A 141833-nucleotide genomic window follows, 5' to 3' on the forward strand; every position below is an offset into this window, starting at 1 on the left:
TATCCTTGTTCAAATATAACCCACTTCCATATATGTTTTACCATAAAATCCTATACAATATCAACATGAGATTGGGTAGTTCAAAGTTAACTTTAATGTACGGTATTACTCCTTAAACCACTCACAAGATAACTTTGGGGTAATCATTAATAGTTTTTGATGTACTAGAGTAATGTTTTTCCTGTTTAAACAAAACATTAAGATGATTACAAGCTTTCAGATACATAAAATAGAAAATTATTGATTTACACAGCACGTACCATTGTGGAGCAGGGAAATGTGCCAACAGTCTCAAATACCCATTTTCAACTCTAAAAAAGTTCAGCTTCCAAAAAAAGTGTGGGAGAGAGAAAACGACTCGTTTCTTCTGATACCGGAAGCAAAATAACCCTAATACGAGCTGGCCTGTGGCCTGGTGAACATTTTTTAAATTGTAGTTTTACTGTTCTCCTCCAACAGGGAAAGGGAAGGGAGACGGCTTATCCAAGTCAACCACTTCCCGGCTTCATTCGGGGTGTTTATGTCCGCTATTCACGCGTGGGACTTCCATGAAAACACGGGCGGCGGTTGTCGGGGCTGTGAGGACTTGCTCTGTTCGCCTGTCAGTGCGCCATCCCTTCCGTCCGCTCTGTTCACCGAATACCCAGTGAGGCAAATCCGTGCACGATGCTAGCGTCTTGTCAGCTCCCAAGTAACAGAGCAGAGGTCTCTCTTTGCAAGGAACCGGCAGTAAGTAGACTCTACTTACGCGCTCACAAATCAGCTGTTGCTTCTGTGTGCCTCAATGGAACTCTGTGTTATCTTCATCCTCTGGTCCTCCTAATAAAAAACAATACAAAAATGGAATTCCCTTTGGTTCTTCTTCACCTTTTCTTCAATGCCCATATTTACTCGAGATAAAAAGGAGACAACAACTAGTACCAGATCTGGCACCATGGATGTTGCAAGTTTGGGAGAGAGGTGATACTTGATCATACCACTATGCCAGGCGACTTCACGAGAACGCGCATATGTATACGCTAATCCCTGTACATATGACGAGTGTATTAAATAGTTGGAGTTAACGGCTGTTAAAGTGTAATAAACCCAGAAAAAGTGAAGTGGTGGTCCAGAGCGCGCGGAGGCGCAGCAGTGGATCGCGGCCGGAGAAGCGGAGGGCTGGTGAATTATTAATAAACGGAGCGGTTCACAGTCTGTCGTGCTCAGTGAGTAACCAGGACGGCAGCTGGGGGTTTAGAGGAATTAAATACGGGCTCAGAGTAAACCGTTGACGGCAGGGGATTACCACTCACCGGCTACAGTGTAGAGGCAGAGCGGGAACGCAGGGAGGGAGGGAGAGCAGAGGGGGAGGTGGTATGATAAAATCCAAATCATTTAAACATTGGTCAATGATATAAGCTATAAGTTACAAACCTCTCTTAACGGTATTAGGCCTAGATAACATTTAATCATTATCCAAAACAAATATGTAATCAGTGCACACTGCGTGCAGGGATGTTTCTTAGGTTTTTATATGGATATTTAGGCTAGTCATGCCAGATATACAACGATGAGAATTTGACAGTAACGGCCTAGCAGTTAATTAGGTCACTGTAGGCTATAGGAAAATATTTTGTAGTCTAGATTAATACAAACGGACATTTTTTTCAACATAATAATATAGCTCATGTATGGCCGTCACGGTCCTGTTTGTGCGTTTTAGTAAGAACAGAGCAGGTTTGGAATAACTTTCTCAGACTTGCAGTGAAGGACGAGATTAAACGGGGATTTACCACCAGTTTTGTAGGCTGCAGAATTACTTCCACTAAATGTTCTACAGAATTCATCCACATTTAGCCAACTAAGCAAACTATTATTTCTTAATGTATCCTCAGCCTAGAGCAAGACCCGGACAGGTGCACGGATTTTGCACCCTGTTCAAATCACTGTGATGTTATTCATATCAAACAATACTGGGCAATGAAATTCATTTGACATTCAATAGGACTTGACTTTAATAGAATATTCCTTTATTCCAACACATTTCTGCGTTGCCCTTTAAGGTAAGAATATGCAAGTGTTGTGATGCCACAAAGTATGAGCGTGCCCAAGGGATTCCAATATGCTAACTGGTTGTTCATCTCCTCTTCCGCAATATAAGTTTATGACCTTATATTTAGAAAGACCCATGAGAAACACAAGCTGTTATTTAGTGTCAGAGCGTATTCTGGCTCCTGCAGGTTTATAACTTCAGGAGAATCTAAGAGCTGGAGAAATGCAGATGTTGTTGATGATGATGATGATGATAAAGATACAGCAATAACAGAAATAAGAAAGAAAACAATAATACCAATATTTTTTCAATTGCTGTAATATTATTTTTAGGCTATTATTAGACACTGATTAAAATAAATATATATATTCAATTATTGTTATTATCACCATTAATCACTTGTATTTTTACTAATCATCCTGGGAAGTACTCATTTATTGCCTCCCCAGTTGAAATTCCTGCATTGTAATTTCACAGACTCAATGATGCTCTGCCATATAATGTCAGAAGCCTGCAATTCTTTGAATACAGTAACTTTTAAAGAAAACAAATAAGATTTCATTCTAACGAGACTGGATATGGCAAGATCAGAATGACACTTGTTTAATTTCTACGAGAAAATACATTTACCATAATATAATTCTGCTTTAGACGGAAATGGATTACATTAATAAATGCAGCGTATTCAACCCAATGACACAGTCTGGCTATTTTAAAAGTGTATTCATGGATTTAAAAAGTGGTTGATTTGCATGACATTTTAGATACTTCAACAGATAGTTTCCAAGTCCAATAATAGGCTGCATCCAATTCAAACTATAATCTAAAATCCTCCAGAATTCAGGTGAGACCCGCAGGTTAGCTTTAGTAATATTAATTTCGGGATGTATGTTGCCCTAGTCATTTTAATGTCATTTAAGCATTGAGGAAAAAACACAAAAATACACATTTGTTTAATTCTTTGAATGTTTTATGTCATAGGTCTACATCTACATATTAGTGTGGTTTGCAACAGAATACGTGTTAAAACATGTCTGTCACATTTAACTAAGCTGTATTGATATTAGGCCTAAATATTTTTTCATTATTATCTGCTTCAAAATTATTATTTTTAGGAACTTTTTTTATAAAAAGAAAAACGTTTATTTAAATTGATGGGTGCTATAATTTGTTTCAAAACTTGTGCCAATTATCAGTTTAGGCAGTTAACTTTCAGACGAATAATTATTTTGTTCTGGGCCTAAAGAATAAGACATATTGTATAAGGCAGAAGATATGATACAAGTAGACCTATACAATCAAATGTGTAAAGAAAAACATGTAATATTGACTAGGCCTGTTTGTGACATAATGGCTATTCTCAGCCTTTTGTCATTGTGCAAACATCACACAAGACGTCAAGCCTATGACCATCATCCTAACCTTGGTATTCGCTTGGACAAGAAGGTTTAATATAGTTCAAAAAAAAATAAGGGAGTAGGCTACATATTAGTGCCTGACCATGCATTTCTCTGTCTGACGATGCTGTCGGCAAACACACAGCATCGATACCAGGCAGCCACTACTTCATCCGGAAGTGTAGGATATAACAGCAAATTACACTTCTCTATTATTTTACCAATTGTATATATTTTATTTTAGCACTTTATTCGTTTATGATATAGCCTATAGGATAAGCAACTTAGTAAAGCTAAGCATTGTATCAGCTGCATATCCAATCCTGATTTCCCACATCTTCCTCATCTATAGTTGTCTGTGTCACCCTACACATGTAGGCTCTCAATGCCTCTGCAATCTGAATTCGTGATAAGCCTGTTTATCTAAACGATTATACATAGGCAGCAATGTAATATCAGAAAATTATTTATTTCTGTTGAAGACAAACCATTGTTGTCTGATTTCTCATATAGCTTAATGTCAATCTTCACTTCCCTGCATGTGAAATTATTCAAAATATAGAAACAGCATTTTTGCACACTGATATAGAATAATACAAATACGCTTTATATATTATTAACAACAAATTGACTGTGTTCACTATATGACGTGCAGAGCAGATAGACTCATGCACCGGCCGGCACACTAATGAGTGCATAACAAAAACTCATCCAAAAGTTTTCGGTTAATAAAATAATTAAGTCAAAATAAATAAATAAGAAATACATAGGTAGCCTTCTATTTCTGGCGAAATAAATAGACCTACATCAACTCAAATGAACATGAACAAGTTTTTAACCAATCCGGCCAAACATTGAAGTAGGGTCTGGGCCTGATGCATCTGCTTCGTTTTATTACTCAACCTTTCATGTCGGAGTGATAAAGCCTGCTCTCCGCACTCTCACCTGCCCCGCGAACCCACATGTCTGTGTATAGAAATGAAGAGTTGTGATTTAAGAGTTTTTAAGCATGTTCTAAAGTAGTTTATCATTTCTAACAACAATTACAAAAGATTTAGGCCCAACACAAAGAAGGTCACAGCGTGCATGATGAGTCGTAGTACTGTAGGCCTATAGTGAGCATAGGCCAAAAACTAAAGAGCCACTGTTCTCGTTGCACAGCCACGGTCGAGAAATGAAAATGTGTTTCTGATGGAGCCCAAATGCGTCAAACTATTATTCACAATCCATTCCCGGCCTAAAATTAAAACGAAACAGTGTTTCTCTTGAGGTTGCATGAGCTACAACTATAGGCTATCTGATTCTCATTAAAATGAAAATGGATTTTCAGGCAGCGTTGTAAAGTGTAAGCCCTTATTTCCCAATTCCATTATTCAATTCCTTCTCGCTGCACTATCCAGGGACTTTACTTCGATTCCCTTCTATTTCTCTACAGTTTGCCCAGTATTCTCGGCTTGAGCTCTACAAAAACTGTGAAACAAAAGTTCCGCTAGGCAACGGCGTGTCTAGGAATGCTGACATTGGCATTGCGAACAGGCACTGGCTGAAAGGGCGGCAGACCGGACGCCTAATTCACCGCCTTTGTTTCTCCCCCAAAAGGTACTGTAGGCCCGTAACTTCCCATACAGAAGGACAAAAAATGGCTGTTTACGCACACTCGCTTCACCTATTCCCACACAGTTCTTTAAAACAGCAATGCAACAGTTATCTCTCATGCATACCCTATCCTCAGTCTGTCTGTCATAGCTCACGGCAAAGCAAGCGTAGGCAACCGGACCTATAACCTGTGCGCAATACTGTTTGAACAGCCTGCTGTTAGCAGACCGTATACCCTCATGTGGGTATAGTTCTTTCATGATCTAAATGTCAGAACATAAATTGGTTATAGCTTCAAAGACAGAGAATAAGTTGCATCTTGAACATCTAGGTAGGCCTTACCATCAATCTCCTGAACAAAATTGCTTTTTCAAAGGATATTTCATCTTAAAGGTGTACATTTCTGTGTCCCAGCAGATTGTACATTTCATCTAGAAAAGGACTTTTAAATAAAAAAGGTGCTTTGAAAGTATGTCAGTTTTAAAGTTTCACTGCTTAATTAACACTGCACCCCTAATGAGTTTCTGTTGGAGTGGGACTTTCAAGCCTCTGAAACCACAGAGGAGATAGAGGGAGTTAAAACATCTGTATACGAGAACACATATCCACACGAGAACACATATCCACACGAGCACACACACACACACACACACACACACACACACACACACACACACACACACACACACACACACACACACACACACACACACACACACACACACACACACACACACACACGATGCATTAGGCCTATTACCACAGCCCTGTATGTAACAAAGGCAGACAGCTAACCAGTCCAGGTATAGAGTCCACCTCCAGGTACCCAGCGGTGAGATAAATAGCATGTGACAGAGGGCTGTGATTGGCTGGCCCTGGGGCCAGGGTGGCTGCTGCAGGTTGCTGGAGTGGAGCTGTCCCTGGTCCCTGGCTATCCCACACTCCCCAGCCTTATCAGGCTCCTACACGGCACCGCTAGAGGAAGGCATGTCTCAGGAGGGCAGGGCTACTAGCATACTGCTTATCATCCACCAGCAAGGAGGGTTTAGAGGTCCTTATTAACTCTGCCTGTGTGTGTGTGTGTGTGTGTGTGTGTGTGTGTGTGTGTGTGTGTGTGTGTGTGTGTGTGTGTGTGTGTGTGTGTGTGTGTGTGTGTGTGTGTGTGCATGCGCATGCATGTTTTTATGAGAAAAGTAAATGTTTGTATGAGTGTATGGCTTTTGGATGTGTGTGTATTGTTTGCACATGTGTGCATGAGTGAAGTGCTTGGTGAGATGCTGTTAATCATGACAAGAATAAAGTAAATGATGATACACACTTCTCTCTGTGCCAGCTCCCACTCTTTCAGTTAAAGCTCCAGTTCTTCAAAGCCACTGAATGGGAACACAAAGGCTTTTTCTTAAACAAGGTCAAGTGTTCTGTGTTAAAACGTCTAGATCCGCTAGAATATCTCTCCACACAAAGCGGGAAACAATGCAGTGTTTTCTCAAGCTGATGAACTGCAATCAAAACCAAGCCACCAACATGTCGTTCCTGTGTGGAAAGACGTTAAATTATGTCATTTTTTTGTCATTTGAGTACATGTGTGGCTCCACATCTCAGAGCCCCATTGGAAATACACTTCTTCATCTCTGTGATTTACTCAGGTCTGGCTCCAGCCAGTACCATGGAGAGGAGTAGCTGCAAGGGGGTTTAAAGGAAGGGGGTTCTGGGAGAGTAGGGTTGTCCTCCCCCAGGAGAGACCAGCACTGGTATAATCTGTTTTCCTGGCTCTCCATGAAAGAGGGAGTGAGACCCACTAGAGACTGGCCCTCTCAGATCGGCTGCCCCCCACCCCTACTGTCTATCTTCATCTGCTATCTCTCCATACCTCTCTCCAGCTCTCCTTTTCGCGCTATATTCGCCAAAGCTTCTTTTCGTTCCCTTTCTCTAATTATCCACTTCATCTGCTATTCTGTCCATCCCTTGGTTTTAAATTGATTTATTGATTTAACTCTCCATTCCAGTCCACCCTCTGCTTGCACAAGCATCCATTTGCTTTTCCTAGCGGATGTCGTTGTGTCAATGTTTCCTTATTCTTATCTAAACGTATCTCTTGGTATCTACGTTTGTATTAAACATAATTTCAAATATGGATTCATATTATTAATAAAAGATGAAGAAATCTATGTCATTATGTACATCCATTCACTTGAGAACAGCAACTGCCAATATTCTAGTCTATTTAGATTAGGGTGGGATTTAGCTACTACAAGAAAACAATGATGTAGCTACAATTCTATCCTAGAACTGTACAGTAAGGATGCCTTGGAAGCACAATTCATATTTGACCGCAATTGAACAAAAAAGTCATTTCATATTATTCCTAAAATCTCTAACTTCTTTCTTTCTCCATATTGTGATTTAAAAATAAAGAAATAAATTAGCAGATGGATCAGCTTTAATATTGCAAATAGATTGTGGCTTCTACCAATGTAATTGTCTGCATTCTTCTCCATTTTGTGATACCCATTCCCCCCTTTCTTCTTGCCCCCATCCCTCGCTCCATCCCTCTGCTTCCTGTGTTCACTCTTTCACACCTCTGAGAGGAGAGCGTTGTTTTATGGAACCGGGCCATACAGTCTGGTCTGGTCCAGTACCCTCTCCCTCTCTATCTCAATCCCTCCTTCTTTCCTCCCTGCAGTTCCCCCCCCCCCCCCCCCATCGATGGGTAGAGCCTCCTTAGCAGTGGCAGGCTCTGTTTGGTAGAGTGGATCCAAGAGAATATGAATATTCATGACTCACCCCCCACCCCCCCACTGTCGGCGGCAACACTTGGTAGCAGCACATGGCGAGACAGCTGTTGCAGGCCAAGCCAGGCATCTGTGCAGTGGGAGAGGGAGACACAGAGAACGCCAGGCAGTGGCCGGGGCATCTGGGTAGAGAGAGCCAGACAGATAGACAGACAGAAGGAAAGGGGCAGAGGCAGGGTCATCTGGGTGAAAAGAAACTGGAAGAGACAGACAGAGGGATAAGGGCACCGGCGGGGGAGTTGTCTGGAGAGGAAGAGGACAGACAGCTTGAGGAACAGGGGAGAAAGTCAGACAGTCAAACAGACAGGTTGAGGAACAGGGGAGAAAGTGAGACAGTCAGACAGACAGGTTGAGGAACAGGGGAGAAAGTGAGACAGTCAGACAGACAGGTTGAGGAACAGGGGAGAAAGTCAGACAGTCAAACAGACAGGTTGAGGAACAGGGGAGAAAGAGAGACAGTCAGACAGACAGGTTGAGGAACAGGGGAGAAAGTGAGACAGTCAGACAGACAGGTTGAGGAACAGGGGAGAAAGTGAGACAGTCAGACAGACAGGTTGAGGAACAGCAGAGAAAGTGAGACAGTCAGACAGACAGGTTGAGGAACAGGGGATAAAGTGAGACAGTCAGACAGACACAGACATTGTAATGTGACATTGTAATGTGTTTAAGCACATCTGAGTGTGAGGTTTCAATGGAATGATACAGTAAGGAACAGTCTATTACAGACTTATATACAGACGTATGAGCAGTCATGAAACGCAACTAATGAAGAAACAGAATCAGGCCCTAGCAATGACAGTAAGAGTGCTAGAACAATACTAGATCTGCTGACACGTATGTTCCGGTTAGCAGGGCCTGGTGATTCTCCACAGGGTGAGAGAACGTTCCTTTGCCAGCCATAATAACCTAGCCTTGCCCACCCCTGTGCCCCAGCACCCTGCAGTCGCCTCATCCCCTGCCACCCCCCTACGAGGGGCCCCAGTTCTGGCTGGCCTTCCTATCCTTCTCTCCTCCTCCCTCTCCCCCTCTCAGCAAGGCAGCAGGCCCTGTGGTGCCCTACATAGCAGTGAGCGCAGCAGGCTGGCACTGCAAGGAAGCCTGGGGTTTTCTAACTGTGTCAGGCCTCAGGACACCTCTGCGCTGTGTACCAACACGCAAAGGACAATCAATGCAATGCAAACAAGAGTGGTACAGAATGATCAATGCTATCAATATGTACTATTTAATATAAAGGGGTCTGATGTAAGGGGTCAAATGATTGGTGGCTGGCATCTGGTTCTGAACCTGAGGACGCAAAAATTGTTCTAGTTGTTTTGTATGTGTATAAAGCAGGATATATGATCTATATGGGTGAAAAATGTAGGCTATGTGGACGCAAAAATATGACCTAAAATCATTATGTTATGCTTGTTGTTAATTATACCTCCAATCAATCCTTATTAGAAACAGTAATCTGTCCATTTTTATTTAAAGACTTGTGGGGAAAACACTGAATATTAAGTACAAGCTGAAGTACATTTTGAAACTACATCCATTGGTATTATCTTTAATCTCAAATATGAGATCATTTATTATTCAGTAGGTGATATGATATGATAAATGTATGCAAGCCAAAAGTAACAAGCATTTTCAAAACATTTGAAGTCCCAATATTCTGAGAGTAATAGGATAGCAACAGAGATAAGATTGTATTTAATAACAGTCAGTCTACATTCCACGGCAATTTAAATATTGAATCTGGCACTGAATTATGTTAAATAATTGTGTGAGTGGCGTTACGTATCTACCAACTTTCACTTACAAAAACTAGCAATGAAAGTAGAGTTCAGGGCAGCAGCCTCATTTTGTACACACACACACACACACACACACACACACACACACACACACACACACACACACACACACACACACACACACACACACACACACACACACACACACACACACACACACACACACACACACACACACACACACACACACACACACACACCACTGAGATTTTTACCATTTAAAGTAGCCCAAAGAAAAAGCATTATTGAAAACACAAAATGATCACAATTGTCATCAGGATTTTGATGACTACACCATCATTCCAATATCAATTGATGCAGGCGACTCCAACTTCTCTACAGGAATACTTTCACCCAAGTCAACCAGACCCTCGCACAACAATACATCCTCTCACCAGAAATCACTTCATCAAACATTCAATCAATTGATTCCTGACCATCAACTTGCCATTTTAAAAGTAGATACCCACAGTAACAAAACATTTTCTATGCCCTATACCTGAGCAACAACCTCCACCCAAATGTCATTTTAATTAAATACATTTTTTTAATTTAATGAAGAGATGGTCAATGGAGAGAGAAGAAAGCGAGAGTGATGGAGAAAGCAATAGAGATAGACAGGGAGTATCCCTACCATCCACCATGACCTGGCAGAGAAGTCGTAGCACAGCTGCCACCTGAGCCCTGGGTCACACTGTCTGTCCGACGCCATTCCTGCGCTCACTCCGCCAGCCAAAATCCTCTTCCCGTGATGCCTAATAAATATATAAATAAGTCAATAAGGGAAAACACGGATGGAGCACCAATCAGGAGCTGTGTGTTACCAGGATGCACCCAGTGTGAGTGTGTGTGTGTGTGTGTGTGTGTGTGTGTGTGTGAGGGAGAGGACACGGACACAAAAACACCAAGAAGCCCTCTCCAAGCAGCTGTGCACGGGCTTTGCCAGTCCAGTCCCAGTACCCTGCCATATGTAGACTTAGAGAAGCACCATTTCTGAACCAATTCTAAGCTGTGTGTGTATATGTATGTGAGTGTGTGTGTGTGTGTGTGGGGGGGGGGGGGGGGGTCAATTTACCAATGTGTACTTAAAGAATTTACAATTTGTATTGTATGTTGGGCTGCCTATTGTCCTGGAAGTCCATGGTGGATACATGCTAGAAGGTGCTGTGAGCCAAAGTCACATGTCAGAGCCCCGTCATTGAAGTGCCTCCATGTTACAGACCTTTATCTTCAGTCTCTGTGAATAAAATATAGGAATTTCACAAAAATGGTTGCTACTGATAGTGAATTGAATAAAATGACCATTGACTTCAATAGCTGTGTCTCGTGTGTCCGGTCACCTTTGCCTTGTGGTTCATTCACCTTGCGACATGACATCTTCTTGGTTCCCCTCCATAATGCATATTCCAACTGGATGGAAGTCTGTTGTTGATGAGCATAATGAAAACAAAAAGAAAGTCATTTTCCTCAGTGGTATAAACATTTAGTCACTGCCCATGAGGAAAACATTACCGTGAATTCCATTTAGTCAAGCCTATTATGGAAAACAAAAAAGAAATAAGATACAAATGTAACTTGCACTTTCATTGACTTTGTGATTATTTCAAAGAAACCAGTACTATTATCCATTACACTGTTTGCCACTCACTGTAAGTCATTATTTCCATCAACTTACACAGATACCTGTCTGTCTGTCTGCATCACTGTCTGTCTGTCCAGTATAGTCGTAGCTGGATCATGATACAGATATGTGTTTATCCAGGGTCTCATTTGTAGTCATTGACAGACTGTGAAGGAGAGAGCCACCACAACGCCATGTATTCCCAGGTGATTTTGCGTAAGTGCTGCTGTCATCTGTGAATGTTACATGCGTGTGAACGAGTACGCAAGTGAGCATAAGATAGAGGAAAGAGGCTGTGTACGGAGAGAGAAAGAGAGACAAAGCCTGGATGGGGACCCGAGGTGTGGGATGAGTGGTAATTATAGGGCCTGTTATGGCGTGCTAGCTGTTACAGAGAAGCTGGGCTTGGCACGTCGCCCCAATTGAATTAAAAAGCGCTAGACGGGACCCTTTTGTGTGACCCCACACGCCCCCTCCCTTCCCCCAGCGCTGTCTTCAATCTCGCCAGGCCTTAGCGGGGCCAACAAGCAGAGGGAGTGGGCGCAATGCCTAGATGACCCCGGGTAATATGGAAATAGCTGGAGAAACTCCTAACAATACCCCATCAACACACATACAGAACATACATCCCTCATCTCTTGACTTTATCAAAACCATTCCGGCTCCAAAAGTTGCTGCCAACATAAAATCACCACTGCCCTCTTTAGGAACCTCGACTTACCTCTACAGTTCCCGTGCTGCTATAATGTTATATAAGTGTTCCAGATACATTTACATGCAGCTCAAGAGCTTTCAGATACTGATGGTGTATACTGTAGGTGGATTTGATCACCAAAAATAGTTTTATTGGCCAAAACCATACCACTAAAGTAATCTGTAGAGTGGTACAGCCGTATCATCCGTACTGTACCTACTAGTGGATGAAGCCCTCTCTGGCCTTCCCTGCCTGGCCCTCTACAGTTTCTGATCAGTAATCACATGTTAGCTATTTTCCACTCAAGGCAAAATGTATGCCTCAGAGACAGGACACACTAAAATGTCAAATTTACTCTCTCCCCTGCTCTCCCTCACACTCCCGGCATAATGTGCCGACCCACTAGTTTCACTTATTACATTTCAAAAGGTTTCTGGGCAACTGGTTTAAGAAAAAAAAGTAACCATGGCATTTTTTTTGGCACACCACTCCACCCGTCTTCCCCAGGACGAGGGGGTTACCATGGCATCAGTGGGCACATTATAAAGCAGACCATTGTTGGGGTTTGTGTGTGTGTTTGTTTATGTGTGTGTGCCACATCAGGTTGCATGCCAGCATCCTCTGAACACCCAGACACATACGAAACCCAGATCTAGAATACGGGAAATGCCAGGTTGTGATACAACTACACCCACACCAAGCCTTTAGCCCTGTCCATTACTCCATCATCATATTCCTACAAGATTTCACATAGTCTGCAATACATTTTCTTGAGGTGAAGCAACTTCAAACAATGTAAACATTTTCTGTGCATTGTGTACTCATTGACCATGCATTGCCCAAGCAGTTTCATCATGTACATACTCAGAAACATTTCTGCTTAAAACATGGGGAAAATTAAGACATATAAACACAACCTAAAATAACCTGAAGGGGAAACTGAATGTTTTATTTTTCTTTCTTTCCTACTCAAATCCATTAACAAAGAAGTGGTGTAATACAGGTTTGTTTGTAATTGTTTCTGTTCCAAATAGCCCCAAACACTAAGTTACTATGTGTGAAAACCTGGAAACAATTTGTGGTTCCCCTTAAAAAATATATGTGAGTGGAGGGGAAGGAAAGCTATTTCAGTTGATAAAAGTTTGGCAAGGGTTGAAACACCCTGGCGACAATAACCTTTGACAGGTGTCTGTTCTTTGGTCCAAATAGATCGTGTGTGAGTTGAGGTGGGGCTGGATGTGGTTGTGGTGTAACAGAAAGACCGGTGGCATGCAGGAGGAACAACCAACCTTCAGGGACTAAATGAGTACTCTGGCGCTCTCTGCTGGTGGCTTTGGAACATTGCATTGTTCACATCTCATTGGCTGTGATTATAGGTGTGGTATTAAAGAAGATGCCTGCAGAACAATGCAATACATACTGAAATGTATGTATATGATTATTTTAATATCTGTCAAATTATTTATTTTAATATCTGTCAATAATTTTTGGGGTGTATAGTGTTCACCTTAAATATCTGTCAAGAAGTGTTTTGGTGTATATAGTGTTCACAGATTATCATTTACAAGAACATTGGATTCATTTGTTCCAGAAGATGAAAAACAAAAAGACCAGTTTGTCCTTCATTCTGCCATACAATGAGACACTATACCTAGCCCTTTACTTCAGAATAGTCAACCCTATGTACAAAAACCTAATACCCTAACATGTGTGGAACTATAGGTCAACTTAACATTTCCATAGCTTCTTAAAGGCCCAGTGCAGTCAAAAATGTGATTAACTTGTATTTTTTTAATGTATAAATGTTGCCACACTATGAGGTTGGAATAAAAATGGTGAAAATGATCATAATGCCCTTGGTGTACGTTTTGGCGTGCCTTGTTGTCATCAATAAGAACGAGAGCTCCAAACCTCTTGACAATAACAGCTAGTTTACCCCTCCCCACTCAGACCACTCCCAGACAGTCATAGTAAAATTATTGCTTGAGAAATTGTTCTTTGAAAAGAAGCTATTATTCACAGTAAGGTACTTAATTACTACCCAGAAATAATTCAATATTGAGATAAAAACAGCTGCATTGGATTTTATGGAGAAGCCTCATTGACCACTGATGTCCTGGGAAAGATGGAAGGCAAATGTAATGTCAAAACGAATATATGTAACCACCTGGAAGAGACTCTTAGTCTGCCTGGCCAAATAAATACCAGTTGCATTTAACACTGACACAGACACTGACACAGACGTTGACACAGCCGTTTGGTGCTTGGCGATGTGCAGCATGTGGCCTACAGATTAAAGCTTTAAATTAGTCTCTCTCCTGTTCATACCATGAATGCACCCTCTGTTTGACTACAAGCCCTGGGTGTGAGAGAGTGGAGGGAATAAGAGGCGGTTTTGGATCTCCTCCTGTACTGAGGAGGCATCCCATTATGATAGAGGACCAGGGGAGGGCTTGGTCACAAAGGGTTAAACCTGAGTTTTTTTCCCCCACAATAAGCAGGATTGGCTTCTTTACATGTGGAAAACAGCTCCAAACAGATTGCAGCACAAGACAGGTGCCAGCATTACCATCTGCTTTGAATTCTACCCCCCCTTCTTCTCTCTCTCCTCTACCCTCATATACCACCCAATCCCGCTTTGTCCATCTATTGCTCTCTCCTGTTCTCTTTCTACCCATCATCAAGCAAGGCTCATTCTCTCATCAAGCCTGGCTGACACTTTTTAAGTACCTGGCTGAAAAGTGAAGAGAAAGCAAATAAAAAGGAATTATTTTACACACACACTTTCCCTTCAACCGATGTACAAATCAGTAAACAGTGGAGGCCTATGTGTAGGCCTATCATACTAAAGTTATCACTGTAGGCTACTACAGGTTTCAGGGTGAGAAATAAGGCCTGGAACTATTAATTGTCACAATTTGAGATTAAATATCCCATCTCTGAGTTGTAATTAATTATACATAATAGGTTTAGAAGACTTCTACCAAACAAGACAATGACTGCAGCCTACATTTCATAGCTCCCTAAGTTTCTTAAAGTCGGTTCATGTTATCCTTAGTTGAACTCTTGGCTTAAGGTTCTCACTCACTGGTTTAGTGGAGGCCCGTCAATAAATCACCTGTGAAAGTACATGAGGCCTGCTGTCGCCAACGCCAAACACAGGAAACCTTTGGGTCTCCAAATTTATGTTCCATACTATTCTCTAAACTTGCTCCCACTGACTTGAAATGTGCTGTAAGCACTTAGGGCAACCATTTAAACACAGCCTACAGTTGGCTATTCCTAAATCCGTTGTTTTTGCCTCTCAAGTAGAGAATATAAAACATTCCAACATGGTGAGATTCCCTTGTTGAATATAATATACTGTATTTCTTATGAAAATAATTTTTGTGTGTGCTATAGTTGAGTTAAAAAAATAGCATAGTTAAAATGAAACCATATTGTATTTTGTGAGCTTACCCAGAGTTTGAGGGCCAAGCCTAATTTACCGTGTGGTGCCTGTAAATTGGAGTCTCATTACTCTAACCTGTGATTCGCGCCTTGCCGGCACGAAGCTCCCGCTAATGAGCCCATTAGGACAAAGGAGAGTCCTAAATAAGCAGAAGAAAATAAACAAGCCAGGTGACAAATTGCTACACGGTAGAGTTGAAACTTCTGTCGTCAGAAACCCACAGGCATTTTCAGCTTGTGCTTGGGTTTCTTCTATACTTTTGAGTTAAACAGAGAGTGCCAATATTTTTTGGTAGGCTTAGAGAGACTTTTTGTTGTTCTTGTGAGGGACACATATCTTGCAGGTGCTGTTTTCAAAAGCAGGCCAATTGCCAGGCACTTTTTGTCTGATCTTGAATGTTGAGCTGCTTGCAGTTGAGCTGCTTGCAGGGCCATTTGTTTGCGTACTGGGTAGCCTATTTTATTTACAGAATTCAGCCATCAACACTGTCACAAGAGGAACATTTCAAGATGTTCTCTTGTCTACTATAAACCTGTAACAGTCAGGATAATGAGTCTGTTCATGTTGTTTCTAAATGTACAGTCAGGGGCGTCATGTACCCCAAAATCTGAGGGGGCACGAAGCTGTAGCGGTGTGTGGGTAAAATCACTGGGGAAGCCAAGCCAGAAAAAAGTCATATTACAACCTATGTGTTGTGATAATTGTGCTGTTTTCAGTATAACCGGTTAGTTCATATGCCTTGCCACTGGTATATGAACTAACAGGTTATACTGCAAACAGCACAACTATCACAAAACATAGGAGAAGTCCACAAAGCATATTGAATGTAACAAACAGTTACATGACCTACAGCATGGACTACTAAACAACTGTTGATTTAGAACCACGTAGAGTTACCGCAAGTCACAAACAAAACAGGAGCTGCCTCCACTATTCCAGCACCATTTCAACTTCAACATCATCAAATCACCTCTGATTACCGGTAGTCTAATACAGTGACAGCTAAAATATACCAAAAACTATTTAGTCCAATCAAAGTAAGCTAAATATGATGTGGCTGTCCATGGTTTTGATTTCTGTGCGTGTGTGTGTGTTCGTGCAAGTAGAAAAAAACATGTTGACTCACCCTACTTGTAGAGAAACGCCAATGCCATCCTCCTCTCTTTCATACATACACGCTTTTATTTTTTATTGCCCTAGGCTACCTGGCTAAAATGCTTGCTCGCTAGCCTAACTTCCTTTCATGGGCAATGTTAGCTAGTTAACATTAGCCTACTACATCTAGCTATATATTGAACTTCCATCCTCTCAGGCCAGGGGCACAATGTATGAATTTATGGTTGGATCAGCATTGCCATTATAATCATTGGTCAGTACAGAGAATTAAGTAAAACCACAAGTCTAAATCCCTATCTTTATCCATGGCTGATTTAGGAAAGGGCCAATTTTAGCTAGCTAACTAACCACTGGAGGACAACAACACAATGAGATGCAACAATTCAAGTTGTTTCTGTCAATGACACATTGCTCTCGATGTGATTGGAGGGAAGCCAAATCCAAACTGGCTTCCCTTGACACTTTTTTTTGGTGCGCCAGGACCATACCCAGGTGAGCTCACTCAGTTTACCTTAACACTGATTGACTATAATTGTATAATTTATTTTATCAAGGGAGGCCAAATGCTCACTGGCTTCGATTGCATTCAATGCTACAGGCGGCAACAATGTCATCATCTTTTTGACCAGATAGTATGAGATAGATGACCTGTTTCGCTCGCTCGGATGCTTTCTCCGAGGAGATACATTCAGCCTATTGAGAATTGAAGGATAATTAGGAAACACAGAAAGACGAAATATAAAAATAGTTTCTATGTTGTTGTTTTTTTCTTGGTACATTTTTGGCACAATGAATACACGCCACTGACACAAAGTACATGAGGATGTGTCATGTTCTGACCTTAGTTCTTTTGTTATGTCTTTGTTTTAGTATGGTCAGGGCGTGAGTTGGGTGGGTTGTCTATGTTTGTTTTTCTATGAGTTGGTATTTCTGTGTTTGGCCTGGTATGGTTCTCAATCAGAGGCAGCTGTCAATCGTTGTCCCTGATTGAGAACCAAACTTAGGCAGCCTGTTTTCACCCTTGATTTGTGGGGGATTATTTTCTGTTGAGTGTTTGTATTCTGCACCAGACAGAACTGTTTCGGTTTCGTTCGTTCACTTTGTTGTTTTTGTTCAGTGTTCAATTTCTCTATTAAAAATATGGACAATTACCATGCTGCGCATTGGTCCTCCGATCCTTCCTACTACTCCTCGTCAGAGGGAGAAGACCGTTACAGGATGGCTGTGCGGTGGAAGTAAAATCATTTTTCAAACACATGAAACAGCTTTTTCCTGCAATCTAGAGCTATAATCATTTTGTTTAATTCTATGTAAAAAATATGTTTATTTTTCTGCACATCTAAGCATACCTCTTGCGTTGCCTGTATCTTCCTGACTGGTGGTTATTCAAAACAAATACTAAATATGCTTCTCTGCATCTCTGCTAAAATCTGGGTAAAATACTGAAAGGAATGTTAGTCATATTCAGTACATTTAGTAATTGCTTGGTTTTCTAAAGTCTCCCAACCTTGCCAGCAAGTATGCCAGCTAAGATAGTTAGACAAGCTACTCTAACTTGATTGATAGCCTGAAATGTCTTCTTGATAGCTAGTTATGAGGTTGGGAACCTATCTGGGCTAAAGCCAACTTCATAAAATTGCTAGGTGGCTAGTAGTATTACAGAGAAACAACAACAACAACAACAAAAATGGTGGGAGGGGGGGTGGGGGGGGGGGGGGGGGGCAAATCTGAAGGGGCATGTGCCCCTGTGCCCCCAATGGGCATGACACCTCTGAGTGCAGACTGACCATATCCCAACCTGCCCATGCATTCGTTGGCCTGCTTTTGATGGAGAGGTCATTTGGCAATAAATTTGTTTTTTTCTTCTGATAATCACAACAGCTGAAAAGCAATATACTTACACCTACTTACAACACAGTTATAGGCCTTTTAAATGACATGACATGCCAGTGGCCCTGAAGAATGTATAATCTTTCAATATGGAGATTGTGTGCGGTTCCCCAACAACAATGATGAATTATTGCCCACTACTTTCATTCTGTTCTTGGGAGAGTATGTGAGAAGAGCGTGACACCCATAATCTTGATGTGCATGTGAATTTGTTAGCAGATTTGTTAGTGTACTGAGCAGCAGTACCACTCTATGTGGCCAGGGCACAGTTTGCATCCTCAGCTGCTGCCTCTAATTCACAATTAACTGGACAGAGTCATCCTCACTCTCTCAGCAGATGGTTTGGGAGCTCCACATTTGTGAGCAAGTGCATGTCTATTGGTTTAGAGGCAGCTGTGGGAGGTAAGCATTGCCCAATGTTCTGAGTCTAGCAGCTTCATGTGCAAGCACAGATAATAATAAGAAAAGAACCTTGAAATCTCAAAGATCAGGAAATCTCAAAAAGATCTTCTCTGCCAAGCCTTCCGTAAAATCCTCATATCATTCTCTGTATCATCTTTAGAGGCGGGCGTTGGTTTCATTCCAGAGTAATCCTTGAGATTATATCCGTGCATGGTGGACAATGGACATATTGTTTTGATCATGTTGCTGTAATCCAGATCAGTGCTTCAGCACCATATGGAGTAGGCTAGAGGAGGCCTCAGTCAGCAGAACTACTGCATAGACATGGTCTGTGTTGAATAACATTGCAGCACTGTGTAGCACATGCGGTTCAATTAGTGAAAATATATCTGAATGTAAAATACACATGATTATAATATTTATTTAGGGAGATACTATCAACCAAGTCATATTTACCATTGAAGTAGATGGTAAAATAACTCAGGTAAAGCCTGATATTTCTGACAGTCATAAACACTGCAACATCATGCATTCACATTTCCCAAAAATACAACATGCACACAGACTCAGTGTTACCCCAAATTCTTACAAAAAGAGAGTGAAAACAAGGAGGGGATGAGGCCATCTGTTTTACGGTATAAACTTGCAGGAGTCAAACCTCATAAAGAAAGAGAAGACTAAGGCCAAATTGACAGTCAGTGGATGGGATGTCATGCGAGCCAGATGGATTTGCCTTGAGGAGAATTTACCCAGTGTGCACAAGTCCAATCCAGCTGAATCACTGCACTCAAATCTAATATTTAGTTCTGGTGCTGCACTGTGGTTCCGCTAATGGAAACACCAAACATGCTGCTGTAACATTGGTTGACAAGGGCACCTTGGGTTTGCAGATGTTCACGCTGATGACAGATGGTACCTGTGCGGCTAAGGGAGCGATGGGGAGATGTCTGAACCAGCCTTGTGCCACCTGCACTCCTCTTAAACTCCCTCTCTGCACCCCATTCCAATAACCCAAAACAGTGTGTGTGTGTAGTGTGTAGTGTGTAGTGTGTGTGTGTGTGTGTGTGTGTGTGTGTGTGTGTGTGTGTGTGTGTGTGTGTGTGTGTGTGTGACATTACTCAGTGCTGTGGGATCACAGGGTACCAGGGATTGGCACGCTGCTACAGACAGTGGGTGTGTCTGAATCTCTGGTTGGGTCAGGTAACACAGGCAGGACAAGCTGGTGGCTGGAAGTCCTTCAGCATTTCCACTTCACTGGAGATGGAACATACAACAGCATATGAGGTCAAATCCATCTGCCACATCAAGCTTCAGATCTCAGAGTTTGCTGGGCTCTAGATGTAGGCATATATATTTTCTTTTGTAGTGATAAAATGCTATAAGCTGCCAAAAATGTCTTACTGAAGTGGAAGTATAAATTGTGTTTTTCCCATACCGGTATAAAGGGATATGGAAAATCAAGAGTTCTTAGTTACCAAAAGTATATTGTAACTTGAGTTGATGCACAGACAGTAGTGATCACATTTGTTGTCAACAATTACTCTAAAACAGAATTAAATGCCATTTTGAAAACAAGCATGGCTTTTTCATCATGACCACACAGTGAAGTGATGGGTTGAAACATAAAGGGGTGCCATTCAAATGCACGGTGTGCCATGTGTAAAGAGACAAATGACCAGCTCCTGAACCACAGGAAACAGAGAAGGGGAAGAAGGGCTGTGAACGGAGGAGAGAGACAGTAATTACCCCCATTCATCTTCATGGGACCCCAGCACCCTGTTATGGAGACGCGTCCCCAGCGGAGTGCATCCCCACGTTTGATAAATCTCTCCTTAAATTAGTAGCCACCGGTGGATAGGGCCTACATCACTCCTTATGCTACCATTCATCATCTCATTAAGAGTTTGGGCCAGGGGTGGGTTGAGGACTCCCAACATTGTGGGAGACTTTGAGCTCTTCCAAAGACAAGCGGTATGGGGTAGGTTATGGTTGTTTATGGTAGGCCTACGTCCAGTCGCATTGGATAATGATTTTAAAAAATCACTAATTAGTTAAATGCGGTTGCCATCTTTTGGAGGAAAATATTTTGATCACAGGCCACTATCCCACGGCCCAGGTGGATTAATCTTTTTAAAAGCCACAAGCATCTCTCTCTTTTTCCACAGACACAGAGGAGCAGGGCACTGAGCCCACGAGTCCCGTAGTGCTCCAAACACATCACTAACCGGATCTCCATGTGGTACATCCATTACCGTAAAATACGCCGCCACTCCCCGCTGAACGCTCTACACTCACCCCCATCGCATTTTCGCCAGCCCCCCTCCCGCCATAAAAGCGCTTACGCCAACAGTTCTGAATTGGGCTGTGTCCAAGTTTAACATTAGTGGGTGGGAGCTGTAAGAGTGATCACAGTCACAAGTTATGCTCCAGTGATAGAATCTGCACATGGATTATTCCGTACTCTGCAGTCAGTAAACTCTCTACCATGAAGACGCTGGTTACACCATTGACTTACAATACAGTCTAAACCACAGTCAAATATCCCTCTCTTTCATTTGGATGTGATATCCCATTGTACATTGAACTTTACAGTGGTCACTCAAGTGATTTATCAAGGTCAATTGACAAATGGAAACTCAAAACTAAAGCAAGATCTGAATTTATATAACAAATGTGTCATAGTTCCTCCTCCTCCTTCTCATCCAATCAGTTGTTGCTTTTTTTCTTGTACAGTATTAACAGTAGGACATTACTGCTGGTAAATGGTATATTTTTAGATTCACTGCGCTTTTTATTTGGAATTCGTCTTCATAGCTCGTTTTAAAGACGAGATGCTGACAAATCTGATTCTTGGTGCCAAATTCTGGAGGAAGTACTTTTCATTGTTTATTTCCAAGGACTATATTTGGGCCCATATGATTGTTATTTCTTCTTGTCAACAAATATTAATGTTGACTGTGCAAATGTTATATCAATGCCAAACATGGTGTGTGTGTGTGTGTGTGTCAGTGGGGGGTCCTCATTGGAGGATACAATAAAATTGTATCCTTTTTTTGATAAAACATACTAAACATAATCACTTCACCAAATAAGTGATTAAAACACACTATTTTGCAATGAAGGTCTGCAGTAGCCTCATCAGCATTCTGTAGGGTAGCACCATGATGTAGCCGGAGGACAGCTAGCTTCCGTTCTCCTCTGGGTACATTGACATCAATATAAAACCTAGGAGGCTCATGGTTCTCACCTCCTACCATAGACTTACACAGTTATTATGACAACTTCCGGAGGACGTCCTCCAACCTATCAGAGCTCTTGCAGCATGAACTGACTGACATGTTGTCCACCCAATTAAAGTATTAGATAATTAATCTAGTACTGAAAGCATAAACTACAGGTAGCTAGCACCGCAGTGCATAAAATGTAGTGAGTAGTTGACTCAAAGAGAGAGAAAGACACTATTGGAGTAGTTTTGAACACATGTATTTATTCCAAAATGAAGGAGAAGCATGGGAGAAGTAGAGAGAGAGATTGAAATAGAAAGTGAAAAAAATGACACTTACTTAGATAGCAAATGCAACTAGCTAGTTTAGCCTACACAAACACCCTGCTTAAATAGAGGGATGCTATGTTAGCTAGCAGGCTATGACTATCCAACACAACACTTGAAGTCTTCCAAGTCAAGGTAAACTTTTGGTTTTACTCATTTAATGCCACCGGGGCCTGCCGGTGTAAGAGCTAAACTCCTTACTGACTGTACACTGTAAAGTTACTGCATGATTGCAGCTGGCTTACTAACGCGTTAGTTCTATTAGCTATGTTGACTATGACCTTACTTTAGCTAATACGGTGTCAACGATGTAGGTTGTGTGTAGCGGTTATGATATGGTTTGGAAGGTTTTTTTGCCTGGTCACATACAGCTGATGTGTTGTGTATGGAAGTCCACAAGCGAAGGGAAAAGGTGAGAGGACGAGAGCGCATAGATGCGAGAAGGAATACAACGTGACTGGTATGAAAGTGAACTGTGTAAACGCATGAATGGGGATGTATTCATTCCGCCAATTTTGTTTAAAAATGTTTCTTAAATGGAAGCAAACGGAACAAAACGGGGATAAACATACTTGAATTTGTCCAATAGAAACTCTCGTTTGCAAATAAAATCCATTTTTATTTGTCACATACATGTGTTTAGCAGATGTTATTGTGGGTGTAGCGAAATGCTTGTATTTCTAGCTCCGACAGTGAAGTAATATCTAACAAGTAATATCTAACATTTTCACAACAACAATACACACATTACACACAAATCTAAAGTAAAGGAATGGAATTAAGAATATATAAATATTTGGGTGAGCAGTGTCAGAGCGGCATAGACTATGATACAGTAGAATAGGATAGAACACAGCATATACATATGAGATGAGTAATACAAAATATGTGAACATTATTAAAGTCACTAGTGATTTCAAGTCTATGTATATAGGGCAACAGCCTCTAATGTGCTAGTGATGGCTATTTAACAGTCTGATGGCCTTGAGATAGAAGCAGTTTTTCAGTCTCTCGGTCCTAGCTTTGATGCACCTGTACTGACCTCGCCTTTTGGATGACAGCGAGGTGAACAGGCAGTGGCTCGGGTGGTTGTTGTCCTTGAATATCTTTTTGGCCTTCCTGTGACATTAGGTGCAGTAGGTGTCCTGGAGGGCAGGTAGTTTGCCCCCGATGATAGGTTGGGCATCACCCCCTAGAGAGCCCTGTGGATGCGGGTGGTGTACTTGCCGTACCAGGCGGTGATATAGCCCGACAGGATGCTATCAATTGTGCATCTGTAAAGGTTTGTGAAGGTTTTAGGAGCCAAGCCAAATTTCTTCAGCCTCCTGAGGTTGAAGAGGCGCTGTTGCACCTTCTTCACCACACTGTCTGTGTGAGTGGACCATTTCAGTTTGTCAGTGATGTATAAGCTGAGGAACTTGAAGATTACAACCTTCTCCACTGCGGTCCCATCAATGTAGATAAGTGGGTGCTCCTTCTGCTGTTTCCTGAAGTCCACAATCACCTCCTTTGTTTAGTTGACGTTGGGTGAGAGGTTATTTTCCTGGCACCACACTCCCAGGGACCTCACCTCCTCGCTGTAGGCTGTCTTATCATTGTTGGTAATCAGACCTGTTGTGCCATCTGCAAACTTGATGATTTAGTTGGAGGTGTGCGTGGCCACGCAGTCATGGGTGAACAGGGAGTACAGGAGGGGCTGAGCATGCATCCTTGTGGGGCCCCAGTGTTGAAGATCAGCGAAGTGGAGGTGTTGTTACCTACCGTCACCACCTGGGGGGGGGGGGGGGGGGGGGGGGGGCGTCAGGAAGTCCAGGACCCAGTTGCACAGGGTGGGGTTCAGACCCAGGGCCTCGAACTTAATGATGAGCTTGGAGGGTACTATGTTGTTGAATGCGGAGCTATAGTCAATGAACAGCATTTGTACATAGGTATTCCTCTTGTCCAGATGGGATAGGGCAGTGTGCAGTGAGATGGCGATTGCATTGTCTGTGGCTCTATTGGGGCGGTAAATAAATTGAAGTGGGTCTAGGATGTCAGGTAATGTAGTGGTGATATGATACTTGACTAGTCTCTCAAAGCACTTCATGATGACAGAAGTGAGTGCTACGGGGAATTGTCATTTAGTTCAGTTACCTTTGGGAGAGGGAGAGATTGAATATGTCTGTATTCAGCCATATTCCCAGTCACCTTGCCATGGTTAAATGCGATGGTTCACGCTTTCAGTTTTGCGCGAATGCTGCCATCTATCTACGGTTTCCGGTTAGGGTAGGTTTTAATAGTCACAGTGGGTACAACATCTCCTATACACTTCCTGTCAACTCAGTCACCGTATCAGTGTATTCGTCAATGTTATTCTCGGAGGCTACCCAGGAACATATCCGAGTCTGTGTGATCAAAACAATCTTGAAGCGTGGATTCTGATTGGTCAGACCAGCATTGAATAGTTCTTAGCACGGGTACTTCCTGTTTGAGTTTCTGCCTATAGGAAGGGAGGAGCAAAATGGAGTCGTGATCAGATTTACCGAAGGGAGGGCAGGGGAGGGCCTTGTAGGCATCCCGGGAAGTTGGAGGTGCAGTGGTCGAGTGTTTTAGCAGTGTGAGTACTACAGTCAATGTATTGATAGAAATTCGGGAGCGTTTTTCTGAAATTTGCTTTGTTAAAGTCCCCAGATACAATACATGCGGCCTCAGGATATGTTGTTTCCAGTTTGCATAAAGTCCAGTGAAGTTCTTTGAGGGCAGTCGTGGTATCGGCTTGAGGGGGAATATACACAGCTGTGACTATAAGTGAAGTGGCCAAACTTAATGTACATCTGTACACCACGTGAGAACTCACAAGACATAATTATGAGATTAAATTGTAGAAGGGGTCACAGGAATGAAGAAGGAATGAAGAAGGGTACAGTGACACTCATGTAATTTAAACATTCATTTTACATGTGTTTATGAAAAAGTGGAGACATTTTAATATTTAATCAAAAGAAGATATGGATGTCCTCTATAGCTGCACTCACTGGGGTTGGCAAACACTGAATCAATCCTCATGCATCCATCTCTACTCTCCATGGGAAGCCATGTTTGGTGCCAGGGCCTCCTGCTTTTCCCATCCTCTGCCAACACTCCCCAGTAGATACCATGTACATTATCCTCATCCACACCATCACTTATCTCAATGTCTTTACAGCCAGCAGGCAGGAGGTGCTTGTCCACTTATGTGGTTCAGTTATTTTCTCTCCTTTTCAACTCAACTCATCTTGTCCACACAGTAACTCTAGAAGGGAAGGTCCCTGCATAGAACATTAGTTTGGGTTCATGTTAGTCAGTTCATATTTTGTTATCTATTTACAGATCCTCAGGTCATTTTGATAGCTTTTTGTGATAACTAGATTGGTTTATTTTATGATGTCCTACTTAATTTTGTTCAAACTTTATCTATATATCCCATATATAAGTCAGAAATAGACCAAGGCAATGTGCTTGCCATGCCATCCCATATCTTCTAACTGCTAACAAGCCTATGTGCCAGTGACTGACGTTGATTTGATCCCTAAAGCCCTGAGCTTGGCACCGGATTGCTCCTAAGCCAAATCAAGCCTCTGTCATACCCACCCCACCTTCACCCCTCTCCTCCTCCTGCCATGGGAACCCTACATCTTTAATGACGATGGAGAGTTTTGCACAGCTCCCGCAACACAAAAGCGGTGACATCTGTCTCAGTAAGTGCTGCACTCAAGACCCCCCCCCCCATTTGTTCTATCTCCCCTTCTTGAAAATAAATCTAAAATAAAAGAGTAGTTGTGGGAGGGGGCTGCTAATAGAGGAAAGCGGGGAGACGTTTAAACAAAGAACCTTTCTTTCAAAGTGTGTTTTCTGCATAATTCCCCACACAGTATTCCTAATGTTCAAAAAGGTGTTAAAGAGTCTATACTTCTCCCCTGGCTCTGGTTTTTGCTCTGTTGCCCACCTGCCCACTGCTGGTTCCAGGCCCCACTTGGATCTTGAAAGGACATTTTCCCCAGATTAATTTATACATTTGAAACTCAAACCCATTGAAAAAATGGTTTTCAAATTAAAAGTGGTTTGCAAGAGTGTATGATGGACTCATGAGAGATGTTGATATGATCGTCATAATTTAGGTCTGTGGCAGAATTTAACTTCATTAGACAACAAATAAGTAAGTTATTGAGCATAGCTCTATTTCATATGCACATGAGCTCTTAAAATAGTGTTAGCTTTTCCAGCATGACTTCCACTGATAAGGCTGATTGGATACAGCCCACATTCTGTAGCATAGGGTACTACTTGTCAAAATGAAGGCAATTTTGACCTAAACTTCATTATATGCTATGGATAGTAATTTGGCAATACAATAATATTTGTTTTAATTATAACACTGACTAGGCCTATAGCCTAAGAGTTTCAAATCAGAATTGTCAAGACTGTCTTTTGTCACAGCACCTTCGATACCTCTATGATCCTCTTGCTTATGATGATGATGATGATGATGATAAGAATAACGGACAGGCGATGTTGTAGTCAGCTATGAGCAATCAAATCTGACGCAACGAGGGTCCTCCGAACTTTGCCACCAAAAATGGCGACCTCCATGCTGTGCAGGAAGACAGCAATATTTAGCTGGGCTATTCGAATGGTTTCACCCTTAAAATCGTATAATCCTGCCAGCTCACACTGCGGGCTTCTACATCAGATAGCAAATTATAACCCTAAACCACTGAAATTAAATTTGAAAGATTCATACATACCAGATAGGGAAAGCGAGAAAACTCCGGAATGGCAGAAGACAGCGAAGTATGACCGCAAGCTATTCGGGCGGTATGGCTCTTCGTCGGGAATCGACCCTGCAAAGCTGTGGCCCAGCCATGCCCAGCTCGAGGAGATGATAGCAGAGGAGAGGGAATGGAACCCTCCGCTCCAGGTGATGCTGAAGAACGTCGAGGCGAAAACGAAGGAAGCCAATGCGAAACGTCTCGCGAGGTAAACAGCCATGCTAATACTAGCTATCTTTTTAGGACCTGTCAAATTACATGTTTGTTTCTACGCAATGTGCCATACTAGATAATATTGAGAGAAATTGAGAATAGTAGTTACTGCTTGACATTTGCCTATATGACTCAAGGCAACTAGTTACATAGGCATGACATCTCTCAATGAGACGCCTCTTGTTTGTTTGTATGTATAACGTAAATAAATATGCTCAACAGTCTGATAGGCTTTGGTTCCAATTCATATTGTTATTTGATAGTGTTGTGGAAGTACAGCATTTCCTTGACAGGTGGATAAAGCTCTGTCTACCCATACCTTTTTATAGTAGCTTTTATGATGACATGATACTTGGCTAACACTCCCTCCTTCTTTTGCAGAGAGAAACTGGTTGCAGCCAATATGGCCAAGATGCCTAAGATGGTGGCTGACTGGAGGAAGGAAAAACGTGAGGCGAAACAGAAGTTGAAAGATGAGAAGGCGCGTCGTGAAAGGCTGCTAGCCGAGGCCAGAGAACGCTTTGGCTATGCTATGGACCCCCGAAGCCCCAAGTTCCTGGAGATGGTCAGTGAAATTGAAAAGGAGGAGAAGAAGAAAAGGAAGCTGATGAAACGTAGACTAAAAGAAGAACAGAGCCACGTCCCTCCTGCTGCTTCCTCGGCTGATTCCTCGTCTTAAGGCACTGACTTTGTAAATATGACTATTTAGTCAACTTTGTAAATGTATTGTTGTCAACTGTGCGTTTTTAGTTTGGCTGCTGTAATAAATGAAACGCACTAGAACTAGGTCTAATGTCTCATCATACTTTACTGACACTCAAGAGTATTTTTTTACTGAGCTATAGACTAGTAGCTAGTATAGGAAGAATGATTTTTCATGTGATATAAACATGTTTATTATTGGAAAACAATTACACAATATATTAAAAACAGGCAAAATCCACATCACACCACATTTAGTTGTTTGGCAGACTTTTCTTATCCAGAGACGCAGAAGGAAAAACAAAGAATCACAATCTTGACTAACAGTCTGTCCTCACACAGATTAAGGGAAGCTGTATGTCTCATTTGGCATTTGACCAGCCGTCCTCTGTGGATCACCTATAGATACAGGGGTGGCGGGCCACATTGTTCTGTGTGTACCAGTTGTAGAAGTATGCTGCATGGTTAGTCCACATCCACTAACCCTGGAGGTAGCATGCCAGGAGTAAGGAGGGGGGTTGTTGTGCCTTGTTAACTGCTGCAAAAAGCTATACTCTGTGGAGTTCTGAGCAGAGGTCAGGGTTCCTTGCAAGTTGTTGCAGTGAAACTGCTTGGTGCCACTCCAGAGAGTTCACAAAGAGGATACCGTTTCTGATGGCTGAACCAGCCATCCGGGCAGTTCACAGATGTGGTCTGGGATTGTGAGACGGAGGCAGCTTATGGTAGAGAAATTAACATTCAAATATCTGACAACAGCTCTGGTGGCTGTTCCTGCAGTCAGCATGCCAATTGTACTCTCCCTCAAAACTTGAGACATAGTGGCATTGCATTGTGTGGCAAAACTGCACATTTTAGAGTGGCCTTTTATTGCCCCCAGCACAAGGTGCACCTGTGTAATGATCATGCTGTTTAATCAGCTTCTTGATATGCCACACCTGTCAGATGGATGGATTAGCTTGGTAAAGGAGAAAGGCTCACTAACAGGTATATAAAAACAAAATGCACAAAAATAAGCTTTTTGTGCATATGGAAAAGGTGTATCTTTGATTTTGGCTCATGAAACATGGGACCAACACTTTACATGATGCATTTATATTTTTGTTCAGTGTATGAGATATGATTAACATAAAACAGTCAGATCCAAAGACACAGGGATTTTAATTGGTTAAAGTTAGGTTATAGTTAGAGGGATGAGGCTAGGCATGGGGTTAGCAAACCACCATCCAGAACCATATGAAATCAGCAGGCTGTATATAGTGTACACCAGAAATTGAGTCTTGATCTTGAGGGTTGGTCTGAGACCAAGTAAATGTAGGCTTGGTCTGGTCATGGTCTCAAAACCCTCAGTCTGACTCAATATGTTAAAAATACCTGAATATCATTGCAACCATAAGGTGTCAGTTTCCCGGACACAGATGAAGCCTAGTCCTGGGTTAAGCATGTTCAATAGAGAATCTCCTTTAGAAAATATATTTTTAGTCCAGGACTATGCTTAATCTGTGTCTGGGATACTGGCCCCAAGAGTTTAGGTGTACACCCTACAATTAGATCATGTATGTATTATAGGTTTTGTGTATTTGTATGCTGACTTCACAAAATTAATTTCAATGTAAAATATTTATCCCCTGGCCTTACATAGTGCACACTGTGTATGTAACCTTTAACTAGGAAAGTCAGTTAAGAACAAATTCTTACTTACAATGACAACCTACTGGAGAACAGTGCCTTGTTCAGGGGCTGAACAACAGATTTTTACCTTGTCAGCTTGGGGATTCAATCCAGCAACCTTTCAGTTACTGCCCCAACGCTCTAACCACTAGGCTACCTGCTGCCCCATGATTGACACTGGGTGAGATGTCATGATCCACTGATTAAGTTCATCAAGGAAGTAGCAGGTAAGTTATACACAGTATACAAAACATTAAGAACACCTTCCTAATATCTGAGTTACACCTCCTTTAGCCTTCAGAACAGCCTCAATTTGTCAGGGCATGGACTCTACAAGGTGTCTAACGCGTTCCACAGGGTTGATGGCCAATGTTAACTCCAATGCTTCCCACAGTTGTGTCAATTTGGCTGGATGTCTTTTGGGTGGTGGACCAATTCTTGATACACACAGGAAACTTAAATGTGAAAAATCCGGCAGCGTTGCAGTTTTTGACAAACTTGTGTGCCTGGCAGCCAGTACCATACCCTGTTCAAAGACACTTAAATATTTTGTCTTGCCCATTCACCCTCTGAATGGTACACATACACAAAACATGTCTCAATTGTCTCGAGGCTTAAAAACCCTTCAACCCGTCTCCTCCCCTTCATAAATAAGGGATCATAGCGCAGTCAGTCTGTCAGGCAAAGAGCAGGTGTTCATAATGTTTTGTACACTCCGTGTAGGTACCAGTCATACATCTTTATCTGTAAAGTCACCTCTTAATCAGTGTGTTATTTATAGGGCAATCTGGACAAGGATGGGTTACACTCTTTCAGATACGTTCCAGTAAAATATAAAACAATGAGGGCTTCTAGCAAATGGACATATTTAATCATGTTTTTCAAATTGTTTAACCACACCTTTCTTTGTACAAGGTCTTGATTGACATTCATTACTTAAAATAATGTTTACACTATCCGAGGTTAAACTTATTTCAACTGACTCTACTTTCCTCTGTACATTGCAGCAGGGACAACTACATAAAACAAATGTAGCATGACCTATTGATTATTAAAGGTCCTTCTACATAAATGTTAATACATTTGTTAAAATAACTCTGGGATCAAAGCAATGTCATTCGTCTGTCTTATTCAGTTATCACCAAAGGGATGCTTTTGTCAAAATGCTTACAGTAATACTCAATCACTTTTGGAGAAGTTAAAAGCAAAACTATACCTCACATATCCAAACATTACTTACATTGTTAAGTTCATTTCAACATGTTTTCCCCCACAAAAAAAGTGGATATACTGTATTCAAATTGTTTTGAGCAACTGCCTCCCAACTACTGTTATGGGTAACCAGTACAGTGATGCAAGTACCACACATTGAAACACTGAAGATAGAATCCGAACCTAACCACAGGTTTTCATCACCCAGTAGGTGGATAAAATGCCTCTGATCTAGAACCAGCAGGTAGAGGCAACTTCTACCAACTCCCATTCAAAACTCAAGTATTTTAATCATGGAGAGACCACCATCCATGATGGACGGAGACTTTCACCACAAAGCAAGTAACATTTGGGAGGCAGTGATCAAAGTGGCTGAGAATGAAAAAGAGAGCAAGTCTTCCTGGAGCATATACAGATGGCAGGGGAAGCAAGTCCAGTGCTTGCTCAGCACAATGACACCTGTTATACTACAGTGGTGTGATTTCATCTTGGTCACTAGTGTCAGCCTTGAGTTTGGAGAGAGCAGCATGGATCCTGAACTGGGTGCGTGACTCCATGGAGTACTCCTTGTAGTTAGTTCTGAGGAACAGAACAAAGTGGATAGGAATCATGAGTAAGACATAGTAACAACATTTCTCAAAAGCATTGGGACAGTGACATGTTTTGGCTCTCCAGCACTTTGTACTTTAACCTGTATCAAATCCTCAGTCATTGTATAAATGTAAAATCCAAAGTGCTGGAGTACAGAGCCAAAATAGAAAGTCACTGTCCTAATATTTTTGGAGCTAACTACCTTGCAGCAGTCACCAACCCTGGTCCTGTAGAACAAAATAGTGTGCAGGATTTTGTTCCAGTCTGGCCTCAATGCAACCAATTCAAATACAATTTTATTTGTCACATGCGCCGAATACAACAGGTGTAGGTAGACAACATTAAATGCTTACTTACAAGCACGTAACTCTTATTTCTGGTAACTTTGTTGTTGAATAAGAAAATATTAAATAAGAGCAACAAAATAACGAGGCTATATAAAGGGGATACTGGTACCAAGTCAATGTGCGGGGGTACAAGTTAGTTGAGGTAATATGTACATGTACAATTGAAGTTAGAAGTTCACATAACTGGTTTTAATGACTCCAACCTAAGTGTTTCAACCACTCCACAAAGTTCTTGTTAACAAACTATAGTTTTGGCAAGTCGGTTAGGACATCTACTTTGTGCATGACAAGTCATTTTTCCAACAATTGTTTACAGACAGATTATTTTACTGTATCACAATTCCAGTGGGTCAGAAGTTTATATACACTAAGTTGACTGTGCCTTTAAAAATTCAAGAAATTATGTTATGATTTAGAAGCTTCTGAAAGGGTAATTGACATAATTTGAGTCAAATGGAGGTGTACCTGTGGATGTATTTCAAGACCTACCTTCAAACTCAGTGCCTGTTTGCTTGACATCATGAAAACATCAAAAGAAATTAGCCAAGACTTCAGAAAAAAAATGGTAGACCTCCACAAGTCTGGTTCATCCTTGGGAGCAATTTCCAAATGCCTGAAGGTACCAAGTTCATCTGTACAAACAATAGTACGCAAGTATAAACACCATGGGAACCACGCAGCCATCATACCGCTCAGGAAGGAGACGCGTTCTGTCTCCTAGAGATGAACGTACTTTGGTGCGAAAAGTGCAAATCAATCCCAGAACAACAGCAAAGGACCTTGTGAAGATGCTGGAGGAAACAGGTACAAAAGTATCTATATCCACAGTAAAACAAATCCTATATCGACATACCTGAAAGGCCGCTCTGCAAGGAAGAAGCCACTGCTCCAAAACCGCCATTAAAAAGCCAAACTACAGTTTGCAGCTGCACATGGGGACAAAGATCATACATTTGGAGAAATGTCCTCTGGTCTGACAAAAGAAAAATAGAACTGTTTGGCCATAATGACCATCGTTATGTTAGGAGGAAAAAGGGGGAGGCTTGCAAGCCGAAGAACACCATCCCAAGTGGGAAGCACAGGGGTGGCAGCATCATGCTGTGGGGGTGCTTTGCTGCAGGAGGGACTGGTGCACTTCACAAAATAGATGGCACCATGAGGCAGGGAAAATGATGTAGATATATTAAAGCAACATCAAGACATCAGTCAGAAAGTTAAAGCTTGGTCGCAAATGAGTCTTCCAAATGGACAATGACCCCAAGCACACTTACAAAGTTCTGGAAAAATGGCTTAAGGACAACAAAGTCAAGGTATTGGAGTGACCATCACAATGCCCTGACCTCAATCCTATAGAAAATTTGTGGGCGGAACTGAAAAAGCGTGTGCAAGCAAGGAGGCCTTACAACCCTGACTCAGTTACACCAGCTCTGTCGGGAGGAATGGGCCAAATATCACACAATTTATTGTGGGAAGCTTGTGGAAGACTACCCAAAACATTTGACCCAAGTTTAAATTGATTAAGGCAATACTACCAAATACTAATTGACTGTATGTAAACTTCTAGTCTGGGTAGCCATTTTACTTGCTGTTCAGCAGTCTTATGGCTTGGGGGTAGAAGCTGTTCAGAAGACTTTTGGACCTAGACTTGGCGCTCCGGTACCACTTGCCGTACAGTAGCAGAGGGAACAGTTTATGACTAGGGTGGCTGGAGTATTTGGCCATTTTTAGGGCCTTCCTCTGACACTGCCTATTATAGAGGTCCTGGATGGCAGGAAGTTGGCCCCAGTGATGTATTGGGCCGTACGCATTACCCTCTAGTCTAGTGCCTTGCGGTCGGAAGCAGAGCAGTTGCCATACCACGCGGTGATGCAACCAGTCAGGATGCTCTCGATGGTGCAGCTGTAGAACTTTGACGATCTGAGGACACATGCCAAATCTTTTCAGTCTCCTGAGGGGGAATAGGCATTGTCGTTCCCTTGTCACAACCGGCTTGGTGTGTTTGGACCATGATAGTTTGTTGGGGATGTGGACACTAAGGCACTTGAAGCTCAACCTGCTCCACTACAGCCCCGTCAATGAGAATGGGGGTGTGCTCGGCCCTTTCCCTGTAGTCTACAATCATCTCCTTTGTCTTGATCACGTTGAGAGGTTTTCCTGGCACCACACTTCCAGGTCTCTGACCTCCTTCCTATAGGCTGTCTCATCATTGTGGGTGATCAGGCCTACCACCGTTGTGTGAAAACGTAATGGTGTTGGAGTCATGCTTGGCCACGCAGTCGTGGGTGAACAGGGAGTATAGGAGGGGACTGAGCACGCACCCCTGCGGGCCCCAGTGTTGAGGATCAGCATGGCAGATGTGTTGTTGGCTACCCTTACGACCTGTGGGAGGCCCGTCAGGAAGTCCATGATCCAGTTGCAGATGGAAGTGTTTATTCCCAGGGTCCTTAGCTTAGTGATGAGCTTTGAGGGCATTATGGTGTTGAACACTGAGCTGTAGTCAATGAACAGCATTCTCAAGTAGGTGTTCCTTTTGTCCAGGTGGGAAAGGGCAGTGGAGTGCAATAGAGATTGTGTCATCTGTGGATCTGTTGGGGCGGCATGCAAATTGGAGTCAGTCTAGGGTTTCTGGGATGATAGTGTTGAGGCGAGCCATGACCAACCTTTCAAAGCTGGCTGGATTTATTATAAGGGTCCGGGTTAGAGTCACGCTCCTTGAAAGCTCCGCTCAGTGCGGATGTTGCCTGTAATCCATGGCTTCTGGTTGCGGTATGTACGTACGGTCACTGTGGAGACGACTTCATCGATGCCCTTATTGATGAAGCCAATGACTGATGTGATGTACTCCATGCCATCGAAAGAATCCCAGAACATATTCAAGTCTGTGCTAGCGAAACAGTCCTGTAGCTTAGCATCTGACCACTTCTGTATTGAGCGAGTCACTGGTACTTCCTGCTTTAGTTTTTGCTTGTAATCAGGAGGATAGATTTATGGTCAGATTTGCCAAATTGAGGGCGAGGGAGAGCTTTGTACACATCTGTGTGTGGAGTAATGATGGCATGGTTATTTATTTTCTCGTGGCACATGTAAAATGCTGGTAGAAATATTAGGTAAAGCGGATTTAAGTTTCCCTACATTAAAGTCCCCGGTCACTAGGAGCGCCGCCTCTGGATGAGCATTTTCTTGTTTGCTTATGGCTTTATACAGCTTGTTGAGTGAGATCGTAGTACCAGCATCGGTTTGTGGTGGTAAATAGACAGCTACGAAAAATACAGATGAAAACTCTTGGTAAATAGTGTGGTCTACAGCTTATCATGATACTCTACCTCAGGCAAGCATTTTTATAGAGACTTCCTTTATTTGATTTCGTGTACCAGTGGTTATTGACAAATAGACACAGACACAATAGACACAAGATATTACAGTTTATGGCCCTTTGGTAGGATAGTCTTGAACGGAGCTCATCCAGTTTATTCCGCTATGATTGCACGTTGGCCAATAGGACAGATGGTAGAGGCATCCCCTGTATCTGCATCTTCTCTTCGCGCGAATGACAGGGATTTGGGCCTGGTTGGGTATCTGGAATACTCGTTAAAGAAAAAAATCTGTCTAGTTCGAGGTGAGTAATCGCTGTTCTGATATCCAGAAGCTCTTTTTGGGTCAAAATAAGTTAAATAATTGGTTAGGAGCCCATAAAACAGCATCCATCTCCTCCAGTGCCATTCTTTTCAACTAACCAATCAACAGAATCTTCATTAGTTAAATAAGTTTTTTTCATGTCAAGCTGGAATGTAAGCCTGCTACATCCTACAACAGCTTGCAGGCTGTACTGGAACAACCAGTAAGAGATGACTCACTTGGCTTTCACCAGTAGTTTGATGGCCTCCTCCTTGCGGCCCGTGTCTATGTAGACCACACTGAGCTCCAGCAGAGCGTTGGGCACCAGGTAATGGTCAAACTTGATCTTCTTCTCACTGGAGGTTAGAGAACAGACGGCATATTAACAACCTCTTAGTCATTTACAAAGAGCATGTTTAAATATCACTGACTGTTCTAAAAAAAACATCTCTAGACATTATTCAGAGTGCATTTCACTGCTATGAGGTCTATCATAAAACATTGTGGTTTAATCAAAACAAAGAACACATTGATTAAATACTGTGAAAATATTTCCTTTTGGCATGGATGAGCTTGTTAAAAATGACACTCTGGACCTAAGGAAGAATAACGGCTAATGGGGATCCGAATAAACCAATAAATTCATTTTTAGAACCACTCAGCAAACATAATACGTATGCATCGGCATGCATTTACCATTTTGTTATGTAACACACAGATTCCAGGTGTGTATAAATGAAAGATACCCGGACTAAAAGACTCCCAACGTCACCTGTTGTACACCTTGTTGAAGCATTCCTCTGCAGCCCGAATGTGTCCCTGGTTCTTCAGACACAGCCCCTTCAGTAGGTGGATCACACAGCGGTCATCCATTGCATACTCATTCACTTCCAAAACAAAACACAGATGATAAAACCATGCATTCAAAATGACTCAACACAGGCTCAAGCAGAATGTGTGTAGATTCAGTCTTTATCCATTCAATTTTGGTGATATTATAAGAGTGGTTATTGCTTCATGACCCACTGAGGCAAGCAGGCTGATTTGGCCCAGGTCAGTCTGACTGCCTGAAACTGGTTAGCCCCGACATGTTGCAGTACCGGGAGATTCCAGTAGGATGCGCTCTGCCTCCACCAGTGTCTGCAGCATGCCCTCGGTCAGCTCTGGCCGCTTGCTGATCATGGAAAAGCCGTTCCACATGTACATCATCTCCTACAGAAGTGTAGCAAGAGAGAATACTGTCAGAACCACACAAATACAAGTGACCCTCACCATTTTAGCAACAGATTTGTGCATGTCTTTATGCAGCTTTGCGCATGCGTGTTTGTGGGGTCTCACCAGCACAGGTACTGGGAGCCTCACTGGGCAGCTAGCTTTGTAACGTCTAGCCTTGCGAATGGCAAACTTCTCTGTGGGTGGAGACTTCCCTGCTATCTTTTGCTTGAAGGTGGACACCTGTCTAAGAGAGCGGGCAAAGACAGAAAAAGAGAAGGGGCCAGGAAAGAGGGGTGGTCACAATGAAATGGGACTGGGGAACTTCAAGTTATATGTTTTTGTTGTGATGAACATGTGTTTACCTGAAGAGCTCCACCTCATCTTCCCCAAAAGGCCTAGCCTCCCCCGGAGCAAGCATGCTCAGGTAAGCAGCCTTCATGTACACATACATGGCCTGAAGGAAAGATGAGCCGTAGTCAGGACCCAGCCATACAGTAAGCAGAGTTTAATAATGTCAAGTCTGTTGTGGGGATAAAAATGCATCATTGGCTTTAAAAGCCATACAGTTAGTGGGCAGGTCAAAACCATTGCCTGGGTTCAATTAAGAGTGTCTGCACAAGTGTTTTTCTTCTTAAATTGGGTACTAGGCTATACTCAACACTACAGCACACACTCTCTTGCCTTGGACCAGCGGCTCTCATTGCTCAGTAGGTCAGCGTAGAAGTAGGCCATCCTCCACACGCACTTGTAGGTGAAGCACCACATCAGCTCCCAGTAGCACATGTGGTGGAACTGCTTCCACTGCTGCTGAGCTTTGCAGCCATCCTCAAACAGCACCACCGCCTGGTGACATATCGTCATTACAGTACCCCCCACCAGCAAACCACAGGCACACACTGATCTCATTCTAGGCCTATCAATGCAAACACCACTGCTAAATATGACTGGAAAAACAGACAGATAACAAAAATAGCATAGACATGTAGTTTGAGGCTCACCTCATCAATGTTCCCCTTGATTGCCTCAGCCCTGCCTGCAAAGAAGAGAAATATGGCCCCCTGAAGGGAAGTGGAGAGAAATGTAAACATTCTCTGATAACATAATAATTTGTCGGTGACTAGCAGTTGTAAAATGACACACTTACACAATGGTAGCTCAAGCATAAGCACCTCCTCTGACTAAATGGCCTACGCATGGTCAGTGCATTACTTACCCACATTACGCCCACATTGTAAACCTATTACTTTAGATTGTGTTTGCCCAGAAGTCTGCTGGTATCGGTACACATTGTGTTCCATACAGAGTTGAGTTTGCTTTGGGCTGGGTGAGAGCTTGGGGAGGAGTGTCACTCACCTGTGGGTAGCGGAGCCGGAAAGGCTTCAGCAGCTTCTCAGCATCAGCCACGTCCCCCTCACCGGTCCCTGTAGAGTGATAAAGAACTGAATACGATGCTGTGTATGGACAAAACCAGAAACTCACACAGTCTACCCTCTCGTTCTTTATCTCTCGCTCTTTCACACATGCGTGTATGTTATATGTAATTGTGTCATTTCCGAACAGCCAAGTAATTTGTGATCTCCATTCACTTCCTGGTTGTAAAGAGTAGAATACCGAGTATGAAGGTGAGGAAGGTGTAGTAACAGAGCAACAGCAAGGCACACAGCATGGAGCGCAGATTGTTTGTAGTGGCCCCATCATTCAGCTGGGACAGACCATACTCCTGCACACAAAAACATACAATATATAGTGAGACGGGGCAGACTGAGACAACCTGTAAAGCAGGGCTGCCCAACGCTGTTCCTTTAGAGCAGCTGTCATGTAGAGCATCTAGCAAACCGGACTATAATAATGACCTGCTTGTTAAGGTGAATCATGTTAATTAACTACAGCAGGCTAGCTCTCCAGAAACAGGGTTGGGCAGCCCTGCTGTAAACCAGTCACTTTCTAGACATGAGTTAGAATGAGCAACTATACCTTGTCTCCAGAGAAGCCAGCAAACTCTAAAACTTTGAGTAACCGAGGTGGAAACATGGAAAGAGTCTGTGGAAAACAGTACAGAATCCTGTGATACAGCATAAGGTCTGACTGACATGTGTGCTAAAACACGCAATGATCTACCAAATGGACCATTAATGGAATATGGGGATGCTTGTGGGACAAACCAAGTTGAATGCTCCAATCCCAAAAGACACCCCTCCCTCTAAGTGAATGTGGTTGGGTCCTTGGAGAGAGCTGTTTGACTGTATGAAGGTGTGCAGCTCCCTGTGTCATAAAAAGGCAATTATGTCATTCATAGTCTAACATGATTATACTGTAATAATGCCTGATTATTAAGCAATAAAAACACATCTAAATGACTAACGACACACTTACCGGTGAAAATTACCATGATTGTTTCAACAACTGAGCACAGTCTTATTGTAATAGCAGTGCATAATTTGGTAAACAGAATGATTGACTCCAGCTGTTGATTCACAATCACACTGTGTGAGCCTGTTTAATGTGAGAACCATTTCTGCCCTTTCTCCTGCAAACTTACTTGTAAATCAGGTAACTGTTGCGTACTTTGATTCCTCCTTTGATAAAACTCACCATGTTCTCATCCTTAAGAAGGAAAATAAAACATTTTAACAAAAGGTGTCAACTGGTGAGACAGTAATGTACTGTATTCACAAATGAATGAGAGGACAGGGGAAACCTGTTCGATCGCTCTTTAAAAACTATGCACACAGACTCAAAACACCAAGAAGCAGGAAGGCAAACAACTAGAATGCGTTCCATCGACCACTATCTAATCAGTTGGATACAGTTATCATACATACAGGTAACGGTCAAAACAGGAAACAGGAAAAGGAAACACCAGCATAAAGTGTCTTAATAGGGCCACCAGAACAGCTTCAATGCATCTTGGTATAGATTCTACAAGTGTCTGGAACTCTATTGGAGGTATGAAACACCATTCTTCCACGAGAAATCACATAATTTTTTGTTTTGTTGATGGTGGTGGAAAACGCTGTCTCAAGTGCCGCTCCAGAATCTCCAATAAGGGTTACATGGGGTTGAGATTTGATGATTGAGAGACAGACATACACATGCACCCACTTTAAAGCCTTTATGCTCCCTTGAGACCCCTTTTTCAAAATAAGTGATCTCTTCTTCTAATGGGCAACAAGGCCTTTTTATACATTATCCTAAGCATGATGGGATGTTAATTGTTTAATTGACTCAGAAAACCACACCTGTGTGGAAGCACCTGCTGTCAATATACTTTGTATCCCTCATTTACTCAAGTGTTTCGTTATTTTGGCAGTTACCTGTGCATAATTGCTAAACGAAACATCAGCAGTGTCATTAACCAGGATCAGTAAGATTTAGAGTGGAGGACAGGAGGACCCGTCTTACCTGTAGGAAGGTGAGAGCAGCCCTTTGGAGCAAGCATTCAGCATAACACGCATCAGCATGGAGAGCTTGGAGCTGCTCTGCAAACCCCCACACACACACCCGGTCAGTGGCTATTTGAAATCTGCCATAATAATAGGCTGAGATGCCCAATTATAAAAGCGCTCTTACCTTCAGTTAGATGCTCTCCAGGTGATTTACTGATATTACTAGGGGTCTTTCGTCGAAACCTAAGAAGAAATGAGACCATCTATGAGTGTAAGACTAAAAAAGATGACATCTCATTGAGCAATGCATGTTTCTCATGTTAATCACATGGGCATTAATGTGGAATATTATAATAACACACAACAGCCTTTCAGCCATCTCCAGCAATCTCAAGTGTCCTTGCTTACTGTAGGCCAGGGGTGTCATTCATTCCATGGAGGGTGTAGTGTCTGTAGGTTTTTGCTTTCAATTAAGCCCTAGACATCCAGGTGTGGGGAGTTCCTTACTAATTAGTGACCTTAATTCATCAATCAAGTACAAGGGAGGAGCAAAAACCAGCAGCCACTCGGCTCTTCATGGAATGAGTTTGACACCTGTGCTGTAGGCTCCTCAAACTCACCTCTGGACTTCGAAGCCAATTTCAGTGATTGTTTTTATTGTTCCCATCTAAAACCAGTGACTGATTTACACCTGGCAATTCATTCTCAGGTAGAACAGAAAACCAGCAGGCTCCTGACCTCATAGGGTAAGAGTTGAATACCACTGCTGTAGGCCATCAATAGAGCTGCTCTGGCCATGCAAACACAGGCAAATTCCAGCCGGGGCGCAAAGAGACCTGGTTGACATGTAAATGCTCTCATTTGCCTGCAGGTTATGGCTGATGGACAGGAGACTAATAGCTCTAGTGGTATATTAGGCCTCAATGTTAGAGGCCAGACCAACTGTCAGAGTATTCCAGGATTTCCCTCTATTTACCTTTTCTGGATGTTGCTTGTGTCTATAATATGAACTAATGTGGAGGACATGAAACAGATGAGTGTCCATGTATAGTAGCATCCTCACCTCTGGCAGACCTCCTGGGCACTCTTCATGGTGTTGCCTGCATTGACGATGTCATCCTGCTGGAAGGTCATCATAGCCTGCATCTCCAGCACAGTGGCGTAGATCAGAGCATGGTACATGCTCTCCTTCGCCCTTCAATGCAACACACAACATCATCATCATACACACCTCACTGACAATCAGAAAACAGCAAGTATTTATCATCCAGCAAACATTTTAATTTCCTTTAGAAAAAAATGTGGCTTTCTTCCAATATAGAGACTGGCTTTACCCTATTAGTAATGAGGAAAGACAGAGTAGCCAACAAGACACCTGATTATTTTCCTATTTCACTCCAGCAGTACGGTGTTTATTTTCCAGGGCCTCCGTTCTGCCCGTTGAGCCCTGGGCGTCAGCTTCAGTAAACACTCCATATCCTGGAGAAGTGACGAGGCCTGATGCCATGGGTAGAAGGAAGTGTGACACTTCACTGTACTACACCACAATACATCACACCTCAACAGCGCTGATGCTGCACTAAGTTACACACCACTCAACAACAAATGGCTAAAGGCTGCACAAATATACCTCAAGACACCCTCTACTTGCTAATTGGCCAATGGAGAGTTTGAAGCCCACTTTAGTCCAGAGAGAGTGGCACTGTTACCGTGGCCGCAGTTTGTCCAGGCTCTCACTGAAGTGGTTGTTGAGGAAGAGGTCCAGGGCCTCCATACACTCCTCAAGGCACACCTGCAGGGTCATCGGTGAGGAGCTGCGCGCACACACACACACACACTACAATGGTTACATGACAGTAAGAGTCAGCTTTAGTATCGTCGCTCTTCCTGAGAGAAAGGAAATAGGTAATGGAAGGGCTCTATGGCCCATAGGTAAGTAGCCTGTAACCGTGTCAATACACATGCACCCACCTGTTCACAGCAGTCTGCACACACCGCTCATAGTGTCTCTTACCTTCATTACTGCATTGTTGGGTTCAGAGCATGTAAGAAAGGCATTTCCTTGTACTTGTACACATAACATTAAAACCTGGCACGGATGGATCTGAAGCTCTCCGACGCACAGTAAAAATAACATTTAAGAAAATCCTTTCGGCCAATCTAGTCATGTGAAAAATTCTCAAATGTATGCATTTATTTAGAGTCAGAACTCTTAGAAATCAGCTGCAAGATGATCTAAGAAAACCTGCCTTCTTGTATGACTTCGAGATAACACTACAGTGGATTTCTCCCTCCACAAAGAGCTAGCTCATCAACATAAAACATATGTTCAACATAAAACGTGATATTCGTGGAAACATTAAATAAACATGCACTAAACTAAAACTACACTTCACTTCACAGGAATAAGTTAGAAAGGAGGAGAGTCATTCTAAAATAAATAAGACATCTTCAGCTATTCAAGCATTGACTGGTCTTTTATTTAATTATTTGATTAGACATGAAATAAACCCTCACAAAATATTAATTGTTAAACTACCATCCTGACCCTGTCCATCTCAATGTCAACACAACACCAATGTAAAGAGGAAAATAACCTTTAAAATAACTTCCGAATAAAGTAATGTAACTGAGTTACTTGATCAGTAAGTACTTGTATTGACAATATATAAAACAGAGCTGCGTATTTACATTAATTCAATTGATGTTGAATAACTATATAAACCGAACAACCAAGATATATAAATGTTTAAAAAGTTCAGTGCGGTAGGCCAAGCTTTCACGACGTTGAAACTTACTTCGCTGCCGCAGGTGCATCTTTCCCATTGGACATTTTTCTTCCGGGCACTCTGCCCAAAACACCTGTCGAAAAGTAGCCTACTCAGAAGGGTTTGAGAAAAAAAACATTAACTAGTGAATTGTCTTAAAAACAAGCTGGGTGGAGGGTTGATTGATTCCGCGTTAAGAACAGAAGTTGCATTGAGCTGTGGAATCGTGTTGGGATTGTAACTTGAGAAGAAGAGTAGCAGAGAAGCGTCAAGTGCTCGAAAGCGGTGTGGGAAAATAAACGAGAACTGAATCGACTCCTCCTTCAACATCCGCAGGCTCAATGGGTAATGTCTAGAAGGGATATTGCTTTTGTCAAATGGACGTCAAAAGTATATATTTTGTGTTTATTTGTTGCATTTTAGCTAACCCTAAACATTTTCGTAACCTTAACCTAATTATCCTAACCTGCTGCGTAAGTTCGACTAAAACTGCTACGAAAATGTTTTGACAAAAGCTGTATCCCTTCCAGACAAAACCGGCTCAATGCCACGAACACTTTGCAAACCTGCCATAACCTTTAATCAAAGAACATACATAATGGCTCAACGTCAACATGGCTATTTCTTCGTTTATTAGTCATTGGTCTATAATATGGCCATGGCCCATTTTATGCATAGCTTGGCAAAATAATAGGATAAGAAACTGCAGTTTTCTAACAGCCTACATTTTTATTAAGTAATTAATTCGGGAATATATTACTTGTGTTGTTTGACTCAGGAAAATGTCACATGCCAAGCCTCTTATATGTGACCCTTTACATATTAACACTGTTCTGTAAACTGTATAACTCACTGGAGATGGAAAACCCTAAAAGTAAACACCAGTTCAAATGAATTCCATTCTCACTGAAGTTATATAGAGCCCCACAGTGGTGTCATAATACCATAAAACCACAAGGTGAATTTTATCAATATATTCGGCTCTATTTACACTCAGATTCGAAAATGCAAATTAGCATCCAAGTAGACATCTTCCAAAACTACAAATCTCCGCACACTCCTGCACTTCATCTGTAGCTGACACCTTTACTAACAGTTATTGTGTCAATTTAAAACTTGCACAACAGTTCACAGAATTGTCTATTAAAAGAAATTTAGCCAATTTAGGAATTACTACATTTAACTAACTTTAGATAGTTAATCCAGAGATTCGTACCTTCTCGTCCAGATCATCATGGCATTTGTAGTTCTTTATGACAGCCACATTAGCAGTTTATTAGCTTTTCATTTTTGGGAGGTAAATACATGCGAGGTTATTGATAAAAGTTACCTTGTCCTAGAGAGATTTACAAAACGTCACGCCAGGGTAAGCCTTCACGAAACACAGCCCTTATTTGAAGTGTTTCTAAAATCCCCTATGGGAAAAATTTAACGTGGAAAAACAATTGTAATAATTTCCCCGTTTTATGGGGGTTATGACTCACACTGTGGTACTCTATAACCAGCTGAAGTACACCCCCATTTCTTTCCATTTAATCACTGAAAAATTATTGTGCAATATGTGGACTGATCACCCTTTTAATTCAGTTAGGAATTAATCTAAAGCTCAACCGACAAGGTTACAGTATTATCCAACTTTATGGTGAACACTATAACTGTTTTTTATTTTACCTTTAATTAACCAGGTAGGCTAGTTGAGAACAAGTTCTTATTTGCAACTGCGACCTGGCCTAGATAAAAATGAGCAATTCGACACATACAACAACACAGTCACACATGGAATAAACAAAACATAGTCAATAATACAGTAGAACAAAAGAAAACAAAGTATATATACAGTGAGTGCAAATGAGGTAAGATAAGGGAGTTAAGGGAATAAATAGGCCATAAATAGGCCAAGTAATTACAATATGGCAATTAAACACTGGAATGGTAGATGTGCAGAAGATGAATGTGCAAGTAGAGATACTGGGGTGTAAAGGAGCAAGATAAATACTATATGGGGATGAAGTAGGTAGATAGATGGGCTATGTACAGGTGCAGTGATCTGTGAGCTGCTCTGACAACTGGTTCTTAAAGCTAGTGAGGGAGATATGAGTCTCCAGCTTCAGAGACTTTTGTAGTTCGTTCCAGTCATTGGCAGCAGAGAACTGTAAGGAAAGACAACCAAAGGAGGAATTGGCCTTGGGGTGACCAGTGAGATACACCTGCTGGAGCGCGTGCTACGAGTGGGTGCTGCTATAGTGACCAGTGAGATGAGATAAGGCGGGGCTTTACCTAGCAGAGACTTGTAGATAACCTGTAGCCAGTGGGTTTGGCGACGAGTATGAAGCGAGGGCCAGCCAACGGTAGAGTACAGTAAATTGTAACTGCACACTCCTGCACTTCATCTGTAGCTGACACCTTTACTAACAGTTATTGTGCCAACCAACGAGAGCGCACCGATTGCAATGGTGGGTAGTGTATGGGGCGTTGGTGACAAAACGGATGGCACTGTGATCGACTGCATCCAGTTTGTTGAGTAGAGTGTTGGAGGCTATTTTATAGATGCCATCACCTAAGTCGAGGATCGGTAGGATGGTCAGTTTTACGAGGGTATGTTTGGCAGCATGAGTGAAGGATGCTTTGTTGCGATATAGGAAGCCAATTCTAGATTTAATTTTGGATTGGAGATGCTTAATGTGAGTCTGGAAGGAGAGTTTACAGTCTATCCAGACACCTAGGTATTTGTAGTTGTCCACGTATTCTAAGTCAGAGCTGGACGGGCGAGCAGGTGCGGGCAGCGATCGGTTGAATAGCATGCATTTAGTTTCCCCTGAGTTTAAGAGCAGTTGGAGGCCACGGAAGGAGAGTTGTATGGCATTGAAGCTCATCTGGAGGTTAGTTAACAGTGTCCAAAGATGGGCCAGAAATATACAGAATGGGCCTCCCGGGTGGCGCAGTGGTTAAGGGTACTGCAGCGCCAGCTGTGCCATCAGAGTCCCTGGGTTCGCGCCCAGGCTCTGTCGTAACCGGCCGCGACCGGGAGGTCCGTGGGGCGACGCACAATTGGCCTAGCGTCGTCCGGGTTAGGGAGGGATTGGTCGGTAGGGATCTCCTTGTCTCATTGCGCACCAGCGACTCCTGTGGCGGGCCGGGCGCAGTGCGCGCTAGCCAAGGTGGCCGGTGTAGCCTCCGACACATTGGTGCGGCTGGCTTCCGGGTTGGATGCGCGCTGTGTTAAGAAGCTGGATGGGTTGTGTATCGGAGGACGCATGACATTCAGCCTTCGTCTCTCCCGAGCCCGTACGGGAGTTGTAGCAATGAGACAAGATAGTAGCTACTACAACAATTGGATACCCCAAAATTGGGGAGAAAAAGGGGTTAAAATTAAAAAAATATACAGAATGGTGTCGTCTGCGTAGAGGTGTACCAGAGAACCAGCAGCAAGAGCGACATCATTGATGTATACAGAGAAGAGAGTTTGCCCGAGGATTGAACCCTGTGGCACCCCCATAGAGACTGCCAGAAGTCCGGACAACAGGCCCTCCGATTTGACAAACTGAACTCTATCAGAGTAGTTGGTAAACCAGGCGAGGCAATCATTTGAGAAACCAAGACTGTCGAGTCTGCCAATAAGAATGTGGTGTTTGACAGAGTCGAAAGCCTTGGCCAGGTCGATAATACGGCTGCACAGTAATGTCTCTTATGATGTCGTTTAGGACCTTGAGCGTGGCTGAGGTGCACCCATGACCAGCTCTGAAACCAGATTGCATAGCGGAGAAGGTACGGTGGGATTCGACATGGTCGGTAATCTGTTTTCGTTAACTGTAATGTCTAACTCTGATGTTTGCCTGTTTAGTACATGTTGTTGGTCTCCTTCCAATAAAGATTGATCAAGCATGAGGAAGCCAAAGTCATACACAAAATCCCTTGTGATGTGGACAGAGTCCTGTAAACACAGGGATTTTAGATGTGGCCTTCAAGTGTAACTTTTTGAATAAGACATATTCTACACCTTTTGAACAATAGTGGCAATAGATGCATAGATAAATGAAAGCAAAAAAATAGATATACATCAATCAGCTATTTTGTTTAAATAGAAGCAGCTATTGCATATCAAGTCACCTTAAAAATGTATTCTCTCTACACTTCACTAATTAATAATTTCACATGAGGGTGCTGTTGTCATATTTGTGAGCACTAAAATTAAACTGAGACGATTGCAGATTACACATCCTGTTGGAATTGAACATAACATTGGGGAAGCATGTAGCCGAGCAGTTAAGAGCATTGGGCCAGTAACTGAAAGGTCACTGGTTCGAATCCCTGAGCTGGCAAAGTGTAAAAATCTTCATTTTTGCCCTTGAGCAAGGCAGTTAACCCCCAACACTCTGCTCCCTGGGTGCCGATGACATCAATTAAGGCACCTCTCTGATTCAGAGGGGTTGAGTTAAATGAGGAAGACCCATTTCGGTTGAATGAATTCAGTTGTACAACTGACTAGGTTTCCCCTTCCCAGTGAAAACAAAGTACATAGCTTTAAAAATAATATATACACATTTTTATATAACCAAAATAACAGATACAATTTCAACTAAGGAAAACACACAAACTTTTATCATTTAGCAGAACTTTATTGTTGCCTGTGGGGGTTGTTGGTGTCCTCCAGGTGTGAATGGACCCTTTGGCTTCACCATGGATGCCTCATGAGCCCCAACTTCACAAACAAAACCATGGCAAGAATCATGGAGGATAACTGCAAAGAGGAGCGGACAGGAAAACGGACTTGAAGCCAAGCAACATTATCTATTCAGCCACCAATTGCTATAGAATAGATAGCTCTCAAACTAAGAATACTCTTTAGGTCCTAATGGTGAGCTACTGTAGAAAAAGCATTACTATGCTTTAAAAAGTGCAGTTCTTTTCAGCAATAGTCTTTGGGTCTGAGAGAGGTTAAAGATGAACTTGAGGGAGCAGTGTAACTCATAGGGAGATTCTCAATTGGGCAAAAGTCCACTCCTCAACTCCTCCGTGACCCGGAAACCGATAAGTGGTTAAGGACAGTTGAAATTCGTTAGTAAGCGAACAGAGGAGTTTGCTCCCTTCCTCAATTACTGTTCGGCAAAGGATACTGAAGTGCATCCTCTGCAAAGTGTTTTGAAATCTGCCAATCCCCCTTTGAATCAGCTGTTTACTCAGAGGAGAAAAGCATGCACAGATTTTAAAATTCTACGTTCCTAATCTTTTTATCCAAATTTATTTTTACCACTTTACACGTATTTTACGATTCCTTCTCTGTAAACGTCATCTGCCTGATGACGAGCTAGTGGAGAAAGAGTCACTTCATACAAGCACTTTTAAAAAATTTTTTTTACACGTTTCCTCTCCTCGATTACTTTTGAAATGTTTTAAAGAGGTCAAATCAAAATCAAATCAATCTTTATTTGTCACATGCACCGAAAACAAGTGGAGACTTTACCGTGAAATGCTTACTTACAAGCCCTTAACCAACAGTGCAGTTCAAGAAGAGTTAAGAAAATATTTACCAAGTAGACTAAAATAAAAAGTAATAATAAAAATAATAAGAATAACGAGACTATATACAGGGGGCACCGATACCTAGTCAGTGTGCGGGGGTACAGGTTAGTTGAGGTAAATTGTGCATGTAGGTGGGGGTGAAGTGACTATGCATAGATAATAAACAGCGAGTAGCAGCAGTGTACAAAAGGGAGGGGGGGTCAATGTAAATTGTCCGGTGGCTATTTTATTAGCTGTTCAGCAGTCTTATGGCTTGGGGGTAGAAGCTAATGAGGAGCCTTTTGGTCCTAGACCTGGCGCTCCAGTACCGCTCGCCGTGCTGCAGCAGAGTGACTGGAGTCTCTGACAATTTTATGGGCTTTCCTCTGACACCACCTATTATATAGGTCCTGGATGGCAGGAAGCTTGGCCCCAGTGATGTACTGGGCCGTTCGCACTACCCTCTGTAGCGCCTTACGGTCAGATGCCGAGCAGTTGCCATACCAGGCGGTGATGCAATCGGTAAGAATGCTCTCGATGGTGCAGCTGTAGAACCTTTTGAGGATCTGGGGATCTATGCCAAATCTTTTCCGTCTCCTGAGGGGGAAAGGTTTAGCATTAGGGTTAGGGTCATCTGTGGATCTGTTGGGGTGGTATGTGAATTGGAGTGGGTCTAGGGTGTCCAGGAGGATGCTGTGACCAGCCAGCCTTTCAAAGCATTTCATGGCTACCGACGTGAGTGCCACGGGGCCGTAATCATTTAGGCACGTTACCTTTGCTTCCTTGGGCACAGGGACTATGGTGGTCTGCTCAAAACATGTAGGTAATACAGACTCGGTCAGGGAGAGGTTGAAAATGTCAGTAAAGACACTTGACAGTTGGTCCGCGCATGCTTTGAGTACACGTCCTGGTAATCCGTCTGGCCCAGCGGCTTTGTGAATGTTGACCTGTTCAAAGGTTTTGTTCACATCGGCTACCGAGAGCGTTATCACACAGTCATCCAGAACAGCTGGTGCTCTCGTGCATGCTTCAGTGTTGCTTGCCTCGAAGCGAACATAAAAGGCATTTAGCTCGTATGCTAGGCTTGCGTCACAGGGCAACTCACGTCAGGGTTTCCCTTTGTAGGACGTAAAAGTTTTCAAGCCCTGCCACAACCGACGAGCGTCAGAGCCGGTGTAGTAGGATTCAATCTTAATCCTATATTGACGCTTTGCTTGTTTGATGGTTCGTCTGAGGGCATAGCGTGATTTCTTATAAGTGTCCGGATTAGTCTCCTGCTCCTTGAAAGCGGCAGCTCTAGCCTTTAGCTCAATGCAGATGTTGCCTGTAATCCATGGCTTCTGGTTGGGATATGTACGTACAGTCACTGTGGGGACAACGTCGTCGATGCACTTATTAATGAAGCCATTGACTGAGGTGGTGTCATGACTGGCCTCCTCGGGTCAGGTTACCGTGGACCACAATCCTACAGAGAGATCTCTCACACCCACCAGAGGGGAAGAGATCGAGAGGTATGGAGTTGGGGGGGGGGGGTTTATGACACCTCACGCCCATTGTAAATCTTAAGGCAGTAGACAAAATTCCTTTGTCCTGTCACTATGGAGAACCGGCCTCAGAACATGCAATAAATGGACTTTGGGACAATAGGTTTCGTCAGTCACAATGGTGGTAATGATGATAGATGGAATATGAAAATAATGTTGTTTTTGTTATGTTATTAAAAGTTAAGGGACGACGGTATAACAAAAACATTGTAACTTTAAGAGTTTTCCTAATATGTGCCTACTGTTTGCATATTGTACGTTGTGTGGAAAATGTCCAGATCAAAGATAATGTTTTTGTAAAGATGAAATGTGAAGTTAGTTGTCTAAATTGGATCTGAGTAAAATCCAGACTGTGCCTTGTAACTTGGTACGGCAAGAAAATTGCCCTAAAGGCGGAAACGGCCATTTCTGACCCCAGGGTATAAAACATGAGTTAAGAATTAACATATTAGACTAAGAGACCCTGAGCTGCAGCCAAGGTCTGAGTGGTCAGCAAACCCAAAACGCAACACAAGGTTGAAGAAGACAAAGGAACCTTTTAACAACCTATGTTACAGATGAGTAGCTGTATCTAAACAGGGTAAATTCAAGCAGGACCACCTGGTCACCACTCTCCAAGGAATTGTGTGTCTACATTGTTTTCCTTCCCATGCTGGAACCATCCACACGGCTGATTAGCCCTCCTCCGAAAACCACTTTTCAGAGCAAGGGTGAGGAAACAGACCACCAAGAGAAAGGACACTTGACATCGTGAGGAGAAACAGAGAGTTACACCCGGTAACTGAAGATGGACCGTCATCAGAGAAGTCGGAATCCGGTCCACGCAGAGACACCCATCTGAGACCTTCAACACGTAATTACATCATTATATTCTGAACCATAAGAGCGGTAGTTGAGGCAAGGTTAGGGTTAAAATAAGCATAGCTGACAAATGCACCCAAGTGTTTTTTTTCTCTCATGCACTCTCTCTCCCTTTTGAAATCCCCATTCTGTAACACGTGTCATATTGTGTTGGCCCGCTAGGGACCTGTTTTATCGTACTAAGTTCTAATCAATAGCCCAGACTGTGTGTTTGTGTATCTTATATGATAATATTAGCTTGTTGGCAAATAAATAATCAACTCAATTGGTGTGGTACGGACTTATTTGGTGAGACTTGGGTTTGTGCAGATTCCCGGATTATGCGACGTTCAGAATGAGACTGTAGAGGAAATTGATTGATTAGCGACTGTTGTAAAATCGATATTCTGATATTCTTTGAGTTAATTTGTGAAATATAACCAAACTTTAACATGGTGCGCCAGGTTAATGAGTTAATAATTGCCTGATTCATTTAAGCACGTAATTATAAACTTTTAATCATTCGACGAGTAGCAGTCGTCACATTAATTAATACAACGTCACGACAGTGGTGTACTACTCAATGCCATTGGATGAATCCCGGAACATATTCCAGTCTGTGCTAGCAAAACAGTCCTGTAGTGTAGCATCCGTGTCATCTGACCACTTCCGTATTGAGCGAGTCACTGGTACTTCCTGTTTTAGTTTTCGCTTGTAAGCAGGAATCAGGAAGATAGAATTATGGTCAGATATGTCAAATGGAGGGCGAGGGAGAGCTTTGTATGCATCTCTGTGTGTGGAATAAAGGTGGTCTTGGATTTTTTTTCTTTCTGGTTGCACATGTGACATGCTGGTAAAAATTTGGTAAAACTGATTTAAGTTTGCCTGCATTAAAGTCCCCGACCACTAGGAGCGCCGCTTCTGGGTGAGCATTTTCTTCTTTGCTTATGGCCTTATAGAGTTGGTTGAGAGTGGTCTTAGTGGCAGCTTTGTTCTGTGGTGGTAAATAGATGGCTACAAATTATATAGATGAGAACTTTCTTGGTAGATAGTGTGGTCTACAGCTTATCATAAGGTAAGGTGCTCTACCTCAAGCGAGCAATACCTCAAGACTTCTTTAATATTAGACATCACGCACCAGCTGTTATTGACAAAGACACACACTCCCACCCCTTCTCTTACCAGAGGTAGCGTCTCTGTTCTGCCGGTGCATGGAAAATCCCGCTAGCTCTATATTGTCCGTATCGTCATTCAGCCACGTCTTGGTGAAACATAAGATGTTACAGTTTTTAATGTCCCGTTGGTGGGATAATCTTAATCGTAGGTCATCAATTTTATTTTCCAATGATTGCACTACCATCCGCAAGAGGGGCGGCAGCGGGGGCGGCAGCGTAGCATAGTGGTTAGAGCGTTGGACTAGTAACCGGAAGGTTGTGAGTTCAAACCCCCGAGCTGACAAGGTACAAATCTGTCGTTCTGCCCCTGAACAGGCAGTTAATCCACTGTTCCCAGGCCGTCATTGAAAATAAGAATTTGTTCTTAACTGACTTGCCTGGTTAAATAAAGGTTAAAAAATAAAAAAAAAATAAAAATAAAAAAAAAGAACGGATGGTAGTGGGAGTTTACTCGCTCGCCTACGGATTCTCAGAAGGCTGCCCGATCTGCAGCCCCTTTTCCTTCATCTTTTCTTCACGCAAAAGGCGGGGATCTGGGCCTGTTCCAGTGAAAGCAGGATATCCTTCTTGTTGGACTCGTTAAAGGAAAAAGTTTCTTCTAGTCCGTGGTGAGTAATCGCTGTTCTGATGTCCAGAAGTTATTTTCGGTCAGCAGCAACATTATGTACACAATAAGTTAAAAAAATAAGTTACACAAAACAACTAACAAAATAGCACAATTAATTGGGAGAATGTCAGCCATGTTCTTCGGCGCCATCTTTTCATCAGGTGAGGAGAGGGTGGAGGAGACGACGCGAGGAGTCAAGCAAAACCAATTGAAATTCTCCCATACCATACCTCCATCATACATATGCAGCCAGCTGCTGATCCCAGGATGACACTCTGCTCTCTGATCACTGTGATGACCTTACCAAAGCAGCTCTGGGGGAAACACAAAGGGGGCATTTGGCTTAAGGCTTTACAGCCTTAGAGCACAGACTGATACAACAGTGCAGTGACTTACCTGTGGTTGGATCAGACTTGGAGTGATGGTGATACCGTCACAGTCTGCAAGGGTCTTGTTCACGCAGCAAGTCTTAGGGTAGTTCAAACCCGTGGTTGTACTGAACACAGAGCCCTTGAAATCTACAGTCGAGTTCTCAAAACCACAGCATTTGAACTAAGAGATGAAAAACCAATAAAGACATCAAAGACATTAGCTGTAATAACTACTGTCTGGAATGCTCTGGTGATCAAAGGAACCAAATAGTAAAGCCAAGCCTATTTGGACCTATCCCCATTAGAGCTTCTCACCTTGACCATGACTGTGTTCCATGCTGTTGAGATTGGGTCTGTTGCCGCTGGGCCCATATAGACAGTCATCAGGGAATTCTTGCTTGCATCACGTACCACTAAGCTAACCTGTCACATATAGACATCACAGCTTATTGAAAGGCATAGCCTGGCTAGGCTATATCATACAAATAATTCAATAATTTACAGGGCTCTAAATTACGATATAGGTTCGCCTACTTGATGATACAGATTTCAGCATGTTCATTTATTCTTACCAGATTCCGGTACGTCAAGACAAAAATAGTCCCAATGATTTCAGCAACAAATAGCATTGTCACGATGAAGAAAAACTGTTCAGGGTACAAAAAATGCAGAGATAGTGAAAATGTTGCCTCTTATTGAAGCTTGCCGGGTGAAAAGAGTGGGACATTTACAACTCTGCAGTAGTATAACACAGTAAGACAATTATTGTCTGGTGCCTTGAAATTGACTGCACAACTGTTGTCTCTCACCAGCATGATAAAGAAGCGGTTCTCTTTCCAAGCCCCACAGCAGCCGATGAGACCCGTGAAAGACAGCACTGAGCCCATACCAATACAGATGTAGCTGATGTAGATGAGCTGAGACGAGTAGGGGCCCAGGACATCCACAAACGTAGCTGCTCCATATCTAATCCATGCGCCAAGTCCAAGCAGCACAAAGCCACTTATCTGGAGGGGAGAGAAGGATGGTGTTCTTTCATTTTTAAAAAAATAATCTGCTAATAAATTGCATTTGAGTTGTTATGGCCTGTTTTTTTTTCTTCTATGTTTTGCCAGATGGATTTCTCAGGATAGGTAATATTACAATGACAACAACAGCAGTTGCTGTCTTCTTCTGTGTGTTTGACTTTTGCAATGCATTCACAAACCTCGGTTTTATGAGAGGGCGACTATATTTCTATAGCTAGCCAAGAACAGTTTACATTATCAATTATAGAAGAATGTTCATTATTTGCATTTCAAACACAGACAGTTCAACTGGGCTTTGTTTGCCAGCTAGGCAACATTTAGCTACTTACAACAAGTATCACACAAAGCAGCAACATCAAATACCGCATCCATGTGTACAGTTTGTCATGTCTAGCCATTTTGCAAGTTCGACCTTCTATAATGAAAGGAGAAAATGACAAAATTATACAGAACAGGATAGGCTTATAATAATACTAGCTAATGAGACACATTTTTGGTAAACAGCTGAGAGATGGGACTGAAGAAATGTAACCAGTCTCAAATTCAAAGATGGAGCTATGGATGCCAGGGCTGACCATCCAATAGATCCAAATGTTAACCATGTTTTGAAGCTATACAGAGTTTGTTTAAATGTACATTGTTTACAAACAATAGAATATATATGCTTATACAATTTTGGGTTTGAATGTGGTAAAGCAGTTTAACTAATGTTAAGCTCATGATAAATGTATGAGTTATATTCCTCAAGAGTAAATAGTGATCTAATAGTATCACTAATTAAAAATATGGATACAAAAATGGATGTACCAATCCCAGATTCTCCCTTTAATAACTAACATTAACGATCAGTTCGAGCTGGCTAGTGTTTGCTAACTAACGTGGAACGTGGCTAGCTAACTATTAGCCTAGCTAGACTAGCTATTGTAGCTAGCTAACGTTAGTGACCTGACCATGGATCGCTTGTTACTGGTAGTTAGCTAACTTAGCTAGACTACCCTCTATGTTTAGAGGTTATAGTTAAATTAACTATCTAGCTAGCGAGCTAACGTTCCCGTCTGTCCTTACTTTTAATAGGTCCAGACGATTTAGGCCTACTGCTATTAAGGCCTACTTGCTGCCAACTGTCTGTGTCTGCCTGGCCAACAGGTGTCATATTCTCTGTCCAGTCACAACACACTGCGGTCAAAACCAGTACAGTATGAAGAAAGGCTAAAACTGCTTCTCCAATAGAAATCCACGATCACACTTGTAGGCGATGTCATGGCGACGTTGCTAGCTAAACTCATGCTAGAAAACGCCATAGGCTCTAACGGTCGTCTCGCGCCGAAATGCGCATATGCAGGCCGTCAAAATCAAATGCACTCCTTAAAGTTGTTTTTTGACGAAAATGAAAACGTGTCCGTTTGTCACTTTCACGAGGTTGGAGTAATAACATGTTCAACTACTTAAGACATTGCCTCGAATCTACATTGTGCCTTTAGATTTCACTTCTCTCATTGACTATTTAAACCACAAACCCCTGCCTGGTCGATTGTCTGTTTTGCAAGCGTTCTCGGAATTCTCGCGATGTTGCGCCTCTGGGTTTAGCAACTCTGTGCTGCGTTTTAATTTTTTACATTTGAAACCAGACGTCATCGGTCGTTTTATTAGGGGCGTTGCACTATCACACACACACACACACTTACAATAACCACTCATGTTCAGAGTTCTATAAGATATTGTAATAGCCCTGGGGATATTGTACATTCAATACACTTTTTTGTTGCCAAAAATATTAATATAACATTTATGTTAGCTACATTTCAAGGAAGTTGGTATAGAAGGGCATGCCAACAATTCCAGAGTGAGTTTAGTTTAAAGGAAAACTACAGCTATTGCAGTACAGACTCAACAGGAAAACATTATGTACATCTGCAACACAGACTTTTGGCAGACCTCTAGATCTTCTGCGTTTCTCAGAGCACAGCCCTTTCCTTAAGCTCTCCACTGCGGGTCATTTGACCACTTTTCTTTTCTTCGTAGTCTTCTCTACACCTGTAACTACGGCTTCCTCTTCTTCTGTTGCACTCTTCTTCGCCTGGTCTTTTATCATCTCCATAGTGTCCCACACCTCATCCACTTCAGCTTCCTCTTCTTTCACTTCCTCCACATCTCCGGTTACTGCTGATCTGCTCAGCTCTAGATCTTTGCTGGACAGAAGCACACAGTTGAGTAGTGACTTCAGATACACCGTGTGCTGTAGGGAGCAGTCCTCCAGGCTGTGTACTCTCATAAAGTGATCCAAACCACAGGAAGCCACCAGAGGGAGAGGGGTGGCACTGCAGCCCCAGCACTCCTCCTGCCAGCCCCTTCAAACACCCACACACCAGACCTTTCCGCAAAACTAAGATGGCGAGTTCTCCATGTGTGTTGCCCACTACAACACTGTCTTGGTTGGCAGGGAGGGAGAGGGCTGTGAGGGGGTACTCCCCAAAATGAGCCTCCAGAACCGGAAGCCTCTGGGGAGATGTGTAACTCACTCTGGCATTCGCAAGTCATTACGTACATTCTCGGAGGTGAAAATGGGTGTTTCAGGACTCTCCAGATCCCAGACCTTTAGGTCATTCTCCTTCCCTCCTGTGGCCACTTGGTTGCGCTGTGAGGGATTCTGTCACATCCGACAAACATTCGTCCCAGCATTTATCTCAACTATGTCTATGCTGCCCTCCTTCCAGACCCTCAGCAGTTCAGTCTCCACACACGTGATCAGAGCACTGTCTGACGGCAAGTCCTGTGAACCTGCCCTGGGTGCTCTCCACACACTGTCTGGTCTCAGAGAAGATGCCCTTCTCTGTGCTAAATGTCTTCACTGTGCCATTCACAGACCCCACCAGTACCTCAGTCTCATGTTGATCTCCCCAGCCTACGACACACACTTCCTGGTCCAGGCTCGGGCAGCTCATCTCACAGAAGTTGAAAGCCTGTTTTTTGGATAGGCTCACTCCTTTTAATATCCCTGTTTCCGATCCCACCCATACTGAGCACACTTGACTTTTGTCTGCCATGAAAAATAACAAAAATGTTGTCAACAAAACAAAAATTCTAACATGTTATTCCCTGTGCTGTGGTGAATCTCCGTTTTGCATCCTTTCTGAGCAGACAGACACTAAAGAAAGAAATTCAAACAGCGGATGGACACCACACAGATTGAACTATTTTAGAGAGAACTTGGAAAATGAAAGATGTGTGCCTTTGATACCAAAACGTGAGTTAAACAAACTTACTTTAAAAACATTGCCGTTATACAATAGTTAAAATGCAATAAATCAGTTAAACTTATTTTCAGAGCGTTGCAAGTTGCAACCTTTTTATTAATTCTCCAGAGCATGTAGCATCTGTAGAAAATCAATTATTACAATTATAAAAAGTGGCACATATGTCCTAATAGTGAATTGATAATGTTATTATAATATGAATCGTGATGATACTGTGCAGAGTGGAATGGAGTTAGGACGCAATGTATTGCTTCAATCTAAATGTAAGACAGCATCATTTTTAGGTGAAATATTTATACAATACAATAAAAGACTTCAGTACAAATAGACATTTCCCATATCCAATAATCTTGTACAGGATTTTATTTAAACTGGCTCAGTGGTGGGGCGCCTCTCCTTATCACAAAGCTTCCTTAGATTTCTCTTCAGCCTTGGTGGTTTCAGAGATTGTTATGCATCCACCCTGGTAGTTGTCCTAAGGAGTGTCCAGAGATGCCATCCAGGCAGATTACTCTACGGCCCTCCCTCCTCCACTGGTTTTCAGTCACTCTTTGAGCCTATTATGCAGTACAATGTCATGGAGACAACCATCGCCAATATCTAGGGAAACAGGAACAGTAAATAAATGCTTTGGTTATGCTAAACTTTTAAACAAAGCCCGCTGTACGAAACTGAACACATCACATTACTTTTGTTGAATTTGCATCTACATTTGTGGCATTTCAAAACAATGAGATTGTGACCTTGAAATAGACACAGGGGAGGAGTCAACAGTACCTCAAGGGCAGCGATTCCCAATGCCACTGCCACAATGCCAATAGTGTTTTCATCAATCAGTTGCTTAAACTTTGGGAAGCAGCCAGTGATCGTCTGTGGGGACACACAAATGTAATAGTGATTTAGACAGGCGAGGCCACTGGGTGTTCAACTGTAAAGTGTGTTACATTCTCAAATGGGCCTTCCATTGATGAGTTTGAGTATGGATGTAGTGTGATTAACTTGAGGTGATGAGTTCACATCTCGTACCAAGTTTGGACCCGCACTGACTACAGTGTTAACTCAAAATGACAACGACTAGGTTCCAGTTTAACAACGTTTACTTCACCGTACACCGTCACCCTTATACTCAGGCCAGTTCCATCAACAGTGAGACTACTGCGCAGGTGTACTAATAACAGTGTGACATCATAGTAATAACAGAAATATAGGGATACTTAAAACATGAACTTAACATACAGCACTTGTATCATTACAGGAGCTGAAAACAGCACCGTGGCAGCACTGTTGAGGATAGAGATGGGTGCGTATTTCAAATGGAGAGCCAGTGAAGTCTGTATAGTTGTAGAATCCACAGCACTTTAGCTAGAGTGGACACGGAGACAGTTCATATTAGAACAATTCTGTTGACAAAACTGAATAAGCTTTCTAATACACAAGCATATAAAAATGACAATGTAATTTGAGACATTATTTGTAGGCCTAATATGTTATTTCCAAGGTATTAAAACAGGCCAGCAGGATATTGTAAAGTACCGTATCCATAGTAGCATTCCAGAGAGCAGTGACGTCTACATTTTCTCCATAGTCCTTCTTAATGTTCTGAACCACTTTGGTGCCCAGTTTCTCAATCAACTCACCTGCCTGAAATACATAACACAAATCACACACACTTTGAAAAAAGGGTTCCAAAAGGTTCCAGGTAGCATTCCAGGTAGAACCGTCTGTGGTTCTATAGAACCCTCTGTGGAAAGGGTTCTTATGGAACCCAAAAGAGTTCTACCTGGAACCAAAAGGGTTCTACCTCGAACCAAAAGGGGTTCTTCAAAGGGTTTGCCTATGAGGACAGCCGAAGAACCCTTTTTAGAGAGCACCTTTTTTTCTAAGAGTGTAGTCTTTTTTTCAAATTCTCCACAGACAGTCTTTAACCCCCTTTAGCAATATGAGGAGAGTGAATGGGCTCCATGTACGCTTACCAAGGGTTTAAACACCAGGATAACCACTGCTCCAGCCACCTCTGCAATGAACACCACCAACACAATCACAAAGAACTAGAAAAATAGGAAAAGGAGACCATAAGAGAGATTGAGTGGTTGGACTGAGAAAACTGTTTACAGTGCATTTGCACACATTTCATATATACTGAACAAAAATATAAACACAACATGCAAAGTGTTGGTCCTATGTTTCATGAGCTGAAATAAAAAGATCTCAGAAATGTTCCATATGCACAAAAAGCTTATTGTTCTCACTTTTTTTAATTTACTTCCCTGTTAGTAAGCATTTCTCCTTTGCCAAGATAATCCTTCCACCTGACAGATGTGTCATATCTAGAAGCTGATTAAACAGCATCATTACACAGGTGCACCTTGTGCTGTGGACAATAAAAAGCCACTCTAAAATGTGCAGCTGTCACACAACAATGCCACAGATGTCTCAAGTTGAGGGAACGTGCAATTGGCATGCTGACTGCAGGAATGTCCATCAGAGCTGTTGCCAGAGAATGTAATGTTAATTTCTCTACCATAAGCCGCCTCCCAACATTGTTTTAGAAGATTTGGCAGTATGTCCAAACGGCCTCACAACCGCAGACCACATGTAACCACGCCAGCCCAGGACCACATCTGGCTTCTTCACCTGCGGGATTGTCTAAGAACAGCCACTGGGACAGCTGATGAAACTGTGGGTTTGCACAACCAAATCATTTCAGCACAAACTGTCTCAGGGAATCACATCTGCATGCTCGTTGTCCTCACCAGGGTCTTGACCTGACTGCAGTTTGGTGTTCATAACCAACTTCAGTGGGCAAATGCTCCTCTTTAATGGCCACTGGCATGCTGAAGAAGTGTGCTCTTCACAGATGAATCCCAGTTTCAACCGGGCAGATGGCGACATGTTTGTTTATGTCAACGTTGTGAACAGTGCCCCATGGTGGCGGTGGGGTTATGATATGAGTGGGCATAAGCTACAGACAACAAACAATTGCATTTTATTGCTGGAAATTTGCATGCATAGAGATAGAATCTCATTGTGAGGCCCACTGTTGTGCCATTCATCTGCCGCCATCACCTAATGTTTTAGAGTGATAATGCACGCCCCATGTCGCAAGGATCCGTACAAAATTCCTGGAAGCTGAAAATGTCCCAGTTCTTCCACGGCCTGCATACTCACCAGACATGTCACCCATTAAGCATGTTTGGGATGCTCTGGATTGACGTGTATGACAGCTTTTTCCAGTTCCCGCCAATATTCAGCAACTTTGCACAGACATTTAAGAGGAGTGGGACATCATTCCACAGGCCACATTCAACAGCCTGATCAACTCTATGTGAAGGAAGGGCCTCTCAAGTGGCGCAGCAGTCTAAGGCACTGCATCGCAGTGCTAGAGGCGTCACTACAGATCCAGGTTTGATCCCTGGCTGTGTTGCACCCGGCCACGACTGGGAGGCCCATGAATTGGTGCACAATTGGCCCAGTGTCATCCGGATTAGGGGAGGGTTTGGCCGGCTAGGATGTCCTTGTCCCATCTCGCAACTCCTTGTGGCGCCCGGGTGCATGCTCGCTGACTTCAGTCGCCAGTTGTACAGTGTTTCCTCTGACACATTGGTTCGGCTGGCCTCCGAGTTAAGCGAGCAGTGTGTCGAGATGGGTCGTGTTTCGGAGAACTCATGACTCTCAACCTTTGCCTCTCCTGAGTCCGTACTGGAGTTGCAGCGATGGGACAAGACTAAGTACAAATTGGGGAGAAAAAAGGTTTAAAAAAAGCATAATAATATGCAAAGTAGTTGTCGCCCTGCATGAGCAAATGGTGGTCACACCAGATACTAACTGTTTTTTTGAAATACGCCTTTTTCTTAAGGTATCTGTGACCAACAGATGCACATCTGTATTCCCAGTCATGTGAAATCCATAGATTAGGGCCTAATGAATTTATTTCAATTGACTGGTTTCCTTATATGAACTGTAAGTCAGTAAAATCTTTGAAATGTTTCATTTATCCGTGTAGCTACCTACTCTACTGTAGAAAATTCTGAAAGGAGAGATGAGGAGCTTGACAATCAAGCTTGTTCACTGAGTCAGTGTCAATCACATTGGTGACAACATAGCACATATACTGAAGAGCTCATGTTTGAGGTGACCTACCAGGAGCAGCATACACCTGCTCTCCTTCATGGCGCCACAGCAACCCAGGAAACCTATGATCAGCAGCACTGCCCCCACAGCAATCAACAGGTAACCCACGTTTAGGATCTGGTTCATCTCCGCTGGAGCATCTTTTATCCCCTTGAGGAGCCCCAGGATCGAGCCGCTGTCCACCTTCACCCAGATCCCTACGCCCAGGATGGCAGCGCCCGCCAACTGGGGGAAGAGAGCATAGCATTGTTGGGTGATTTCTATTAATTCAATGAAGACCACATCAACTGCTGCCCTTCGTCTTACCTAACATGCCCATCCAGTGCTTTCTGAAAGTATTCCTCCCCCTTGACTTATTCCGCATTTGGTTTTGTTACAGTCTCGATTCAAAATTGATTAAGGGGCGGCAGGCAGCCTAGTGGTTAGCGCGTTCGACTAGTAACCGAAAGGTTGCAAGATCGAATCCCAGAGCTGACAAGGTACAAATCTGTCGTTCTGCCCCTGAACAAGGCAGTTAGCGCACTGTTCCTAGGCAGTCATTGAAACTAAGAATTTGTTTAACTGACTTGCCTAGTTAAATAAAGACAAAGTTTTAAAAAATCCCCTCATCTACATACAGAAATCCCATTTACTTTATATAAGTATTCACACCCTTAAGTCAACACTTTGGCTGGGCCACCCAAGGACTTTCATATTCTTGTTCAGAAGCATTCCAGCGTTGCTTTGGGTGTATGATTGGGGTCATGGTCCTGTTGGAATGTAAATCACACCCCAGTCTAAGGTCATTTGCACTCTGAAGCAGGTTCTCATTAAGGATTTGCCTGTATTAAGCTCCATTCCTTGTTCACTCTATCCTTACCAGTCTCCCAGTCCCTGCTGCTGAAAAGCATCCCCATAGCATAATGCTGCCACCACCATGCTTCATGGTAGGGATGAAGTTAGATGGCCTGGCTTTCTGTGCCTGGCTTTCTCCAGACATAGCACTTTGCATTCAGGCCAAATAATTACATTTTTGTCTCATCAAACCACAGAATATTTTGCCTTATGATCTCAGAGTCTTTCATTCCAGGCATGCTGTCATGTGTCTTTTTCTCAGAAGCGCCTTCTGTTTTGCAAATCTCCCACAAAGCCCAGATTGGTGAAGTGCTGTGGAGACTTGTCTTTCTGGCAGGTTATCAGCCAAGGAACACTGTAGTTCTGTCAGAGTGGTCATTGTGTTCATGGTCACCTCCCTGACCAAGGTCCTTTCCCGGTTGTTAATTTTGGTCGGACGGCCAGCTCTAGGCAGAGTCTGAGTAGTTCCATATTTATGGAGACCACTGTGCTCTTGAAAAATGTCAACACTCTTGAAATTGTTTTATACCCTTCCCCAAATATATGCCTCATCACAAGTCGATCTCGGAGAGTAACTTGGACTTCATGGTAAGGTTTCTGCTTTGACATACGCTGTTAACTGTGGGACTTATATAGACAGGTGTGTTTCTTCCTACATCGTGTCCAAGCAAAGGGGTGTGAATACTTACACTATCGTTCAAAAGACATTGTACAGTGTAGTAATTGTTAATGTTGTAAATGACTATTGTAGCTGGAAACGGCTGACTTTATATGGCATATCTACATAGGCATACAGAGGTCCATTATCAGCAACCATCACTCCTGTGTTCCAATGGCACGTTGTGTTAACAAAGTCAAGTTTATCATTTTAAAAGGCTAACACGGAACCCAAACCGGCTGCGTGCGTGCACACATTTATTTTGTCCGCCAACACCAAATGCAGGTTAAAATATCAAACTCTGAAACAATTACATTAATTTGGGGACAGGTCGAAAAGCATTAAACATGTATGGCAATTTAGCTAGCTTGCTGTTGCTAGCCAATTTGTCCTGGGATATAAACATTGTTGTTATTTTACCTGAAATGCACAAGGTCCTCTGACAATTAATCCACACATAAAAATGGTTAACCGAATCGTTTCTAGTCATCTCTCCTCCTTCTAGGCCTTTTCTTCTCTTGACTTTATATTGTGATTGGAAACTTTCATAAATTAGGTGCATTGCCGCCACTGACCTCGTTTGTCTTTCAGTCACCCACGTGGGTATAACCAATGAGGATTTGGCACGTGGGTACCTGCTTCTATAAACCAATGAGGAGATGGCACGTGGGTACCTGCTCCTATAAACCAATGAGGAGATGGCACGTGGGTACCTGCTCCTATAAACCAATGAGGAGATGGGAGAGGCAGGACTTGCAGCGCGATCTGCGTCCCAAATAGAACTGACTTCGATTTTAGCGCTTGCCAATGCAGATGCTCGTTGGCGTGCGCGAGAGCGGTGTAGTCAGCCTGTAATTGATCATTAGAAAACCCTTTTGCAATTTTTAGCACAGCTGAAAACTGTTGTTCTGATTAAAGAAGCAATACAACTGGCCTTCTTTAGACTAGTTGAAGGCCAGCATCCCGGAGTCGCCTCTTCACTGTTGACGTCGAGACTGGTGTTTTGCGGGTACTATTTAATGAAGCTGCCAGTTGAGGACTTGTGAGACGTTTGTTTCTCAAACTAGACACTGATGTACTTGTCCTCTTGCTCAGTTGTGCACCGGGGCCTCCCACTCTTTCTATTCTGGTTAGAGCCAGTTTGAGCTGTTCTGTGAAGGGAGTAATATACAGTGTTGTACGAGATCTTAAGTTTCTTGGCAATTTCTCATATGGAATAGCCTTAATTTCTCAGAACAAGAATAAACTGATAAGCTTCAGAAAGTGCTTTGTTTCTGGCCATTTTGAGCCTGTAATCGGACCCACAAATGCTGATGCTCCAGATACTCAACTAGTCTAAAGGCCAGTTGTATTGCTTCTTTAAATAGAACAACAGTTTTCAGCTGTGCTAACAATTGAAAAAGGGTTTTTTAATTATCAATTACAGGCTGACTACACCGTTCACGGCGCGTGAGCGAGCGTGGCAAAATACATATTATTCAATTATTGCACCCACTGCTCGCGAGCGTCTGCGTTGCCAAGCGCTAAAATAGAAGTCAGTTCTATTTGTGATGCAGATCACGCTGCAAGTCCTGCCTCTCCCCATCTCCTCATTGGTTTATAGGAGCAGGTACCCACGTGCAATCTCCTCATTGGTTATACCCACGTGGGTGACTGAAAGATGAACGAGGTCAGTGGCGGTAATGCACCTAATTTATGAAAGTTGCCAATCGCAATATAAAGTCAAGAGAAGAAAAAGCCTAGAAGGAGGAGAGATGATTAGAAACGATTCGGTTGACCGTTTTATGTGTGGATTAATTGTTGGAGTAGAAGACCTTGTGCATTTCAGGTAAAATAACAACAATGTTTATATCCCAGGACAAATTAGCTAGCAAATGCAAGCTAGCTAAATTGCCATAAATGTTTAATGCTTTTTGACCTGTCCCCAAATTAATGTAATTGTTTCAGAGTTTGTTTTGATATTGTAACCTGCATTTGGTGTGGGGGGACAAAATAAATGTATGCACGATGGTGCACGCGTGCAGTCGGTTTGGGTTCCGTGTTAGCCTTTCAAAATTATAAACTTGACTTAGCTAACACAACGTGTCATTGGAACACAGGAGTGATGGTTGCTGATAATGGACCTCTGTACGCCTATGTAGATATGCCATATAATGCCGTGGAGGAGATCTTTGTGGGCTATACTCGGCCTTGTCTCAGGATGGTAAGTTTGTGGTTGAAGATATCCCTCTAGTGGTGTGGGGGCTGTGCTTTGGCAAAGTGGGTGGGGTTATAGCCTGCCTGTTTGGCCCTGTCCGGGGGTATCATTGGATGGGGCCACAGTGTCTCCTGACCCCTCCCGTCTCAGCCTCCAGTATTTATGCTGCAGTAGTTTGTGTCGGGAGGCTAGGGTCAGTCTGTTATATCTGGAGTACTTCTCTTGTCTTATCCGGTGTCCTGTGTGAATTTAAGTATGCTCTCTCTAATTCTCTCTCGGAGGACCTGAGCCCTAGGACCATGCCTCAGGACTACCTGGCATGATGACTGCTTGCTGTCCCCATTCCGCCTGGCCGTGCTGCTGCTCCAGTTTCAACTGTTCTGCCTGCGGCTATGGAACCCTGACCTGTTCACCGGACGTGCTACCTGTCCCAGACCTGCTGTTTCAACTCTCTAGAGACAGCAGGAGCGGTAGAGATAACCCTTTTTCCTAGCCGGTCTGAACGGTAGTGTATGTAAATGAGATATTTCTGTATTTATTTTTCAATAAATTGGCAAAAATTCTAAAAACATGTTTTCAGTTTGTTATTATGGGTTATTGTATGTAGATGGTTGAGATTTTTTATTGATTTAATCCATGTTGAATTCGGGCTGTAACAACAAAATGTGGAAAAGGTCAAGAGGAATGAATACATTCTACATTTCTCTTTTCATCTTTATTTTGTTATGCCTACATAGGTATTTTCCAGTAAAATTCAATATTTTTTATTTATTTCATAGCTCCTTCGCATTCTCTGACATTCATGCTGCATTTGGCTTGCAGCACATCACACTATTCTACTCTGTGCCTAATCTTATCTGGTCCAAAATGACATGTCGGTCTCATAAAAAGTAGTAAAACCATAGCAAATGTCTGTCCTTTTGTTTCATGTTCTCATAGCTTTCTCACGTTGCAATTTAGATAGTGTTTTTCTGGGGGACAGAATAAGGATAAGAAGTGGTAAGTGATAAGGAGTGTTCTGATTGCCTGCAGATTCATTATAGTGAAGCATAACTGAACTCTGCTATTATCTGCAATAATTTACTCAAAAAGATGAAAACATCTCCAACTTACAAAGATGATGCCATTAAAAGCAAACATCATGACTTTGAGAAATCCGAAGCAACCCATTCTTGATGAATTATTCTGCCTGGAAGAAAAGAAGAGGAAAAGGGTGAGAAAGGGAACATTGTTATGAATAATCACCTATGGTAATGATGAGAATGTTTCGAAATTCTATGAGACTTCTGAATCATTAAGATGGGATCAGAGGTCAAAAGTCTGAACTAAATCTACTGCCTATGTCTGTAGGCCTGTTTAGAGGAGGAAGCATAATAACCAAAGGTTCTCTTTAATTCAATGGGGAAGTACCATCTTAACAAAACAGCTAAATTATGTACTTCTTATGATGTTCTATATCAATGACATTTTGGAAATTGTATGTTGAGGGTTTTGGTCACAATCTTATCTTGCAAACTTACACCACTAACCCTTCTACACCTGAATAAACATTTGACTCATATTGAATGATATTGGAAGGTGACAGTTATGGTTTTGTGGACACAATCAGTCACTAAGGAAGCAAATATATATTCTTTCAAACAGAGACAAAGCGTTTCTCTACTACTCTAGCAGAGTTGTTCCGAGTCATTTGCAATGAGTTGTTATGTCTGGCTAATTAGGTGACGGATTAACAGTTCTACACAATCCAGTTCTACACAATGCTGTTTGCTGTCTTTGACTTGTTACCAGGAAACCAGCCCTTTGTCATCTACAGTAAGACGTGGGAAGGAAGGAGTGGGGAAAAACACCCTCCCTATCACCGTATCGTCCTTGAACAGTCAAGAGCACCCTTGCTTTTTTTTGTACTAATGTAATTTACTGTACAGTACACTTTCCCAACACCAATGAGAGTTAAGTGAGCTTTTGCTTTAGAATTAAGGAAAGTACAAAGGCAATGACAAGGCAGCATGTCCCACTGCATTGTCATTTAAAATGGGCCCCTAAACAGATTAAAATTATACAAGAGGCAGACCAGTCCCATAGCCTAATTGTCAGAAAGAGTATTCACAGTAATGCACTCGATGTCTGAAAAACCCTTCCACCTGGGGCCACAAAATGTTCAATGTAAAAAAGTTATCTAATTACAAGAAAGCTATCAAAATGTTCAACGTGGTCTGCTATTCAGATGAGAACAGTGTCCATCACCTGTCCAGGCTGTACAAGGAAATTGTAAGGAACTTTATCTTCCTCACCCTCAGTGTCAATCAGAGGCCTATTAAAACACAGGAGCCCATTACACACACACACTGCAGGTTTATGTCCTGTCCCGTTTTGCAAGTTTAACCATCTATGGATCATCTCATCCTGCTCTGATCTATGTGGTGGTGCCCTTTACCACTATGTGTGTTTAGGACTGTCTGTCTGCATATGACCCTATAGGGTGGGAACAGTGATTGAGTGACTAAATGACAGCTGGTTTGTACTGTACTCTTAATAACAGCAATAACAAACCAATAGCACTCTGTGGCAGTAGCACCAGTAGTGTGACAGTGAACTCTGTCAAGGAGTTTCTGATTGACATGTGTCATTTTCTTTCTGTTGTTATGACTAAAGTATCCATAAGTGTGTTTATCTTATACGGTCCCAGATAGAGTACTTAGAGTTCATCAACCTGGCCAAGGCTTTCGACTCTGTCAATCACCACATTCTTATTGGCAGACTCAACAGCCTTGGTTTCTCAAATGATTGCCTCGCCTGGTTCACCAACTACTTCTTTGATAGAGCTCAGTGTGTCAAATCGGAGAGCCTGTTGTCCGGACCTCTGGCAGTCTCTATGGGGGTGCCACAGGGTTCAATTCTCGGGCCGACTCCCTTCTCTGTATACAGCAATGATGTCGCTCTTGCTGCTGGTGATTCTCTGATCGACCTCTAAGCAGACGACACCATTCTATATACTTCTGGCCCTTCTTTGGACACTGTGTTAACTAACCTCCAGACGAGCTTCAATGACATACAACTCTCCTTCCATGGCCTCCAACTGCTCTTAAATGCAAATAAAACTAAATGCATGCTATTCAACCGATCATTGTCCGCACCTGCCCGTCCATCCAGCATCACTACTCTGGACGGCTCTGACTTAGAATACGTGGATAACTACAAATACCTAAGTGTCTGGCTAGACTGTAAACTCTGCTTCCAGACTCACATGAAGCATTTCCAATCAAAAATGAAATCTAGAATCGGCTTCCTATTTCGCAACAAAGCTTCCTTCACTCATGCTGCCAAACATACCCTCGTAAAACTGACCATCCTACCGATCCTTGTCTTCGGCGATGTCATCTATAAAATAGCCTCCAACACTTTACTCAGCAAACTGGATGTAGTCTATCACAGTGCCATCCATTTTGTCACCAAAGCCCCATATACTACCCACCACTGCGACCTGTACGCTACCGTTGGCTGGCCCTCGCTTCATACTCGTCGCCAAACCCACTGACTACAGGTTATCTACAAGTCTCTGCTAGGTAAAGCCCCGCCCTATCTCAGCTCACTGGTCACCATAGCAGCACCCACTCGTAGCACACGCTCCAGCAGGTATATCTCACTGGTCACTCCCAAAGCCAATTCCTCCTTTGGTCGCCTTTCCTTCCAGTTCTCTGCTGCCACTGACTGGAATGAACTGCAAAAAAAAAAAAAAATGAAGCTGGAGATTCCCCATCTCCCTCACTTGCTTTAAGAACCAGCTGTCAGAGCAGCTCACAGATCACTGCACCTGTTCATAGCCCATCTGTATACAACCCATCTATCTACCTCATTCTCATACTGTATTTATTTTGCTCCTTTTGCACCACAGTATCTCTACTTGCACATATACCATTCCAGTGTTTAATTGCCATATTGTAATTACTTCGCCACCTTGGCCTATTTATTGCCTTAATTCCCTTATTTGCACTCACTGTATATATACTTTGTTTTCTTTTTTTCTACTGTATTATTGACTATGTTTTGTTCATTCCATATGTAACTCTGTTGTTGTATGTGTCAAACTGCTATGCTTTATCTTGTTCTCAACTAGCCTACCTGGTTAAATAAAGGTGAAATAAAAAATAAATAAAAAGAGAGTGAAATGGCATCGGCATACAGTACAAGTACTGAGAGACGGATGCTAAACGTTTATCACGGTGTCAATGTTTAGCCATGCGCATCAGGTTAATCATATGAATGGGCCAGAGGGCGCATAGCAACATATCCTGAATTGGTTTTCCCCCTTTCATTCCCAGAGGGTTTCCTGCAAGTGGTCACTCATCTTCTGCCTTCACAAAGCCATGGGCAACAGCGGTGGCCATAGTTAGCCTGGTGATGTATTAACAAACACAGTCACATGCAAATGACTAAGAAAACATCCCAGCCAGGAGCCATCAGCACACGGTACAAAGACAAAGGTGAGTATAATATACAGTAGCTATGGCCCTTAGGACTTTACATGCTTTGAAAATTAAAATGCAATAAACACAAAGCAGCTAAATGAGAATATAATTTAGACAAGAGTAACGTAAAAAAATAAATCAATGATCAGGTGAATTTCAGGCAAGTATTCTTTAAGCTGCTGAATAATATGACACAGTGAGTGGCATAGCTTTGTTGATATCATGTTAGGAGTAATGTGGTATTCAGTCATGAAGACTAGGATAATGAATTCATCCACAAGGAAGCCAGTGGGGACACACCTGGTGACAAACATTTCCAGGAATGATGATCAAGATAACAAATGTCTGTTGACGAACATGCCAATTAACGACTAGAGGAAAGAAAGTATAGACATCATATTTATCAAAGCTTTATCTCAGTCAGCTGTCATCCCGTGTAACAGTTTACCTAATATGGTTCAATGACAATTCCTAACATGTAGTCTACACCAAAATGGGAATGTTTTAAATGTATGAAGGATTACATTTTTGAAAGTGGGTTTCCTCATGAGCCCTAGGGTAGTGCTTTGAGTTATGGGGTTTTGGCTTACTGGTAATACATAAAAATATTCCATCATGACAAATCTAAATAATTGTCAGGAAGAGTATATACACTCACAGAGACAACCCAGTCAGACTCTCTGTCTGAGCTGAGCATGCTAAAACTCTAAACACTGGACAAATCTAAAAGGATGTCATGAGCTATGTTCCGTCCAATTGGTGACAGATTTTCATTCGAATATTCTAAAATGTGCATGCATATAAACTATGCGCATTTTCCCTGCAGAGATAAGTTTCCATCAAATTGGCTTGCTGCAAATAAAAGGCTATGCGTGCAACGTAGTACACATCAAGATATATTTTGCAGTTAAACAAGTTTCCATTCCATTTTCAACTCTACTGATGGTTTTCTCACAAAAAAAAGTGCCTTAGGCTACATAAAGTACCACAGCATGAAACACGTGTTTCTAAAAATCCCCTATGGAAAAAAATGAATGGTGGAAAAACAATTGGAACCATTTTCCTGTTTGACCGCTAGCTTTTATAGGCATTATGACGCCTCCATTGTGGGGCTCTATAGTAAGTGTCCACTTGTATTGGCACGTGCTAAAGCGTACGTATGAGATTATCATGGACAAAATAGTGAGATTTATTTTTAAAATGGCAGCAAAACATCGATTATCATGTCACCATAATAAGACCCTCGATATTTATTGGGAAGGCGCATCAAGCTCAGCACCTTTCACTATCACCACCGTGTTAAATTCATCCTGATTTATTTTATCTGTAACCTAATACAGTTCATGCTTTCCGACAAATCGTAGTGGGGGACTACAAATCATCGCGTGACTCCCAAATTTACTTCGACATGATGGTTATTATATCAATATTTGCGCATAAAAGCGTTTCCACCTACATTTCTCACATTATTAATTTTACCGACACAAAAAGGTCTCATCTTGTCTAGCGTATTTTGTTTTGTCCACATTTTGAAAGTTTACCGAAAAATGTTCTGTTGCCATTAGGTCGGTGACATTCTTTTTTAATCCGACATCTACTTTACTCGCCTAAAACGTTTGGATGGAAACCTGGTTGTAGAGAGGAATAATTACAGGCTTGAGTCAAGGTCTCAGGAGAGGAACAAATAATGAATTGTTGGAATCCATGTTGTCACTGCACCCGACTACAGGAGAATATAAAACACATCAAATTACTACTCTATGGGGCATTTTCAACAACCAGATGAGTCAACCCTCGTTATTCTCACTTACAATTGTTTACCCTACAGTGGAGTGGTACAACAGGTTTCGTTGAGACTCAGAGAAAGAAAGGGAGTCTGGGCCTTACCTTCACTGGGGTGATGGAGGCTGTTGCTGGGAGAGCGAATGTGGGCGTCAGTAAACAGGCTGATTTACCTGTGTTCTCGGAGAGTGACCTGTACTGCGTTTTTCTCTTCCTGTGCTTCTCGGTGGCTGCAGGTTGGTTATAAACAGTGAGGGAGGGGGCGTGCTGAGGCAAACAGGTGGGAGTGATTCAGGTTTCAGAGGCAAGGAGCTCACTTCCCTGTGGAGTGGAAGTACGACCTGAGGGAGTGTCACAGCAATGTTACAGCTACATACACACAGGCATAAGCACATTCTATCACCATTTTTACCTGTGGCATCACTGTATATCAAAGTGGGCTTTTGGAGACGTGAATGGTATGGAAGCAGAGAAAGAATATATCAATGGATTTTTAAGAAAATGTTATTTAATTAACATACTATAAGACCTTACTATGTGAGTTCCATTGAAAGCATTGTTTTGTAGACATAGGATAATTCATCAGTCGGAATGTCTCTCTTGCTTAGAAATTTTCTCAGACTTTGACCTAAATCTTCCCATGACAGCCTCTAATGAAAAGTAGACTTTCACAATCATGCAGGAATCTGAGTTGAGCTTTAAAAATACCCAGAGTGACAGTGATGGAGGAATTTGGAGGAGGTAAATTGTAATAAATGTATAATAACAAGATTAACTTTTATTTTTCAATTCACCACCTTCGATGATAAGCAATCAAACAGTATCCTACCAGTTGAAACAGTGCCTGTTGAAACAGAACCTTATGGAGTCGCAAGCTTCTGTGAATTGACCATTTCACTGCCTATCTATTTTTCAACATTAACCTTAAAGTAACAGTCCATTGAAAATCTAACTTGTAAAAGTTAATATTCTGTTAACTCATACCCAAATTACATTGTTGACTCATCCTATACTCTTGTGGCCAAAGCATTAATTGGAGGGGGAAAAAACACTTGAATAAAACCCACCTCAAACCTGTATCTCAAACAGACCGTTTCAAAAATGCTTGTAGTTCCTCAGAGGATGATGTCATTCCAACACAGAAAAGCTGCTTTTTAACATACTTAAAATAAACTGGAAGTAAAACTATTTCACTTATATTGTAATGAATTACCCTATAGGTCATATTTAATAGAAATATGGAAACACTGGACAGATACTTTCATACAGTATTGTGGTGAGTATATGATTTTAGCTCAAGTCTAATGACCATTTATATCAGGTTAGAGCATTAGCATTCAAGTACCTTGACTTACTCATCATCAATGAAATTATTTAGAACATTTGTCATACTAGCCATTGGTGACATACCTGATGTGTCTTACATTCATCCCACCATGCACTGAAAATATGTGTTTGGCAGTTCCTTGTGTCAGTGTGACAACGCTCACATTATGCATTTCCTTGCCACATCAGACAATCCCAAACTCCAATACAGTACTCCTTTTTTTATTTTACATTTGTCTCAAACAAATGTATCTTCCAGAAATATGTACATAATCTATTTAGGTCATATTCACATAGATAATTTCAGTGATACAGGAAAAGAACATAACTATAAATTAGCGATTCTGCTTTGGAACTTTACAAAAAAAAGGTTTTCAAAAACTACATTTGCCATTTTAGAACCACAAGACAACATCACTCTGTTCATAGACACACAGCACAACAGACAGACCTGAAAGATGATGCAAGACTTTCACACAAAAAGACTACTCCTTGGTCAGGTCAACGACAAAAATGACCAATTCTCTATTTCAATGTAGGCAGCCCACTTGTGTGACAATACAACTCTTCTTTCTGAATCCATTGACATGTCCTTTACATCCATATGCACATCGTTACAATTACTACTCAAGATGTAATTATCATTTCCCCATGAATATGTAAGTTATGTTAGTTTTGGCATTTTACCAGCAGGCATCAGTTCATGTACATGTATTGACATGAGAACACAAGCATTAACAAAAAGAACATACTTTTTTTCCAACAAGTACATTACAACTGTGGATGACAAGTGTATAAAAGTGAATAAAAAATAATCTATGGATATGTTAATAATATGTTATAGACAGTATGGTTTAGAGGCATACAGCACATTATGTAAACAACTGTGCTGAAATGTACTATATCAACAGCTAGGCTGTCTCTGTGAGCTCTAAAAAGGCTGTGTCCAGCACAGCTTTGAGAGCAGGGTCTAAAGTCCGTTATAGTGAGCGAGTCTAAGCAATGTCCTTAGAGTGTTCATTCAAAAGAGCTGCTCTTTCCCCAAAAAGGCATACCCGCCTCTATGGGCACTCTTCTTCTCTTGTTCTTTGTGTCAACAGATTCAGTCCCTTTCTGGTCTGACCCTGACCAGTTGATATTTAGTGCACATTCCAGCAACACTGCGTCTTATGTTGCCTGTTTGTCTGGGTGGCTTTTTAACTTGTGGAACTTAACACTGTCAAGCTTTTCAAACCTCTTGCCACAGTGTTCGCAGGTGAAGTTGTAGTGGGCCTCGGGGGTGTGTTTCTTCATGTGCCAGTTGAGAGATGCTCGCTGGCGACACTGGTACCCACAGATCTCACACCTGCAGAAAAGGTAGAGGAGTGGAGGGAGACAAGAGATGAAGGGGAAAAATGTAAGATGATTCAAATCAGCAGAAAGTGTTTTTAGGAGTGCAATGTAGTCATTTCTGTTTGTGAGACAAAATTGCATTTATTGTACAAAACCAAAATATGAAATGTTTAGAGAAAATGAAATAAACCGTCTGGGAGTAAAAACTTGAGTGATCAAAGTGTTTCACTCACTGAAGGGGCGTCTCTCCTGTGTGCGTGCGCCGGTGAACCTCCAAGTGATTCTTCCTTTTGAACGATTTCCCACACGTTTCACAGATGAAGTCTCGGACTCCTACACAAAGTTTGATGACAAATGTATATCACATTTTATTTGTCACATGAGCAGAATACAACAGGTGTAGTAGACCTTACAGTGAAATACTTACTTACAAGCCCTTAACCAACAATGCAGTTCAAGAAATTGAGTTAAGAAAATATTTACAAAATAAACAATAACGAGACTATATAAAGGTGGTACCGGTACCGAGTCAATGTGCGGGGGTGCGGCATCTGTGACAAACTTAGTTGAAAAATGAGAGGACAAAGTTAGTTGGGGTTGGGGTTGCGCAGAATTCAGATGCTTGTAATGTTGAGTCGCCAGGACAGCTCACAACTCATTTAGCCTCTCTGCTGATTGGGGCTCTCAACAATTAGATTTTATTTGGAAGTGATTCAGAATCCCCATTAGACAATATTACTTAAATCAGTCTGTGTATTTAACAGCCATTGTATTTGGTAATTCTACAGACCAGTGTAATGTTTGGAGATTTTACAATCAGGTCAGCAATTATTTCACAGGCAGCACGGTTAGATGCGAGGCGATTGTGAAGCATCACCCAGTCAAGTTCCATGCGGTCAAAACCATTAGCTTTAGAGACAGGTTGACATTCAAAGCTGCATTATACAGTAGACGTCATGGCAGGATACATATGAATACATTACTACTAGCTCATGCGCCAATGTACAGTTTATCAGTATAGCCCAGATTTAGAGTTGTTTGTGCCCACCTGAGTGGATGATCATGTGGCGATGCAGGTGGTTTGACAGATAGAACTTCTTGCCACAGCCGGGGTGGGGGCACACCTTGGTCCTCCCCTTCCTGTGAACCAGATTCACATGGTTCTGCATGGGAACATAAAAAACATATTATGAATCACAGCATGAAATGGTAGTTACAGCAACATGTGTGCATTTCTATTTTCTTTATTCGTAACTTGATGGCACTACAAGGTCAAGGTGTTCCAAATCAAGGCAAAAGCTGAAGTGTAGAGTGCCTAAAAGGGCCTATTTACCTGAAAGCTGCTGATGGCTACATAGACTTGACTACAGCCTTCATACGGACAGTGGAACATCTTGAGCATTCCGTCTGCCTCGATGACAGGACCTCGTCTGCTCCTTCTACATCTGAAATAGAAAAGGGAGTGATGCCCGTGGTTCGTCTACAGAAGTGCTCTGAGGAAGTCAAGATGGGAATGAAAATGGCATGTCCATATAAGTTTGTCTCTACAGATGTGATCCCCATAATTCTGCATGCTGGCCACTCACCTGCTTAGGCCCCTCTGTAGCTCCCTCTCACAGGTCGGCTCCAAGCCATGAGACTCAATACTGGGCTGGAGCAGCTCCTTGTCACTGAGGCCTGAGAGAAAAATATCTCAAACCATTGGAATAGCAAGCTATTCATCATTGATTTTTGTCAATGTCAGTATCCTTTAAATCAACATATACAACAATTACAGCATATTCTAATGCATTGTCTGTCGGCGTAAGCAAAGGCTAAAATACTGTGCCAGCAGTACCTGTGATGGAGTCTTCCTCTGTTGTCTTAAAGTCTGCCACTGACTGGCACATTTGGTTGTAAGCCACGCCCTCTATGACAGTGCAGGTGACCTCCTCCACGTCTCCACCCCCCATGTTGAGCTGGATGCCCTCGGATGCCAAAGCCTCATAGCTGGGGCCAGTGATGATGATCAGCTACAAACGACAGGGAGAGGGACATAGGATAGGCTACATGTTAATATTACTATATAAAGGCAGTGCTTGATTGTGATAAAATTCCAAGACAAATTACTAATGAGTATTTTTAAAAGAAAAATTTAAACCTGAGAACCGTCCAGAGTTCCTCGCTGGTTTGGTATCTCACAGGTGGTCCCCACAGTCTGTAGTGTCTGAGAATCAAATAGCTCCCCTTGCCCAGGCACCTGCATAGAGGCTGGGACTGGATGGAGGTTGGTCTGAGTGTCTACACCAACTGTGTCACCCAATGTCTGTGTGGTGTCCTCCTCATCGGCTTTGTCCAGTCTGTCAGTTAAGGATGCAGTCACTACAACACACTCGTAGCCATCTTGTGATGTACCCACTCCTTCATCTCCCCTGTCTCTTCTCAGGTCTTCAGCCTCCTCCTCTGGGTTGATGTCCTCCCCTACAGCATTGTAACCTGTCTCCTCCTCGTCAGACTCCTGGGCTTGCTGTCTGCCTGCCTCCATCACCGCCTCCATCTCCCAGACAGACTGATTCTCAGAGAGATGCTCCATCAGTGGAGTGTCCCTGGATGGGGCCTCCATCCCTGGGAGCTGGCTGAGAGCCGTGGCCTCCTCCACCTGATCCATAGTCACCGGGGCTCCGGACACTTCCAAATCCCCTCCTGCATCTAGGAAAGACAAGGGTACAGAATACAGATGCATTTAAATACAGGTTACCTGGTTTGTCAAATCAGTGGTTCCCATACAATTACATGTGACCCAGAACAATTAAAAGCCAACTTAGTATCTGAATGTACTGTATCTCTTACCAGTGAGCTGTCTGTGGGCATCTGTCTCTCTCCTCCTCCACCTGGTCATGATTCCTCCAGTTTCCTCTGTCCTTGTGTCCCTGTCAACTTCCTCCTCCATCTCTGTCTCCATCTCAAGCTCACTGGCCCCTCTTGGTGGCGAGGAGAGGTGCTGCACAAATGAATGGTCAGCATCACACTGCCAGATAGCAGAGGTGGAGAATCCAGGTTGGGGTTCCAGAGCTCTGAGCTGCGGTTCATGTGGGCAGGTCTGGGAGTGATCCTGGTACCAGGTCACCATGCTACAAAGGCTAGACACTCTCTCATTTTTCCCTGTAAGAAAATAAGTATCACCAGTGACAAATGTATCAATCCCTCATGTAGGGCTACTTTTCTTTATGGGTAAATGGATCAAATGTGGTGTTTTGTCTTACCTATTTTCAGTTTTGTACATACTTCTGGGGTTGTCTTCCTAGCGGCCAGGAATATAAATATGACAGTGACGTTATTGCATGAGGATACTGTGTTAACGTTAAGCACTATTGAGTTGATAGCCCGAGCTAGCTAACCCAATTGATTGAAGGAGGTGGCCTGGGGAAAGGACTCACATTTAACAGATGACAAGAGAGGGGATAAACTAGCTAAACAATATTAGTTACTAGCTAGTTTGATATTCTGATTTTATGTATTATTCGTAAACTTACCCTCCGTATTTTTGCCGGTATATCTCCCCGTACGTGGAGTTGAGCAAGATTAGGTACTCGGCAAGTCCAGCGTCACTCAAACTCGTTCGCCGACGAAGCTCACTCCAAACCTTGTGAGATTCTCCAAGATAAACTCGCCTAACATCATACTTCTTGCGGGACTCGAGGCGTCTTTGTGCTCGGTCAGAATCCGTGAGCCTGGGACGGCCTCTACAACGCCTCGAAATTGATTTAATTTGATCCCCGGCTTCTTCAGCGTCCAGGGGACCCTCCTCTCCTCCATAGCCATCCGCCATCTTGACAACAGCTGTCTGTTGTTGTCATTCCTAGCGGAAGTTGTCTTACAGGAAGTGACACCACTTGCACAATATGCATTGAGCAGAACGTTTTATCAACGATAAACCAAGTTCATACATGTAGATATATAGCTAAAGAAAGATATGGCCGATATTTTGACCCTTGTCTTTAGGATATTTAACCAACACAATGGAAAAACGAAGGATTTCAAAATGCAGTGCCTTGGTGGTCGGAGACTGTAGCATCAACCATTAGTTGCCTTCCAGAGCCTTCCAGGATCATTGCAAGAATCCATGTCCAACCTGAGCTCCGACAATTTGAAGGTAATTAGCTATTCACATACTACTAGGCCGACCATTTCGAATCTCACCATACCCTCTCTGCTATGCAATCTGGTTTTAGAGCTGGTCATGGGTGCACCTCAGCCACGCTCAAGGTCCTAAACGATATCTTAACCGCCATCGATAAGAAACATTACTGTGCAGCCGTATTCATTGATCTGGCCAAGGCTTTCGACCATGTCAATCACCACATCCTCATCGGCAGACTCGACAGCCTTGGTTTCTCAAATTATTGCCTCGCCTGGTTCACCAACTACTTCTCTGATAGAGTTCAGTGTGTCGGAGGGTCTGTTGTCCGGACCTCTGGCAGTCTCTATGGGGGTGCCACAGGGTTCAATTCTTGGACCGACTCTCTTCTCTGTATACATCAATGATGTCGCTCTTGCTGCTGGTGAGTCTCTGATCCACCTCTACGCAGACGACACCATTCTGTATACTTCTGGCCCGTCTTTGGACACTGTGTTAACAACCCTCCAGGCAAGCTTCAATGCCATACAACTCTCCTTCCGTGGCCTCCAATTGCTCTTAAATACAAGTAAAACTAAATGCATGCTCTTCAACCGATCGCTGCCTGCACCTGCCCACCTGTCCAACATCACTACTCTGGACGGCTCTGACTTAGAATACGTGGACAACTACAAATACCTAGGTGTCTGGTTAGACTGTAAACTCTCCTTCCAGACCCACATCAAACATCTCCAATCCAAAGTTAAATCTAGAATTGGCTTCCTATTTCGCAACAGAGCATCCTTCACTCATGCTACCAAACATACCATTGTAAAACTGACCATCCTACCAATCCCCGACTTCGGCGATGTCATTTACAAAATAGCCTCCAACACCCTACTCAACAAATTGGATGCAGTCTATCACAGGGCCATCCGTTTTGTCACCAAAGCCACATATACTACCCACCATTGCGACCTGTACGCTCTCGTTGGCTGGCCCTCGCTTCATACTCGTCACCAAACCACTGGCTCCAGGTCATCTACAAGACCCTGCTAGGTAAAGTCCCCCCTTATCTCAGCTCGCTGGTCACCATAGCATCACCCACCTGTAGCACGCGCTCCAGCAGGTATATCTCTCTGGTCACCCCCAAAACCAATTCTTTCTTTGGCCGCCTCTCCTTCCAGTTCTCTGCTGCCAATGACTGGAACGAACTACAAAAATCTCTGAAACTGGAAACACTTATCTCCCTCACTAGCTTTAAGCACCAGCTGTCAGAGCAGCTCACAGATTACTGCACCTGTACATAGCCCACCTATAATTTAGCCCAAACAACTACCTCTTTCCCTACTGTATTTATTTTTTTTTTTATTTTGCTCCTTTGCACCCCATTATTTTTATTTCTACTTTGCACATTCATCTACTGCAAATCTACCATTCCAGTGTTTTACTTGCTATATTGTATTTACTTTGCCACCATGGCCTTTTTTTGCCTTTACCTCCCTTATCTCACCTCATTTGCTCACATCGTATATAGACTTGTTTCTACTGTATTAACTCTGTGTCGTTGTATGTGTCGAACTGCTTTGCTTTATCTTGGCCAGGTCGCAATTGTAAATGAGAACTTGTTCTCAACTTGCCTACCTGGTTAAATAAAGGTGAAATAAATAAATAAATAAAAACTACCTATCTAGTTTCGTCCAGCAGCTGTGTTTTTTGGCACTACCTTGATAAACATGACAGAACATAACACACAGCACCACACTCCCTATTGAAATCATTGGTCAGCCCACTGACCTAACAATGTCTTATGACATCAAGCACTTTTATTTTGTGTCATGTTCAATTGGAAAATGCAGCAAGTCAATTATACATTTGTATGTACTTTGTTTGTGAGGTAGGCCCAATGAAGGATGCTTATCTCTTCTCACTATCCTGCCTCCTAAGCAGATAAGAGAGCCCACTCTAAGTACCCCTAATCAGTCACAGAGATGTGCATCACTTATCAGCACAAAACATGCCTGATGGGCCCACTGCCAAGTTCTCCCTAAAAATCAGAGGGAGAAAATGTTTTCCTGAAAATTCCTAAGCAAACAGTTCTGATTATTGTCATGACTTTATTGCAGAAAATCAAGTTAGCTTCAGGACGTTGCCTCTTTACATGAATCAGCCTCTGGATCTGCTGCCCCTCCGTCGCTGATCATCGTGGACGGACTGGAGGGCTACCTGCGCGGGCCTGGGGTGAGTGGTGGCCTTCAGCAGGCGGAACAGTCCTCTGCTGCCCCTCCGTCGCTGATCATTGTGGACGGACTGGAGGGCTACCTGCGCGGGCCTGGGGTGAGTGGTGGCCTTCAGCAGGCGGAACAGTCCTCTGCTGCCCCTCCGTCGCTGATCATCGTTTGACTGACTGGAGGGCTACCTGCGCGGGCCTGGGGTGAGTGGTGGCCTTCAGCTGGCGGAACAGTCCTCTGCTGCACACATCTCTGCTCTGCTGTATGACACGGCTGCATTTCTCTCACAGACCTTGGAAGAGAGAGCCGCTAGTCTGGCCCCGTCGGGTCATAGCCTCGTTCCAGTCCGAGAGGGAAGGGCATGCTGGTTGGGACTCCTCAGACCCTGTCCTCTCAGTGTTAGACCGCTACTTTCAGGTTAGGTGTACCTTGGACCAGGACTGGAACTCTGCCCCTGCTGTAGCAGGACCACAGGACACGTGGCATGTTTACCTCTCTGGTGCTGGGATCACAGAAGACCCTATTGCTAAGGATGAGGATGACTCAAGTCTGGCACGGGAATGGCGACTGGTCATTTGCCCCAATCGCTCAATGGAGTTTACAATGGTTTGAAATCTATTAAATGACTTCACAGTGGACGAGGAAGAAATAAAAGACATGCAAAAAAAGTATATACTTATATCAAACAATCGCATTCCTAAAGACTGAGATGCAAGGGGAACAGTTTTTTTCCAATGCACAAATGGTTTTCACTAGTGTTTACAAAAAGTTTTCAGCAAAGTTTTTGTGTGAATTAAACCACTCCTCCGACTGAATCATACCGTTCCTGACTGCTTTGGCACAATATATTTTTAGTCTGTTCTCCTCCCTTGCCCTGTTGTCTTCTCTCCTACACAATGTGACTTCACATTCAACCATTCAACTCCCCTTTACATTACTTTTCTGTCTAACCGTTGTGCCTGTGGTGCTTTCTAAGATCATTTGTAGAGGGAAGATTAGGCTGATGCTATAGACGGGATAGCAGAGAACGTCACGAAAACGATGCGCACGCTTCAATGGGGCAGAAGGCGGTATGTTGTTGTCATTCTGGGTGGCCAGATAGCTAGCAACAATGACAAGAAACTGCCATGTGGGGAATCTTAAGTGGCTTGTTTCAGCTAGTTTTATCTTACCATGTCTTGTTTTGACTGATGTCATGTCTATGCTAATATGGCAAAAATTTGCTAGCTAGCTAACCATCAACTGTAACTATGTATTTGAGACAACAAGTGCTCATTGTACAAGTTTATTTATGTTTTCAATAAACATTGGAGACAAAATATAGTGTACATGTTGTAAACAATCTAAGCCAACCCTGTCGATTTTGCCACATAGTTGGGCACCTGTCGGTTTTATTGCTAAACAACCAAACCATCTATAGCTATTAGCTGTCAGGGACAATTAGAACGTCTCCACATTTTTCTCAACTAACGGACAACAAGTACATCAAATGGTGCACAGTTTACAAGCATTTCGCTACTCCCGCAATAACATCTGCTAAATATGTATATGTGACCAATAACATTTAATTTGCTTTAATGCCATACATTTTTTTAAATCGTATTAGTACAAAAAAAAACAATATTGTGAAGATATCAAATATAGAAGCGCATCAGAATTGATTAACATTTATGTTATATTTCAGGCATTATATTGACATTTTTGTTGACCATAAAAAAACTGAGTTACAGAAATGATAGGTTGTCAGAAGTTTCATATAGGTAATCATCACAGTATTATCATAACATGTAATGAAAAAGTCAGGAAACATTCACCAGTTTGTTTAGAAATGAACACAAAAAATAACTGAAAAGCAAAGGGTTTAAAGATAGACAAATTAGGAACTAATTGATATTCCAAATGTTAGTAAACTAAAAATAAACAAAACATTTTTGATTGGAGCCTTTATTCTAAACAAATTTTCACATGGGTTGTTTTTAAAAGATTTCCCCTTATTTACTAGGCTATGTTCTATACCTGTGCTCTGTGAGGGGATTGTGCTCCTCATCTTATCTGGACAGATCAGAACCTCATCTCATTATGCGAAGATCTAGGTCAGTCATATAAGGAAAGTTGTGAACTTCACTTGTTATGACGTCCAATACCCTTTTCCCCAATGCCCAGGCTACTCAACTACTGTCCACATTCTAAGGAACGGGACGATACCACTATCTTGGCAAAGAAACAAAACACGAAGCAGATTTAACTTCTTTAGGAAAACCGCCCTAATGTTGGAAACAAATCATTTTGTTGTCATCCACGTTTATTTATTTTCCAAGCTATAGCGCATAATATTTTACATATAGCAGGCTTTTAAAGGACCAAAGAGTTTAATCTGCTTTGTTATAGTTTTGCCATGGAAAGAATATTGCGATACTCTACCACCCTCAAACTAAACTCTGGACCTCGAAGCCAGTTCAACTCCGTTTTCATTGTTCGCCTCTAGTCAGGGACTGATTTAGACCTGTGACTCCAGGTGTGTGCAATTAATTATCAGGTAGAACAGAAAACCAGCAGGCTCCGGACCTTGTAGGGTCAGAGTTGAGTATGCCGACCCTACCACATTGAATTGTCATATTCACATGTGCCTATATATACAACTGTATTTTTTACCAATGGACAACTTAAAATGTGACAAGCTTTTTTCAATCTACCCATGCATTTAGCCAAATCACAATTTTTGTTTGTTGGGTGGGAGGAATTACCTACATTTTCAACAAACTGGTGTTTATTTAAACCAAAAAAAATAACATTTGAATTATTTACAGTTTCAGCAATTATGGCCTCTCAAAATGTATGATAATATGTAAGATTCAATGAGGTGACAATTAGACAGATATACACACATTCATACACTGGAACCATCATGACTTTTACAACCTTTGTTGATCTAAGCATTGCAAGCAAAAGGTGTACAATAGCATCATCCTGAAATGTGACACATTGCCTAAACACATTCCTGCACATCCTACAGTACCTCTTCATTCTCGCAGGAGCTCCATGTTAAGACCATGGCTACATCTTAGTGATACTCTTGTACAATACACAATAGACAAACACAATATAAGTGTCAACATTATCTAGTTATTCCAATAAAAATATAGAAAATAACCTTATAAATTGACCTACAAGATCCAGTGATTTAAGAATATACACATTACACGTGTTTTATAATATCAGCTTTAGAGTGTTTTAGTTGTTCATGTTTTTCTCAAGCAGCTGCCTTCTGATTGACGGGATATTGTGAGAATGAGCATGTGACATCCAAAGAAGTATGAAATCCTTATCAGGGATACGTTTGACTTTTCCTCACCAAAGCCTTTGAGCTTAAATGTTGCTTTGTCTGTTATCTCATAGTTATGAGAGTAGCCTACACCCTGGCTTTTTACATTCCACTGACAAGAAGATGGAGTCCGTGTAGAAGCCTTGGCCAAACATCCCAACTGTTTTTCAGCTTCAATGGACCTTTAAGCCTCAGTTCATAGCCTGCTACATAGCTTAGCCTTAATTCAGAATGCAAAGTGGATGGGCGTACCTATGGGTCTTCTGTGTGCAGGGATCTCGTTCTTGTACTCATTGGTATAGATAACTCCCTTCCCAATGTCATCGATCTTATTCGAGCTCATCGGACTGTAATCCATGGAGACGCCTGAGTCGGCCACTGCCATGTAGGTGTACCCGGGGCCCTTGGACGGCCAGGTGTGGTTTGGGTACTCAAAACTGGACTGGGACGAGAGGCGGCCCGATCCTGAGCTCTGTTGGACGGAGCCCAAGTCTGATCGAGATTCAGAGGATGTCCTTCCAGAGGCAAAGAGAACCTGCAGGGGCAAGGTTTCTTCCAATATGTCGTCCAGAGGCTCCTCCACACTGTGGTTCTGAGCATTGAGGGTGACATAGGCATCATGGGACTCCAGTAGAGAAGACTGGGTCCAGGGTGCAGGGTGCTGATGAATAGCCCGGAGCTGGTCCATCGGCCAGTGCTCCTGGGGGGTTTCTCTCCACCCCTCCATCAATGCAGGATCCACCCTCTTTAGCTTCTTGTCTTCATCCTCCTCCTCACCAAGTGCCTCTGAGGCCTTGGGCGGCAAAGCGGAGCTGGGTAAGGCGGGACCAAGGCTAACCTCTGAGAGCACCTCTAGTGGCACAGGGAATTCCTCGGAGTAGAAGTAGGTTGACCTCAACCATAAGCCTCCAGTGCTGTGGCCCAACCACTCCTATTGACAAACCAAATGAGAGAGGTTCAGGAGTTTGCACTAATATTGAGTCAAGATGAACAGACTACGATACACACAAAGGATATAGATAAGCACTGCACAGGGTACTTCATACCGAGTTTCATATTCCAAGGATACGAAGAATAATACTTGATTTATTTGTCTCACCTGAAAGTCACCGCCATAAACCTTAAAGAGGCCTTGGAACTTGCTTTCAGGGGTGGGAATGATTGGCCAGATCTTCTTCAACAGGAACCTGAGGACAATATTGTACAGCCTTATTCCATAAATACACCACTGAGGATGTCTCTACAAAGGAGATCACTAAAGAGTGTAGTTACAGTGGTAGACTAAGAACATTGGAAACTTGTTGTTTATGGTAACTGACCTGCGATGAGACATGAGCACAAGGAGAGACAGCAGGGTGAGGACGAGAGAGATGATGAGACTCAGGGACACGATGAGAGGGTCCAAGTCTGCAAATAAGATAACACATCAACAAGGTTACACCAGGGATGAAATCCAAGGGAGGGATCCCTCACAAATAGAACAAAGATGTTTAGCTCACAAGACAAGCACATTATTTTGGTGACCGTGTGAATGTTTGAAGCTTACCACCAGGCATTGTTTCCATCAGTACCGGGTCAGTCCAGGCGCTCCAGTAGCCGCTGTAGCTGATGCCGTCCAGTTTGACACGAATGCGCACCTTGTACTTAGTGCCTGACTGCAGACCACGCAAGATGAGCTCAGAGCTGGCTTGCACCTCCTCCACCTGAAGACGAGATGATAATGCATTGTCATTGACACATCTCTGCCGAAGGCCAGGAAAGGAACGGCACCATTATTCACAAGAACTTCAAACGTTTCTCTTGTCTGGTAACAATCTTCTACCTCTGATATGAGTGTGTGTTGTTCATACCTTTCCAATGTGGCTCCCTGCCATGGCGTAGCTGACCTCGTACATCATGCTGTCACCCATGTACTTGAGAGAGGGAGGCAGCCAGCTGGCCTTCAGCTGCCCCTGCATCCCTGTACTCGTCAATGTCAGATTGGCAGGCGGGTCTAACAGGACTGACACACAGACATGAAAAGAAAATGTAATTCCTAAATCCTGAGAAAAAACTAATGGAATAGTTCCCAAATGTCACCCACAACCAAAACTCTATAACTCACAGACAGCTTCAATGAAGAGACTGCGGTTGTGGATCAGCAGGTCGTCCCGAAACACCCGGATGTCAAGGGGCACAAATAATTGAGTCTGGGACAACCTGCAAAAATACAGCCTCTTGCCACCTGCTGCTGGTAGGGCAGTTACGGAACACTCACTGCTGTTCTCATTCCTGCAGAGGAGGAGAGACATTTGGATTGTTTACACTTTGTATCAAGTTTCTAAGCTAAATGGAAAATTGAGGTGATCATTCTTCAAAACACATGTTCATAGCAAGTAGCTACCCTCTACCAAGACAGGGTGAGAGGATATGGTACACGTAGCAGCAATTATTAACTGAACGCTTTGCCTGATCATGACGTACTGGTATGTGTATATGAATGAGTATTGGTCAGCAGAGCCAGTCCTTTCCTCATCCTCCTCCCAGAAGCAGGTGAGGTCTGACATCCCTTCAGCAAAGCACTTTGGATTCTCTGGCTCAGCGTGGAGCAGCAGAGCCACTGTGTGGACAAGGGAGGGAAGTCTTAGTCCACAAGGAAAATGTGTGTTGGGGCATTATTGGTTTGAACAATTTAGTAAACACAGGTGAAGACTTAAAGTAAGTCTCCAAACAGCTCCAGAGGAATAACTATTGATGATTAAGTTATTATTATAACTATTTTTAACAGCTATTAAATTGACCAAATTGTGCAAGGAAACACAAAAACTTTTGACAATTGATAACCTGTATCTATCTTAACCCAAATCTAAAACATCAAACCTATTATGTTGAAATACAAAATAAAACATGATTGAAAATCAGCGTTGTAATTGTAAACACTTGTGTTACAGAAGGTGAAGAAAACAAGTAGGCTATTTGGGAAAATGTGTCCTACCTTTAGTTTCCAAAGCTTGTGCACCATGCACGATGGACGTTTTCTGAGCGCAAAATAATACACAAAATACCAACAGCTTATTCAGGTTATTGTTTGTCATCTTTTTGTCTCCTCTGAGAACAAAGCGGCCTAGGCGTTCTGTTGTACTGCATAACTGGTAGGCAACCAGCTCCAAACGTCTGTTTTCTCCATCTCGCTTCGTGACAGTCTGTCTCCGAGATACTATGGATAGTGCAACACAGTTGTGCATGCATCACAGGAGATAAGGTGTGAGCGGGTGTCCAAGCCAAGCTGTTTACTTTTTACTCAAACCCAACTGTAGAGGTGGAGCATACAAAATATTTTCACTCATGTCTGTGGGCGGGACTAGAGTAAGGTTACAACATGCTTCCAATGGAACAATATGTCCCTCCAAACCACAGGGAACCTTGGAGAAAGCTGAGGGCCACAACACAACTCTAAGTGACAACTGCATTTAGTTGTAGTGGGTATTTTTTTCGACATGCATAAGTGAGGTTCCTTATTGTGAGGAACAAAGGAGGCACGTGACAGACATACACAGGTAATAGGGTAGGCCTAATAACTGAAAACCCACATGGAGCCAGTGAACTCACAACTCGGCATAAACGGTCTCTTATCTCTGACCTACACCCATGTTTTTGAGCTCGACCTGCGTTATCTGTATTGCAAAGGGTAGTGTCCCGTGATAAGCATGGGGGCGTTTAGGCTCATCCCAACCCTACATCATTTGAATGTAATTTAGCCTGGCCTTACATCACTTGACTTGTGGGTCCAGGCGGAGGATTTCTCATTTGGCACTAAGGAAGATCACTGATAGGCACCAGTATATGATGTAAGACTACTATGATGTAAAAATATAAAAAGGTTACAAAACATTGCAAGTAGATTAACTGCAAAGGACACAGAAAGGATGTGGGTAACTGGTAGGTGACAGGAAAGGGCACCAGGAAACCTCTTATTGTTGAGGAGGACCACGGCAGTGTGGTTTTCTGTGTCGTTAGATAAACCCCCCCCCCCCCCCCCCATTCCAAATGGGAAGGGAGGTAGGACGTAAGGCCATAAATTATAGATGGTATCACCATGAAGACTAACCTAACCACATAGAACATGGGTCTCGAGCCTTTGTCCGCTTGAATGCATAGATGTTGTGCTTTCACAAGTTCTAATCATCTAAACGATTTTAGCATCAGGATTGCACAATAAAACGACAACTCAGCATTTATATTTTGTAATGAAGTCTTTATTTTCATAAACACATTCAATGTATATGCCTTTTCTAATAAGATTGTCCATCAAACAAAGAGCCTTAAATAGGAACAAAACAAATATACATTAAGACACAACAGTATAGTTCCCCCTTAATAGTATTACAAACCTCCTATATAACCTATGAAATGCCAGACTACATAAAACGAACCAATTCCACAGAAAAGAAATAAAAGGATAAAATGACTCACAACTTCAGATGAACATAATTATCCCAAAAAATATGTTTTTTGAATCAACTGACATTGAAGTATTTAGATAAACTGGGTATCAGTGCATCAGCAAATCAAATCAAATTTTATTTGTCACATATACATGGTTAGCAGATGTTAATGCGAGTGTAGCGAAATGCTTGACGCGAAGCGAGGCGGCCATCTCTGTCGGCGCCGGAAGTGATTGAGAGAAGTCCTCCTCAGGACTTTCAGTAAAACCTCACCACTTTCAATCCAGTTACCTTCAGCAGCAGAAAGAAAAACACTATTTAAATACACTGACACACACCACCCAGGAGAAAGCTTTACAACTTGGGCATAATGCAGATGTAATGTGGGTATAGTGTTTTTACACAGCTATAAAAGGTTAACAGTTAAGTCTGCAGTAAAATGTTTCACACCACAACGAGACCACTTGCTCGTGGTAGGAGATGAACAGGGGAAATCACTTGATACAAATCAGCCCGCTAATATCAAACAGCGAGTCAGCATCAGCTGTGCATCCAGGTGGATAAGTGTCTTTGTGATAAGCAATGGGAGAGAGTAGGCGCTCATGAATACTTTTGGCAGGCTTTGACCCAACCCCTCAGCTTTAGCAGTGCTTTGGCGTGAAAACATAAGGCTGCTATCACGCCGAGACCGTGCCTGTCCCTAACTGATGGCCAGTGAACAGTGTGGGGCTAGTGATAGGGAAATGGCAGTGTCTGTGAGTAACAGAGGACCAATGAACAGTGTGGGGCTAGTGATAGGGAAATGGCAGTGTCTGTGAGTAACAGAGGACCAGTGAACAGTGTGGGGCTAGTGATAGGGAAATGGCAGTGTCTGTGAGTAACAGAGGACCAGTGAACAGTGTGGGGCTAGTGATAGGGAAATGGCAGTGTCTGTGAGTAACAGAGGGCCGGAGAACAGTGTGGGGCTAGTGATAGGGAAATGGCAGTGTCTGTGAGTAACAGAGGACCAGTGAACAGTGTGGGGCTAGTGATAGGGAAATGGCAGTGTCTGTGAGTAACAGAGGACCAGTGAACAGTGTGGGGCTAGTGATAGGGAAATGGCAGTGTCTGTGAGTAACAGAGGACCAGTGAACAGTGTGGGGCTAGTGATAGGGAAATGGCAGTGTCTGTGAGTAACAGAGGACCAGTGAACAGTGTGGGGCTAGTGATAGGGAAATGGCAGTGTCTGTGAGTAACAGAGGACCAGTGAACAGTGTGGGGCTAGTGATAGGGAAATGGCAGTGTCTGTGAGTAACAGAGGGCCGGAGAACAGGGAGATGCATGTCTCTCCAGTCCAGTTGGAGAGATGCATATTTTTTCTACTGAAGCCATCCAAGCAGTACAATGGAATGTACTGTACATGCTTTAGGTGCACCATTTGTCTTTCTGTTTAAGCATATGATTTGGAAAATGTATTTGCATGGGTGTCATGCTTGGCCAATCACCACACTTTAATTAGGCTACTTCATAGACAGTAATGTAAGAACAGTACAGTAACACCATGCAAGTAATGCAGGCAGTTTAAACTGGCACATCCAGATTACAATTGCAGGACACTGTTGAAGCCTTGTGCAATCGGGTTGGAACGTGTAAGAACAATGAGTAGGAAGGGAGCACAGAGGGGTGAGCGGGGACATGCCAGAGCAGATCACATGACGCGTGTCAGTGTCACTAGTGTTATACGACTTCCTCCCAGACAAACATCCTAGAGCACAACATTGCTCTAACATTGTTTGGAGCAGAATCTCATACTTTTCACCTTCTCTTTCCCATAAGCAGTAGTGGTTCATTAAGAAAGTCTCAAAATTATTGCACAATTATTCTGAGGACATGGCAAAATTGCAACTTCAGTGTCACAGAGTAAAGCATGGAGGTCAGGGAAATAAGGAAGCAAAAGGCCAAAGCAGCAGAATAACTCAGTTTTGTGATTGTCTGGATGATGTCATCTGATTTCATTAATTACAGTTACATGTAGATTTTGATCAAGGATATGACAGCAAAAATTTGGATTTTTTTTTTCAGGTTTTGGGGTGCTGTTTTCTGTCCGGTTTTGGATTCTGAGAAGTTTAGTCCAATGAATACATTCGAAGCAGAGCACCTAGCCAGGGGGCATCCAAAACAAAAGCACCTTCTGCTCTGTTTGAGTCTAAAACTATTATATTTTCATTAATTAAACTCTGAACACAATGACCTAAAATAATGACCAGGGGTGAAGGCCCCTGTACACAGTACACAAGAGAGATGGGGCCTTTTCAGGGAATACAGAAACTAGAGCAGGGGATATGTGGGATAACGCTGGATGGACCGAGGGGAGGGGACCAATGGTTCTCAGCTGGCTGCTTTATGGTTTTCACTGTAGTGGCTGTGTTAGGGGGTGTGAGATTGGGGTGTAGTTTGAGGTGTACTCTCTATACTTCAGGCACAGTGCCAGGGTTTGTTGTGGGGCTGTGAGGAGAAGTGAGGCGGGATTTAGCAGCCACAGCCCCCATGGTTCTCTGAAGGCGAGTCCTGTAGACTGGTGCTCCTGTGATTGGACAACATGTTGGCATCTCCGCCCATGCTCTCGTTCATCTTCTCACAGATGACGTCTACCAGCCGCTCAAACACCTGCTTCACGTTGATGTTGTCCTTGGCGCTGGCCTCGAAGAACTGGAACCCTGTCAGACAGAGACAGGAAAATTGAGTAGAGTAATTACTTACTGTGGAGAGATTTCAAGAAAAGCAGATGAGATATTTAGACTTAAGTGTTCGGTGTCCCCTGTTATATCTGTGTGTAAGTGTGTTCTCATGAGGTCAGTGTGCTGTGGTAGTGTGACCTCTTGGTGTATAGTCTTTGCGAAGACTGCATGCTGTCGTGGATACTACTCACCAAGATCTTCGGCCAGTCTCTGGCCTTCCTCTGTGGGGACTAGCCTGTCATCCTCCAGTTCACACTTGTTTCCCACCAGGATCACCTGTGCGTTGTCCCAAGAGTATGTCTTAATCTGAGTTGCCCTGTATGACCGAGGTGAGAGTAGACGAATACACAGTCTGAGAAGGCAGCAAGGTCAATATGGAAATGATGGAACCTTCCACCTTTCACTCACCAGTCCTGAACTGCGTTGAAGGAGTCCTGGTTGGTGATGTCATACATGAGCAGGAAGCCCATGGCTCCTCTGTAGTAGGCTGTGGTGATGGTACGGTAGCGCTCCTGTCCCGCTGTGTCCTGTGGGGAACATGATGGATGGTCATTCTTTACAGGTTGGGTTTGGGAACATGTTACATTGTGTGGTATTTTGTGAGACCAGAAGGGGGCAATATTGACTAAGGCCTACAGACTTGAGATGCTAGAGGTGAATGTGTGTGTATACGCTTGTAAATATTCAGTAGGTCTAGAAAAGACTACAATTAATAAAAATAAAAAATGTAAATAGAAAATTGATATTTGACATTAATAAACATACTTCTGTGATAGTGCCTTGTTCTTTAAATTGTCCTATCAGCCTAAACCTTCCCACCCAAAGCCACTGTCAACTTCAGACTATTAGAAATTAAAGTGTCAGATACATGATTAAACAAAGACTAATGTCTACATTCGTCATGTCCATCTTGTCAAACAACAAACCCTGGCCCAAGAACAAAAATAACACGGAGAGCGTCAGATGTCGATAACAGCTCTCTGGTGCCGCAGAGCTGTAGAGACCTGTTTATCGGAAACATCTTTAAAAAAAAAAAGTCAGTTAAGAACAAATTCTTATTGTCAATGATGGCCTAGGAACAGTGGGTTAACTGCCTGTTCAGGGGCAGAATGACAGATTTGTTCCTTGTCAGCTCAGAGATTTGAACTTGCAACTTTTCAGTTACTAGTCTAACATTCTAACCACTAGGCTACGCTGCCACCCCTTTCAATTAAGTAGAGGTTGAGTGTGATGTCAGAGTTGCATCCCTAGAAAAGGTTAACGTGAAAAAAAGTCAAGCAGGTGTGGGGATTAAATTGGCACGGCAACGATCCTTGGCCGTCGCTTGGTAACCTGGCCTGGGTCCCTCATTTGCATTGGAGGACTTCACATCACTGAATAGCGGGGTGGGTGTTTTATGAATGTTTCATTAGGGCTAATAGTGTGCAGGGTAGTCAGCCCGAACAAACTGCCACCGATTTAGAGATTGCAAGAAATAGAGCTGTTCTTAACTTAGAGCAGGTGCCGGGCTAGAGAGACAAGTGCTCTGTAAGTGTGTGAGGAGGTGTATCCGCAGCGGTGTACTTCTGTTAAATGACCTTACCCAGAAGGAGAGTCTGCGTCATCTCAGGGTAATTTGTTTCATTTATGAATAAAAGATACCAGATGCATATCTTATCTGATATGTGCAGACATTATCAAATATTTGGCATCGTAATGGATCTTACAGTAGCACTAACCAAATACACTGTCTCCACAACTATCTATACACCAAGTAAAGAAAATACTGTCCAAAAGCATATGCATGATGACAATAAGTGTAAAATGGTTGGGGGTCAGAGCCATTGATGTCACTAGGACCCTTCTCAGCATGCGTCACCTGGTCCTGCCGCCCACACAAAGCAGGGACACAATCTAAGCCCTGGGCTTTGTGGTTCCGACACCAGGTGTGTCATTGTGCAGTTAACATATTGCCATGTGGTGTATCCTCCTAGAATAAACAGTATGGTTCAGGTTGAGGAAGTAGAACCATAATGGTACTATAGAAGGCTTCAAATTAAACTCATTTTTAAAACCATGATAAAAAATAATTTCTAGCCTTTCATGCCACAGACGCAGAGGAAAGCTTGCAGCAGTGTGGACAGCGCACCACCTGTACACCCTTCATAGATTGGTGAGGCTCAGAGGGTTTGAGTGAAAACAGGACGCTGCAGATTAAACGCCATCCAAATAGGGTTGTTCATTAACTGTACACTTGCTCTCGAAGCCAGGGCTCATTTATTGAACATGGTTGCTACTTCCACACCTCCAATGTATGAGGCAAACTGAGGAAGGTTTCATTCTTCTCTGATTTGAAAATTACTGGATGCTCATCGGATGGCATTCAGTGATCCCAGCCACCACTGACGACATTAAGCCAAATCACGTGTCCTAGGTGGAAACAGGGTCAGTCAGCTTGGTTTTGGTGTGTTCATTGGTGTGGACACGGTTGCTGCTGATTCATCTTGATTGAATACAATACCATATAGGATGTTTGTCTTGTTTAAACAGCATTCACTGTACGTGGAAATAGTTTGCTTTGAAACACTTTCAGACCTCAGGGGACTAGGCTAAAGATAAATAAATTGTAAAAATCTGGTAGCTCTGTAATTCAAGTATTTTCACAGAACCTGATTTTTTTTTTCCACTAATTGGTCTTTTGACCAATCAGTTCAGCTTTGAAAAAGATCTGATGTGAAAAGATCTGTGGTTGGTCAAAAGACCAATAAGTGGAAAATGGATCAGAATTGGTCTGCCTGTCCAAACGCAGCCTTAGTCTCTAGAGCATGTGGTACAAGCAGCAGCAAAACATTGCAGTAGCTTGAGATGAGAAACAAAGTTTTCTGCAAAACATACAAGAGAGACAGAGGGTAAAATCATTGATGGAAAAAAATACTAAATTGTCATACTTGAGTAAAAGCAAAGATACCTTAATAGACCTCTAGTGACTACCCATCCCGCGACACTAATTTGCATAACGCAACAGACATAAATATGCCTCGAAAATATTCCTATTCATGAAAATCACAAATGAAATATATTGAGACAAAGCTTAGCCTTTTGTTAATCATCCCGTCATCTCAGATATTCAAAATATGTTTTACAGACAAAGCTAGACAAACATTTGTGTAAGTTTATCGATAGCCTAGCATAGCATTTTGTCCAGCTAGCAGCAGGTAACTTGGTCACGGAAATCAGAAAAGCAATCAAATTAAATTGTTTACCTTTGATGAGCTTCGGATGTTTTCACTCATGAGACTCCCAGTTAGATAGCAAATGTTCCTTTTTTCCCAAAATATTATTTTTGTAGGTGAAATAGCTCCTTTGTTCTTCACGTTTGGCTGAGAAATCGCCGGAAATTGCAGTCACGAAAACGCCCAAAATATTCAAAATTAGCTCCATAATATCGACAGAAACATGGCAAACGTCATTTATAATCAATCCTCAAGGTGTTTTTCAAATATCTATTAAATAATATATCCACTGGGACAATTAGTTTTTCAGTAGGACCGATTGGAATAATGGCTACCTCTGTATTTTACGTGAGAGTCACTCTGGGAGCCATCAGGTGACCACTTGCGCAATGTAGCCGCTTACGGGTATTCTTCATCATAAATGCGTAAAACTATGTCACAATGCTGTAGACACCTTCGGGAATACGGAGAAAGAGTAATCTGGTTGATAGCCCATTTACTGCTCAATAGAGACGCATTGGAACGCAGCACTTTCAAAACATGAGGCACTTCCGGATTGGATTTTTCTCAGACTTTCGCCTGCAACATCAGTTCTGTTATACTCACAGACAATATTTTTACAGTTTTGGAAACTTTAGAGTATTTTCTATCCTAAGCTGTCAATTATATGCATATTCTAGCATTTTGTCCTGACAAAATATCCCGTTTACTACGGGAATGTTATTTTTCCAAAAATGAAAATACTGCCCCCTAGTCACAAAATGATTTATTAATAGAAAATGACTGAAGTGAAAGTGACCCTGTAAAATACTACTTAAGTCTAAAGCATCTGGTTTTAAATGTACTTAATTACAGTGGTGGAAAAACTAATAAATTGTCATGCTTAAGTAAAGGTAAAAAATGACATGCTATAAATCTAATTCCTTATATTAAGCAAATCCGATGGCATGATTTACGGAAAGCCAGGGGTACACTCCAACACTCAGACATCTTTTAAAAATGCAGTATTTGTGTTTAGTGAGTTCACCAGAGGCATAATATTGATAGGTGTGTGAATTGGACCATATTGTTGTCCTTACTGAGCATTCGAAATGTAATGTATACTTTTGGGTGTCAAGGAAAGTGTATGGTAGTAAAAAGTACATATTTTCTTTAGGAATAAAATGGAGTATACAAATATTAATTGTAAAGTACCCCAAACAGCGACTTAAGTAGTACTTCAAAGTATTTTTACACCACTGTGTAAAATGCAAGGGCCTTGCAGATGAAAGTTGGTGATTGACCCACTATAGAATTATCAGCCATCTTGTCAGAAAAACTCAATTCAATAGCAAAGGATTTGGCCTGTGGATTTATATTCTGGTTTAATACAGAAGACAACTTTCCTCTTGATGGGATGTGTATGATAGTCCACTATGATGGCAAAAATGTGGCACAAAGGTGGCAATCATGTTTTAGAGACCATAGCTGGCATGTGGGACAAAATGCATAAGGCTAACTTACCCATATCTGTAGCTTTATCCTTTTCTCATTGCGGAAGACGGTCTTGACCTTGAAGTCTATGCCCACGGTGGAAACAAAGGCTGGGGTGAAGGAGTCATCAGCATAGCGGAACAGGAAGCTGGTCTTCCCCACGCTGCTGTTGCCAATGATCAGCAGCTTGAACATGTAGTCAAAGTTCTGGTCAGCCGCATCCTTCTGGGCAGGCTGCTGCTGAAGGCGAGAGTCATTCACTGACGCCATCTAGAAGGGAAGGCAGAGGTGTGAGAGGTGATACTACAGCTCAGGGTGAATTAAACACAATCATCAGGTTAGAGGCTCGTAAGTAAGCATTTCACTAAGGTCTACCTACACCTGTTGTAGTCGGCGCATGTGACTAATAACATTTGATATTAGTCTTTGAATTTCATACCAATACAACTCAACAGTTGGTAGGTAAAATCAACAGGCCAGGCCCAGTCCCCTCAATTGTTATGATCCAGTAATGAAGGGTTGCGGGGAATTTAAAACCTGCTCGTCATAGCTATTATGACTCAGTCACTTGCAGGCTGCAGCATCTGCCACTGGGTATCAAGTTGCACACCATAAAGACCTTTTAGTGTCTGTCACTCGTTCCTAAAAGTGGGTGTAATGACTGCAAGGAATGGGCGTGAAAGGAGAGTCCATGGTCTCCCCCCTCGCCCTCAGCTGATCAATCAGGGCTGCACACCACAGCTTCCCTCTGATGAGGACTGTCTCCTTGGAGACCGGTCCAGAACATAACCGCCAGGCCAATTAATGGGCCAGGCCAGCTAGCTCAGCATGTCCATCTTAAGATGTAGTGATATTTAACAACCAAGGGGAATGTAGAGGACAGTCCACATACACTATTGTGGGACAAAGAAAATCTGTTGTTGAAGCTGTATCGCTATGATTCCATGTTTGTGCCCACAGAGATTATAGGGGTGTGAGAGTGAGTCACTGCCCCTTACTTTTAACATGGGGGATGACCTGTGCGGTAAATGTGTTAAATATGGCAAATGCATGATGTACAGGCCAAAACGATTTTGTAAAGATTCTGTGCAAAAGGCAGGTCTACTATAATCCCCTATCACATGGCACCAATCAAACTTTCATCTGACCATTGCTTTGTGGGTCTGAAGTCATTGGATCATAGGTCCCACACTGTGTACAAAGAATATGCGGGAAACCCATTGGATCAAATGTTGTATTCCTCTCAGAACGTAAGCCTGCTAAATCCTGGTCACATCATGCACATTTACACTGTGGCTCAAGAAGTCTTTAAGGCAAAATAATATTTGGGGAAACTGTTTTTCTACCCTAAATCTGTGACAACTGTTGTGCTGCTGGGGCAATGAGTAGCCTACAATATCACTCAATTCAATATCCAATAATAATATGATATAATCCAGCCCAATGCTGCAGTCATACTGTCCAAATTATTCTAAGATATTAGAGACCAAAGTCACTGAATTATGAAGTGTTGAGAAACACATGGCCAAAACTCTTTGTGGACAAGTAGCATTAGATCACTTTGACCAGGGGGTGATGAATTTAATACTGGCATGCCACCATCTGCCACAATAATCGGGTACATCTCTGACGGGACAGATTTTACATCACTGTCATCACAGAACAGGCCTCCACTTAGTAGAGTTGAAATGGGAGTCATTTTTTAATGCATTGGAGAAGCATTAGTTCTGTAAAACAAATAGAGGCCATTATGGTGAATAGGCCTAGTGTGGTCTCTCAGCTGGCACTGTTTGCAGAGTAAGGTCCCTGGCTGTTATAGGAAATTAACTCTTGGTTGGCAGCTGTCTGTTCCCTATTAAAGAATGGTCGTAAACACAGGTGAAGGAGGTAGGTTAGTAAATTATAGTGGTTTCAGTATACCTGGACAAACTCAAATGAGTAGCACAATAAGTAGGCCGATACTTTTGTGTCAACTCACTCACTCACTCTACCCATCATATTGAAAGTTGTCAAGTGTCCATTCTCCATCTCTATAAGCCCTTGATCATGACTCTCAGTTTCATGACATTACACATAAGTTATTGGACAAAGGCATCTTCTGTATGGGGGAGTTTTGTTAAGAGCCCCGATGCTCAATCTGAACATTAACAAGCGTCTGTTTTGGAAGCATAAGGACCTTATCTTTCATACCAGTGAAAAACCATTTAAAAAGGTTGAATTGATACACCTTGATAGGGTTAGTGTCAGTGGAGGACGACTCCTAATAATGGCTGGAAAGGAGTGAATGGCATCAAACACATGGAACCTATGTGTTTGATGTATTTTAACCATTCCACTCCAGCCATTAGCACGAGCCTGTCCTCCCCAATTAAGGTGCCACCAACCTCCTGTGGTTAGTGTTCCCACAAGGCCATATCTCCATGTTACAGAGCTTGTTTACTGAAGATAAGAGGCCTACCTGTGCTAATTAGCCATGGTGCGTGTTCTGAACACCTGTATGTAAGCGTAACTCGGGAGGTATAGTTGTCAGATGGAGGCACCCATAGCTGCATAGATCTGTGCATTTTTTTATTTTAAGGATTCTTTCTCGCTAATGCAAATGCCACATAGCAAGCGATGATTTGACGTTTCAAAACGTTGAAACACAGCGTCAGGATTTTAGTTCACATGAGGTAGTCATGGATGAAGCTAATGGCTGAAAACTGTAGGGAGAAGGCACATGCCGCCAGAGTGTGACCGCTATATCTCTATATGATATAGAACTGCCAAAGTAGACCCTATACAGAGAATGCGGGTGAAGAAAATCCGTCGGTACATCAAATCGCACCAGGTGCTCGAGCCTCGAGGATTAATTGGCGATGACTCTAAAACCTGTTGTCACATTATAGAAACATGTAAAACTAAGTCCAGTGTACATTAAATTGAGTTAAGTAAACGAGAATACAATGCCCAGCAAGTTATTTATATTTGTACATGAAGGAAGCTGGACAAAGGCGCAGAAAACATTTACCAAACTTTTTCCAACCACTTACCTAATCTATGGAAAAGGAAATTCTTTGACTTTAACCTTCAATGTTATTTCCTTTCAAGTGAAGAGTGAAAGTTCCCTAGGGTCTTCAACAACCTGAATTCTCTTTCCGCCCACGGCTTTCTGCCTCACCGTTTTCCTCTGAGCGTTTGCGGAATAGAACAGGCAGCTCCCGGATCTCGTTTGTGTACAAAGGAGCACCCACCCTTCGAGAGCGCAGCAGTCAGTGTAGTGGCCACCTCACACGACAGTATTCACACAGCTATAATCTCTCACACACTTCCAGAGAGCAAATTTCCTGTACTTTATGATCCCTCACTCAGCTCTAGCCTGTTTCGAAATAAGAGCTTTCACAAATCAAGGCAGCATATACAGTATGTTTGACTTATGTTAATGTATATTAAATTGTTGAATAAAATAGGGAATACTCTCAGCTGGGTCAGTCTTCTGATCTGAATTTTGGAGATGCTCTGCAGTCTGCCAACCTCATAATTTATTAAGTATAACTCAACATTTGATAATGAAGAGTTGCAGATCATTAGAAATACACTAATGAGATCACTGGGTTTAGATTCTAAAATGTTGTGTAAGTTAATATTTTCATACAGATATGGTAAGCCAACTTTGTAAAAGCATCCACTAGTTAATAAATCTGAATTATTTCCGTGAGTGAATAAGTGTACATCCTTGACACTTCCTGGTCTTTTAGACCAGGGTTTCCCAAACTCGGTCCTAGGGCCCCCTTTAGGTGCATGTTTTGGTTTTTGCTCAAGCACTACACAGCTGATTCAAATAATCAAAGCCACCACGGCTTTGTTGGTTAGTGCTAGGGCAAAAAATAAAACGTGCACCGAGTTTTGGAAATCCTGTTTGACACTAGCACATAGTCACTACTTAGGAATTCCAGAAATCAGCAGTGTGTGAAATGTTTTTTCTACTACTGCACATGAAGGGTACTTTGTTTTCTAGTTCACACGGCCTTACTTCCAGCAACACCATACCACCAGTTTGTGGCTCATTGACCTGCTGTGGTATCTGGGTAATGTAACATGGGGAGTGAATGAGTTTGGTTGTGGTGTACCTGTATATCTGTAGATAATTTAGTATTTTCCTTTTTTTGAAAAGTAAACCAAGAAATTACAGAATTGGTGGCCTGGTTTACCTCTAATTACATAGGGAGAGATTTCTCTTGAAATCTCTCCTAATCAGAGAGTAGGTGAATTTGTGCTGCTGGAGTTCAAAGAATGCTATTTCCTGGTGCCACTTAAGCCTGTCTGACAAGGCTCATCTCAAGAGGAAGTCTTTCCTTCTGATCCAAGAGGAGTGGCCCAGACTGCTGAGAGACATGAAGTATAGGCATGATAAGGAATCTAAACAAGATATCCTATGACACTGTCACTCTCTTTCCATACTAAACGGTTTCATCATGGTGATTTATGCTGCAGTAGTTTGTTTCGGGGGGCTAGGGTCAGTTTGTTATATCTGAAGTACTTATCCTGTCTTATCCAGTGTTCTATGTGAATTTAAGTATGCTCTCTCTAATTCTCTCTTTCTTTCTCTCTCTCGGAGGACCAGAGCCCTAGGACCATGCCTCAGTACTACCTAGCATGATGACTCCTTGCTGTCCCCATTCCACCTGGCTGTGCTGCTGCTCCAGTTTCAACTGTTCAGCCTGCGGCTATGGATCCCTGACCTGTTCACCGGACGTGCTACCTGTCCCAGACCTGCTGTTTTCAACTCTCTAGAGACAGCAGGAGTGGTAGAGATACTCCTAATGATCGGCCATGAAAAGCCAACTGACATTTACTCCTGAGGTGCTGACTTGCTGCACCCTCGACAACTACTGTGATTATTATTATTTGACCATGCTGGTGATTTATGAACATTTGATCATCTCCACCGGCACAGCCAGAAAAGCACTGGCCACCCCTCATAGCCTGGTTCCTCTCTAGGTTTCTTCCTAGGTTTTGGCCTTTCTAGAGAGTTTTTCCTAGCCACCGTGCTTCTACACCTGCATTGCTTGCTGTTTGGGGTTTTAGGCTGGGTTTCTGTACAGCACTTTGAGATATCAGCTGATAGGGCTATATAAATACATGTTATTTTTTATTTGATCTGCCACTGTAAACTAACTATTCCGAGTCAAAATCTCAACATTGTAGTTTGACATTAACGCTAATAAAGATACATACATGCATGCAGCTAAAACAACCAGACTAGAAGCCTTTTCACTCACTCTGAAACACCATTAGTTTTGGGTTCTGTCCAGTTATCCATTAGTGATATTCTAACTTTATTAAGACATCATCCCTCTCCTCCCAGGCTTGCCAGCAAAGCACTGGTCGGTCCATTTATTCAAAGCTGTTTAAAAAAAATGTGATGTCCATCACAATAATGAAGTTAGAACCAGTCTGTTCCAAGAGGTGGGCACTAACTGTGTGGTCTGGTCTCAATATGTTGCATGTTATTGACCCAGTATTGCACCTGATTTTCCAAAGAAAATGCTCAAACTGTAGGAGAGTGCATTTCCTGATTCCATCAAGGGTAACAACTCAAACTGAACTTAATTTTTTCTTGTTTCAACATCAAAAATGACTTAACAATATTATTGGTGCTATTGAATTCATTATTTGTAGGAATTTCCATAATTGTGTTTTATTCACAGTACATAATTCTGTGCAACAACCCTGAGCTAAATGTTATATTGTTAAAAAATATCTGCCTAATGATTGTAAAAAAAAAAATTCTGCAGACAGTACCCTCTAGTGGAAGTCATAAGCAATACAATGTCCCCTCATTTCATAACAGTCCGGAAGCTTGTGCTTTTCTAAAAAAATATATATATCTTCAAGTTCTGTGTAAGTGTTAAACCTCCGTTCTGAAACATTATCAGGATCACTGCACATTCTACTTCAGCTCTACGCTTCAAGTACATCAATGTAAAATGAACAATAACTGTAGGGAAATCAAAAAGAGGATCACTAACACATTTTTAATCATGTACTTCTGAAAATTATAAATCGATCTTTATTACATTCATCCTTTCCCGGTTTAACAAGGGAAAGACCAGAAATCCTTTGACATTGTGTGCTATGTTTTCTATTGACAGGTGAAACAATTAGATTAAAAAGGCACATTTAAAAAAATATGGTTAAGCGTTGTGTTTGAGGGCCGTATGCATCAAGCGTCTCATTAGGAGCGCTGAACTAAGATCCATATGTAATATGTCTAAAGCTGCATTTACACAGGCAGCCAATTCTGATATTTTTTTTCCCACTAATTGGTCTTTTGACCAATCACATCTTTTCAGATTTTTTCCAGAGCTATGTAATATTATTTATTGTGATTTAAAGGCAAAAATCCTACATCAGCACTCCTACTCTGAGACACTTGATACATACATCCTCTCATTGACAGACAATATGAAAACCTGTCACCAAACACCACATATACACAATCTCTAAATGGTGTGTAAATTGAGAGCTGTGTACACTATGTTGGTGGTTGTGCAGATAAACCCAATCAGGTTGCATAGGTTGGACAGGCCATGATAGTGGCCAAATGTGCTCTTGTAGGCCTTGTACTTGGGGTCCTGCTCCCTGAGTTTGGCGTAGGCTTCCCTCTGGCTCCCTATTCCTATTTGGTTCCCCAGGCCATGCTCCTGCTCCACCTCCCGCAGCTTGAACATGACCTCTGTGGCAGACGGGCCAAACCACTGTGCGTTTAGACCTGTCATGATGACTGCCAAAAAGTACAGGGCCATCTATAGGGGAAGAACAATTTTTATTCAGAATTGTCGACGACATAGGTGACGTCTATAATGTAGATACAACCATTATCTAAATCGGAAATAATCTTAACATTTTGATTGCGCAATCTGTAACGCTTCACCAGTACAGATTGAATCCTGCCCTAAATTACAAAATAGAATGTGATATAACCTGCAGGCTTTCGTGCCAATCCAGCAGCTCTCTGGGGTGGTAGACTGCATACACAGCCAGGCTGACAAAGTTGCTGCCCAGTAAGCAATAGAAATAGACAGGGAACAGCTTGCTTTGCACCAGTCCAAAGGTGTGCAGTGTTACCTGTTTCACCAGTGTAAAACCTGTAGGTGGGAAAAGAGATAATGTAAGTGAGAGAAATGGGGAGACAAATACGGTGCCTCAAATTCTTAATCTTGGCTTCTTTTGATATGCCACTTCAAGTGTTAGCAAAACCCTACAATCTAACAGATTTCCTCTGCTCATCCCCTATCGATCCCAATATCATTCATTACCTGCTATAAAGGAGACCCACAACTGCATTCCCCATGCGAAGGACAGCACCAGCAGGTGCAGCACTTTCACCAAATCTGTAGGCTCCCCTTCTGTGACCATGGTATTAATCTGGGGGACAAAGATAGAAAAAGTCCCAGATAAATGTTAGCAAGCAAACCAGATAATGAAACGTATTCATTTACAGCATTGGGGACATAAAACCCCCAAAAAACATCCCCACCCAAAATCACTAATTCAATAAAGACCTTTTGAAACCCTTTAAAACAGCATCATTTGATGACTGGAAAGTGGTCCGTTTACACGTGCAAGCTTGATTAGCATGCAAGTGATAGTGGCTTCGAGAGATGAGTTCTGACCTGTTTACTAAGACTAATACTTCAAAGTTGGATAGCTAGCTAACAAAAAATCTAAAAATGATACTGTTGAGGATTAAATACTTAATTCAATATCACATTTTGGGAATTGAAAACCATGAGTGGAATGGCATTTGTCAGATAAACTACACATATTGCTAGTACAACCCATAGTAACTCGCTAGCTAGGTGAGTTACACAACTGCGCGCATGTAGTGTTGCAGTACATTCCAAAGAGAGGAAAGTGGCTTCTTACTTGTTTGTCTTCTTTTTTCCTTCAAAAAAATCAACTGAAAAATAACTACCTGGATGTGGTATGTTGACTGAAGGGAAACACTCTTTTCGCAACTCCCGTAGATCGAACACTAGAACAACACTTCCTCTCTCAAACGTCAATTGCCATTAACCACGCCCCCCAAGCAATATCTACAAATCACATTATCACAAAATAAATTTTACGTTAAACTATAACCCACAAACCAATTATCAATGAGATAGAACGTATCCCCTTGTCATTGTGACACCGTTTTTATCCACCCACTTAGCTCAGACCAGTTGACATGGAGGACAAGAGGGCCTTGGTGAGTAGAAAACACATTTGGCACTCAATGTCATACAGTACCAAAATAGTTTGTTAGAATGATTTTCAATACAATGTCGATTGTTGTTTCAGTGTGAACCACCGCCCCTTCCCGCTGAAGGTGTTTATTGTGTCAATGTGATCATCAGAAAGTAACATAACTTGACAATGCCTGGTGTAATACTGCATGGTCATTGTTCATTGAGTTGTCTTCTAGTAGCAGGAGGTGAATCTCAGGAGTCTCTCCGAGATGTGGAAAGAATTAGGTCAGAGGTTGAAACACAAGCCAAGGTGTCTTAACTGCTTCCTGTAGAATGTTGTATTCTTCCCATATTCACGATTGTCTACTGTTTTATTTGATGGCTTACATTGGTTACTGTTTTATTCAGGGGATATTGTTTCAATTAATATTTGTTGTTTTGTAGACTATTGATTCCCTGTGCAAAACTCTGTCCATGCACAAGGCAGAGAGAACCCAGAATCTCAATACCATGGCAGTCCTTCAATGTAAGGGAGGACACAACACAATCGCGCCTGAAACACACCTGACTCTTGATTCCCTGATTATTATTATTTTTTGAATGCATGGGTTACTCTTTACTTGAGTTGAACCCACATTCATAAGGGCTAAATAGCACTGTTATAACAAGGACTTAAAGATGACATAAACTGTCCTCCTGTCCTCGTTCCTCCAGCCGAGGTGCACCATTTGGCTGCACATGTTGCCGCCCAGCACTTTGAGGAGCGTTTTGAGGGCCTAGGCTGTGAGGTCTCCACTGAGCTCCCCTACCTGCGCACTCTCCTGTCCCACTCTCCCTGCTCCTGTCCTACTCTCCAAGCCTCCTGCTCCAGCACTCACCCCTCAGATATCCAGAGGCAGGCTGCCATCAACCACATCTCTCAGGAACTCTACCACAGGTAGATCTGGATAAGGCAGTCTGAAGTGTGGTGTGGTGGGGATACTTTGGTGAACTACACTTGCATGATGATAAGTAGACTTTAGCTCAGTGGGATAATGCAATAATAACATGTAATTCCCTCTCCATATTTTTCTGTGTATGTTGTCTGTTTCTTCAGTCGTGTGGGAGCAGATTGTTGAGCTAAGGGAGGAAGTCCACAACTTTCATGGCCTGCTTAGCAAGTTTGATTTGATGTTTTTCAGAACAAGACCCCCTTCCATGATGTTGCTCTAATGGAGGCTTTTTATAAACCTTACTAAAGTTTTCCTTTCCTTTTTAGAAAAACTAAGAGACGAAACTATGCGCAGATTGACAGAGAAATACTGCAAATATTATAAGAGCTCAGAGCTCACATTTCTTTCCCCCAAATCACTTTGACCTGAATGATTTCACTCATCAAACAAACAATACAAACTTTACACTTGAAACAATCTTCTGAACTGTACATGGGTTATAATGATTTGGACTGCTGAAGCTTATCTCATGTTATGTGACATGTTCTGGAATATATATCTGGAATATGTATCTATCTGTCTCAATTTTCAGTGCTTGGAGAGGATGATTGACAGCTATCAGATGAAGGACGACATACTCAAACTGCAGAGGCCTCAGGACATGCTCAGGTGAAATTTAAGGTGAAAGTTCTGGGGTGAGGTTAGAGTAGACAAGCATGGCAAGCAATCTGACAGACTGCTATTACTAAAGTAATTATGATGATGCATCCTTATAACAAGTGTTCTCCCCTAGGTCAGATGTTTCTGAGTTACAGAATAAGCTTCAAACTATAACAATATCGAAAGGCAAGGCTCCCAATAAAACGGGTAAGATATCTGGTAATTAGCTTTCTGTTGATCTACAAAAGATCATTGAAATGCATTGAAATACAAAGTGTATTTTTCTGTTTGCTGAGATCAGTTTTCATTGCTGTGTGCATGGTCTCTTGCATCGCATACTAGGCCGAACTGAACAAATAGGACAGAGGGTTATGCCAGCCGGTTCAGATTCAGGCAAAGTGGAACATGCCAAAGGAATGACACCAAAGATCAAACTGGAAATCAATGTGTCTGCCAGGTAAATGAAAGCACACAAATAACATTCTTTGCTGTTTCTCATCTATTACTGACAACAGTAATTCTTGTTATCATCTAATTAATAAGCACACTTAAATTGATGAATATGTTATAAGGGTAACCACATTAGAAGTGAATTCTTCATTTTGTCTCTGTTGCAGAAGGAAATAAAGTTCATAGCTGGAATCCTCAATCTACCTTTTGCCCTACCTTGTCTCACTGCCAAATAAAATAAAATGTGTTCTACACTGACAATTATTTTCTGTTTGAGCTTTGTGCATTCAACACATTTCTTTATCAATAATTCAGGTAAAAGGCTGTTTTTTTCCCATCAATATTTATGTACTGTAGACTATTAAACACAGGAGGTTGGTGGCACCTTCATTGAGGAAGACAGGTTCATAGTAATGGCTGGAACATAATAAATGATATGGTAATCAAACTCATTAATACATTATTTCCATGTTTTTTGATACCCTTCAATTTATTCCATTCCAGCCATTATTATGAGCCGTCCTCCCCTCAGCAGCCTCCTGTGGTAGACTGCATAATCAATGTATATATTGTAATTATTTTGGGATTGTATCAAAGAGGTTTATAAATTCTGAGAGGCGGGTTGATAATTTGTTTGACCAATGACAACCCTAAAAAGCGCCTTAATCTTCCAATCAGATGAAAGAGTTCAGAATAATTTCCGGATACAATTTCTATTTGTTAGCGTCATTATTTGGGTCACTTATCTGGTAAGAAAATGCTTAATCCAGCGGGTTTTATTATATGGCTAACATGCAAACAACTAAATTATACATCCATCACGATTTTAAATTACATGCGTGATTCTCCTATTTCAAAAAAATTGTGCATAGCTAGCATATTACAAATCCAGCGTTAGTTAGCTAACACAAGCTAACTTTGTTTTCCTCGCGCTCTAACGTTATTAGCTATTACTATCTAGCTGCCTCTTCAGAAATCATCCCAAAATATACTGTTCATGCAATTAACAATATTGTTGGAAATGGACTTGTAGAATTTTCAGGACGTTTTGTATAAAAGGCAGTATTGTTGAGCTCCTATTTTTATAGCTGCAAGCTATAAAAAAAAAAGTCCATGCGCGATGGCGGGGAATTTAGCTACTACACTATTGTGTAGTGTGAACATGGCCCCAACAAGAGAAAAGTAACGTTAATCATCGACATCTGACTAAATTATCGGAAATAAAATATAGTTTGAATTTATGTGGAAAATACGGTAAAAATATGTTTGTTTACACAAGCGTGACGTATTAGCTCGCACATGCGTACTAGCAGATGGTCTATAGCGGCAGAATATTGATGCAGTTATAACATCTCGTACATTTGCAAATAGGGGCAAAGGGCTGGGGAAAATAAATTAACGCACCTCCAACTCGTAATTACTAATGGGAAACTTGTCTGTCATCCCTGTGCTCCAATTTGCTCTACTGCCCATATGATGAACTCTGTCTCTGACATCAACTACTAAGGCCAATATCTCGATAACAGCAATTTCAGCAGTTCAATTCAACAACAAAAAAATGATTTATAAAAGTGTTATTATAACACTAATATGTATATGAGTGTGAAAGCTGTACTTTTCCGTTCATGGTTGACACAGCTTGTTTGCCATTAACCGGCAATCAGCATTCTGAACGAGTTCAAAGCACATGGAACCCACACATTCGTTGTTCCCAGTTTTTCATGTAGTATTTTTCAAAATTACGAGATGAACGCAGCATGACTGCCCAAAATCAAATGAATATCAGCACCATACACTAGCTATAATATATGCTAGCTAACACGATTGACATAATTATTTATTGAATTTGACCGTCAACAGAACTTGTTTTGTAAACTCCGAAAAATGTAGCTATTGTATTTTACAGGTTATACATCGAGAATGGGACGCCGAAAGTCAAAGAGGAAGCCACCTCCCAAAAAGAAACTGACGGGTAACTTGGACACCCAATTCACCTGTCCCTTTTGTAACCACGAGAAGTCCTGTGATGTCAAAATGTACGTTCACTTGGTTGTGTTGAACAGTATATGGTCTCGCTGTAAAATATGATCACTGATTACATGTTGATACATATCCTGACACCCTATCCAAATGCACATTTTATTTTATTTTTTCAGGGAACGCACTCGAAACACAGGGATAATATCGTGCACCGTCTGCTTGGAAGAATTCCAGACTCCCATTACTTGTATCCTTTTGATTCTTTGATTGGATCACTATATTCACTTATCTACACACCATATAGCTTACATATTGGCTTGTACATTTGTAAAAAATATATATATATATATATATATATATATATATATATATATATATATATGGGAAACTTGTCTGTCATCCCTGTGCTCCAATTTGCTCTACTGTCCATATGATGAACTCTGTCTCTGATATATATAAATAAAAAGCAATGTCTTTACAACTGTACCTCCCAGATTAACTTTTCCTTGACATTTGTCCCCAGATCTTTCAGAACCAGTGGATGTTTACAGTGATTGGATAGATGCTTGCGAAGCAGCCAATCAGTAGCAATGGTCCCCCTGACTCTATTCCTGTCTGACCTCACCCCTCATTCCCTATGATGGGTCACATATCTCTGGCTGGGCCAGGGCCTTGTCAAGTAGTGATTGTGGAGAACAAACAAAGACAGATAACACATCTGTGAAATCTTCAGTGTCTACACACTAATGGATTTGATATGAAGAAAGATACACTTCCTGTCTTCCCTCTCTGTGGCAGGGTGGGATGTGGGTAGGGCAATGAAATGTCCCAATGGTCCTGATCTTTGAGAATCCCACTAAGTTTCAAACCACCTCATCATTTGTTATGTTTTACAGGTAAGCCTATTGGTGGATATGTCCCCCTTTAATGGAGCAAGTAGGTTACATTTGTAAACATTTAAAAGGGGTGATTCTGTAGTTTTTTGTTTGATGTCATGATTTTTATTTCAATTATGTTTTTTTTGTACGGGAATGACTTGATCAATAAACACATCAATGTAATTCACACCTAACTGCATCTGTCACATACCGCTGAAATGGTTAAAATATCTAGAACAAATATGAATGAAAATTCATCTGATATGGCCTGGTGGCAAGTTTTGCACTCACAACCCAAATTAAATAATTGTAATTTTGATGTGATTCATTGTATTGCAGCTAATTTCATTGTAAGTGAAAGCCAAATAAATACAAGATTTTCAGAATACTGAACAATTGATAGTCTGAACTACATTGACACACATTTTTAGACCAGAGGGTAATATTGCCAATTGTATTTTAGCTAGGCGCTGTTGGCTCTCATTCTAAACTAAAAATATTTTCTTCATGCACAACTGACTTCGTATACAGCTATTGGACATGTGACGATACAGAATAAGTTAGGTGCTTTAATAAAAGACACCTCTTGTGGTACATATGACTTTTACCTTAAATCTGTGGAATATAGTTTTTTTTTTCTCCAAATGTTAAAGGGATTTCAAAACACTAGATGGCACACTGATGTAGAGGGGAAAAATTCAATATGGCCTTCAGATTATGAGCTCAGCATCAAACAACGTTCCTTTTAAAGTATTAAGCCTTCAAAAGTTTGACAAATCATCACTATAATTTCCAGAGGTCAGAACCTCAGGAGGGACTCTATTTTATGTAGCGTTATCTCCAATACCTCCTATTTAAAAACATCACAATACCACCCAGTAACGGATATCAAGACCTTTCAAATGTAACTTAAAGGGATAGTTCACCCAAATGTAAAAAAAAATGTTTTCCTTCCTGTAAGCAATCTATGGACAAGGTATAACCAATGTGTGATCTGTGGAACGTTCCAGGTGCAACACAGGAAGTGTCTGATCTTGAACAAACCTCTTAGCAAGCAAACAAGCCTGCTTTTCAAAGGTTTGGTCAAACATGCACAGTTTAATGTTTAAACCATTAGCAGCTGTGTTAGGCTACATTATCCCGAGCATAAATATGTTGCAGACTAATGCTATTAATTTGCGACTGCTGGTACAAGGTGATTACTTAATGAATCCACAGAATGACTGTCACATCTTGCAGTGCTCAAAATCACATTACATTCAAGATCTGCGGTGGGTACCCCATATCATGTAGTAGTTAGTGATACAGGGTCTGCTGTTTTGAGCTATGACTAAGTGGACGTTAATTAGACCGTTATCTCGTGTATAACAGTGTGCAGATGTTATGGCTCTCAATGACCTGACTTATCCTCATTTCTTCTAGTCATAAACAATTCTATCCATGTACATATTCAACAAGGTGATGCAAAGTGCAAATAGCGCAGCAATATATTAAAGCTGTGTGACATGGAAACTATAGAGGGATTATAACTTGTCTCATGCAAACTGGCCTATGTGACATCCACATTAACATAGCTGACACAATAGCTAAAATTTCATCTGCATTGTTTACCACTAATGAAGTATGCGAGACGTGTTGAATACTGCTTATAATACTACAAATATTCAAATCTATTGGCTTTTCACAATGCCTTTAGGGGCTCACATTAATTCAAGTATCAGGTTTGAGAACCCTACTACTGATCTTCTAATGATTTAAAGAATACTAGAAAAAACATTCCATCTGTGGTATAAAATGGCTGGTTGGCAGTCCTGTGAGCTAGAGCAGGGGATGTCAGCACAGCGCAGAGGTACATACACAGGCAAAGTCATAAGGAATACATCTGATCAAAGCTTCTAGTCCATGCCCCGGTGTCCTGGAAGACTCAGTCTGATTCTCTGGGCCTCGAGTCATCCAGAGGGATTGAATCCCAGAGCGGACTCCTGTTCCTCAGGGGTTAAAGGTTAACAGCAACATGTCGGTCACTTCTTTCCATTCAATGAACTTTTTCCTGTATTCTCAATGTTTAAGCTTAAACTATAAACTTAAACTTTATAAACTATAAAATATCTATCAATAAAAAATGATTGATTAAGGAATGGGTCTCTTGACATTATTAGTATTTTTAGTATTTATTTTGACCGTATTTGAATAGAAAAATCTCCATTGCAAAGGGAGAGAGGGATGTGGGCCACTACATTACATTTATTTTAAAAAACAAGGTCAAAGAGATTGAACCAGGCATAAATCCCCTCAAAGGACAACAATTATTTGAATGGTTGATCACAAAAAAAACAGCAAGGGATGAGGATAATGAAAACAGTAAATAACAGTTTGGGTGGTCTTGCTGGTGGAGAGGGGTTATTGAGAGGAGTAGACTGGGGTTATCCTGTTCTCTTTAGTCATAGTACACAGTACCGTCAAACTCAGCCCTCTCCCCGTTGTTGATGAATTCATCAGGGTTGGAGCAGTACTTGTTGTCGTAGACCTGCCGAGGGAGGCCGTATGTGGTCATGCCCTGTTGGGACGCCATCTTGTTGGTGCCCATCTGCAGTGAGACGGTGGAGGTGTCGCATTCCTCCAAGCCCAGACTCTTGTCATAGATGTGTCTCCTGGTGCCAGGGGCCGTCATGCCAGACTGAGAGAGGAAGAAAAGCAGGGGAGGATTAGATATAGGCTACAAAGTGTAATATATTATATCATATTAATTGCTTTCATGATAGGCAGAGAGAGGGAAAACTCCCAAGATGTGCAGAATGTTAGTCAATTCTATCTCTACCAGAGAATATCTATTTGTGAAATCAAATGCAGCCCCACCTGGTTGGCACCCTTATTGGTGCCCATCTGGAGGCTGATGGTGGACTGGTCCAGAGGGTTCTCCATTCCCCCCCTCGGGTCATACAGGTGACGCCGCGTGCCATAAGATGTCATGCCCTTCTGGCTGGCAAGTTTGTTGGTACCCATCTGGACAGACAGGCAAAGGTAGCGCACTGGTTTTGCCTGAACTATAATACCATTAAACCAACCCTATCGGCCAAACTAAAAACAAATGAAGGTATGTTATAACATGCTGCTACTACTACTTATATTACACCTGTAATAACAGTGATATCTTAGTGTATAAGGTGTATATGATACAAAGACTGTTCTGACCTGCAGGCCGATGACATTGCGCCCTTCCTTCAGCATGTCTGGGGCGAAACGGCGCTGGTGTGCTGTTGCATACTTCACTCCCATGTCATGCTTGGAGTGGAAACCTTTGGACTGGGCCTGGTGAAAGAGGGGAAGGTTAGAAAGACACATTATGGATCCTCACGTGAAGTAGAAGTAGGTTTCTTACAAGCCACTGACAATACTTTCTACATACAGTACTGTACAATGTACTGAGATTCCTCTATGGGTTTCCACTCACAATTCCAGCCAGGGTGATGAGCGTGCTCTGGACCTGGGTGTAGTTGGTATTCTCAAACAGGTCGTTGGCCTCAAACAAATCGTATGGCTTCATACCATAAACTGTGATGGCTCGGACAAAATTGCCAATGTTTTCCAGCTGGGCAATGAAAAGGAAAAAGAATTAGCCAAGAGAAAATGGTCCACTGAGGTAAAAGCAAGAGTACAAACAAAGAGGACACCAGTTACTGAGTTATTTGTTATTTTGATATTGTCACGTTTGTTTAAATAGTCATTGTATTTGAGACTCAGGACTTCAGAATGGTCAGCTGTGTGGGGTTTTCTTCAAAGCCCTACTCACCAGTTGGATAATCTTTTTCTCTTTTATTCCTGACAAAGGGACCACATGTGAGTGCATTGATTCTTAGTAACATTGTATGTCATGGATGATTCTTTGGAAGTGCCTCAACAAACACTTAAAAGTGCTGTTTTCTTTTTGAGTCTCATATAAAAGAGCTGAAGACACACGCGGAGATGTGCCTCATTAAAAAACGTAGCTGCAGCTTGGAATGTAAATAAATAATCACTATGCCAAGCAAAAGACTATCTATCTGGTTACATATTTTAGCGAGTTCAGTGGATGAAAGGTATGGAGTGGAAAAAACTACTGACTCTTGGCATGCTTATGCTGCTCAATACTATGCAAAGTATCTATAATAACTATAGCCTACTGCACGTCATGATGGGCATGATATTATATAATAATATAGAAACATTTATTCTGTCTCAAAACAAGCTTACCTGATGCCAGTTTTGAGGGGAAGTGTTAATCTTTCTCACAGATCCTGGCTGAAGTGTGTTGATAAGTCTACACACAAGGAAAGAGAAAGCACAGAACAACAGTCAAAATACTGTTCTGACTTTGAGTGGCCCAGTCATCATTAACAGTGGGGAAATTAATGAGACTGAATGATATTGGAAGCAACAGAAAGTAATATGGTGATATGACACACAATATGCTCTGCCGTTCTGCATGACATTCTGCACGGCCACAGTACTGAGGAGAGTATCGCTCACTCACTCGCACAAGATGACCCCATCCTTTAGGTTCTCCATGAAAGGATCAGCGATCTTCTTGCCTGTTACGTCCTGGATCCACAGCCTCAGCTCCTCCTCCTTCTGGGGGTCATACTTCTGGGCCAACTGAAGAGGCATTCGGAAAGTTTTCAGACCCTTTCACATTTTCCACATTTTGTTACATTTCAGCCCTATTCTAAAATGGATCAAGTTATTATTTTTCCGCCACACACAATAACCCATAATGACAAAGCGAAAACAACGCAGGGAAGGGGTCTGAATACTTTCCGGATGCACTGCAAATGTGTTGCATTTGACTGCATCCTAACATCTGCAGACACTCAGGTTAATGTCTTGTAACTGTCAGTTCTGCATGATGAATGATCTTGTGACAGGTGCTTGGCTACCTGAAAAATACAAATGATCTTACAACAAACTGTAACTATAGTAAAAGAGTCATTGAACTATGATATTCATCAGAGCTATTATCCCTCCTCCCTTTTCCTTTCTCATCTTGTAACAGAGGGATAACATTCCTCTCCACTTTCCTTTGAAAGCCTACCCATTGTAATAAAACCTAAAGATGAAGATTAGAGTTAAAAAACAACAGGAAGAAAATGAAAAATGGCCAGGGGACATTCCTGCATGGAGAAACACTGATTCTCCGCTTCCTTGTATCTCCCTATTGGCACAAACGCATCCCCCTAATACCAGAAATTCTATGGTGGGTCTGTAGCCCCCCTCTTGCTCTGCGCTCTCTCCTTTTCTGAATGTTCTGCTCACTCACAGTCTGGGAGAGGGCTTGTGAGACCAGGAGCCAACACAAACAGGTATTTCAAAGCAGCAGGGTTTGCGTAGCTTCCAGTCCATCACACCAAACTTGGGAGAAACAGCTCTCCCTATTACTCCTCCCTGTGCTCCCTCTCTCCCTCTGGGTTTTCCGGAATCTGTCCTTTTACAGTGAGGCAATCTACTCAGGCAAACCACATCTGATAATGAGATGCCAAGACCTGCAGACAGCACTTGCATCCAGCCAAGGTATTTTGGTCAGAGTTTCATTTAACTGTGTCAGGAGGTCAGGAATGTAATCAGAACTGGTTCATTTATTTAAAAATGTACAAGTCTTTGATGCCAAAATTGGTACCTATCCATTGATTCTATCAGTGTTTTTCATGTATGAACTCAGTGGAGAGAATATAAATTAAATCATCGTAGGTCATGGAATTAGGAATAAAATGGTTTAAATTGATACAAACAGGGGTGAAAGTAAGACGGAACGGTCCAGTATGGAGTACTGGCAAAATAACGAGTGGGTTTACGTCATACCGGTAAAACATGAACCTATCACAATAATGAAAACAGATTTAAAGAAAACTGTAGGCTATCACACTATTTATCATACCGCATGTCATTCGCATGAAAAATTATGGACTTGAATGGACTTGAAAACTTGTGGAATACGCTCCAAAATGCAGTGTGGTTCAACTACAACACTGACGTTTTGATAAGGCAGAGATGAGTGGCCAAGACTGAGATGCACGAGGACAGCAGTATACACATCAATTCAGGTTACAAGACTTGTGCAGGCCTAATGAAGGACAATCACCGAATGTCATTCAGAACACTTTTTGGTGTTTTGTAAGTGATGTATCTTTGCATGTATCAAAAAGGCACTGCTGTGTGGATGCCGGAATTATTTTAGTGTGGAGAGGCGTAATAGTTGGAATAGTAACTAAAATCTGGACACTGACTATAGGCCTCATATGTCGCCTATTATAATGTTAACTCCAGCAGAATTAAGTGTTCCTCGCAGTAAAATTATAAACCAAATGCTAATTTTGTCTCCGGGAACAGGAGTGGAGAAATACAATTGATTTATTTCAGCATCTTGAGAGAATGAGATTGAGGCTTTTAGGGACCTGTTGTGTAGCCTTAAAGTGCAATTTTCTTCAGCTACATAAAAGCTGACAGTATTTCATTTTCAGCCACATTAAATATGCTTCCAAGACGAACTGAAATACTATCAGAAACATGTTGGATCGTTTTCACAGCTTTTCATTTCCTTTAAACCGGTCAAACAGATGTCATTTGGAAATCTCCCTGGTCCCTAAACGTCTTCACTCCGTGAGAGAAGCAGAAATGAAAGAGAAACTTTAACTATGTCACCTATAAGGAACAAAGATTTAAACGCAACATGCAACAATATCAAAGATTTAACAGAGTTACAGTTCATAAAAAGAAATCAGTCAATTGAAATAAATTCATTCACATGACTAGGTAGGGGCACCGGGGATGGCATAGGCCCACCAACTCGGGAGCCAGGTCCACCCACTGGTGAGTCAGGCCAAGCCAATCAGAATGAGTTTTTTTCCCACAAAAGTGCTTTATTACAGACAGAAATACTCCTCAGCACCCCCACTCCCCCTCCTCAGATGATCATGCAGGTGAAGAAGGTGGATGTGGAGGTCCTGGGCTGGCATGGTTACATGTGGTCTGCGGTTGTGAGGCCAGTTTGACATACTGCCAAATTCTCTAAAACAACGTTGTAGGCGGCTTATAGTCAAGAAATGTATATTAAATTGTCTGGCAACTGCTCTGTTAGACATTCCTGTAGTCGGCATGCCAAATGCATGCTCCCTCAAGACATCTGTGACATTGTGTTATATGACAAAACTGCTAGTGGCATTTTATTGTCCCCAGCACAAGGTGTGATGATCATGTGGTTTAATCAGCTTCTTGATATGCCACACCTGGCAAAGGGGAAATGCTCACTAACAGGGATGCAACCAAATTTGTGCACAACATTTTAGAGAAATAAGCTTTTAGTGCATATGGAACATTTCGGGGATCTTTTATTTCAGCTCATGGAAAATGGGACCAATACTTTACATGTCCCATTTATATTTTTGTTCAGTGTAGATTGTAGATGTTGCACTGATAATTCTATCGATTTATGCCATCATTAGCAAGGCTTTATCTAGTATTCTAGATGAGCATCAAGTAATGACAGAAGAGGAGCTGTAAGTTGACTAACAAATGTAACAAAATAAAAAGCAGAAAAATATCTAAATATAGCTTAAAAACTATTCCCGCACCCCCTGTTGTTCAGACGTCCCTGATTAACTTGCGCAGGTAGCCTACATTAGCGTTTTGAAGTCATTGATTGACACTCAGATGAAAACACATGACAGGTCATGTTAATGCCACATTAAAAGGTAGGCTAATGCATTTTAAAAGTTAAAGGACAAATCTTCACTATTAGGCCTGTAGAGATCCTATTAAATGAATAGGGATTCTATATATGTAATTCTACACACACAGAAGGTCCCTGTCCCGGGAATACATTACATTTACTTTCACCCCTGGATACAAACAATCATGTTGAAGGTTGACATTCCAGTGAATCCACAGGGCTTTGTTCTGTCTGTCTCTCCTCTGCCTCAACAGTGTTTTGTCATTTCTCACTGGAGTGTAAATTGTTTACAGAGAGACACTTGCTCAGGTTGTAAGACAGAGCTCAGGGACACCTTAAAAGGAGGTTTAGGTTGCTGACGTACCTGTCTATCAGTCTCTGGTGCATATCCGCTATCATCGGATGTCATGCCATATATATATATATACTGACTGGTACACGTTTGAATATGACCTATTTCTATACTACAGCACTAATGACAATGGTGGCCAAGTATAAGGAAATGTTTGTTTGAAGAGTGCCCCTATAAAAGTATGGACAGGAAACCACTATGTATGCAGGAACCAGGGCTCTTCGAACACGATAAGGTTGATGATAGGGATAGCAAATTCAGTTGTCATTGACAGACATGGAGTTGGGAGTTCTGGAATATCCTGGGATAGTTATTTGATCCCATTGGCAGAGTTATGCTGTGTCCCAAGCTGAACATGGGTTGTCAGCAGTTATGACACACACACACACATATCGTGCATCACTGTTATTGCACTGTCACTGAAAATACAATCTCTCCCAAACATTAGTGGATGTTGATAGCACAGTCCTACCTACATGGTAGGCCTACAGTAGCTGGTCCATAGACTCTTGGTTGGTGTTGATGACTCATTTAGTTCTTGCCTAGACTTTAAAGGGGCAATCTACAGTTCAAACAATAACAAAGCGGACAAACCGCCACTGATTTGGTAAAATAGCTTAGGGATGGGTCTGTAGAAATGTAACCACTGATGGGTTCTGATGATGGGGTAAGAACAAGGAACTAAGCTCATGAAAGACTTATAAGTCATATTCTTCAAGAATCAATGGGTATCATGAATTTAAAAGTCCAAAATGAATGTAGCGATCACAGATTGACCCTTTAAAAAATATATACATACTGGTAGCCTTCTAGAGACACCTTGAAATCAGGCCTTGTGGGCTCATCTGGGAGGAATTATGTCATTGTGTTCTGTGACATACAGGTTAGGTGATATCACCTGTAATCTAAATGACCCAGTTCGAAGTTGTGAATCAGAGACAATTGGTTTGGATGCCCTCACATATTAAACGATAAAGTAAACTTTAAGAACGGTAGGCTGCCATTTATCAGTATAGGCCTAGGCCCTAGACCTATGATCACCATTGACAGTCCAATTTGACAGTCCAAAAAGCCTATTCGATAAAATATCCTAACAGAAAGCAAAAATATATTATTGGCCCTCGATATACCATTGGTTCCCCTACAACTAATACATCTGAGAAGATGCACGTAGTGACAAGATATGCGAGCGTCAAGTGCGCACCTTCCTGAGCGCGAGCATTCTCTTGGCCCACTGATGTCAATTACGCAAAGACCCCATTATTTTAATTTCAATTAAAAGAAAAGCTACATGACATGCGAGATACATACCTTACTTTTGACCTCAGCAGAAAGTCCGAAGGATGGTCCACCTTTGAAATTCTTTGACATAGTTATCTTTGATTATTCACAGAGGAGATTTAAAAATGGTGAAATACACCCCTCTATCCTGGCACCAGAAAACCCACAGAAAAGTCCTCTTTCTCCCTGGACTCCAATGGATATGACAGACCCGCGGATTCAGATTCTGTAACGTTCTTGCTCGCTCTGGTGAGGCTGTGGACCACTTTGCAACACTTTTCTCAATCTTTTTTAAACTCTTCCCATCTGTGGATTTCTGGAGTGCGGCGCGATTGGCTAGGGCCACCATCCAATCCCGACGTTGCCTCTTCCTCTGGGTGATGTCACTAGTATGGCATTTGACTCGCTCAGTGTCACTTTTTCCACCTTAAGGGGAATTGGATGTTGGATGGAGGATCCTTTTCAATTGCCTAATTTTACTGCATCCCAATTTCACTTTCATTACCAAATGAAATAAATATCAAGCACATCACAAATTCATAGACCTATAGCTATTATTAAATCGTTGAGGGTCTACCTCACAATCACAGGTCAAGGCAGACCTTTAGAGTTTTGAATTACACATTTAACTTTATATTTATACAAAGTATTATAAAGTAATATTTATACATGCTGCAAGGTGTTTCATTACTGTAGATGTAGATCCTATATGACACAATTATTTGTCAGGCCTGAAAGTATTGACCCATCCATCATAAACCTGAAGAAGCTTGGTTTATATTGTTGGGCAAAGAGGTTCAAGACCAGTGTAACCCTAATTACGGTCATGGTCAAGGATGGCTAAGAAAGCAGATATTGAAAAGGCTAAATGGATACTTTCTCACTTGAGCATATTTAATTGATCACTTTCTTATGTAAAATTATTTCAGTATGAATAGCAATATGATTCATCCTGATAATAATACATTAAATGTATCCCAAATGTATTTACGCAGTGATTAACATTTTATATGTATTCTTCCTACCATTTTCAACCCTGATGCTTTACAATTCCTGTCTTGGTTTTTCCATAACAAACTTGGAACTAAATACTACAATCTACTTTTTAAAAAGTGCTTCACTCCACTTCTCTGCTCGTCCACAGGCAGATGACAGGGGAATAGAATGCAAAGCCAGAGGGCTGTGGAGTGTCAAAGGGGAACAGGCAGCACTGCTCCCCAGAGAGCAGCATGATGATTCACCCTACTGCTATTAGTCCTGTCCCACTTTCACTCTCACATACATATGGTGGTAATGTGTTACCAGACAGGGAATGAAGAGAAGGTTCTGGAAAGAGCACTATGAGGGGATGGAGGATGGGGAAAAGGGTTATGTGGGAATGCTGGAATAGTGGAGTTCAAACACCCTGACCCAGTAACAATACAGGCAGGATTACTGTAAATCAATCAAATTGATGATAAAATGCCAAGAGTAGTATGGTAGAGCAGCAGTGAAACGGTCTGCAAAGCTAACATGATTCCAAGTGGTTTTTAATATGGAGTTTTCCTAGACAAGGATGGATAATTAATGACTAATTCCAGTTACAGTGTAATTACACGTTGGAGCATATCGTTGGGACACCAATGTGTTTTTTTGCAGGGCTTCTCAAATGAAGAAGAGTGGAAGTCAGGTGGACTTTCTCTGCCTGCGACAAAGACAAATGAACTATTTCCACCAGTACACCAGCATGAAATACCTGTTTTACAATGGTTTCTAGAAGATCACAGACCTGCCAACATTATAAAAGTAAATGATTTGGGTTGAGAAGAGTAATAATGCCTCAGCTCAGACGATTGCAATTGCACTGCATTTGTGTGGAAAAGGTCACACATTTTTTGACGATAAATGAGTTTCAACCTGATAGGCTAGCTGTGGTGGTAGTAGAAGTTTGAGTTTGGCAGACATCTTTACACACAATAGTCTATAGTGTATAAACCAAGAGGTTATGAAGCTTAGACTCTTACTGGGCTACTGATCTAACTACTGAGCACCATTAACAATGTTAACAACTACGTTATAACCCAATAGTTGACGTTTAATATCAAAACATAGTCATGAAGAGTTTGAAGAACACTGTGAATCTGAGTACACACTTTAACAAACAATGACCAGAAAAAAGATACACTAAGCAAAGCTTAGATAGAGCTGGTTTGTGAAGATAGGACTCATACACCATAAAGGGCCAATCAGCAGTTAAAACAATAGCCACTGTTTTGGTAAAAAGCTGAGGGATTGAGCTGTAGAAATGTAATCACTCTCAAATTCATAGACAGACCTATGGATGCAAGGACTGACCATCCATGATATCAACATTATAGTTTTAGCCATGTTTTGAGGCTATACAGTGTTTGTTTACATTGATTTTGTTTACAAACATTGGAGTAAAACTGGCTTATATTTTGGGTTCTGGTGGGGGCAAGACATTACAATTAAGCTCATGAGGCATTTAAGTTACATTCTTCAAGAATCAATGGAAACATTCATTTATGTCTAAAAAAGGATGTAATAACTGATTGCCCCTTTAAAGCTCACCTTAAAGTCTTACTTTAGGTATGAGGCTGCGACTGTGATGACAGACTAAAATTATAGTGAAGCCTTGTGTAACATGGCCATAAACAGACTGTCAGTGAAATACAGAAGCGCACAAGCACAAAGAGAGAGAGTAGCTGAGTGTGGGACCAAGCAAGGGTCTTATAAACATCTCAAGGAGAGAAGAGGCACACGGGAGGAATTTGGACACTTTATTTGGGCATGATGGGAGAAGGAAGGGCCATAACTGGCTGGAGCAGCCCAGATGTAATGTGATGTGAAAGTGGAATCCCTCAAAGTGATAATGAATTACTGTTACATGCTTGCTGTGCAGTGGGTCTGTTGTGGGTCATGTACAGTGAGAGGAAGCATAGGGAACATACCACACCTCCAGATTGGAAACCTCTTATGATGGTCTGTTTATTTGAACGCTAACATGCTGGAAATACTGTGTTGCATGGAGTCTTGAGATGACAAGGTTTGGATAACTTTACAACTTTAAATTCAAACTGAATTAGAAACACAAGAAAAGAGCCATTAGAGAGGGTACACCTTGGTAGGAAGGACACCTAAGGCTACAAACAGAGCTCAGGCAAAGGGAGATGAGAAGACTGAGGCTTTGGGAGAGCTATGAGATCCAAGAGAGGCAGACAAATTGTGCAAGTCATAATATTTGACAAAGCAAAGAAATAATGTGCACGTGTGTAGCTGGAACCTGTTGAGAAACATGGAGAAGCAGCGAGAGACAGAAAACTGCTGTTCTGGATGGAAGAGGGGCATTTCCAAAGTTCCAGCTACCCCCTCCACACCCTCATCCACTCTGTCTGGCTATTTATGGTAGAAGGCCTCCTCAACCTAGGCTGAGAAGAATTCAGAAAGCTGGGTTCTTAGCATCATAATTTGGGGTGTCTATGTACAGTAGGACCGAAAGTTGAAACAAAATATGGGCTTGACTAATACATTTTTTGGTGAATTAATACCCAAGTGTCTGTGTGCATTTATAAAGTGTTTGTGTATAGTAGCTGATAGCAAAGTGCTATTTGATAAACTGGTTAAAAGTCATGTTAAATCCCCACTGAATTGTCAAGGGTTTTAAGTACCTTGTAAAAAATCTGTTATTTTTATAGCCTCTCAGAAGTCTGGAATGTTGATTTCAGAGTAGTTTTTTTAAGTCTGGGAAAGCTTACTGCACAAATACCTCCTCAAACATCCCAATACTGCATTTGTTACTTTAATGTAACAATATGCTGCTCAATAGTGCTGGTTAAAGACATGGGGAGCTTGATTACTGAATGGAACTGCTGAAAGCTGTAAAGATGCTATGTAAAAATGGAAAAGGAGATTTCACTAATACTTATAGACCTAAATGATTGAATCCGTGTTTTCAAATACACTATCCACTTACAGTAAACATACAGATTTGTGATCTAAGGAGCACCAACAGATTTGCAGATTCAGTCAGACTACATTACAAGCACTGACGTCTGTGCATTTATGTTGTGTACTAGTGTAGGTGACAGTGTGTGTGTGTGTTTGAGTGTGTAGCAGAAGAGATTTTCCTCGAGTCTCATGTGACCATGTTTGGTAACACTCTCCAGGCCCAGTCTGTGACCCAGCCCCTTGACCGGCGCACACGGTAGAGCTCGATTCTATCAGAGCCAAACAGTGGTTCAGATGCTTCTTTCTCTCTAACTCCTGTAGAACGGGCAGAAGAGGAGCGGTAAGCTGGCACCCTCTCACACAGGTAACTATTATCTATCCTGTTGCCTAGTCACTATCCCTTCATTTTTTTTAATGCAACCTTTATTTAACGAGGCAAGTCAATTAAGAACAAATTCTTATTTACAATGACAGCCTAACCCGTACGATGCTGGGCCAATTGTGCACCGCCCTATGGGACTCCCAATCACGTCCGGTTGTGATACAGCCTGGATTCTATCCTATCTATCTGCAGTGGCACCTCTAGTACTGAGATGCAGTGCCACTGCGCCCCTCAGTAGCCCTACCTATATGTACATATCTACTTAAATTCTCGGACCCCTGCACATCGACTGTACTGCTACCCCCTGTATACAGCCAAACTATCATTGCTCATTGTGTATTTATTTCTCGTGTTACTTTTATCCTGCATCGTTAGGAAGGGGCCGTAAGTAAGCGTTTCACTGTTAGTCTACACCTCGTTTCCGAAGCATGTGACAATTAAAATGTGATGGACTAGCTAGACTGGACTGAGCCAGACAAACCTTAGAAGGCTTAGAACATTCCAACACTGCTGTACGCATTCTGACTACGATGCATCCAACATGCAGTATTTTCATAAAATTGTCTGTGTGCACCAGTGTAAACAAAATACATGAAAGTCAATGGTGTTTGAATTGATACTCTGAAGCCAAAAAGCCATGATTGAGACAATTGCTTTTTCTGTCTTCAAATTTATTGAAGAGCAAAACTTTCAAGTAAGTCTCAACTTTCAGTGCTACAACAACATCATTAGTAGTGGTCATTGTAGACAATTTAAATCACATGGTGTTGAGACAGGGACCGTAAGGCCCGTGTATTGTTCTTTTCACATTAAAATATTCAGAAAATAAACAATGTCATTGCATTAAAATAAGAAATAAAAAAAACAACCAAAAATCCACTGGCAACATTTGATCTATGCTTTTTTTCCTCATTAGTTCATGTTCACTCGTTTCATCACCATCATGTATATTAGTTATTTTCTTGACTTAATTTGTTCCATCTCCGCACCTCCTTGTGACTGAAAGGATGCGACTGCTGCGGTCTACAGATCTGCTCCACAGGTGAAGCAGGACTATCTGAGAGAGTCCACAAAAAGCTGGGGCAAGAATTCATTGATTCAGTCAAAGGTTATTTTCTGGCTAATCCATGACATTTAGTATCAAATGGCTAAAAGTCTTGAGACGCTGCTAAGTTCAACCTTACACAAGAGATGAAATGCAGCTGAAATAAATGCAACGGTTCTACCAGTTCTTCCAGGAGCTACAACATGTCCTCATTTCTCACCAGGGCCTGAGACCCTCTGTACCTTCTCTTAATACACAATGTTAGCCTTTCAAAGGGATAGAAGGCCACACGGTTATTTCTTGCGGATACAAGTGCACTCGGGCATGATGTTACAGAAACCGCCGTGTCACTTCCTCATTTCCAAAAACCAAAGCGTTAACTATTTTAAAATCACCCAGGAGGTCTACATTGCAATTCAACACACCACAGACACACTGAAGTCAAGTGACAAACACTACACATCCAACTAATAGTTTGTACAAACATTGGACATTGTGCAGAAGTACAGCCTCTCTCACAGGCATCCGAAGCAGACTTAAATGCACACCACAGCCTACTGGTGAACCAGAAATCTCATCAGGCTACACATGTACTCAGTTGTTTTCTTGACTGATGAATGATACAAACATGTTGCTCTATTCACAGCTTGACGTATTGGAGGACTGGGTGAAAAGAGTGAGCTGAATCTCACTAGCTTCTCAACAGAGCTGAAGTAGCTGAATAACTACACAACAATAATTACATTTCCAATCTCATCTTCATTCTGATCATAACCAGCAGCCTCTAGGCCACTTCCCACTCCTCCTAATGCCACTAGAACCACCACAACATTTATATCGGGGCCCGCTCCCATATTCAGAAGAAAAACAAGCAGAGGGGAGGGGTCAACTTTGGAGAATACTGGTCTGGATTCATTATTGTGCAGGGTACAAAAATATATACATAACAGTATCCAGAGAGAAGAAATTACAATAGCGAGAAAAAAGGAAAAACAGCAGTTTTACATTAAAATGTCATGCTAATCTCGACCGGACTGCAATAGATTTCCTGTTTGCGTAAAGGCACGACAATACAACCCTCCTCGGTGGTACATGGAGGGTCTCAAAAGGTTATTGCTCCACCATGGGGAGCGTGCTTTCATTCCACAGTGAAAAGTCAAACATTTCAGACCCCCCGTCCCAAACGACATCAACGCTGTAGGGACAGGGAGGAGGACAGAAAACAAAACACTTAACATGCACTCAATACAGCTGGGTGAAACACATAAAATACACTGATTAAAATGAAGTGCAGAGGAACCCATAGATTAATGCAATTCATATTTATCCTGTTTAGTGATCCAAACTAGAGTATGAATCATCATAATCCAACGTTTCCTTGACAAGCTCTGTGATTTGAATCAATCAATTTAACTTGATTTGAAAGGAAGATTTCCAACTGAGTAATACAGTAGGACTTTACATGGCTACACATATAGTACAACATTTCCAGCGTATGGCTGTTCTTGTCAGATAGGTCATTCATAATTGATCTTACATGAATATCTAAAGAAACGATTGGGAACATCCCATTTCCAGCATTCCTATGGCTGCCACTCTGTAGGCAGAACAGCACCTAAGACAGGAGAATGTTTCCCCCCTAAAGGGACCCGCTCTTGTTCCAAATTCAGTTCTCAATAGAACACAGAAAATAGAGAAAAATGGAAGTTAAAATCCCCAGAGGTACCTTAGATAAACACAACACTTGTTCTAGTGTCTAACAGTAGTTACACTGCAGCGGCTGGGAAAATCTCCAGAGAAACAGAGAAAACGTCCTTTCCAGTCCACTAGAGATAATGGATGAGATCTTTCCAAAGGCTAAAACATCTTTACAGAAGGAGAAAACAACTCATTGTGATTATTCTCATATGGAGGGACTGACAAGTCTTTATAAGGCAGGGGAGAGGTAGAACAGAAGCATCAAACTGGATGGATTCAACCGCTCCGCTGTGACAGAGGGTTATGATAGTGTAGTGAAGTTAAGACGCGTTGATGTCAATTCCTGGTTTTGATGTTGAGTAACAGGAGGAACAAATGGGATAACTGAGACCCAAACAGAGCACAGACAGACCCTGAACGAGGTGAGGCAAAAGCGTCCAATAAAAAAACAATGATTCCGGAGAGTTGGCGGCAGTGGTAGGATCCAATCGCCACATCCCTGTCTCCATTTCCCCTGGATGTGCATCCAGGCTGTGGATGGGAAATCCAGTGGTGATTCAATCTGAACTGTTGCTGTGAGCGGGGGACCGGTCTGCTGGCGATGTAGGTGGTGTTCATAAAAAGGACGCCATCAGCAAATGCAGTAAGAGGCATTGTGGTGTCTCGGTCTGTCAAACTAGCACACTAAGAAGTCCTTATTCTGAGGGCAAAGCAGGAGGCTCCCCTCTGGGTGGACGGGTCAGGGAACTGAAAAGGGTAAAGGATGATGGGCGAGGGAGTCTGACAGAGCCAGAGTACGGTTTCTTCTTTTATTGCTTTCTACCTGTCCATTACAGGCACTTCAGATGACTGAGTTTGGGTTGAAGTTGAATGTCAACAAGAATGAGTTTACTTAACAGCTACTCTGTCATCTCCAACCAAACCCAGCCAGGGTACCACCATACCATTGATGAAACACTGAGGTACAGAAGCTAGTGTGGGACCAGTCTAATTCTGCGAGGCTGAATCGGATGAGGACCTGACCCCATTCGGCTGCATGATTTCCAGGTATGGAGATAATAGCAAGGCTGGAGCTAGCAGGGGCTATAAGAGCCCTTGAAGTCCTTCCTGTCTCCCTTCCACAGAGTCTGTCTATCCCCCCCCCCCCCCCCCCCCCCGGCCAGTATCTCTTAGTCTGTGTGGTTATTCACATGGTTCTGCTTGAGCGGGGAGACCTCTTTGACCTTCCTGCCACTGGCGCCCATCATGACCTTGTAGCAGCCGCGGGCGATCTTGTACATCCAGATGGTGTTGAGGATGTCCAGGGCGATACAGGATGTGATCCAGGCCACCTGAGCACCGATGCCCAAGCGCTCAAAGGCCTCCGTTCCGAAGGTGGCAAACACCCGAGCCCAGTAGGGAGGCATGACGAAGATGCGCACCATGAAGAAGACCACTGCCATGGCCATGCCGTTGGCCACAACCAAGCGGTCCGAGCGAGGGTACTTCAGCACCTCGTAGAACCACCTATACGTGGAGGAGAACGGAATAATGTCAACACTGACAGAGGTAGGGGCTGATAAACAGGAGTATTCATTCATATATAGTAAAAGTGGAGCTAGCTTACCTTTGGTTCACAAAAGGTGTGGATAACTCTGAAATGAGACGGAAGTTGGCGAAATAGGGAAGCACACCACGAGACTGCAGAGGGCGTAAAGATGTATTACCACAAATAGACATGGGCAGAAATAAACTAAAAACAGACTAAATGTGCAACACATCTTTAGAAAGAAGACTTGAGTATTTCAATACCAAAACCCAAAGAGCCATCTAATATTAGCCACTGTGCTCATGGTTTTCCCCCCATGGTTTTCCCCCAGACTCACCAAGACATATCCATATGCATAGAGCGCCGCCAAGTGGTGGCAGACAAAAAAGCTGTCCCCCATTGTGCTCCAGTTAGTGGCCAGAAGCACAAGGTCTACACAGAACAACAAGTGGGTAGTTAGCACACAGTTTATTATTTTCATCTACTGTCTACAGGGAAATGTGGATGGCTTATTGTTATACAAGAAGATAAACATGAGGAGAGAGAGAGAGACTCACCATAGAGCAAATAACCACACGTTATGGCCACATTAAGTTTCACTAGTCCAGGCTCCCCCCTGTACAGCAAAAACAAAACAAAGTGTTCTTTCAGAATAACAGTTGCCACATTACAGATTAATGCTAAAACTACTGTAAAACAGAAACAAAAGCTACTTACGATTTCACAGAAATCTAGTGAAGTCCACAAAACATTCTACATACTATATTAGTGAAGTCCACTGCAGGGGTCTCCAATGAGAGCTAATACAAAAATAAAAAAATGAAACTTCACCTACAATCTTTTCTCTAGCATTCAAATAGGCACATTCTTCTCATGGCCATGTCATGAGTCATAGTCTTGCTACTACTGAGATACCCGTGTCCAGGGAAGGTCCAGTTTAAACAGCACTGTGTTGACAAATGCGTTGTGCTCACACACAGAGAGTGCGTTTCCGTTCGACTGTAGGAGTGGTTTGTACGACTCAGTTGTTCAGACAAGGTTTTGGCAACGCCATGGTTATCAGATCACTGTATCACATGGGCAACATTTACTGCCTAGGCCTGTGAGTGGACTGTAGCACAAGATGCTCTTGACAAGAGCATCTGCTAAGTGACTGTGGTCATAATGTGTGTCCGTCTCAGTAAAGTGACACTGGATCTGATTTTGTCCTCTCTCCATCACAGGTATCCTGTTGCTGAGGGCGGGGTCATGGCTCTCTGTGACAGCACACCACGACGTGCTCTCTGGATCAGAGGGGGGCTCCACGTGACACCGCCCTCCTTCACCTCTACCGACCTTCACCCCAACGTACCCTGAACGGGTATGTCTGAGTGCAACATCCTCTCTGAACCCCACTCATGTAGCCACAATCAATGTCATATGCAGCCAATCGTTTCTCCACTTCCTCATGTTTACTGTACATCCTGGAGCCCACCCATAAGCCTAATAATCTATTCAACCATATAGAGAATCAAAGACATTCGTAGATAAACTTGTGTATCTGTTAAAGCTAAGAAATGAACTTAGATAGATCAACAGGAGGGTCAGGATGAGATCGGTTCAAAGGTTCTCAGATTCCATGACTGATCCAGGTATGGCAGGGCAGCAGGTAGCCTAGCGGTTAGAGGCGAGCCAGCAACCGGACGGTTGCCAGTTTGAATCTCGGGTCTGCCGAGAAATATGTCGGGAAGTGAGCTGGCAACCGGAGGGTTGCTGGTATCAAATCCTAGATTCCATTGTCTGCCGTTGTGTCCGTGAGCGAGGCACTTAACCCCCCAGCAACAGCTCCCTGTGCGCCCAGTGTGGTAGTCCTCTGCACCTCTCCAAAACCTCTATATTTATGTGTATGTATGAGTCTTTTGGAAGTGTTGGGCTAAAAAGCAGAAGTCACAGTTCAGTTGGACCTTGTGTGTATTTGACCAATAAAGGGATCTTAATGTTACAGTAAACCACACCTGGGGTTACATCACTGAACTCTGATCAACCAACTGAGCACTATTGTTTTAAACCAATTGAGTCTGTATTCTGCTCACATCGCACTTTTAAAGCTCAGATAAACCAATCAGGCGATGTGAGGTAGGCGGATTTGGAAAGCGATTTGGATTGATTGGATTACGATGACAAAACCCAGGTAGCCAGAGTGACGTTGCGAGAAGCTGAATCTGTCACAATGCAGGTTTTGTGGGCGGTTAGTTCTGTGAAGCCCAGCACAATGCCAGTCTGTGGCATGTCTAAATGATGCTGTAATGCAATCAGATTGTCTGAGGATTTAATACTTACGCCATTCAGTGTTGCAATAAGAGGAACTAGCTACTGCGCTATCAAAATAACATGGCTACCAGTCTAAATAGAGGAAAAGTAAGAGACTAAAAGAGATGGGCAGGAAAGCAAATACATAAGAGACAAAAGGACAGTGCCAATACTACACAGACACAAAGACCAAAACAAAGGAAAGAAACAAGACAACATGGCTTAGGCTGGGAGGGTACAACAATTACACCCCTATTAAACAAACCCTATGAGAGTAAAGGAACAACAAAGAAAGAAGGAAAAAGAGAGTAGTCTAAATGTGAGACATTTGGACACAGAGTAGATGAAGGGGGGTGACAGGACTCCTCCCCATTGGCCCTTCACTTCCCCTTTCTCCTCCATCAGCGACAGACAGACAATGAGAGCGAGGGAAGTGCTGTATTGATCAGACAGCCAGAGACTCAGGGTGCTGCTGGGGGTGGGGGGGAAGGCAGGGGAGACCGTCACCAGAAGGGGGGGGGGGGGGCTGCTGTTTGCTATGAAAAGGAGCCTTGTTGGCAGGACTCTGGTCTGTCTAATCAGAACAAGAGAGGAAGAGAAACAGAAGGAGAGAAACAAGAGTAGAAGACAGAGAAATAGGAGAGAGAAGACAGAAACAGAAGGGCGAGGGAGGGAGGGATAGGGGGAAATTACCATTCCTCTTTCAGGATACAATGATGTAATCACACAGTCAGCAGTAGGAGAGAGAACATAGAAAAGACAAATCCACTGAATCTACACCTCTGGAGACTCCACTGAGATTTCTCTCTGACCGTGGGGAATGGCAGCATCATCCTTCCCACCCTCTTGGGGTAGGCTAGTAGCCATGGCTGCTAGAGTGACAGAAAGCAGACAGTAATGCAGTTAATCTTACCAGACGGGGTCTGCGTTGACAGCATCATCAAACCACAGGATGTAGAGACAGAAGAGGCCCACGATCAGAGCATGGACAGTGGACACCAATCTGGGCAAGCACACAGAAACAGGGACAGTTAGAACCATGGCAGAGAATGATGCAAGACTAGCACCACGGCAGCAGTAATACTAATAAACAGTTCAAGTAACATAACAATAACATCCTTTATAGCACTTAGAACACAATGAAGAAACCTCATTGGGGCCGTGTGGAACCTTGGCAATGGAACTAATTTGAAGGAGAATCGTGTGTGTAAAACTACTCAGGTTTCGTTGACCTCTGGGACTCTTTATCTGGGCTAGTGAAGAGAACTCCAGTGCTACCATGCCTCGTATCTCCCCTCATCCGCACACATAGTCCCCAGACCCTGAGCACACCAGCAGTCACACTGGCCTAGCAATGCTGGCTCCACAAACCAGACACTGTACAATGAACATTGTTATTTTTAGTGTCACCATTATAACATGACTATCTGAGAGCATTTAACTGCCATGACCAAGGAGGAGAGTGGAATTTGAGGCAGTCTCTTATGAAGCAAAAGGGGCAAGTGAATTTGCTCTCCATCTAGCCCCACCCTCCCTCTTGCCCCTCCCTCCCTCTAGCTAGTGAGGTGTTCCTTAGCCTATGCCTCAGGGTTACACCTCTGATGTGCATCTTTCTGTAGATATTCTCTGTGTCCCTTTACAAGCAAAGCTTGAATAAATAACACACTGACACACTGGGAGCCGTTATGCAATGTAGGGTAACTTTGAATCAAACTTCAACCACTATCAGTGCGTCACCTTTGGCTTGTTATGCCATGGTACACACATCCTGTAGCAGTGTTTAGTGTGAATGACCCCTGTATGAACTGAGGCCCAGGACTTCCGCGCAGCTCCCCCCCCCAGGACTGCCGCGCAGCTCCCCCCCCCAGGACTGCCGCGCAGCTCCCCCCCCAGGACTGCCGCGCAGCTCCCCCCCCCAGGACTGCCGCGCAGCTCCCCCCCCCAGGACTGCCGCGCAGCCCCCCCCCCCCAGGACTGCCGCGCAGCTCCCCCCCCAGGAATGCCGTGCAGAAGAAATATCAGCCCACAGGGGGAAGCACGAGACTGAACTTTTCTCAACTTTCTAGAGCAGTGGTCACCAACAGGTGAATTGCGATCCACTGGTCGATCTCCAAGGCATTCCTAGTCGACCGACAAACCTTTCTGTAAAAAACAAAAATAAAGCCTTGTGTTCCTATTTTATTTGTCTCGGGCTGTTGGTGGTAGGTGCACCTGATTCAGCTGCCTGTGTGCCAAGTAGGTGAACTGTTGTCATTGTGAACCATTTCATGTGGCTGAAAGTACAAACTGCCTTCCCGGCGGGGCCGGAGAGCAAATTAAGTGCACTATAGGCCTATCGCTAGCCAATCGGATGGCTCAGATTACTGTGTTGGCAGTAATGTAGCAGGCATAAAAGAAAGCTATAGCAAAATTGATACTGTGAGATTTCAAAATGTTTAAAACCCATGACTAGAGAAACTGTCAACAAATATGTCAAAGAGCTGCTGTTTTATGAGTGAGATCACATTAAAGTTCTTAGCACTGTCAACACTTTGTATTCAACACTTTTATAAGCCATAAAACGTGTGTTTTTCCCATTTCCACCCAGCGCTACAACACACACTGCAGCAGTAATGAATGTGTAGGAACATGTATCTACAGGCTTGCATTGTTGTTATTATTAGCAGCTTGGGTCTTTTTAATATTTCACTTTCTCTGTTCAAAGGAGTAACAACATGAATTTGTGCATGAGCCAGAAATAACAGTGTGACTCGAGATGCCATCAGCTGGAAGACGGTGTCCCTTTTTGGTCAGTGTCAGTGGAGGAAAGGGAGAGCGGAGGGATGTTGAGAGGTGGACCCTCAGTCTGCTGTTCTCTCCCTCCACTGAGACTGACCATTAGATGTGGGCACCATCAGCCCAGTAAAATAAAAGACAAATTATTTAAATGTATGCTCACACAGCTGTGCCTCACAAGTAATGCAACAATGGATCTATTACCGGTCTGATCATATAGCCTTCCTCAAATTTTGAAATATATATATATATATATTTTAAATGGCCCAAACGACAACGCATGGGCAATTCAAGCAAAGCCAATATGAGGTGATAATGTATTGTGCCTATAGCTTACTGCACAAACCTCAGTGCTACAGTACTGTTTTTAATTGGTCAATGTAGCATGGGCCGCAAGTTTGTTTTGTAATGTTTTTTTAAATTTTTATTATTATTATTATTATTTTTAAATGGAGCGGTAATTCTCGGCTTTCATTTTGACTCAGAAAGTGATCTTGACATTGGCTTGCGTTTTTTTAAATCATGTAAAAAATAAAATCTGAGCAGTAGATATCGGCTTGCATTTTGACTCAGAATGTAATCTTGACTCGGAAAATGTTGGTGACCACTGTTCTAGTTTTCCCTGTTAACATGATCAAAGTTTCCCTTTACTGTGCAATTGTGATCAAATCAACATTAGCCACTGTCAATGCAACATACCAAAACAAACTATGCAAGAGATTTTGTTGTAGGCAGAACACATCGGAGTAGGATTTTATTACATTGACACGCACTACTCAGCCCGTACTCTACAAATACCAGTGCAGCATAAACAATCAGAGCTGCTGTAGGCCTATATGCAAATAGACCATTGCCATGTATTTACTTTGAACTGGACTGTGTTTACAGCATGAGCGTTCGTGAGTAGATGCGCTTGTTTTGAGATCAAAGCGAGAGCTGCATGTAGCCACGTGTGCACATTTTGTTCATATCCTTTGCCAGTTAATAAGTTATTAGCCTAGTTATAGAGAATTTATAGTCAGTAATGGGGGAGTGATTGCTTCCTATAAGAGCACATAATGTGTACATTTCTAGACATCTTTGAAAAGCGAGTCAGGTAAAGAGCTTTTTTTTTTGAATTTTACCCCTTTTTCTCTCCAATTTCGTAGTATCCAATTGTTGTAGTAGCTACTATCTTGTCTCATCGCTACAACTCCCGTACGGGCTCGGGAGAGACGAAGGTTGAAAGTCATGCGTCCTCCGATACACAACCAACCAAGCCGCTGCTTCTTTAACACAGCGTACATCCAACCCGGAAGCCAGCCGCACCAATGCGCCGGAGGAAACACCGTGCACCTGGCCACCTTGGCTAGCGTACACTGCGCCCAGCCCGCCACAGGAGTCGCTGGTGCGCGATGAGACAAGGACACCCCTACCGACCAAGCCCTCCCTAACCCGGGCGACGCTAGGCCAATTGTGCGTCGCCCCACGGACCTCCCGGTCGCGGCCGGTTACGACAGAGCCAGAGCCTGGCACAGCTGGCGCTGCAGTACAGCGCCCTTAACCACTGCGCCACCCGGGAGGCCCCGTAAAGAGCTTTTTTTGTCTTAAAGGGACAGTGTTGTATTTTGAGACAGGCTTGAATGAGTTAATTAGCCAATAGACAGAGGGTAGCATAATTTGTCAGATTTTTTGTCATAATGATATGGAAAAGCATTTTATTTTGTAAAATGGTTTCTTGCGTCAAACACCACAACATTTTCAGTAATCTCCTTGTCCAAAGGACAAGTGGATTAACAGGTTAATGTCAAGCCCTGCAAGTTTTTTTTCAAAAGTCTCATGGAATGTGGGCTTTTGATGGTGTCCACTCTGGTAGTTCTACATTACAATCAAATAGCCACAGTAGACTACTTGGCCATTGTTAAAACTTTAACTTAAAGTGGGTACAGCCTCAGTGTTCACAGAAACGAGCTGGAGGTTGCACAGAATTTTCACAATGTTCAAGTTACCACTCAGTAGACCTGAAATTTGCTCAGTGCCAACACTTTTTTGAGGGAACAGTGGTAATAGTGAGTACAGCCCACCAGCTCAAGACAAACTGATACCAGAGAAGAGATACCATTCAGTACATGGAGTAACTCATTCCAAACACAAATTGGCAACTTTTGAACTTAACCCCAAACTAATTACACATTTCTGGTCTTTGAATTCAAAGCCCAGCCGCTGAAGTGTACTATGGAAAGTTGAGAAGATGACCCATGACAACCTAAATGACAATATTGTAAATAGATAATTAAGATTTGTCTGATTAGAGCTGAAGTATCAGCACAATAAAACTATTTGAATGCAAAGCCAGTACAAGAGCAATGTAGAGAATAAATATCTACATAATCATTAACTTGTTAGCCTACCTTTCAACTAGTTATCATTTCTGACCTCAGATCAGTGTGCCTTGGTTAATGTCTGATAGAGGTGTGTTACAGCAGAGTCGGTACAGTACTAGTCTATAATGTGAAACCTGTTAAGAGGCCTGTTGGAAGGGTATTGTACCTGGAGTTCCACTCAGTGAGCTTGGTGGAGGGCAGGCGGCCGTAGCCAGGGGTGAAGGTTGAGGAGAACAGCGGGCTGGCCACGGAGAAGAGCAGCTGAAACCCCACGAAGCTGCCAGCCACCACGGTCAACTCTCTCGTCTCCATCACTCACCTACAATATACCACACCAGGAGAGAGACGGGGTGAGAGGCATGTACTGTTACTGTACAGAAGACCATACCCCTAGACTGGCAGGGGGGAATGTAGAGGGAGGCCGGAAGGAATAACAGAAGAAGTGGAGGATGGAAGGGAGGAAAACAAGGTGGCAAAGGAGGGACAGGAAGGCAAGGGAGAGAGCCATTGAAAAGGAGATGTGGTAAAAGAGCAGAAACGAAAGAAAATAAATCATTCATTATTGGACAAATATTTTGCGTGGGGATTAAATGTGCAATTGTGGCTAACAATTGAAAGAAAAGAGAATTGTAAAGATGGAGCTAGAGGTTCCTGTTGGTGAACGCACGCTATTGAGAGGAGGAAGAACATTTGTGATGAGAGATGCAAAAACACAAGTAGAAAGACTGACTAAGTCTAGAAACTAGCAGTGTATGTGCATCTGTGTGTAGGGGTCATTGCCCTGCAGTGTCCAGCGTTGGAGACTAGTTGAGTAGCCTGAGGACAGGCATGGATCAACTGCAGCACTATTACATCGTATCAACAGAGCTTGGAGTCCATGCTCCCTGTTTACACTGTACTAAGAAACAGCCACTCACTCCCTTGACCTCGTTTTCCCAGAAGAGGGATTATGTTTCATGAAGAATTGGATTTTCAGTAAACTCAAAAGGTCCTCAGAGCTACTGGCTCTGACTGAGGTCCATGACTGGTCATGTGTCCTCACCTCGACCCTCAGAGTACTCAAGGAACTACAATACTATCATTCCAAAAAAACTGCATCTGGGACCATTAAATCCACAAGAATCTGAAATCCAGAGAAATTGGCTACTTGGATGAAGCAACAACAATAGTCTCTAAGGTTCTAACTGCTTATCCTAGTACAAACAATGTGTTGCCGATTACAATTGGGTAAGGCAACTGATTCAATGACTAGTCACCAACAGGGAGATTCTGGTGATACTGGAAAGTTTATAATTTCTCCAATATCACTAGACCTAAGCCCAATAGGCTTTAACCTCTGCCCCAACTGGCACTTTAAACTTGTACAGTAGGTTCTAATACTCAAAATCCAATGTCATAATACCATGTCATGACTACAAACGGTTCTCTCTCCCTATAGGCTTACATCCCTCAACTCTGGACCTCGAAGACAGTTCCACTGCATTTTTTCATTGTTCCCCTCTAGTCAGGGACTAATTTAGACCTGTTACACCAGGTGTGTACAATTAATTATCAGGTAGCACAGAAAACCAGCAAAATAGGACTGGACCCACAGAGCGCCAGCCAGACAATAGGGAACACCCCATGTTCACTCAGGGTCTATAGTGTTAAAATCAACACACGTTTCTAGTACAAAGGAGCATTGGTACAGTACAGCCTAATGCCACTTCAGTCTGATACAAACACATGTACTGTTTAACATAGGCTACTACAAACCACAGTTTCATGTGCTCTGAGCAAAATAATTGTTCAATCTCCAGATCTATGGATGTGAGGACAGGCCATTGTGGCAAGCTGATCAACACCATCACAGGAAACCCGTAGTTTAGCTAATGCAGTGGCCCATACAATAACCCCAGCTCTCCCTGGAATAGGCCTAACTCTGTAAGCAATCAGGAATTTGTAGTATTATCCAGATAGCATTGACCAATAAAATAGCAGTGTTTGAGAGAAGCCTCATTGTTCCAGAGCATGCTGATCATATGCTGCATGTGCTTCAATTATTCATTAGCATTCTTCACATGGCAAGCTGGTTCTGACTGCCTAGGAGGGCAAAGGCGCACATACCCGACAACCACCATCCACTTTTGACCTTGTTCTCCTGCACTATATGCTGTAGTCAGCAAACTATGACCCTTTGGTATATCGACCAACACAAATAGCGGTTCCCATGTTCCCTTGGAAATATACAACGCCCTCTCTCTCATGCAATGCATATGCCATTGAGGTTTTTATAAGACAGGATGTGCAAAAATACAATGAATGTAATATTATTTTAGTCTAAATGCAGCTCACATGACTATAAAATTACGACTGGCATTCTAGGCCAACTGACAAGTGACGAGATTTCCGTACACTTTAATAACGCAAATCTTGAGATGCAGACAAAAAAAATCCTCCCCAACAATGGTGCTACTGAGTACAATTACTTGCTATGGCCTAGAGTTAAAAAATAATGAGGATATTAAATCATAACTGGGAAATGGACAGCTTCTCCCGTCTGGTGTAGTGCTCTTTCTTGCAGAGGCAGACATCATAGCTACATCATTATGCATAACTTGTCAGCACAGTCCCTTATTCTCTGCCGCGAGTGACCCAGCAAACGTGTGCACGACAAGAAACGTGTACAATCCTTCGATTTTCGGCAACATTGTCGCCAGTAGCACACTTTCCAGTTTAGCCACAAGTAGACTAACCAAGCTAGCTACACGAATTATGAGAGCACAGCTACTGACTAGAAAGCAGTGCTATATTGCCGCAACCAGGGTCGTATTCATTGGTCGTATTGCGGTCACTAGCTAAATGTTTAATACATACCAATTGCAGTGCATTAGCTCAATGTATCGCTGTGTTGTGAACAAAATAATAAGTGAAAGGCTAGCTAGATAAATAACTACCTGATATCAGTCGCATAGGTCTGAGTAAGTTGGTATAGCTTCTGTTCAGCTGCCGTCTTCTTTCACTTTCTTAGATAGCTAACTTAGCAAGTCAGCTAGCTAGCAATAGCCCACTAGCTAGCTCTCTAGTGTAAGTCCTCGTGAAAAAGGCTATACGACGAAAGCAGCGGCATTCATGCATAACTATTACAGTAGCTAGATAATTGCGGATTCCAGGCTCATTTCCCTGCCACCATGCGTTTCAAGTTTTGCCTAAAATATAAAGTTGTAGACGTTTTGTTATGCAATTGACAGCTAGCACTAACCTGTGACGCGTACACGCAGATACCACCCACCCTCTAGCCCACACCCACAATAAACAAAGGCCACATTCATTACAGCGTTATATTCTTCAATGACAAAGACAGGGAACAGCTGATACCAATAACATGCAAAGGCTTAGTTAGCATCGTTGCTATGACGAAACCTGCATGTGTATGATGTCCACAACTAAAACACGAAGAACTGCAGGCAGCTTGACAAGCTATTGAATATACCGCAAATAGTTAGGTCATATTTTTACACTTCCCATAGGCCAATTAAATCAAGCCTACATTTTTTATATTAGCACATTTCCATGTGTATTTTACTTATTATAATTGGAAACTGAAAGGGTTTTACAGACAGAGATATTATGAATCCAATGTATTTTGAAAGGAGTGGTTATTTCTGTCATTGTATGGCTCTGTGCTGTCACTTACTGAGTCATCCTCCTGAGTCAAGGTTGTCTGTCTGGTTTCCCCAGCACAGGAGGCTGCTAAGGGGAGGACAGCTCATAATAATGCCAGGAATGGCGCAAATGGAATGGCATCAAACACCTGGAAACCATGTGATTGATGTATTTGATATTCCAATCATTCCTCTCCAGCCATTACCATGAGCTCCTCCTCCCCAATTAAGGTGCCACCAACATCCTGTGTTCCTTACACTTCCCATGTTGACACGTAGGTATTTGGCATTGATTGTAGGCTAGATTAGAGCCTTCTTGTAAATAGAAGGCCCTGGGCTAGAGATCCAGTGACAAAGAGTGAAGTGCTGAAAGAGTGGATGGAGACAGATGACACCGGTGAAAGTAATCCTATCGTTAACAATCAAGGGCTTCAAAGATTAACCAAACATGAACTGCTAATCAGAGCAGATTAAACACCACTCAGTCTTCCAAACAATCACATCCTTGGGAGACATAATGCAATCACATGCAATGGAAATATGAAATGAAAACTACTTCAGGATTGTAAAAACAGTTATATAATTTTTATAAATGTGTTGTTATTTAACACTTTATTGGTCGTGAAATATTGCACACAGTAGCACGTGTTTTATTGACGTTCAGTTTAAAATTGAAGGGAAATAGTGTTTCCCTTCCTGAGGTTTCATGGTCATGAGTGCAGGCTACATTCAAAACTTGCCCTACAAAAACTGTGTGAGGGCAGTGCTTTGCCATGCCCACTGTTATCGGTATGCCTAGAGAAAGATAAAGTAAATCCTTACGGCAGGCCTCTAACATGTAGCCACTTATTCCATAAAGGCTGCTTTTAGCTAAATGAGTAAAACAGTATGCTATACAGTCCATTATGGTACAGTAGAGTGGTAAAGTACATAGCTTATTCCATAACGTTTGCTTTCTGCTAAACTATGTGAATTCCTCAGATTGCCGCATTGACCTTTGGTCATACCACAGATGTCTCTACCGGGCATGTGTTTTTATAATTATATTTAAAATGCAGAATGCCTGCTCTGTGCACATAGCCTGTAGAATAACTGGCAGATAATTGACACCAAAGTGCTGCCTGGTTGTCATACCATGTTTCTATCAGCACTAAGCAGTAGTATTAACAGGTCAATTCTTATCAGTTGTGACTAGATAGGCTACAGTTATGGACGTAAGTCACTTTTCGTAACAGGTTAGGATAGTATTTTAGCTAACCCTAACCCTTTTCATAACCTTCATCTAATTATCCTAACCTTCTAAGTTATCTTAACCTGCAGCTTAAATTCTACTAACCTGCTACAAAAAAGTCACTTTCATCCATAGCTGTATATCATCTAGTCAAAACCATTCTAATCAATTTCTTCTGGTGCATGATTGGAGGTTGCTGTGTTTACCACAATCAAGGCTGTCAAACAAATGTAATTTCTAACAAAATCATACTAAATTGCCAGTAACACATTCTTTACACACATTGTCACTCTTATTTTTGCAACATATATTTCTTTAACGTAATTCAATCCATTAGATCATGATAATGATATGTGTATGAGAGTAGCTATTTTAAGGAAGCTATTCTAGGTTCATGCTAGCCAAATTCTCCAGTGAATGTGTCACCTTACTGCTGTGCCAATTGTGGGTGTCCTCCTCAGTAATGATAAGCAATGAATCTTAAGCACTACTAGCTGGAGGGCAGAGTAGATTTCAAGATACTATCTGAATCTTTGTGCGTGTGCCAACAGGAACAGTGAACCACTGTCATGTTCAGGGGAAGAATAGGGAAAAGAGAGTGGATTGTGTGATGTCACTGGCAAAGAGGATGGAGGTCCTGGATAGTTGTCATCCAGCCCAGGAGAAGGTCGTCGATCGGCAGGCTGAGGAGAACATTTTTTCAGAGGAAAAAGAAGAAAGGAGATGAGAGTCAAAAATAAGACAGAAACACAGACATACATAGCCTTGGCCGTGGCCTGAGGAAACAGCTGTTTGGGACTTGATTGGATTTCAGGAAGATCATCTAGAGGAGGAGGTCAGCAGCTGAGAAAGAAAAGGCCCCTCCCAGCTAAAGTACTTTATATCATTAAATTATAGTGCAACGAGCATCACATGTACTGTAGAGACTAAGAGACAGGTTATTTTGCCCAGTAGGGACAGAATTGATGATCCATGAGATCTCTCTGCAATAGACACAATCTTGCGAGAAGACGGTACTCAATTATACCAAAGAAAGTAAGTGGGTATTCAATGTGGCTGAATGAAAGGAGATGGGATGAAAGGAGTAAAATAAGTCGGTATAGTGGCTTATGGAAAATAACCACATAATGTCAGTGGTCACTTAATGGGCATAATTAGGTAACATGAAGGAATTTTGAAAAGCTTTGTTAGTGCATAATGATGCCTTTGGAAGGCAACTGTGTCAATTGTGTCTGGATGTGTGACAAGAAATGCAGGTTATGCAGGTGTGAAGGAAGCGAGAGAGTTCAAACACACATTCTTACATGCCCATTGCCAACTAACTCAGATAACAACACATATAAATAATAATAGCTCTGAAATAACTGTCTCGATATATCACAAACGGGAAAAAACGGACTTACGAAACAACCGTGACAAAATAAGAGAATGATGGGTAAACACTGCTTTCTCTTATGGCCATTTTTGTCAAGAAGCTGATTTGTGTGTGGTTCAGAAAAGACAATGGAAGGGTCACTTGTGAGCAATGCAACACCAAACTCCATGTTCAATTGTGTTAGCCTACTGTCTGAATATAAAAAAGTTTCTGTTAGTAGCTTATGTATGTTTAATTAGCTCATCTGGGTATTAATCAGTAGCCTTAGTTTATTGCAAGTACCAATTAACTTGTAAAAGAAAAATGGAAACAATTATAGAATTTTAATGAGGACAAACTAACCTGGAACATGCTGACTTCATCCATAATGACATTAGATTAGCAGTTTTAGTAAAGTGGCCCAGTTGTTTGGACCTGGGGCTTAGTGCTGACAAGCTCAAGATTGTGAGTAAAATGTCCACAAAACCTGTATATAAGGAACATGTATGCTAATTGTATGCTAAATTACCGTATTATTATTGTAATTTCTATTAAAAAAGAAAGGTCAAAGGCCAAAACGAGACAAAGCTTTCAAAATATGGCCTTGTCGTACCGGTGAGGAACACAAGATGGCATTATTGTTATCTTATAGTAACAGGCAGCAGCTCTGAAGGGAGTCGAGGTGTTTATTGTCGTCAATGACTCCTGTGGTTGTGAAATTCGGCATTATGAGCACCAATATTTTATGATGTAAGAAGTGAATATAGCAAAGAAACAAATTATAAACCATATTTACCAAACTCCTTTGCTCTCTTTGCCCTCGTCCCAAAGGAATATATTCTGTGTGTATATTCAGTTTATGCAACATTATGTAATATTCTGCTATTAATGTAAAACAGTTGGAATGAGATGTGTAGCAGTACAGATTTTGCCAGGTCTCTGTGTGTGGGGGCGTGTGGAGGCGTCTGAAAGGGAGGGCAGTAGAAGATGCCATAAATTGTACTGTGCCATGCACAATCTATTCCATGCAACACCTACACACACACACAACTAACAGAAACATGCACATACACACAACCAAGCAGAGCACACATTCATATAAAGCACCAATATTGCACACAGGTCACACAGACACACACACAATGACCACAAACAACATCTCAGTCCATACATTTGCCCTAATGAATGTCAAGCAGAACTTAACCCTGTTTACCGTCTATCACAAGGCCTGCCATGCCCAGTTTAAGCGCAGCCATCAGACAAGGCGCAATGTGTTCTCTAAGCAGCTGGGCTCTGGTCTGTTATGACTCTCACTGACACATCTGGCCTGAGATGGCTGCTCTCCATCCTGAAGACACCCACACACCTGTCACCTGGCTTACCTGGAGCCCAACTCCCAGAGGCTACTTTACATCCTTGGGGCTCTAGCTACATCTACTAGTCTAAACACTGGTGCAAAATACCTGCAGATACTCCAGTCCAGACACTGTGGTGCATGTGGGTCAGGTGTAGAGTTCAAAAGCACTGCCAGTGTTTGGTTTACATCTAAATGAGAATCGTGAACAGACATTGTGTACTGTTTATGCACTTTAATTTGTTTTATCTGTATCTGGTGAATGTGCAGGTTTGACCTGGCTGACATACTGCTGTGCTATATTCTGCCCATCTTGGTTGAATAACCAGTGAACAAAGAGGAAACTCTATCCAGGAATAAAGAACATATTCATGAGGGTTCCTAACCAACAAGCAAATACTGTATACATGT

General features: G+C 42.3%; 11 protein-coding genes, 1 long non-coding RNA gene and 2 pseudogenes across 25 annotated transcripts in view; 3 read left to right on the plus strand and 11 right to left on the minus strand.

Moving 5' to 3' along the window:
- Positions 1 to 796, minus strand: part of LOC139421362 (nuclear factor 1 X-type) — a 122337-nt gene extending 121541 nt beyond the window's left edge. For 7 of the 11 annotated variants that reach the window (XM_071172184.1, XM_071172174.1, XM_071172164.1 and 4 more), the window contains exon 1: positions 261 to 490. In XM_071172184.1, the coding sequence (XP_071028285.1) occupies positions 261 to 263 (3 nt within the window). In that variant the 5' untranslated portion in view covers positions 264 to 490. Of the gene's footprint in view, positions 1 to 260 lie in introns of all 11 variants that reach the window. The other 4 variants (XM_071172182.1, XM_071172171.1, XM_071172175.1 and 1 more) reach the window with 3 other exon arrangements.
- A 26135-nt stretch (positions 797 to 26931) lies between these two features.
- On the plus strand, positions 26932 to 28120 carry LOC139422250 (large ribosomal subunit protein mL64-like). The gene is made up of 2 exons (XM_071173428.1): positions 26932 to 27332; positions 27719 to 28120. Exons 1-2 carry the CDS (start codon positions 26932 to 26934, stop codon positions 28014 to 28016), a joined length of 699 nt encoding a protein of 232 aa, XP_071029529.1. The 3' UTR covers positions 28017 to 28120.
- Positions 28121 to 30556: 2436 nt separating this feature from the next.
- On the minus strand, positions 30557 to 43106 carry LOC139422251 (tetratricopeptide repeat protein 39A-like). The gene is made up of 18 exons (XM_071173429.1): positions 42872 to 43106; positions 41783 to 41887; positions 41137 to 41268; positions 40258 to 40316; positions 40090 to 40166; positions 39227 to 39291; positions 38850 to 38949; positions 38662 to 38727; positions 38299 to 38407; positions 38041 to 38108; positions 37686 to 37745; positions 37369 to 37530; positions 37050 to 37141; positions 36811 to 36931; positions 36573 to 36684; positions 36245 to 36359; positions 35712 to 35828; positions 30557 to 31498 (listed from the first exon to the last, which is right to left on the minus strand). Exons 1-18 carry the CDS (start codon positions 42904 to 42906, stop codon positions 31387 to 31389), a joined length of 1707 nt encoding a protein of 568 aa, XP_071029530.1. The 5' UTR covers positions 42907 to 43106; the 3' UTR covers positions 30557 to 31386.
- A 4347-nt stretch (positions 43107 to 47453) lies between these two features.
- Positions 47454 to 55387, minus strand: LOC139422252 (tetraspanin-16-like). Its single transcript, XM_071173430.1, has 8 exons — positions 54971 to 55387; positions 54235 to 54320; positions 53687 to 53884; positions 53450 to 53524; positions 53193 to 53300; positions 52903 to 53058; positions 52737 to 52820; positions 47454 to 47579 (listed from the first exon to the last, which is right to left on the minus strand). Exons 1-8 carry the CDS (start codon positions 55056 to 55058, stop codon positions 47514 to 47516), a joined length of 861 nt encoding a protein of 286 aa, XP_071029531.1. The 5' UTR covers positions 55059 to 55387; the 3' UTR covers positions 47454 to 47513.
- Positions 55388 to 55898: 511 nt separating this feature from the next.
- On the minus strand, positions 55899 to 56949 carry LOC139422253 (WD repeat-containing protein 74 pseudogene; annotated as a pseudogene).
- A 297-nt stretch (positions 56950 to 57246) lies between these two features.
- LOC139422254 (tetraspanin-1-like) lies at positions 57247 to 71439 on the minus strand. Its single transcript, XM_071173432.1, has 8 exons — positions 71336 to 71439; positions 66093 to 66168; positions 61300 to 61515; positions 59133 to 59207; positions 58693 to 58800; positions 58396 to 58521; positions 57937 to 58029; positions 57247 to 57759 (listed from the first exon to the last, which is right to left on the minus strand). Exons 2-8 carry the CDS (start codon positions 66147 to 66149, stop codon positions 57700 to 57702), a joined length of 735 nt encoding a protein of 244 aa, XP_071029533.1. The 5' UTR covers positions 66150 to 66168; positions 71336 to 71439; the 3' UTR covers positions 57247 to 57699.
- Positions 71440 to 72435: 996 nt separating this feature from the next.
- LOC139422255 (zinc finger protein 653-like) lies at positions 72436 to 77743 on the minus strand. The gene is made up of 10 exons (XM_071173433.1): positions 77401 to 77743; positions 77131 to 77168; positions 76718 to 77029; positions 76029 to 76576; positions 75726 to 75900; positions 75475 to 75565; positions 75222 to 75333; positions 74937 to 75051; positions 74122 to 74221; positions 72436 to 73901 (listed from the first exon to the last, which is right to left on the minus strand). The coding sequence occupies exons 1-10, from the start codon at positions 77694 to 77696 to the stop codon at positions 73724 to 73726; spliced, it is 1965 nt and encodes a 654-aa protein (XP_071029534.1). The 5' UTR covers positions 77697 to 77743; the 3' UTR covers positions 72436 to 73723.
- A 97-nt stretch (positions 77744 to 77840) lies between these two features.
- Positions 77841 to 80827, plus strand: LOC139422547 (uncharacterized; annotated as a pseudogene).
- Positions 80828 to 81487: 660 nt separating this feature from the next.
- LOC139421365 (erythropoietin receptor-like) lies at positions 81488 to 86833 on the minus strand. 2 transcript variants are annotated; one of them, XM_071172189.1, is made up of 8 exons: positions 86512 to 86833; positions 86001 to 86136; positions 85642 to 85808; positions 85388 to 85539; positions 85084 to 85240; positions 84857 to 84944; positions 84637 to 84724; positions 81488 to 84468 (listed from the first exon to the last, which is right to left on the minus strand). In XM_071172189.1, the coding sequence occupies exons 1-8, from the start codon at positions 86759 to 86761 to the stop codon at positions 83764 to 83766; spliced, it is 1743 nt and encodes a 580-aa protein (XP_071028290.1). In that variant the 5' UTR covers positions 86762 to 86833; the 3' UTR covers positions 81488 to 83763. The 2 variants fall into 2 exon arrangements, with proteins under 2 accessions (XP_071028290.1, XP_071028289.1); XM_071172188.1 differs by having other exon boundaries at positions 85986 to 86136; positions 86512 to 86829.
- Positions 86834 to 90009: 3176 nt separating this feature from the next.
- On the minus strand, positions 90010 to 98637 carry LOC139421366 (ras-related protein Rab-3D-like). The gene is made up of 5 exons (XM_071172190.1): positions 98396 to 98637; positions 95394 to 95633; positions 91087 to 91205; positions 90870 to 90994; positions 90010 to 90657 (listed from the first exon to the last, which is right to left on the minus strand). Exons 2-5 carry the CDS (start codon positions 95631 to 95633, stop codon positions 90470 to 90472), a joined length of 672 nt encoding a protein of 223 aa, XP_071028291.1. The 5' UTR covers positions 98396 to 98637; the 3' UTR covers positions 90010 to 90469.
- Positions 98638 to 101361: 2724 nt separating this feature from the next.
- Positions 101362 to 103555, minus strand: LOC139422256 (transmembrane protein 205-like). 2 transcript variants are annotated; one of them, XM_071173434.1, is made up of 4 exons: positions 103324 to 103555; positions 102665 to 102773; positions 102330 to 102493; positions 101362 to 102151 (listed from the first exon to the last, which is right to left on the minus strand). In XM_071173434.1, exons 2-4 carry the CDS (start codon positions 102762 to 102764, stop codon positions 101849 to 101851), a joined length of 567 nt encoding a protein of 188 aa, XP_071029535.1. In that variant the 5' UTR covers positions 102765 to 102773; positions 103324 to 103555; the 3' UTR covers positions 101362 to 101848. The 2 variants fall into 2 exon arrangements, with proteins under 2 accessions (XP_071029535.1, XP_071029536.1); XM_071173435.1 differs by having other exon boundaries at positions 103275 to 103430.
- Positions 103556 to 106336: 2781 nt separating this feature from the next.
- Positions 106337 to 108163, plus strand: LOC139421368 (uncharacterized). The gene is made up of 4 exons (XR_011635614.1): positions 106337 to 106370; positions 107528 to 107593; positions 107778 to 107848; positions 108125 to 108163. It is a non-coding gene; the product is annotated as an uncharacterized lncRNA (long non-coding RNA).
- A 409-nt stretch (positions 108164 to 108572) lies between these two features.
- On the minus strand, positions 108573 to 118165 carry LOC139421367 (calponin-1-like). Its single transcript, XM_071172191.1, has 7 exons — positions 117842 to 118165; positions 112990 to 113111; positions 112710 to 112776; positions 111931 to 112068; positions 111672 to 111788; positions 111336 to 111482; positions 108573 to 111156 (listed from the first exon to the last, which is right to left on the minus strand). The coding sequence occupies exons 1-7, from the start codon at positions 117899 to 117901 to the stop codon at positions 110917 to 110919; spliced, it is 891 nt and encodes a 296-aa protein (XP_071028292.1). The 5' UTR covers positions 117902 to 118165; the 3' UTR covers positions 108573 to 110916.
- Positions 118166 to 122791: 4626 nt separating this feature from the next.
- On the minus strand, positions 122792 to 137141 carry LOC139421369 (TLC domain-containing protein 4-B-like). Of its 2 annotated transcripts, none has more exons than XM_071172194.1 (7): positions 137081 to 137141; positions 134006 to 134158; positions 129615 to 129704; positions 126970 to 127028; positions 126750 to 126844; positions 126491 to 126564; positions 122792 to 126390 (listed from the first exon to the last, which is right to left on the minus strand). In XM_071172194.1, the coding sequence occupies exons 2-7, from the start codon at positions 134149 to 134151 to the stop codon at positions 126054 to 126056; spliced, it is 801 nt and encodes a 266-aa protein (XP_071028295.1). In that variant the 5' UTR covers positions 134152 to 134158; positions 137081 to 137141; the 3' UTR covers positions 122792 to 126053. The 2 variants fall into 2 exon arrangements, with proteins under 2 accessions (XP_071028295.1, XP_071028294.1); XM_071172193.1 differs by having other exon boundaries at positions 136776 to 137122.
- Between the last annotated feature and the right edge of the window lie 4692 nt (positions 137142 to 141833).

This window comes from Oncorhynchus clarkii, chromosome 12 (assembly GCF_045791955.1).
Source record: "Oncorhynchus clarkii lewisi isolate Uvic-CL-2024 chromosome 12, UVic_Ocla_1.0, whole genome shotgun sequence".
NCBI lineage: Eukaryota > Metazoa > Chordata > Actinopteri > Salmoniformes > Salmonidae > Oncorhynchus > Oncorhynchus clarkii.

Excerpts from the sequence above, each read along its gene's own strand:
- LOC139422256 (XM_071173434.1), bottom strand. The coding sequence starts at position 102,764 with ATGGTCACAGAAGGGGAGCCTACAGATTTGGTGAAAGTGCTGCACCTG. Across the intron at positions 102,494-102,664 it reads GTGGGTCTCCTTTATAGCAG|GTTTTACACTGGTGAAACAG; the intron begins GTAATGAATGAT and ends TCCCACCTACAG. Across the intron at positions 102,152-102,329 it reads ATTGGCACGAAAGCCTGCAG|ATGGCCCTGTACTTTTTGGC; the intron begins GTTATATCACAT and ends CTTCCCCTATAG.
- LOC139422251 (XM_071173429.1), bottom strand. The coding sequence starts at position 42,906 with ATGTCCAATGGGAAAGATGCACCTGCGGCAGCGAA. Across the intron at positions 40,317-41,136 it reads GCCCAGGAGGTCTGCCAGAG|GTTTCGACGAAAGACCCCTA; the intron begins GTGAGGATGCTA and ends ATTTCTTCTTAG. Across the intron at positions 36,932-37,049 it reads GATGAGGTGGAGCTCTTCAG|ACAGGTGTCCACCTTCAAGC; the intron begins GTAAACACATGT and ends CCGCTCTCTTAG.
- LOC139422250 (XM_071173428.1), top strand. The coding sequence starts at position 26,932 with ATGGCGACCTCCATGCTGTGCAGGAAGACAGCAATATTTAGCTGGGCT. Across the intron at positions 27,333-27,718 it reads AATGCGAAACGTCTCGCGAG|AGAGAAACTGGTTGCAGCCA; the intron begins GTAAACAGCCAT and ends CTTCTTTTGCAG.
- LOC139421366 (XM_071172190.1), bottom strand. The coding sequence starts at position 95,633 with ATGGCGTCAGTGAATGACTCTCGCCTTCAGCAGCAGCCTGCCCAGAAG. Across the intron at positions 91,206-95,393 it reads GGATAAAGCTACAGATATGG|GACACAGCGGGACAGGAGCG; the intron begins GTAAGTTAGCCT and ends TGTTCCCCACAG. Across the intron at positions 90,658-90,869 it reads GAGACTGGCCGAAGATCTTG|GGTTCCAGTTCTTCGAGGCC; the intron begins GTGAGTAGTATC and ends TCTGTCTGACAG.
- LOC139422255 (XM_071173433.1), bottom strand. The coding sequence starts at position 77,696 with ATGGCGGATGGCTATGGAGGAGAGGAGGGTCCCCTGGACGCTGAAGAA. Across the intron at positions 75,901-76,028 it reads GAACTCTGGACGGTTCTCAG|CTGATCATCATCACTGGCCC; the intron begins GTTTAAATTTTT and ends TGTCGTTTGTAG. Across the intron at positions 74,222-74,936 it reads CCACATGATCATCCACTCAG|GAGTCCGAGACTTCATCTGT; the intron begins GTGGGCACAAAC and ends AACTTTGTGTAG.
- LOC139421369 (XM_071172194.1), bottom strand. The coding sequence starts at position 134,151 with ATGGAGACGAGAGAGTTGACCGTGGTGGCTGGCAGCTTCGTGGGGTTT. Across the intron at positions 126,845-126,969 it reads GTGTGGTTATTTGCTCTATG|ACCTTGTGCTTCTGGCCACT; the intron begins GTGAGTCTCTCT and ends TGTTCTGTGTAG. Across the intron at positions 126,391-126,490 it reads ACACCTTTTGTGAACCAAAG|GTGGTTCTACGAGGTGCTGA; the intron begins GTAAGCTAGCTC and ends CTCCACGTATAG.
- LOC139421365 (XM_071172188.1), bottom strand. The coding sequence starts at position 86,761 with ATGCACAACTGTGTTGCACTATCCATAGTATCTCGGAGACAGACTGTC. Across the intron at positions 85,809-85,985 it reads TACCAGTACGTCATGATCAG|GAATGAGAACAGCAGTGAGT; the intron begins GCAAAGCGTTCA and ends CCTCCTCTGCAG. Across the intron at positions 85,540-85,641 it reads TCTCTTCATTGAAGCTGTCT|TCCTGTTAGACCCGCCTGCC; the intron begins GTGAGTTATAGA and ends TCTGTGTGTCAG.
- LOC139422252 (XM_071173430.1), bottom strand. The coding sequence starts at position 55,058 with ATGACACCTGTTGGCCAGGCAGACACAGACAGTTGGCAGCAAGTAGGC. Across the intron at positions 53,885-54,234 it reads TGCTTTGTGTGATACTTGTT|ATAAGTGGCTTTGTGCTGCT; the intron begins GTAAGTAGCTAA and ends TCTCCCCTCCAG. Across the intron at positions 47,580-52,736 it reads GCTGCATATGTATGATGGAG|TTATCCTCCATGATTCTTGC; the intron begins GTATGGTATGGG and ends TCCTCTTTGCAG.
- LOC139422254 (XM_071173432.1), bottom strand. The coding sequence starts at position 66,149 with ATGGGTTGCTTCGGATTTCTCAAAGTCATGATGTTTGCTTTTAATGGC. Across the intron at positions 58,801-59,132 it reads TCCTGGTGTTTAAACCCTTG|GCAGGTGAGTTGATTGAGAA; the intron begins GTAAGCGTACAT and ends TATGTATTTCAG. Across the intron at positions 58,522-58,692 it reads GGAATGCTACTATGGATACG|CTAAAGTGCTGTGGATTCTA; the intron begins GTACTTTACAAT and ends TGTCCACTCTAG.
- LOC139421367 (XM_071172191.1), bottom strand. The coding sequence starts at position 117,901 with ATGTCAAAGAATTTCAAAGGTGGACCATCCTTCGGACTTTCTGCTGAG. Across the intron at positions 112,069-112,709 it reads CCCCTCAAAACTGGCATCAG|CTGGAAAACATTGGCAATTT; the intron begins GTAAGCTTGTTT and ends TTCATTGCCCAG. Across the intron at positions 111,157-111,335 it reads CCAATAAGGGTGCCAACCAG|TCTGGCATGACGGCCCCTGG; the intron begins GTGGGGCTGCAT and ends TTCCTCTCTCAG.